This window comes from Dipodomys merriami, unplaced genomic scaffold, assembly GCF_024711535.1.
Source record: "Dipodomys merriami isolate MVZ:Mamm:240054 unplaced genomic scaffold, mDipMer1.0.p SCAF_11, whole genome shotgun sequence".
Taxonomy (NCBI): Eukaryota; Metazoa; Chordata; class Mammalia; order Rodentia; family Heteromyidae; genus Dipodomys; species Dipodomys merriami.
The window spans coordinates 43,673,455-43,802,432 of record NW_027202382.1 but is presented as its reverse complement, the minus strand read 5'-3'; the positions used below and the strand labels follow the sequence as shown (position 1 = coordinate 43,802,432).

The window sequence follows — 128,978 nt, the reverse complement described above, 5'->3', positions numbered from 1 at the left end:
CTGATGAGATTTGACAATCACAGTTTGAGGCAAGGAGGGAGGGGAGGCAGGAAAGTCTGTGAGACTCTTTATCTTCAATTAACCACCAAAAAGCCAGAAGTGAACCTGTGGCTCAAATGGCAGAGCATCAGCTTTGAGGGAAAAAGTAAGAGATAGTACGAAGGCCATTTAATTTTTTTCAGTCCTGGAGTTTGAAGTCAGGTTTTAGACACTGTCCCTGAGCTCTTTTGCTCAAGGCTAGCACTCTACTACTTTGAGCCACAGCATCATTTCTGGTGATAGTTAACTGGAGATAGTTAACTGGAGATAGTTAACATGGACTTTCTTTTCCGGATTGGTTTGAACTGCGATCCTCAGATCTCAGCTCCTATTATAGTTGTGAGCTTCTGGCACCTGGCTGGTGTTTTTCCCTATTTTAGCTTAACTAATTGGACTGAATCAAAACTGGGCTGAACTAATGCCATCTCTGACCAAGCAGACCTGCCCAGGTGAAACAATGTGAGGGAACTCTCATGCGAAACTCATGGAGGTGGGTGTCTGGACCAGACCCCAGCAGTCCTAGATCGTGGAGGCAGGTGCAGACAGAACTGCCTGATGGGCACCCAGCCTGGTGTAGCCAGCAAGGATGGCAGGAAGGGTCTCAGGCAATGGCCCGGGACCAGGTGATGGGGTGGAAGGGGGGGGGTTGGCCCACCGTCTCCTTGAAGCTGTCCGACAGCCAGCGGTTCCTCAGGACGGCGAGCACGGAGGACGGGGGGTTCTCCAGGTCCTCGAAGGCGTCCATGAGGATGAAGTCGAGCACAATGTCGAAGAAGCTCATGCACACCACCTATGGGGGGCAGTGCCTGAACCCGCGTGCACACGAAGGCCTCATCCACCACGTGTGACTGAGCTCACACGCATGTGAGGGCTTTATCTCCCTGAGCACTTGAGCCCATGTGCAGGTGAAGGCCTCGTTTCCCTGTTTTGTACTGGGGTGCAGCAGGGGCTGCCCTCATATGTAGGCCTGGGATGAAACAGGAACCCATGCTCTGAACAGTGCCAGCACCATCTCGGCTGCCTGGAAGCAGTGGAGCTCCGCAGCCCCGACCTCCAGCCATGACCTTGGTAGAGGGGATCAGGTACTCACCCCACGGCCTTCCAGCTCTAGCCGGGTGGTGGTCCAGGTCTCAGGCCGCAGTGCGTAGCTCAGCATCTCCTCATAGCTCTCCAGAAAGCCTTTGGGGCTCTGTGGAGACAAGCACAGCCTGTTCTGTGTTGTGGGGAGAGGCGCTGAGACCCGGCTGGACACTCGCAGGGACGAGCTGGGCTAGAGCATGGGGATGTGGCAAGGGAGGCCTGCAGCTTCGCCCTGGAATCATCTCTCCATGGCAGTGTATTGTCTGGAGAACTTAGGTACCGAGCACCTACGGCTGGCCAGGGCGGTGTGAAGCCCGCCAGCACGCTCCCACTCTACAAACAGCTAGGAGCAAAGATCCAAATCTTTGCAACCTTGTGCCTCAGGAGCAAGGAGGAGGAAAGCGCAGCCCCATGTTTACCTGGTCTGGGCAGCACCAGCCCAGTGCCCAGGTGCACATCAGCAGTGCAAGAGTGGCACGGAGTTAGGGTAGAGCCTCAGTGGTAAAGGCCTGCCTAGCATGCAGGCGTGGCTAACACGCCACAGAGGCATGCCTTCCCCCGTTCAGGGCCACGCCCACAGGGCTCAGATGGGCTTTAGAGTGGCTCACAGACAGTAAGGAAATGGCCCAATTCTACAACTCCGGAGACTGGGCACTACATCTAACCAGGCGGGGCCAGTCCGGGCTCCACCTGCCTAGGGACCCCTAATGGGACTTAGCACAGGCTTTGGTGTTTGGGGGCTACCCAGTGGCCCCTTCCATTGTGTGTCCGTGTGCGTGTGTGTGTGTGTGTGTGTGTGTGTGTGTGTGTGCTGGTACTAAGGCTTGACCTCAGGGTCTAGGTGCATTTTCTTTTTTTTTTTTTTTTGTCGGTCGTGGGGCTTGAACTCTGGGCCTGGGCGCTGTCCCTCAGCTCTTACAGCTCAAGGCGAGTGCTCTACCACTTGAGCTACAGCGCCACTTCCAGTTTTCTGGTGGTTTATTGGAGATAGGAGTCTCATGGTCTTTCCTGCCCGGGCTGGCTTTGAACCTCGATCCTCAGATCTCAGCCTCCTGAGTAGCTAGGATTACAGGCGTGAGCCACCAGCGCCCGGCTAGGTGCATTTTCATTCAAGGCTAAACTCTATCACTAGAGCCACACCTCCACTTTTAGTTTTTATGTATCTGCCAGGCAGAAGAGCAACTGGAGGTAAACTGAGGTCACTGCAGGTCAGAAGGCAGACGCTGGATGGGTTAATCCCTGACCAGCTGCACCACAGGCTCTGGTCCTAGAGCCATCCTACAGCTCCCTTCTTGCTCTCTTCCATGTGTATTTCACAGTAAAGTTGTTGCAGCTAAAAAGAGAATTGAAGGGCTGGGAAGGTGGCTCAGTGGTAGAGTGCTTGCCTTGCATATACGAAGCCCTGGGTTCGATTCCTCAGAACCCCATAAGCAGAAAAAGCTGGAAGTGGCACAGTGGCTCAAGTGGTAGAGCGCTAGCCTTGAGCGGAAGAGCTGAGGGACAGCGCCCCAGCGGAGTTCAAGACCCACAACTGACAAAAGAGAGAGAGAGAGAGAGGGAGAGAGAGAGAGAGAGAGAGAAGTGAGCCAGGATCTGGTGGCTCACACCTGTAATCCTAACTACCCAGGAGGCTGAGAGCTGACAATCCAGGTTTGAAGCCAGTCAGGGCAGGAAAGTGTTAGGACTCTTATCTCCAACTAACAAGCTAGAAGTGATGCTGTGACTCAAGTGGCAGAGTGCTAGTCTTGAGCATAACAGCTCAGGGACAGTGTCCAGGACCCGAGTTCAAGCCTCAGGATCTATTACCAAAAAAAAAAATGGAAATAATGTACCAAGAGCAGAGGCACCACATGCCAAAGCCCAGGGCAGCGCAGCATGAAGCAGCAGCAGAGCATCTAGCCTGCAGCCTGGACAATGCGAGGCGCCCACACTCACGTACCAGCTCCAGCTCCCATCATGGGTAGCAGCCGTGACGGACATCTTACAAAGGTGGAAGATGTGAGAAGATGAAGGGTTCTTGTTCGTTTGTTGTTTTGTGCCAGTACTAGGGCTTGAACTCAGTATTCTGCATTCTTGCTTAGCTTTTCTAAAAGCTCACGGCTGGTGCCCCACCACTTGAGTCACAACTCCACTTCTGCCTTTTTGTGATTAATTGGAGATAAACCTCCCAGCCTTTCCTGCCTGGGCTGGTTTTGAACTGGATTCTGGGATCTTCCAATCTCAACATTCTGAGTAGAATTACAAACCCTACCTCTTACTAAACAGGCACTCTACCACTTCAGCCATACTACCAGCCTGGCCTTTTGCTGGTTATTATGGGTCAATTATACTTTTCTGTTCAGGAATGTGCAATCCTTCAACTCTCAGCCTTTCTAGGATTACAGGTGTGAGCCTGTAAGTGCGGGGCTGTTCAGATGTGATTTGTAGGATTACCAAGCATGTGAGAAGAAAAGACTCAGACATGAGAAAACTGTACCAAACCCATATAAACAAGCACAAGTGGGCAATAAACTGAAAAAATGACAGCACCTCGCCCATAATCAAAGCTCCATAAAGTACCGGGTAAAACAACAAGGACTTCAGGTTACTGATACAGGCATGACACAATGTTCTTGTGCCAAGGCTTCTCAGAGGCCAAACTGGCAAGCTCCACTGGTCAACAGAATGACCTGCTGCAGCCTGAACTCCCAGGGCCTCCCAGGGATCTGTGTGAGGATGCCCACGGTGAAGAGCAGATGCCACCCAAACAGGTTCGTGTATTAGAAATAGGCCACAGCCAGCCCACACAATGGAGGGCTGTGCACTCAGCAGCAATCACTCCATGTCCTCGAGTGTAGAGATGAATGAGGTACACTGTGATTCCACAAAGTCAAGTTTGTGGGCCGACGGGAGGGCACATGGGCTGAGGACTATGTCCAAGGGGCACAGTGTCCATGAAGCTGGTGGGCGGGCACAGACTGCAGCAGGGTCAGAGGGCACAGGGGACCTTTTACTGTTGTACTGTACAGTTGGTAAATTTTATACAATTGAGCCAGAAGTAAAAAAATCAGACAGGAAATGTACTTTACTGATGTAAATGTAACCTCTCTGTACAGCATCTTTACAAGAAAATAAAACAAAAAAAAAAATCAGGGGCTGGGAAGGTGGCTCAGTGGTAGAGCGCTTGCCTTGCATGCCTGAGGTCCTGGGTGCGATTCCTCAGCACCACATAAGCAAAAAGAAAAAAGCCAGAAGTGGCGCTGTGGCTCAAGTGGTAGAGCGCTAGCCTTGAGCTGAAGAGCTGAGGGACAGCGCCCAGGCCCAGAGTTCAGGCCCCAGGACCAGACCCCCAAAAAAAAAATCAGTACAGACCTCTTATTTTTCAAAGTTGGTTTGGGGAAAGTCTCAGCCCTTTCCCAGATCTCTGATGGTTACAGGATGCCCTCAGAGCTCATTCTCGGTTTTATTTTTTGTCGGTTGTGGGGCTTGAACTCTGGGCTTGGGCGCTGTCCCTGCGCTCTTCAGCTCAAGGCAAGCGGTCTACCACTTAAGCCACAGCGCCACTTTTGGTTTTCTAGTGGTTTATTGGAGATAAGAGTCTCACAGACTTTCCTGCCCAGGCAGGCTCTGAACCACGATCCTCAGATCTCAGCCTCCTAAGTAGGATTATAGGTGTGAGTCACTGGCTCCCAGCTTTATTTTACTTTTCAAAATAGATTTCAGGCCTATACATTCAATCTATACATTCTTTCACATATATTTTCTTTTACTTTGTGTGTGTGCGCGTGCACGCGTGCACATGTGCATCAGTGTATATGCCAATACTGGGGCTTGAACTCAGGGCCTAGATGCTGTCCCTGAGCTTTTTTGCTCAAGGCAGGTGCTCTACTCCTTAAGCCATAGTTCCACTTCTGGCTTTTTAGTGGGTAACTGGCGGTAAGAATCTCATAGACTTTCTTGCCTGGCCTGGCTTCAAAGCATGATTGTTGGATCTCAGCTTCCTGAGTAGCTAGAATTACAGATATGAGCCACTGGTGTCTGGCTTTTGTACAACCTTTTGAAGTTTGGGGGGGAGAGAAAAGGGAAAGGAAACAGACCAGCAGGGTAGGATGGGAGTGCGTATGGGGGCTGGGGATCCCGGCCGCGGCTACCTTTTCAGCTCTGGTCATCAAGCCAGCCACCATCTGCCGGCCCACCTCCCCAAAGAACAGCTGGTTGCTCTTGTCCTCCAGAAGCCCCTGAGGAATGAAGGAGGACAGCGGGTGAACGGCCAGCCTCCCCAAGCTCACGGACAGGGGAGCCACAGGCCTGCCCCCCTGTGGGGTGCTCACCTCAAAGGCCTGCCGAACACAGTGCAGCTTGGCCAGGAAGTCCTGGTCGCTGTAGCAGCCCAGCAGCTCTGTCCTGAGGGGAGTGGCGGCGTTACTACACAGGCCCTGCCCAGCAGAGCCCGCCCTCCGGCCTCCCCACTCCCCCCTGCCCAGCCTGGCCCTGTCTTGCTCTGGCAGGGGACCTCTGGCTGGTGCCAAGGTCCTGGGCCCTGGGTGCAGGTGGCAAGTCTGGTCATGAGAGCTGGGCTCATGCTGAAGTCTGCCTCCGTTAGCCACAACGCGTTGATAATCCTCACCCACAAAGGGCGAAAATGGCCAAACTCCTCGGCAGAGATGGGCAGGGCCTCTGCCACTGTTGCTGCCTTCTTCCCACCCACCATCCAGGTGCCTTTTTTCCTTTCTTTTGTGCTGGCACTGGGGCTGAGCCCTCAGCTGTCACTGAGGTCACCCCAGCCTCCCGCCCCTCTGCCCACCCCTCCACTCCCCTCACCTGAGGGTCCGGCAGGCCACCTGCCCCTCCTTCACCAGCTGCAGGGCCTCTTCATAGGCGGCGGCGGGCCTGGAGAGGGGGATGGGGAAATCCCCAACCTGCAGGGACTCAAAGAGCTGGAGGGAGAGGGAGGGAAGGGCAAGGAGACCTGTAAGCAGCACCCTGGGGCGGGGGAGACAGGGCACCTGCCCTCCCCGGCAGCACACCCTAACCCATGGGCCTACCAGGATACATCAAAGGGAGCCTCGCCATGCCATGAATGGGAGGCCTGGGCTCAAGTTCCACCCTGGACCTCCACATTGCCCCCTCCAGTGCCTGTCCCCGAATGACTGCCTCCTGGACACATGCACGCTCTGTCCTCTCGTCCTCGGGGAGACATTATGTTTCCCCCGACATGGCAAAGGCAGGAAGTAATGCTGTGCCATGAGTTCCAGCAGTGGGCTGGAGGAACGAGAGGTCAGTATGGACGGAGTGCTCACCCACTAGGCCCCCAAACTCTGCCTGGTCGGTCCCCCCAGCTCCCCCTCCTACTACGCCCCTCCCCCCGCAAGTCACCTCGGTGGCGGAGAAGAAGGAGTCCTCGGAGGCCAGACTGTCCTCGTCGTCAGCCCGCAGGCGCAGCGAGCCCTCCGTCAGGGGCAGCATGAGGGTCCTCTCTAGAACAGAGCCGAGCTGAGCCCCACGAGAGCTGGCGGGAACCCCGGCACCCAGTGCTGCCGCCAGCCCGCAGAGGCTCCGCCTGGGTGGGCGGGCTGGGGGCTGCAAGGCTGCCCGTGGCATGCTGGGAGGTGGCACCGAGCAGGTGCGCATGCTCACTACAGCCCCACCGTCAGACTGAGGTCTGGCAGCACGAGTGGACGGTGTGTTGTGGTTGGCAGGTGGCTGCCCTCCCTGGGAGGCTGAGCGACCTCCAGGAGAGGAAGTGCCAGAGGAAGGGGGACTCCAGCGGGCAGAGCCACACTGAAGGCCAGAGGGGAGAAACCTCGTTAGCTGGGGAGCCTGGCCAAGCTCTCTGGACCCTAGTGTCCTACTGGTAGCTGGGTGTAAGTGATGTGGAAGGGGCTCTGTGTGCCACGGGAAGCTCGAGGAGGGTGCCATGCACTACAAGGGCACAGCACACCACAGGCACCAGGAGGGAACTGGCCTTGCACTGAGCAACCAGTGCACTTCAGCGATGCCACCTCCTCCCACCTCCACGAGGCAGTGAAGCCTCAGCCTTCAGGCCTGCTTTGGCCTAACCACTGTGTGAGCCAACCCATCCTCCATCCACCAGCAGGGTACCAGCAGGACAAGGGGTCGCCCAAAGCCCCCGAAGAGCTATTGGGCGGGGGGGGGGGGGGGAGAGGGTGCAGACACCTAAGCCCTGGGACTGGCACCCAAGGGGCAGGGGCCAGTAATGCCCAGGCCTCATCTCAGCTCTACTCCTGCCTCAGTTTCCCCATCTGGCAAAGGATCCAGAGATTGTGATGCATCTGCAGCCCTGGGGCCCAGCCCCCAGCTCTCCCCTCCCCAGCTCCCCACAGAGGCCCTCACCAAGGTCCAGCAGCATGCTGTCAGAGGGGAAGGTGGAGCCGAACTCTTCCTGCAGATGGTAGGCCCGGTGTAGCAGGGACTCCAGCTTTTCTGCAAACTCCCTGCGCTGAGATTCTGGCTGTGGTGAGAGCAAAGGCATCAGCTCAACCCAGTGAGCTCCCAAGCCAGGAGTAAACATGAGTGGGAAAAAGCTGCCACTAAGCCTATAATCCTAGCTATTGAGGAAGACTCCAGGTCTCCTGGTATCCCAAACCTCAATTCCATGGTCCTGTCTCCATTACTGCCTTGTCTCTGGTCGCGGCAGTTCTTTTTTTTTTTTTGTCAGTCATGGGTCTTGAACTCTGGGTCTGGGCACTGTCCCTCAGCTCTCAGCTCAAGGCTAGCACTCTACCACTTGAGCCACAGAGCCGCTTGTTTTTCTGGTGGTTTATTGGAGATAAAAGCCTCATGGACTTTCTTGCCTGGGCTGACTTTGAACTGCGATCCTCTGATCTCAGGCTCCTGAGTAGCTAGGATTATAGGCATGAGCCACCGGCCCCTCACTCCAAGTTCTTTATAGTTTCACAAGAGGGTCTAACTTTCTAGCCCAGGCTAGCCGTAAACTTGAGATCCTCCTGCTTCAGCCTCCTAAGTGCTAGGACTACAGGCATGCACCACCATACCTAACTTCTAGAAAACCTTAAATGCAACATGAGACTTTCTACCAAACAAACAGAGCTGCTCAACAGCTGAGAACAGCCAGGTTCAGATCTCAGCAGCACCAGTTCCTTTGAGAATTCTGATAAGCAGTCACCCTCTTCCTCAACAGAAATAAGAGTGCCACCTCCAAGCATCTCAGGAAAGGCTTAAAGCAGAAAAAGGACACAACTTCCAGTGCCACAGTGATTGCTTTTGCATACAAAGAGAGGACCTTGTAGCTCTAAACAAGCTGTGGGCCTGAAATGCATGAACCCTGTGTGCCTGAGAAAGCCTTGAAGGAAGTGGAGATCTTCCTTGCAGAACAGGGCTACCGCATGCAGGCAGCAGGGCAGACAGGGAAGAGCTAGTACCGCGGTATGGGGGTGCTTCGTGAGGTCCAGCACCAGGACACTCTGAGGTCATGGCCAGGTGCTGGCAGGGCTAGGCAGCAAGGGGCTGTCAGTCTGGAAAGGACGAAGTGGCAGAGAAGAGGTGGTCCAGGCAGGGCCTTGGCTACAAGCAGAGTGGTGTGTGCAGATCCCTCTGCGCACTGTCTTCAAGGAGTGCCCTGCCCCCTGGCTCAGGCCCAGGAAGAGGGGTGCTGTTCCCCAGCCCAGGAGCAGGCCCCAGGTGCAGCGAGAGCCGGCCAGACTAGTTTCCACAGAGGCTGTTAGTGCTGCACCTGCAGTAACTGGACCCTGGGGAGGAGACGGGGGCGGGGGGGCAGTTGGCCCGAGGCTGGGAGGAGACAGGCAGCCATCGCGGAGGCCGAGATCAGGACCTTGCTGCTCAGCCTGGAGGTGCACCCACCCCCACCCCAACTCTCCCCTCCCCAGGAAAAGAAAGGACACCGCGATCCTCTTTCAAAGAGGAAACTTGAGGAGGTAAAGTGGCCCAGGCACCTGGCTAGAGCTTGGGAGAACAGAAACCGGGGCCCTGGGGCACAAGACTCTAGGCCCACAGGCCACGCTGCTGCAGCGGGGCGGCCATGCTTCACGTGGTGGATGCCTGCCATCTCTTTCTCTGTGAAATAACCTTGGTGTAGGCCAATGTTTCTTAGGTGTGACAGCAGAAGCACAATGAGCTGGGCAGGGTGGTGCACACCTGTAATCCTAGCTACTCCAGAGACTGAGGCCCCATCTCAATCAGTAGAAAGCTAGATGGGGTTGTGCATGCCCACTATCTCCTTTCAGCTACTGAGTAAAAAGGATTATAGCCAAGTACCCATGATGGATCACAGCTGTAATCCTAACTACTCAGGAGGCTGAGATCTGATGATCATGGTTCGAAGCCAGCCCACTCGGTAAAGTTCAAGAGACTTTACCTCCCAACATGACACGTCCGGAGCCAGTCAATCCCCCTCCTTGGTGGCCACAGAGAGCCTGACCCACTAACAGCGATCAGATTGCTAGCTGCTCTTGACCTATTACAGACCACTTCAGCGAGCATCACCCCAGGACAGAGGCCTAGTGTGATCTTTACAGAAATGTTTACTTTTAGCCTAAATTTTCCCTTCAGGACAGAGAAACAAATACTATAGAAAACTTGACCGGTGCCCAAGCAACGTGTAAGGAAAAAAGCAACAAAGGCCTGAGATGCAATCACCTGTGAACAGAGCGGCACTGCTGTCCTCTCTTCCTGGATGCTCCCTCCCTTCGCCTCCCCCTCCCTCCTGCCCTCCTTCAGCCTCTACTTTTTCTTTCTTATTCTTCCTCCCATCCTATTATTCCCTTGCTCCCTCCTCCTCTCCCTCGCTATGTAGCCCACACTGCCTTGGCTTCCAGAGTTCCAGGATCTCAAGCATGTGCCTCCAACCTGGCACCACAGCAGAGTTGATAAGACCGGCCTATTATCAGGTCTGTTTACCCAGCAATGACCACATCCAGACCCTGTGCTCAGCCTGTTATATAAACTATTTTATTTACTTCGAGTACCTTCATGAACTAGGCTGCCCCTCTCCCACCCCGCCTACCTCCGACAGTGCCTCAGACTCGATCTCCAGGTTCCGGAGGTTGTCCCCTGGGGTGGGGGTGCTGCCGCCATCCCCCCTCTGGCCCACACTCAGTGCCTGCTCCCACTTCTGCAGGGCCTCCTCGAACAGCTCCATGCCTGCACACCAGCAACAGAAGGGAGAGTCAGCCCGATTCCCGTGAACTGTGCGGCCCGGCCCCGGGGCAGTGATGGACCGTGTGCTTGGGTCCGGAGGGCCCCTCTGAGGTGGACGCTGCTGATCGGGGAATCTGGGACAGTGGAGGGTGCCGAATGCTGGAAGGCCATCCTCCCACCACCCCAGGCCCACCTTGCACATAGAGGCTCTCGGCACTGCCATCCGTGGCGGGCACAGACTCTTCCATCGCTCGGGCTTCCCACGGTCCTGAGCACGCAGCTGTAGGGCTGGAGGAGTTCACCACCACCATCTGGGGGCCAGGCACAAAGACAAGGACAGGGCATGAGTCCTTCCCGACCCTTTGTGGCCCCTCCTCGGCCTGACTGTAGACACATGGCCTCCCTGCTTGAGTGGGCCAAGTGCTCCCAGAAAGTAGCAAGGCAGAGGACACGGGGAGCCACGGCTGGCCTGGGGAGCCCAGACCTGCCCAGCCCCTGCTCCATCAGACAGACAGGAGAGCACGCACCACCCTGCATGCCCCTCACCCGCTCCTGCAGGAGCTCCGGGCTCCGTCAGGCAAGAACCCTGTCTTGCTCACCCCCGTGTTCCCAGGCCCCAGAGCTGGGGCTCGCTTCTGGCTCAACAGATTTTTTTCCCCTTTCTTTTCTTTTAAAATTTTGTGCTGGTTCTAAGACATAAATGCAACATCCAGGTGCCATTCTGTGGTGCTGTTCCACTTGAGCTACATTTCCACTTCTGGCTTTATGCTGGCTAACTGGACATAAAGAGTCTCATGGCCTTTTCTGCCCTTTCTGGTGTTGAACTGTGATCCTCAGATCTCAGTCTCTTGAGGAGCCTAAGCCTCCAGCTGCTGAATGGATTTCTAAACACATGAACAAACCAAAGCCACACGGTGGGCCAACAATCGCCTCTGTCTTATCTCCAGATGGCAGCATCTGCTAGCTCCATGCATCGGCAGGAAACGGCAGCTGGTAGCGGCACAGATAAGCACCTTCTCGGGGACCTCAGCTCCTCTCCCTGCACCTGTCCCCACCTCCATCCCTGACGAACTCCCAGTGCCTGTGTGGGACCCCTGGAACAGGGTGTGCTGCCCCCTCTCACCGAGGCCAAGCTGTGGGAGGAGCCTGAGTGCTTGCTGGGCTCGATGGAGGAAATGCCGCTCAGTGTATCGTTGCTCTTGCTGCTGGGGCTCTGGACCCTCCGGCTGGAGTAGCCTGTGAAGGACAGGGTGCAGGTCAGGTGGGTGTGCCCCACCGGGCCCTCCTGCCCATCCTCCTCGACCTAAGCTAGTGCCAGCACAGCCCCTGGAGGAAGGACGTGCCCAGGGACGCAGACCCTCCGCATGCCCTGCTCACCCGGCACAGCCACCTGAGCTGAGCAATGACTAATAATCCTCTTTCCAAATCACAGTTGAGACAGATTTAAATAGATATAGATATCAATATGTCTATATATATGACTTGGTTGTGTGCATGCCAGTCCTAAGCTTGAATTTAGGGTGTGGGCATTGTGCCTGAGCATTTTTGTTCAAGGCTAATGCTCTACTATTTTTCTGGTAGTAGACTGGAAATAAGAATCCCATAGGGCTGGGAAGGTGGCTCAGTGGTAGAGCGCTTGCCTTGCATGCCTGAGGCACTGGGTTCGATTCCTCAGCACCACATAAACAAAAAGAAAAAAGCCGGAAGTGGCGCTGTGGTTCAAGTGGTAGAGTGCTAGCCTTGAGCTGAAGAGCTGAGGGACAGCGCCCAGGCCCAGAGTTCAGGCCCCATGACCGGACCCAAAAAAAAAAAAAAAAAAAGAATCCCATAGACTTTCCTGCCTGGATTGGCTTTGAGCTGTAATTCTCAGACCTCAGCCTCCTGAGTAGCTAGGATTACAGGCGTGAGCCACCTGCCCACAGTGTACCAAAGAATTTCAAGTGAGGGAAGAAAACAGGTTTCTCCTGACAAGATAGGCGTGACAAGAAGCTGTCAGAAGATAACCAGGAGCTACAGGCATTTTCTAAAACCAGGCTGTCCGGCCACAAACCTTGGTGGCTGCCAGGGCTGGGAGAGGGGAGGCGGGGACTAACAAGGGGACAAGGGCATCAGGGAGTGACTGAATAGGCCCTTCATGTGTGTCAAAGCTTGGAAGTATGCTCTAAAAAGGTCAAATCTACAAGCAAATTAATCTTTTTTCTTCTTCTTCTTTTTTGGTGCCATTACAGGGGTTAAACTCAGGGTCTCATGTTCTCACTTGGCTTTTTCCACTCAAGGCTGGTGCTCTACTGCTTAAACCCTGCCTCTAGTCTGGCGCTTTGCTGGCTGATTGGAGACAGAATCTTAGACCTTTTGCTCAGGCTGGCTTCACATCTCGATCCACAGATCTCAAGGGTCTGCCTCCGGAGCAGCTAGGATCACAGATATGAGGCACCCGTGCCCAGCGCCTATGTTTTTTTTTTTCTTTTTCTTAAGTGTGGAAATGGGAGAGATGGTTTGGTGGAAACACTATAGTGCCTTCTCTGTTCCTGGGGAGAGCGTTCCCCTCCACACAGGCGCCATGCCTACTACTGAATCACGCCCGCCACCCCATCTTTGCTCTCAAAACCCCCTCAAGTAATGAGAACACCCACAACCAGTACCTAGGCCAGACGTGCATTTGGCTCTTACCCCACCAGGCCCTAACAATGACTTCAGGAAGGGGGCTCTAGCGTCACCCCAATTTATGGATGAGGGAAACTCGGCTTGAGACAGGCAGGCAGCTCAGCTGACATCCTCGGGGTGTGGTCGTCCTGCACTTCCCACCTACCTTTCTTCACTGACGGGACCTTGCGGGCCATGAGGACGGGCAGGGGCACCGTGCCCAGCTGCTCGCCCCCCACCTCAGGGCCCACCTGCTTCTTCTTCCGCCGGCGCCTCTTCAGCTGGTGGGCAGCCAGAGCCAAGGCCACGGTCCCCAGAGCCGTGGCAAAGAGGACCTTCCGCAGGCCCGGCGTCAAGCGCAGCTGGGAGAATGCAGACTGGGGAAGAGAGAGGAGGCGTGTCACACCAGCCCAGGGAAACTCCCAGGGGCAGGACACTCGGTGGAGACAGAAGTCGCCAGCACCGGAAAGGGGACCGGACCTGCCTCTCTGAGACATGACCACAGAGGTGTAACACAGCACAAAGCCAGTGCACACACAGGCACGCACAGGCACACACAGGCACGCACAGGCACGCACAGGCACGCACAGGCACGCACAGGCACACACAGGCACACACAGGCACCTGCTACAAAAGGCAATGCTTTGGAATCCCCACCATTTGCCAACAGAGGAAACTAAGGCTTGTACCTATTAATACAAATGACCATAGCCACGTGCTGGTAGCTCCCACCTGTAATCCTAGCTACTCAGAAGGCTGAGGTCTGAGGCTCAAGGACTGAAGCCAGCCCAAGCAGTAAGAGACTTTATTTTTTTTGGGGGGTCCAGTCATGGGGCCTGAACTCTGGGTCTGGGCACCGTCCCTGAGCTCTTCAGCTCAAGGCTAGTGCTCTACCACTTGAGCCACAGTGACACTTCTGGTTTTTTTTCTTTTTGCTTATGTGGTGCTGAGGAATTGAGCCCAGGGCCTCATGCATGCAAGGCAAGCGCTCTACCACTGAGCCACCTTCCCAGCCCCAGTAAGAGACTTTAATCTCCAATTACCCAGCAAAAAGTTAGAGTGGAACTGTGGCTCAAATGGTAGAGCACATTAGACTTGAGTGAAAAGAAGCTCAAAGACAGCACCCAGGCCTTAAGTTCAAGCTCCAGGATTGGCACAGGAGAGAGAGAGACAGAGAGAGAGAGACAGAGAGAGAGAGAGAGAGAGAGAGAGAGAGAGAGAGAGAGAGAGAGAGAGAGAGAGAGAGAAAGTGACCACAGACAGAGAAACCTCAAGCCCAGGTCTGCTGGTCCCCATTTGTCAATGATCAAAGCTGATGGAAGTGAATGTATTGTTCACCTGACCACTGCATGTGAATCCACCCCAGGGCTTCCCGCTCACCCTCTGCTGCTGGGCTGGGGGCACTGGGTGGGGCTGTGTCCCATGGGGTAGAGCTTTTGGGGAGTGTCAAGGGGCCCCAACACACTCAAACAGCTCAGGCTGTCAGAGAAGGCCAGACTGACCCTTCCCATGGACTGGAGAAACTAGAAGTTGCACAGCCTTGAGGCGAAGACCAGGCGCAGGGCCCCAGACTCAGATGCTCAGGACAGTGGTGGCAACACTCAGTGTTTCTTTTTTTTTTTTTTTTGTCGGTCGTGGGGCTTGAACTCTGGGCCTGGGCGCTGTCCCTCAGCTCTTCAGCTCAAAGCGAGCGCTCTACCACTTGAGCTACAGCGCCACTTCCGGTTTTCTGGTGGTTTTATTGGAGATAGGAGTCTCACGGTCTCTCCTGCCCGGGCTGCCTTTGAACCGCGATCCTCAGATCTCAGCCTCCTGAGTAGCTAGGATTACAGGCGTGAGCCACCAGCGCCCGGCTCAGTGTTTCTTTTTTTTTTTTTTTTTTTTTTTTTTTTTTTTGGGTCCGGTCGTGGGACCTGAACTCTGGGCCTGGGCACTGTCCCTCAGCTCTTCAGCTCAAGGCTAGTGCTCTTCCACTTGAGCCACAGCGCCACTTCCGGCTTTTTTCTTTTTGCTTATGTGGTGCTGAGGAATCGAACCCAGGGCCTCAGGCATGCAAGGCAAGCGCTCTACCACTGAGCCACCTTCCCAGCCCTCAGTGTTTCTTGAATAAGGGAGGTAAGCGAGGACAGGACCCCAATACACCCCAATCCTTACCTGCCCAAATGTTGTGTACAGGAACACAGGAATCTCGGCCACTGTCATGGCCAGGGCTTGGATCATGGACATGCCCTCGGTCCTCCGGAACGCCATGGCAAGACCGACAGACACCCCAGGCAAGAGCCCTCAGGGCCCAGAGTGTCCACACACAGTGTCTTCAACTGGCTGCTGGCTGGGTTCCGGGCACTGTCTGCACCCCGGCAGGGCAGGGCCACACATACCAGAAAGTTCCTCCACCGCACTGAGAGAGAGATGACCAGGTTAGATACAAGAATGTGCCAAGATGCACACCAGAGCACCCTCAGGTGAGCACAAAGCCTGCATCTGGAACGCAAGGCCTAGAATCGGCCCTCAGTCTACCATACCTACCCCCCAGCCAAGCAGCTAGAGCCCCCTAGCCACACACCCACTTTGAGCCCAGGTCTGGAATGCTGGACCCAAAGAGACCCAGGGCCTGGGAGACAAACAGGTCCCCCTCCAGCTCAGAGCTAGCTGCTAGACTTTTTCTCAGCCTTTGTTGTTATTGTTTTTATTTTTATTTTTGTCATTCATGGGCCTAAAACCAGGGCCTGGGTGCTGTCCCTGAGTGTTTTTACTCCAGTAGTACCCTACCACTTTGAGCCACAGCTCCACTTCTAGCTTTTTGATGGTTAAATGGAGTAAGAGTCCCATGGACTTGGCCTGGAATCACGATCCTCAGCTCTCAGCCTCCTGAGTGGCTAGGATTGCAGGCGTGAGCCACTGTGCTGGGCTCTTTCTCTGCCTTTATTTTATTTTATTTTTTGGCCGGTTGTGGGGCGTGAACCCTGGGTCTGGGCGCTGTCCCTCAACTCTTCAGCTCAAGGCTAGCGCTCTACCACTTGAGCCACAGCGCCACTTCTGGTTTTCTGGTGGTTAACTGGAGATAGGAGGCTCATGGACTTTCCTGCCTGGCTGGCTTTGAACTGTGATTCTCAGATCTCAGCCTCCTGAGTAGCTAGGATGACAGGTGTGAGCCACCAGTGCCCAGCCTTTCTCCACCTTTTTATCCCATAGGCCACGTACTAATCTGAGTTTTCAGGCGCCAGATGGAATCATCACACCTCCCTCCTCTTCTAGGAAGCCAAGACGAACTCACTTCCTGTAGACTGGACTAGGAAAATCTTTCTCCAGTCACCACTACTACCACCCTGACCCGTGAACTTCCATGCTGCCCTCATTTCACTAAATCCCAGTGACTCCGTGAAGCAGATGTTCTGTGTTCTCCCTCCCCCAGGCTGCCCCCGCCTTCCTATGAAAACTTCCAGTCTCTGGAAGGCTAAATCCGGAATCCAAAGTCATGTGGCTGATATGTGGTAGAATCCGGGTCTGGATCAAGGTCTATCGGACGCTAGACTCTTCAATGCAATCCTTGTGCTAAGTTGGACATGGAGGAGGAAGTGCAGCCCCGGGAGGACCCAGAGGGCAAGTTCACTTTTCCCAGTGACCCCAGGCCTGCCCTGGGTTCCCTACAGCCCACCCCAAGACCGGGAAGTGTCTTGATCACCTCAACAGGAGAACTACACTCAAGGGTGCCTTCAAGGTCTCCTAGGGCCTCCAATGGAAGGTACACACAGGCCAAGGCAGACCCTGTTTCCCTGGGATGACAGCCAAAGTCACTGAGCCAGCACAAGAAACAGCGTCTGCCTGATGAGTGGGAAGAGCGGAAGGTCCTATCAGTTCAGCTCTAGGCGGAGAAGGTGTAGGTGGGGGCTGGGAGGGGTAGCAGGATAATGTTCTAGGACTAAGGAAACCGCCAGTGTTGTCCAGGGTACTCAGACATCCTGCCAGGGGCCCCCATCTCAGCTGTAACTGTGACCTCCAGTGGTCAGGGCCTGCAGTTCAGCTCTGTAAGCCTCTCCTCTTGACCCCAGCCTGGCTTGGCTTACGGGAAAGAAAAGAACATTAGAGGCTCAGTGCCTACATTTTTCCCCTCAGGCTCTTACTACAAGCCAACTGGCTATGTGCTAGGGTTTTGAGTCCAGTCACATACACACCATAACCACAGTTCATCTTGAGGATGGAGAAACTGAGGCTGAAGATGAGCAACCTCACCCAAGGTCACTTGTGTGACCCTCTCCACTCCCCCAAGACTGTAGCGGGCACTCTTAGCTACTGTCTGCCACTATTGTCACTGTTCCTCATGCCACCCCGATGGACTTTGGGACTCTGCACTTCAGAGAAGTCCACGTAGTATTAGAGAATGGCTGATACAGGCTCCAAGGGCCAGACGTGCAGGTACAGACTGAGGCCGGGCCTTTGCCTGAGAGTCCCCAGCAAGAGAAAGGTGAGACACTAGACCCCCCCCCCCATCTTTTCACTGAAAGGAAGGGTTCAAACCCAGCCTATGCACGGCACCTCCCATGCTCCGAGGAGAGAAGCCTCCACTTCTTCCCCACGTTGACAACATGCCACCGCATGATGACACTTTGAGTGCTGGACAGGGTCTGTCCCCACCTGGGCAGCCACCATTTCCACAGTCCTGGGCATGGCACCTCCGCCGCAGGGCACTGACAACACCACGGCTTCTCGCGCGAACGTTCCACCGGCACCTCTGCCCCAGATAGCCGCCTCCGGCGAGCACCACCCCCATCCCACCTGATCCTGCAGCGTCCCCTCCTCCTCACCCTCGGCCCAGCCGTCCTGTGCACCCCCCGCGCAGCCCTGGGCCCGGGGCGCCCCCACGCCGCACCTCAGCGATACCTGCGTCTGCGGCCCGAGCCGGGCCCCCCAAGCGCTGCCCATGCTGGGAACGGCCCTCGGCGCCGCCCACGAGCCCGCAAGGCGGCCCGGACCCCTCGCCCCGGCTGCGGCCAGCCGCGTGCCGGGCCCAGGCCGCCCCTCCGGGCCCGGGGCCGCTCTCGTTCGACCCCCCATGCAAGGCCACCCGCTCGCGCCGCCCATTCCAAGCTGGGCACCGTCCCGACCCACAGACGCCGGCACACCTGCGGCCCCCCCGAGTCCTCTGCGCGGGCGGGCCCGCCGCGAGCCTCGGCCCCGGGCCCGGCCGCGATGCCCTCCGGCGGGCGGCCGCACTCACCCGGGAGCCCATGGCTGCGGAAGGGCAGCGTCTCCTTCCCCGGCGGGACCGCAACCAAACATCCTGACGCGGGGGGGCGTGGCCTCCGGGTGGGCCATCCCCGCTCTGGCCAATGAGCATCACCAAACCATTCCGCGCCGGCAGGTGCCTTGGCCAATGGGAGTGGTCACGTGGGCGTATTGATACTGCAGCTCCCGCCCCCCATGTTCCGCCCCCTAAGTGCGGTTGAGGTGCGGAAGTGCTCTTTCCTTTCCTTCGATTGGTCCGCAGGATTAGATTGACAGGAAGCTGAGTGGAGCGGGCTGGTGTTAAAGGGGGTTAGGAAGAGCTGTCAGTCCTTTGCTGGTCTTTCTGGAAGCCAGCTAGCTCCAAAGAACCCTTACCTTTGATCTTTTTATCCACATAGACCAATTTTTTGCACATTTCAAAAGGGCTTAAAAGAATAAAAAGAGGGGCTGGGTAGTTGGCTCTGTGGTAGAGTGCTTGCCTTGCATGCATGAGGCCCTGGGTTCAATTCCTCAGCACCACATAAGCAAAAAGAAAAAAGCCGGAAGTGGTGCTGTGGCTCAAGTGGTAGAGCGCCTAGCCTTGAGCTGAAGAGCTGAAGGACAGTGCCCAGGCCCAGAGTTCAAGCCCCATGACCCACAAAAAAGCAAAACAAAACAACAAAAAAAATGACTTTTTATCATGATTTAAACACCTTTAAAAGATAAATGAGGGACTGGGAAGATGGCTCAGTGGTAGAGTGCTTGCCTTGCATGCCTGAGGCCCTGGGTTCGATTCCTCAGCACCACATAAGCAAAAAGAAAAAAGCCGGAAGAGGTGCTGTGGCTCAAGTGGTAGAGTGCTAGCCTTGAGCTGAAGAGCTGAGGGACAGCGCCCAGGCCCAGAGTTCATGCTCCACGACCAACAAACAAACAAACAAAAAAAAGACTTCTTATGTTGAAGCATTGATGGCTCACACCTGTAATCCTAGCTACTCAGGAGGCTGAAATTTGAGGGTGATGGTTGAAGCCAACCCTGGTAGAAAAGTCCATGAGAGTCTTATTTCCAGTTCATCTCTGAAAGACAGGAAGTAGCGCTGTGGGCCAAGTGTAGAGTGCTAGCTTTGAGCCCAAAAGCTCAGGAACAGCAGCCAGGCCCTCAATTCAAGGTCTCCTACCCTCAATGTGGCACCAAAATTATATATAGAGAGACTATTATCATGCCTTACTTGGTGGTTTCTGTAAGGTCCACTCCTGGATGGCGAGCAGACTCCACCCTCCTCGCAGCAAAGTCTCCTCCCAGTACCTGTGTTACCTCGGTGGCAACTGGCACACCTAGAAGAGGTCAGATCTACATCTGCTGAGGTCACATCTGAATTTGATGTGGCCACACCTTTCTCCGCTCATACCCTAGATAAGGCCTAGCCCAGGCCCGGATGCTCTCTTCCTGGCTCTCTGTCTTTTCCTAGCTTTCTCTCTTTCCCACCTCTCTTTCCCAGCTCTTTCCTAGCTCTCTTCTTTTTCCCAGCTCTCTTTCCCAGCTCTCCTTTTGTCCCAGCTCTCTCTCTTTCCCAGGCCTTTCCCAGTCGCATGGAGGGCCAACATGGCCTGGTGCCAGCCAGAACAATGAATAAACCTACCCTTTCCTGAATACCATGTGCTTGGTGTGGTTCTTACTCTGCAACCTCTTTTTAAAAACCTAACAGGGGCTGGGAAGGTGGCTCAGTGGTACAGCGCTTGCTTTGCATGCCAGAAGCCCTGGGTTCAATTCCTCAGCACCACATAAGAAAAAAAGCTGGAAGTGGCACTGTGGCTCAAGTGGTAGAGTGCTAGTCTTGAGCTGAAGAGCTGAGGGACAGCACCCAGGCCCAGAGTTCAGGCCCCCCACGACTAACCAGACCAAAAAAAAAAAACCTAACAGTTTCATTGTGACATTTCCATACATACATACAATGTATCCTAATTAAATGCACCCCACCTTTTTTTTTATTTTATTATTTTACTTGTACTGCAGCTTGGACTAGGGCCTCCTCAGTAATTATTGCCTTGCTTGCTTGACTGGTGCTCTTCTTTTTTTTTTTTTTTTGTCAGTTGTGGGGCTTGAACTCTGGGCTTGGGCGCTGTCCCTGCACTCTTCAGCTGAAGGCGAGTGTTCTACCACTTGAGCCACAGCACCACTTCCAGTTTTCTAGTGGTTAATTGGAGATAAGAGTCTCATGGACTTTCCTGCCCAGAATGGCTTTGAACTGTGATTCTCAGATCCCAGCCTCCTGAATAGCTAGAATTACAGGCATGAGCCACTGGCACCCGGCTCTGGTGCTCTTCTTCTTGAGCCATATCTCCAGTTGGTGTTTTTGCTGGGGTTATTTGGAGATTAGCGTCTGGAGAACTTTTCTTCTGGGGCTGGTTTCAAAAGAAACATAACCTTCATAGTAGGTAGGATTTCAGGTGTGAGCCTCCCATGCCTAGCTTTTGTTTTGTTTTGTTTTTCAGTGTGAGTTATTGAATAAAGAATGGACATATAATGATATTGGTATATGGCTGTTAGCTAATACACTGGCTGTTGGCTAAACAAATGGTCGACTATAAGTAAATACTCAATATAGGCATATAAAGCATTGTAAACACAGATATCAAATAGGCAATTTTTTTTTGGTTGGTCCTGGGGCTTGAACCCAGGGACTGGGCACTATCCCTGAGTAATTTTGCTCAAGGCTAGTGTTCTACCACTTTGAGCCACAGCGCCACTTTTGGTTTTCTCGTGGTTAATTGGAGATAAGAGTCTCCGAGGACTTGACTTTTCTGCCCGAGTTGGCTTGGAACCGTGATCTTCAGATCTCAGCCTCCTGAGCAGCTAGGATTACAAGCGTAAACCCATTGAGCAGTTGCAACTCTTATTTTTCAACAAAAAAATAAGATTTTTCAAAAGGCATTAGCAAGATAGCAAGGAGGATATATATAACATGAATAATATATATGTGTGTGTGTAAGGTGTGCATGTCCTGTCATCGGATTCAGTAATTCTAGGAAAGGGCAGGGAGAATCCGGCGGTGGCCTGCAGGGGGCAGCAGCGAGCGCCTCGCCCTCTCTCGCCCCGCCCCGCCCATCGACCAGGCCCCGCCCACCAGGCCCCGCCCCGCGGCCGCCGCGCCCCGCCCTGCGCTCGGCTCCCGGGCGGCTGCGGGCTGGCGGCGGCCGTGGTCGGCAGCAGGTGGGCGGGGTGCGGGCGGCGGCGCGGCCGGGGGCTGCCGGCTGCGCTCCGACCGGCGTGCGGGCGGCCGTCATGGACTTCAACATGAAGAAGCTGGCGTCGGATGCGGGCATCTTCTTCACCCGGGCGGTGCAGGTGAGGCCTGGCGCCGCGCCGACGCGGGGGCCCGGATGTGGGGCGGCCGGGCGGCGCGCGGCCGGTGTGCGGCGCTGGGGCCGGCCGTGCGGTGGCTGCGGCGGCGGCACCGGGGCCCCGCGGAGCCCCGAGCCTCGGCACCCTGGAGGGACTTGGCGGGGGGGAGGCGGCCCGGGCTGCACTCCGGCCAGGCCCGGGCGTTCGAGGGGCCCGGCGGAGCCCGCCCCGGCCCGGCGCCCGCGCCCCGGCCCCGGCGCCCGCGCCTCCCGCACCGGCCGGGCTCCCCTCCCCCACCGGGGCCCGCGCACTTGTCACCGCCCCTTCGAGCCTCAGTCTCCGCACCTGTGCAATGGGCAGGCGCCGTGCGGGCCCTTTCCCGTCGCCCCTTCGCCGGCTCGGCCGGGCAGGCCGGAAGCCGGGAGTCATTTCCTTTCTGCTCCCTGGGAGGCCTGTGTCCAATCATTTCCCCGGCCAGGGGCTGCGAAGGGGGGATGCGGGGGGAGAGTCTGGCTGGGTGCCCACTTTGGGAAACTGTAATGTTGGGGGCTGTAATGTTGAGATTGGAAACCGGTCCCGTCTACTTGGTCTCATGGAGAGAAACTGAGGCATCACTGTGAAGTACTAGGGTCAGATCTGAGTGTGAATGTCCCTCCAGTGACCTTGGGGGAAGGGCTCCACGGTCCCCCCACTCCCTGGGCCTTGTTTTCTGCACCTGAGAAGGGAGATGAATGTCCCCTTTCTTGGGGTGGCTGGGAGGAGGACCTGAGGCTTTGTAATGGCCTCAGTGGATCAGCGTCTACTGGGGTTCCCTTGGTTAAATTACCTGTGACCTTGGGGGCCACTCACTTCTCCCTGAGCCTCAGTTTGCCCTTCTGTAAATCAGGTGTAAGGCTGTGTCTGCCTGCGGCTGGGTGTGGGCTTCAGCCCCTAGCGGGGCTGGGCCCCACGGCCCGCTGGGAACCAGCCCTGTTCTGCTGGCCTTGTCTCTGTGGGTGACTCTGCTCCTGTCTCCCTGGAGGAGCTCAGCGGGTCTCTCAGAGGCCCATGTGGCCATGTGTACTAGAAAGCGCAGTGTCCCTTTGAGGATTTGTGTCTCAGCCAGGATTGGAGGATTGCTACTCCAAGGGCCCAAAGCACTGGGGGTGCTGGGACCCCAGAGTCCCAGTCCATCTGGGAGGTGGGCAACTCTTCCTCAGTTGGTATGGCAGCCTTGCTATCTGCCACATCTGGGCAGAACCTGATCTGCCAGTTTCCTGCCACTGGAGAGGGGGGAGGGGACTGCCACCTGACCTGGCCAGCTCACAGAGACAGCCCAGGCCTGGCCTGGCCATTGTGGCCTTGCTCTGCCTGGAGGGGGCCCCCTTCCCCCCCACCCCCCAGGTCACTCACTGGAGGGAGAGCCAGGCCCAGGCTGGGCTGGAGGAGGGAGCTGGGAACGTTATAAATAGAGGCTTTCTCTGCTCTGCCCGCCTACCCCCTGCAGCTGCCATCTTGCTGGGAGCAGCTTGGACTCCAGCACAGAACCCCTTCCCCTTGGCAGGCAAAGGTGGCAGGCCAAGGGGGGGGTCTGAGGTGTCACCTGGCAGGAGGGGCCCCCAGGGGCCTGCCCGGGGCCAGGCTGCCTTGTGAGTGTGCGGGTGAGTGGGGTGCAGCCAGCAGGGCCTGAGGGCTTCTTCATTACCAGCATGTGGGCGGCTCCCGCCTTGCCAGGGTGTGCTAGGGAAGTGCCCAGCCCCTGTGTGTACCAGACACAACATGAAGAGACTGACTGCCAGGGCTCCCATGCCACAAGGAGCAGGCCTTGGCCCCGCGGCCGGACCCTGGAGGCCTGGATCCCTGTTTGGGGTTTTCAGGGGGGTTCCGGGGCTGTGCCAGAAAGTCAGCAGGGCCTTTGAAGCTGGCCTGGGCAGTCCAGAGGGTGGAGTGGTTCCGATTGTGCCCGGGCGCAGCAGAGGCAGAAGCAGCAGGCGGGAGAGAGTGGAGTAGCGCGGGGGGGGGGGGGGGGGGAAGGGGGGGCGGGCGTGGTGGCCATGCTGCTCAGACGTGGTTGTAACCGCAGCCGTGGGCCGGGGCGTGGGGGTGGCTGAGGGCCAGTCACTGCCATCATCCCAGTCAGACAGTGGGCAAGGGATGGCTGCCCGCTGCTCGGGCAGGCTTGGGAGAGCCTCACCTGGCTGACGGGGCAGTGAGGGCCAGTGGCTGGCCGGGCGGCCCTGCCCTCACCTCGGCAAGGTGAGGCTGTGCTGAAGTACACATTAGGGCCACACCACAAGTGCATTAAGGTCTCGGCTGGTAGCCAGCGGGGCCCTAGGAAGGCCTGTATGGAGGTGATGGCCTCAGCTGATACGGCTCCAGCCTGGGTTAGGTGTGGCTCAGTGATGGAGCCACTCTCGAGTAGATGAGCCTCCTATCCCCAACAAACAAGAAAAAAGCACTTTTATCCAGCCCCTACCGTGCGCTGGCTGTGGGCATTCTCCAGGGAAACAGGCTCAGAGAGGTGGCTTTGCCTCACTGAACCTTGATTTCTTTATCTGCAAAATGGGGCTCCCTGCACTCTCCTCAAATGCTGGGTGAGGGGGGAGGGACCTGGCCCAGTGCAAGAGTGGGCCCTGTGGAGGCAGCCTGGAGCAGGGTGATGGAGGCGGCCTGGAGCAGGGTGATGGAGGCGGCCTGGGGCAGGGTGATGGAGGCGGCCTGGGGCAGGGTGATGGAGGCGGCCTGGGGCAGGGTGATGGAGGCGGCCTGGGGCAGGGTGATGGAGGCGGCCTGGGGCAGGGTGATGGAGGCGGCCTGGGGCAGGGTGATGGAGGCCGCCTGGGGCAGGGTGATGGAGGCGGCCTGGGGCAGGGTGATGGAGGCGGCCTGGGGCAGGGTGATGGGGAAGGCAGGGCCAAGCCAGCCCCCAGCTGGCGGGGAGGGGCAGGGAGGGTGAGGAGGCCAAGGCCAATAGCCTGGCAGGGCTTAGCAGGAGAAACCCAAGTCCTGCTGCATAATTGATGGCTGCCTAGCAGAAGCAAGCTTTGTGAGCAGCCCGAGGGGCTGGAGTAGCTGGGCGGTGCCGGCTGCGCATGCACCTGCTCTAGAGCCCTGCATGGCCTCTGGATGAGTCGTCAGGGCCTCCAGCCTGCCAGCCAGGGCTGACCCTGCAGCCACAGGCCTCCCTCCCTCACCTCTGGTGGCCACTGCCAGGCAGGAGCCTGGCCCCGCCTCCGACATCACCCCGGCCCCGGCCCCGCCCCAGCCCCGCCCCAGGCCCCGCCCCAGCCCCGCCCCGGCCTGCACAGGGTCTGTGGCAGTCCCTGAGGGTCCTCGCTATTCCTCTCTCCTCTGACACTGGGCAGGCCCCGGGCCCCATAGTTGGACAAGGCCTGGGCAGCCTTGTTAGTTTGGGACATTTGTGCCTGTACCTTTCTAGATCAGAGAGCTGCGACATGGGCCACTTTGTGGTTGTTCCTAGGTCTCCTGCATGGCTCCCGCCAGCTTGGGTGGGGACCTGTGTGACCCCTTGCGCTCCAGGTACACCTGGGGGATGGCTCTGACGGGGTGGCCATGTTCCCCCTCCACCACTCCCAGTGGCCAGTGGCCAAGCAGATGCGTGCCCTCCCCCCTCCCCGCACACTCCCCGTCCCCAGCACACCAGCTCTGTGCCCACCCGAGAGGCAGGCGCCAGCTGTGCCTCTAGCTCATGATCCTTCTTCCTCAGCCTTATGGGAGCTGGGATTACAGGTGTGTGCCACCATGCCCAGTGAGGGAAGTCCTCTGTTACCAGCTCAGAATACTGATGCCGATGGCCACACAGCTGCCAGGATCGAGGCTTGACGCAGGTCCGGCTCCCTTCCCCTTCATTTCTTCCTTGGACACTCTCTACCAAGTTCCACCCCACCTCCTCGTTCCACCAAAGAGCAGCCTGGGCCCAGTGTGGGTGCAACTTGGTGGCCTGTGAAGGCCTTGGCTTGGAGCCCCCCCTCACCCCAGCCTCCTTCTGAGCTCTCCCCTTCGCCCCCAGTTCACAGAGGAGAAATTTGGCCAGGCCGAGAAGACGGAGCTCGATGCCCACTTTGAAAACCTCCTGGCCCGGGCGGACAGCACCAAGAACTGGACAGAGCGGATCCTGAGGCAGACGGAGGTGCTGCTGCAGCCCAACCCCAGTGAGTGCGCATGCGCGCACCCGTGCATGGGGCGAGCCGAGCCAGTGCCCGCTGTGCTCACCGTGGAAGTGTCCAGGGAGGGCTTGGGGTGGAGACCCGGCCACTGTTCCACATGCATCCGGTGCTGTTAGCCTTGCTGGCTACAGGGAAGGGAGGGACCCGCTCACGAGCGCCTGGCTGGGTGGCGTGTGCCAGGCCCTCTTGGCTTTGGGCCTTCGCTTCCAGGCCAGTGACGGTTCATGGAACCAGTCTTGATGTGTGTGGAGATGAGACCATTTCAGAGGCCACTGGTCTGGGTAGGGCTCGGCTTGGGTCTGCCGCTGGGACTTTGTGCTTGAGCCAGGACGCCCATCGCTTCGGCTGCTGTCTTCCCACAGGTGCCCGGGTGGAGGAGTTCCTGTACGAGAAGCTGGACAGGAAGGTGCCCTCGCGCGTCACCAACGGGGAGCTGCTGGCCCAGTACATGGCGGAGGCGGCCGGCGAGCTGGGCCCCACCACGCCCTACGGTGAGCCCTGCGGCCCTCTGGGTACGGGGCCGGGTCTCCCTCCTTCCCCCCAGCCTCCCTCCTGCCCTCCTATTTCTTCTGAATTGTACCTGGGTTGTACTCTAATTCAACACCTGCAGTCCTTCTGAATGTGAACCCTGCCATCAGGACAAGAGATGATAGAACCTTCCCCTTCCCCTAGCCCGTGGTGGGGTCTGGGGCGAAGGGTTGTCAGAAGTAAGACCTGGAGCCTCAGGCTTCTGGGCAAGCACTCTACCACTGCCAGTGAGCACTGTACCACTGCAAGGGAGCACTCTACTGCTCTGAGCACTCTACTGCTATGAGCAAGCACTCTACTACTGGGAACAAGCACTCTACTGCTACGAGCACTCCACCACTGTGAGTGAGCACTCTACTGCTGTGAGCAAGGATTCTCTACCATTTGAGCGAGCCCTCTACCACTGCGAGCACTCTACCACCAAGAGCAAGTGCTGTAGTGCTGCGAGCACTCTACTGCCGTGAGCGAGCACTCTATCACTGCAAGCACTCTACTGCTGCGAGCGCTGCTGCTGCGAGCATTGCTGCCGTGAGCGAGCACTCTAGCGCTGCGCTTCATGGCCAGTCCTGGGTGCTTTTCAGTGGGATGAGGTTACACAAACATTCCACAACTGCAGAAATCTCTTCACAGTGGTGCTTCCTGACCACTCCAATTTTCCTTTTTCCTGTAATCTTCCTGAAGTACACGTGATGTACTATAATGTAAAATATCTGACCTAAATGTACAATTCAGTGATTTTCAGTAAATTTATGGAGTTATACAAGCATCTTCGTATGTGGAGACGTGAGTGCTGATGGCTCACAATCAGCTACTTAGGAATCTGAGATCCAGAAAATCACAGTTCAAGGCCAGTGGAGGAGAAGAGTTGACAAGGCTCCATCTCCAAAATAACCAGCAAAAAGCGGGGCTGGAGGCAAGGCCCAGCTGGTAGAGTTCCAGCCTATCGGGTAGCAGGCAGATGATGAATTCAGACCCCAGTACCACCAAAAGAAAAACAGCCGGGCGCTGGTGGCTCACGCCTGTAATCCTAGCTACTCAGGAGGCTGAGATCTGAGGATCGCGGTTCAAAGCCAGCCCAGGCAGGAGAGACTGTGAGACTCCTATCTCCAATAAACCACCAGAAAACCGGAAGTGGCGCTGTAGCTCAAGTGGTAGAGCGCTCGCCTTGAGCTGAAGAGCTGAAGGACAGAGCCCAGGCCCAGAGTTCAAGCCCCACGACCGACAAAAAAAAAAAAAAAAAAAAAGAAAAAAAAAACATTCTGATCACTGTAGACGTCTCTCTTGTCCATTTCTGATCAATTCCTGTTCCCATTCCCAACTGACCACTCATATTTTTTTGGTCTGGTTTGTCTTTTGTGAGCATTTCACATTAGGTATTGTTACTTACATTGTAGTGCATTTGTTTTCTTGGTATGGTATTTTTGACGTTTGTTCATTGCTGGTTTTAGGACTTCATTCCTTTAAATTGCTGGGTAATATTCTGCTGTACGGATATACTACACTTGGCTTTGGTTGGATGCATTTGTACTCTGTGAATGTCCACGGAGCAGCTTTGTGGGGCACAGAACTGCGCAGTTCTATGACACATTTGCATTAACTTTTTTTTTTTTTTTTTTTTTTTTTAGTTCTGGCACTTGAACTCAGGGCCTGGGCACTGTTCCTGAGCTTCTTTTTTGCTCAAGATTAGCATTCTACCACTTGAGCCATAGTGCCTTTCTGGCATTTTCTGTTTATGTGGTGCTGAGGAATTGAACCCAGTGCCCAGCACACTGTGCTAGGCAAGCACTCTACCACTAAGCCACATTCCCTGCTTTTTTTTGGGGGGGGGTGGGTCAATCGTGGGTCTTGAACTCTAGGCCTGAGCGCTGTCCCTGAACTCTTCAGCTCAAGGATAGCGCTCTACCACTTGAGCTAGTGCTCCACTTCTGGCTCTCTGAGTGGTTTATTGGAGATAAGAGTTATCCTAAGTAGCTAGGATAACAGGTGTGAGCCACTAGCGCCTGTGCCAGCTTCCCTGCTTTTTTTTTTTTTTTTAATACGTGGGGCTTGAACTCAGGGCCTGAGTGCACTGTCTCTGAGCTTTTTTTGGTCGGTTGTGGGCTTGAACTCTGGGTCTGGGCGCTGTCCCTGCGCTCTTCAGCTCAAGGCAAGCGCTCTACCTCTTGAGCCACAGCACCACTTTTGGTTTTCTAGTGTTTTATTGGAGATAAGAGTTTCACAGACTTAGCCGGGCGCCGGTGGCTCATGCCTATAATCCTACTCAGGAGGCTGAGATCTGAGGATCGCGGTTCAAAGCCAGCCCGGGCAGGAGAGAATGTGAGACTCCTATCTCCAATAAACCACCAGAAAACCGGAAGTGGTGCTGTAGCTCAAGTGGTAGAGTGCTCGCCTTGAGCTGAAGAGCTGAGGGACAGCGCCCAGGCCCAGAGTTCAAGCCCCACAACCGCCAAAAAAAAAGAGTTTCACAGACTTTCCTGCCCGGGCTGGCTTTGAACTATGATCTTCAGATCTCAGCCTCCTCAGTAGCTAGGATGACAGGCGTGAGCCACAGGTGTCCAGCTTCTCTGAGCTTTTTGTTCAAGGCTAGCGTTCTACCTTGAGCAACAGCTCCACTTCTGTTTTGGTATTTAGTTGGAGATAAGAGTCTCAAGGACTTCCCTGCCTGGGCTGGCTTCTGTGATCCTCAGATCTCAGCCTCCTGAGTAGCTAGGATTACAGGCGTGAACCCAGTGCACATTATCTTTTTTTTGTTTTGTTTTTTGTTTGTTTTGCCGGTCAAGGGGCCTGAACTCTGGGTCTGGGCGCTGTCCCTCAGCTCTTCAGCTCAAGGCTAGCACTCTACCACTGGAGCCACAGCACTACTTCCGGCTTTTTCTGTTTATGTGGTGCTGAGGAATCGAACCCAGGGCCTCATGCTTGCAAGGCATGCACTCTACCGCTGAGCTACCTTCCCAGCCCCTGCACATTATCTTTTAAGCAACTGCCACACCAGTCCCAGAGTAGCTGTGTGGTTCTATATGCTCTCAGTAGTGTGCTTTTTCACTTTCAGATATTTGGGGATTTTCCCTGATTTCCTTTGGTTGTTTCCTAATTTCATGAAGGGCAAGGGACATTTTATAGGTCTCAGTCTTTTAAACCTGTGGTGTGTTTTATGATCTTTCCTGGGGGCTGTGCAGGAATGTTCCCTAGCCCGCTAGAAGTACCCTGTACAAGACTGTATTATGTTGCTGGATGGAGAAGCGCTAGATGGCTGGCAAGCTAGGATGATTGCGTTCTGAGCTTTCTATATCCTTGCTGACTTGATTGGTCGTATTTATCGAGAGTGAAGTATGGAAAATTTCAACTATTTCTGTTGAATCATCTTTTATGCTTTAAAAATTTTTTAATCCGGGCTGGGAAGGTGGCTCAGTGGTAGAACGCTTGCCTTGCATGCTCAAGGCCCTGGGTTCGATTCCTCAGCACCACATAAGCAAAAAGAAAAAAGCCAGAAGTGGCGCTGTGGATCAAGTGGTAGAGCGCTAGCCTTGAGCTGAAGAGCTGAGGGACAATGCCCAGGCCCAGAGTTCAGGCCCCACGACTGGACCCCCAAAAAAAAAATTTTTTTTTAATCCTGGATTTTTAACTCAGGGCCTGAGCCTCCTGTTTCTACTTCAGGGTAATCTATAGTGACAGGCATAGAACAGATTTTTATTGGTTGAGACAAAGCTTTGACAATCCCCCCCCACCCATACGGGTCTTGAACTGTGATCCTTGGGCTCTCAGCCTCCTGACCAGCTGGGATTACAGATGTGAGCAACTGCATGTGGCATTTTTATTTTCAAGTGTAGCTCCTAAGCAAGGTTAGTGTCTGTGCAGGTTAGTATCCAGCCAGTCTTGGTCAGAGGTTGTGCTTAACCATCTTGTACCCCAAAGGGGGCTTTGCCATGGACGTGGGCATTAGGGAACACATTCAAGGTTCAGGCAGCTCCCGGGGGTGCCAGCTGTGACTCTGAGTTTGCAAGGCCTCCGATCTGGCCACAGGTAAGTAGCTAGCTGGGGTCTCGGCCGCCTGTCCTGAGTGCACCCAGCCTTCCAGACCCCAGGGGCAGCTGGGAGCTTATTCACATGTGCCTTGTCCGTTCTGAGTCTCTGAACAAGGGCTGCTGGACCCAGTTCCTCTGCCAGCCCCCCTGCCTGCCCTGGCTTTTCCTCCTCTTCTGCCCAAACCAAGTCAGTCAGCGCAGCTGGCGCACTGCCTGAGCCTGACTGCCGCTAGAGGAGTGGCCCACCCCGTCCCCCCTCACCTTTGAAACCGACGGGTTTTGATTTGTGTTTTGCCTTTGGTCAGTTTCCAGAGCCTTGAGTTAGATCTTTGTAATGGTTGTATCTTGAAGAGGATTTCTCAAGCTCCTTTCTCTGTCATTCTGGAAGCCTCTTCCAGTTGTGTGTGCGTGTGCGCATGTGCGTGTGCTGTTGGGGTGGCACACTGTGTCTCGTGCGTTAGGCAAATGTCATCCCGTGAAGCCACATCCACAACACCCCCACAATCTTCCCTTGTTTTTTTCTACATACTAAGGTGGTATCTCTTTAGCCCAGGCTGCTCTCCAGTTGTTGTTCGGTGCGGATCCTGGGACTTGAACTTGGGACCTGGCCGCTGTCCCTGAGCTTTTTGCTCAAGCACTCTACCAGTGGAGCCACAGCGCCACTTGTGGCTTTTTCTGAGTAGTTTATTGGAGATAAGAGTCTCATGGACTTTCCTGCCCGAGCTGGTTTTGAACCACAATCCTCAGATCGTAGACTCCTGAGTAGCTAGCTAGGGATTCTTGATCTTCCTGTCTCAGCCTCCCCAGTGCTAGGATTACAGGCAGGTGCCACCATGCACAGCCCCTAAATCTAATGAATGGACACAGTGTGTCGTTACTTTGTGCACTATTGTCAGTCCTCCACTGGAGGCTGACGGAGGGGTAGGCGGCCACCGTTGGCCGCAAAGCCATTCTGTCCTTGTGGGGCCTCGTCTCTCCCTCACCCCTGACTCCCCTCCGCCTTCCATGTTTCCTCAGGGAAGACCCTGATCAAAGTGTCCGAAGCTGAGAAGCGCCTGGGAGCCGCCGAGCGGGACTTCATCCACACAGCCTCCGTCAGCTTCCTCACGCCGCTGCGCAACTTCCTGGAAGGGGACTGGAAGACCATTGCGGTGAGGCCTGTGTGAGAGGCGGCCTGGGGGCGCCGTGCTCCGGGGCTCCCGGGGCCAGGCCGGGCCTCACGGTCGCCGTCCATCCGCAGAAGGAGAGGCGGCTCCTTCAGAACCGGCGCCTGGACCTGGACGCCTGCAAGGCGCGGCTGAAGAAGGCCAAGGCTGCGGAGGCCAAAGCCACCGTAGGTGTCCCCGCTGCTGCCTCCGGCCGGGGCTTGGGTTGGGGCACACGGGGCCTCTCTGCCTCTCTGCCTCGCATTTCTCTCTCTGCTCCAAGGGAGCCATGGTGGCCGCAGGGAGGGCTTCTATGGGGGGCGTGGACTGCAGTGCTTCCCAGCTACAGGTGTTCGCATGTCGTGCCCGCCTCCCCCCAACGCTCTGCCCGCCCTGCGCTGCCCCGCCCTCGCTCCTACTACTAACTGCCCCGTTGCTTGAACCCCCGGAGGGGCCATGCGCAGGCGCACATCCTGGTGTCGGACACCAGAGCTGACAGCCCTGCGGCCCAGCCAGGGCCTGGGGGGCGGGGCCCGGCCCACCCGCTCCGCCTTTATTCCCAGCCCTGCCAGGCCCGGGAGCTTGGCGTGACCAGGGTGGGCCAGGCGTGGGAGAGCTGGGTCTGGGGAGCAGCCCTCTGGGCTTGCCGGGCTGCTCTGTGACCCAGGGGTCAAACGGCTACCTCTGCCTGCTGGGCCCCTCGGTGCCCAAGCAAAGACCAGGCCAGCCCCTCTTGTAGGGGATCTTGGCTGCACACAGCCCCTGGAGCCTCCCGGAGCCACAGTGGGGTCTCTGCCACCGCTGGTGTCACCCCACGCAGGTGTGTGGGCTCCAGATGCAGGGCGGGACCTGTGGCTGCTGGGACACACACATGGACGGGACCTGGGTGGCAGCCTCTCCCTGTCACCCCAGACCGCCCCCCCCCACTCCGACCAGCCAGGCAGAAAGAGTCCCCGCCCCGCCGGGCACCACCTCTTGTCCCCTAGGGCATCAAGAACCCCGTCCAGGCACGGGCACCGTGGATTCGGCTCCTCAGGACTGTACTGGGGGTGGCCAGTAGACACCCTTACGCCGCACCCCAGGACCCCCCCCCTCCCCAGGCCAGGGTCTCTGCGCTTGCGCTGTGTGCTCACTAACTCTCTGTTTTTGTTCCTTTCTGTTCTGCTTGGGTAACTTGGCCAGTGTGAGGGAGATGTGAGTATCCCCGCCCCGCGCTGTGCCGCTTCTGGTCCACCCGCCGCACCGCCCACGGGCCCCGGGGCCATGGCCGGCTCCGGGTGCACCCTCGGGCGTTTTGCAATCAGCTGGGCTCCACCCCCAGCACCTCTGCCTGCCCTGTGGGGTCCCTCGGGCTTGAGGGGTGCAGCCCTCGGGGCCTGTGAGACAGCTTCTTGCAAATGTCAAAGCCTGTCCCTTTGTCCATCCATGCGTCCATTTGTCCACCCCGCTGGGGAGGGGCGTGGCCTCCTCGCAGAGCCAGGCGCAGTGTGCGGATTCTGGGACGTTGAGAGCTGGGGGAGGGAGGGGTTGCTGAGAGGGACTGGGGTGTGCCGGGGTGCAGGGAGGAGGGCGGCCAGCCTGTGGCCCGGCTGCCTGCCACACAGACCCGCAGGGCTGCCGTCCCAGCCCCAGCTGGCTATGGGGTGCCAGAGGGTCCGCGTTGTATCGGGGCATCCTCCCTCCCGTCCCTGGGGCCAGGGCCCTGGCATCTCCTGGGAGGAGGCTCTGGGACGCCTCCTGGCCTCCACCCAGCCGTGGCCCAGGGTGACCGCCTCCCCCATGAACTCTGTTCCCCGCCAGACGGTGCCTGACTTTCAGGAGACTAGACCTCGTAATTACATTCTTTCGGCCAGCGCCTCTGCGGTAAGCGCCCCCCTTCCCGTCCGCCTCCCCCACCGCCCTGGCCCTGGCCCGGGCTCAGGGCCGGGAGGCCGCAGGTGAGGTGGAGCCCCGCCCCCCAGGCCTCCGAGAGGCCCCGCACTCACAGGCTGCTGCCACAGCCTGTCCCGGCGCCCCACGGCTGTGGCTGGGCTGGGCTGTCCCTGCGGACGTCAGGGGCTGCCCCCACCCTGCGCCGGGGCCCGACGCCTAGCAAGGACCGAGTGTGGCCCAGCAGAATCCTCAGTAGGCTTTAGCCAGCCCCCTTTGGGGAGCACCTACTAGCGAGCCGGGCTTGTGCCAGGCCCGGAGGGGTCCCGCACAGGCAGGGCTGCCCTGACCAGACAGGCTGCGGGGGGACGGAGGCCTTGTGCTTGGTCATGAGCTCCTTTGTCGGTGCGAGAAGCCTGGCACGCACGCATGCGCGCAACACACACACGTGCAGGCTCACACTGGCCGTCCTCTCCCTCCATCTCCCAGGGTGAGAGGGGTTCCATGGTGGCCCCGTGGCTCTCGTGTCCGAGCCTGCCGCTGGGGGCGTCGTGCCGTCCTGCTGTGCGTGGGTGTCAGCCGCAGTTGACTCTGGGCCGCTTTCCAGGCTTCTGGTGCGGTGCCCACAGGCGCAGCTGGCCTGGCTCAACTTCTCCAGCTGCGGTGTTGTCCCAGTTCAGACTTCCATGCGCGGCGGGGGCAGTGGGTCTCCTAAGTCACGATGCGGGGAGGGGGGTCTTTCTTCTCTAGACTCTGGATGGCACGCCCTGCCCCCCTCCCCGGGCCGAGCGGAAGGAGAAACACCCTGGAGGGTGGAGGCCGCCCTGTTTTTTTCTTTTACCACTGACCCCCAGTGTGGCTCAGGCCCGAGGCTGCCTTTCTCTGCCGGAGGACGGAAAGGTTCAGTGCCCGGCCCCGTGGCAGGAGGCAGTGCGGGGCGGGCACTGGGGGGGGGTGGACATGCAGGAGCACAAGCAGGACGTCCCGCTGGCTGTCCCCTCCCTGCATGTGGCACGTTCGTCACACTGTCACCTCCGGCCCGCACACCAGGCCTCTCATCTCAGCCTCAGCTCCGGGCTGGGGGAAGGCAGGGGGCACGGTGGGCAGCAGTGGGGTCCCCGGGAGCTGGGGCAGAGCATGGGCTCTGGGGTGCGCTGTCCCTCCTTCCTGGCTGATCAGTGTCCACCATCCCTCCCCTGCTGCCCGGTGCTGTTGTGGTCTCCCCAGCTTTGGAATGACGAAGTAGACAAGGTGAGTCGGGTTCCGGGGGGCAAAGGGCTGGCAGTGGGGCTGGAGGGGGCCGTACCTGCTGTCCCACGTGCTTCTGGCTCTACACTCGGTGCTGTCTCCCTCCACGGGCCTCAGCTTCCCCTCGGTGGGAAAGGCCACTCCACAGCCTCATAGCACACGAAGACCTTGGGGGAGTCTTCCCATCTGCAGGTGCCCCAGGGCCCCCACCAGCTAGCTCGGGGTATGAAGCCAGGGTGCCCCCAGGTGTCTGCTCATGGAGGGTGGGCCATGGGGCCCCGGGTTCAGCCACGCTGCTGTGCACCCACATCGCGCCCCCTCCCACCAGGCTGAGCAGGAACTCCGGGTGGCCCAGACCGAGTTTGACCGGCAGGCAGAAGTGACACGTCTCCTGCTGGAGGGGATCAGCAGCACTCACGTGAGTGGCGCCCCATGCCCAGGGAGGCCAGCATGGGCTCACCAAAAGCCAGGGCCTCAGGGACACGCCCACCCGGCGACAGGAAGTGAGGGCCACAGCTCTGGCCTCGTCCCCAGGTGAACCACCTTCGTTGCCTCCACGAGTTTGTCAAGTCCCAGACGACCTACTACGCGCAGTGCTACCGCCACATGCTGGACCTGCAGAAGCAGCTGGGCAGGTGCGGCCAGGCAGGGAGCCCCGGGGCACCGCTGGAATGGAGGGGTGGCTCTGGAGCTCCACCTGGGCCCTCGGGTGGACCTTGGGGGATGCGGCCACTCATCTCCCTCGCTTTGCTTTTCCCTTTGTGCTTGCCAGCTCGGAGGGAGCCATGTGAGTAGATGCGGTGCAGCCTCTGGCTGGGGAGGGGTCTTGACCCAGGGGGCCGAGGTACCCCATGGGCTGGCTCTCGCTGCTGAGTCATGCTCTCCCCCTCCAGATTTCCAGGCACCTTTGTGGGTACGACAGAGCCTGCCTCGCCACCCCTGAGCAGCGCCTCGCCCACCACTGCCGCCGCCACTATGCCCACAGTGCCCCAGGTGGCCAGCCTGGCTCCTGCGGGAGAAGCCCCACTGTGCCTGGAAGAGGTGGCGCCCCCTGCCAGCGGGACCCGCAAGGCCAGGGTGCTCTACGACTACGAGGCCGCCGACAGCAGTGAGCTGGCCCTGCTGGCCGATGAGGTGGGCCTGCCTGATGCCACAAGGGCCCTGGGGGGGGGGGGAGGGTGGGATCTCAAGGGCCCCGGGGGAGGGGGAGGGGGCCCCCTGTGCGGCTGCAGATGGCAGCTGTGGGACCTGGCAGGCTGAGTTCCCCTCCGCTCCTCCCTAGCTCATCACTGTCTACAGCCTGCCTGGCATGGACCCCGACTGGCTCATTGGTGAAAGAGGCAACAAGAAGGGCAAAGTTCCTGTCACCTACTTGGAACTGCTCAGCTAAGCAGGCCTGCCACCTAGCTGGTTTGTTGGTGACAGCTGCTCAGGGTGGGGATGACCCCTATTCTGCCCATGCACCATCATCTGGCTGTGAGGGACCCACGGCTGAATGCCCGCCCCTCCGCCAGCCCTGCTTCTGATGTGGCTCTGAAGCCCCGGCCATGGCTGTACCCCCTGCGCACCCCAGTCCTCCCCACCTCCCCCAAAGGTGGGAGGAGCACTGCTCGGCACCGCAGTGGGCCCAAGACCTGCTGGAGGCACCCTTGGCACGGAGAGAGCACCTGCCTTTTAGTTGCCAAAGGCCGAGGGGCAGCAAGCAGGCAGGGCGCGTCCCCGAGGGGCCGGGCAGGGCCGGGCAGGGCCGCACTGCGGCCAGGCTGAAGCAGCGCTGCCTGGTGCTGCCCGTCCCCGCCATGGAGCCCAGCCGAGGCGTGGCCGCTGCCTTCCACGCTCACTTTTTAACTGGTATTTTTACTTCCGCCTGTCTGCTTGCTCTCTAGCCAGTGGCGAATAAAGCATCCTTTGTGTGCGAGTCGTCCGTGCTTCTGTCGGGCTCAGCGCCGGAGCCGCCGCAGCACGGCCTCTCTCGGCAGCACGATTCCCAGCTGCATAATAAAACATTTTGTGCCTGTTTTCCCTAAGTTTGGACCTTGGGGTGGACTGTAGTATTCATTTGCCCATGGGGGCGAGCCCTGGAAGCCAGAGCCTGTGTTCCCAGTATGCCCAGAATTAAGCAGCCAGGCTTCACAGTAGGGGAAGATAAGCAGATGGCAGGCAGAGTCACGCCTGACTAGAGGTGTCAGCGTGTGCCCCAGGGCGTCCAGCCCCCTGCACAGAGGGCGTTCTGGACAGGGTAGGCAGGTTCAGCACTATAAAGCAGAAAGGCTGCACCTGGGGATGAAGAGCCCGGAGCAAGCAGAGGCCCCTGCATGGCCAAGGGAGAAGGCGGCGCCTGGCACCTCCCACCAAGGATGGAAGAGGGGGGAGGGGAAGGAGCAAGCCATCCACCAGCCAGTCCCTTGTAGGATGGCTCTCCCAGCCAGCACTGCTGTCCAAGACTCAAATGTGTCCTTGGCTGGGCTCTGAAGACCCAGGACGCTTGTCTATAAACAGTACTTTAATATTTGTATAAATAGACCACAGTATTACCAAAAACTGCAAGAACAGACCATGGAAAACCCTCACACCCACACACAGCCAATCCTGGAGGGCAGGTACCCCGGTGCACCCCGGTGCGCCCCTGGCTGCCCACAGGCTGTAGGAATGCTTGACCTTGAGCCCCCAGCAGGCAGACCCCAGCCCCTGCCCCTGCTGTTCCCCTCTTGATCCATTACAAAAATAACCTCGGGGCAGGCGGTGGGAGTGCGGCGGCCGCTTGGGAGAGGGCGCGGGGAGCTGCGCGGCGCCGGCTCGGCAGCGCCCTCTGCCCCGGCTGCTGGGTGGCTGGTGGGACAGCAGGCACAGCACGCGGGCGCCCTATCTCTGCACGTGTCGGACGAAGGCCTGCACCAGCTGGATCAGAGGCTCCTGACTCTCGGGGCTGGCTCTGGAGACCCAAGTGGACTTGCCCTGGGGGGAGGGCAGGACACCGGCAGCAGGGGAGCTGGGGGCTCCCCTGCGGAAGTAGCGTGAGAGGCTGGAAAGCAGTGTGCTCTAGGAGAAAAACAGCGGCTTGGTGAGGCCCGGCACCCAGCCCAGGGCCGGCCGGCAGTACCCCCCTCCCCGTTCCCCCAGCCTCTCCCCAGCAGCGCACCAGCTCTGAGCTGAGCTCCTGCTTCATGCGCTGCTTGTCCCGCGGGGGCACCGCGGGGTCCCTAAGGTACCGCATGGCCTGGGAGATGAGCAGGTAGAAGCAGTTCTCCATGGTGAACAGCAGCAGGGACCTGGGGGAAGGCAGGGTTGGCACTGCTGCCGGGGGCCGTGCTACTGTCTGTGGCGCAGCCATGAGCCCTCCACCCCAGGTCTTACTTGAATGTTCTGGTCCCTTCTGTCTGTGTGCTGAGCCCCACGGCCTGAGTGAAGGGCTCCTTTTTCTTGTCCAGCTAGAGGAAGAGAAGCAAGCAGTTAAAAAAAAAAACACACCTGAGTGCGGGTGGCTCACGCCTGTAATCCTAGCTACTCAGGAGGCTGAGATCTGAGGTTAGCAATTCAAAGCCAGCCCGGGCAGGAGAGTCCGTGAGACGCAGAAAGTTCCAGTCACCAGGGCAGGTGGTCCTCACCAGGTGGTCTCACTAAGTCCCCTGGGAAGGGCCTGCAGCCTCACTTTAACAAGAAGAGGCCGGGGCTTGGGGAGGCTCAGGCCCATCACTAGAAGCGGCAGGCCAGCGTACCTCACCAAGCATGTTGAGGGCCACGTTCACGGTTGCCAGCAGGGTCCCGAAGGAGGGCGCTACCTCCGAGTCGAAAGTGGGCGTGGTAAAATTCAGGGCAAACAGAAAGTTGTACTCCGCAAGATCCAGGGACTGCAAGGCAAGGGCACAGTGCTGGGGGGCCTGGAGGGACGCCACTTGCTCTCCAGAGCTGCACAGCGCAGCACCAAGGCCCCATTCCAGGCTGGCCACGGGCTTGGTGAGCAGCCAGTACCTGATCCAGCAGGATCTGGCAGACGTCCGGGGTGAAGTGGCGCAGAGCTGCGAGGGTCCTGCTGAGGATCTTGAGAAGGCCGCACTGGACCGCGTACACGGCGCGCTGCTCGGCGGCCTCCGTGTCGGCGGCGGGCTGCTTGGTGGAGCTCGAGGGAGCAGCAGGAGCGGCAGTGGCAGTGGCAGGTGGCCTCTGAGCCCGGGGGGTGACAGCTGAGGGGAAGCCATCCCCATTCTTGTTCTGGGGAGAGGAAGACATGAAGGGGAGCCCGAGGGGTACCAATGGCACTCTTGCGTCTGACGGGCAGGGGGTGGTTACCTGCAGGTAGTGCTGGAGCATCTTGCGGCTGTGCAGGAGGGAGGTGCAGGCCTGGCACAGGTAGCCCAGGTTTACCTGGGACACGGGAGCGACACAAGCTCTTAGTGGTGGCCCCCACCATCCACCTAGCCAACCAAAGGTGCAGTGTGCTGTGACTGCTTCCCTTGGACCGGCCACGTGCTGGGAAGATTCTAAGGGCCGAAGTAAATGAAGAAGGTGGCCATGATTGTTCCCATGTTTCCCAACAGGCCCTGTGTGCAATGACTTCGCAGGGTCACTCACAGCACGTGGCAGCAGCTTCTGCTCACCCCTGAACTCAGGCCCAACTCCCAAGCCCACGCTCTCCACTCCTCGGCCGTCCGCACCCCACCCCCAGCCCCGGGCGCTGCCCGCCCCACCTGCACGTCGCACATGAGCTGAGGCAGGTGGAAGTGCCACTCCTTCCGGAAGTGTGACAGCTGCAGAATGAAGCCCACGGTGTGGTCTGCCTCCTCCAGGCAGGCCAGGCTCTGCACAGTCCTCACCGCGTTGAGGCACTGGGGAGACAAGGGGGGAGCAGGGAAGGGCCCACCGTGCCTCTACTGCCTCTCATGGGCAGAAGGCAGCCGGAGGGCTGGCTCTACTCCACGCAGTGCTCGTGGCTGGCACTGGCAGGGCAGCCCGCGTGGCTCACCTGCAAGGTCCGCTCCTGGTGGACGCCCATGAAGTCCAGGGCCTCCGTCAGGAAGTTGTAGCGCAGAGTCTTGAGCAGCCGCTCCATCAGGGACATGGACAGGCGGTAGACCCCCGGCCAGGAGGGGGCATCCAGGGCCTTCCGAGAGGCGCTGGGTGTCTGAAACAAATGGCAGCTGCGCATAGGACCAGGGCTCCTAGCAGCCTGGTGGCTGGAAGGAAGGTCCTTGTGGGGTGGGAGCAGCCATCACCGGTGGCCGCAGGGCCAGCGGAGAGCACTGGTGCACGTACAGGATCCTGGGTTCTAGACTTGGGTCTGCCACTCACCAGTGATGCCCCTGCCCTGCCCCTCATAGGCCCCTTTGATACTCCCCATATACACCCTGCAAAGGCTGCTGGGCTGAGCAGCGTATATGCATGATTCTGTCCAAAGACAGTGAGGGAGAGGGTGAGGACTGGAGCCTAGAAGACCCGTCATAAACAGAGATAAAGGAGGATAGGGGGGCTGGGGCTGAGGAGCTGCAGTGGGCACTACCCTTGGGAGGGAGAGTGGGGACAGCAGCTGAGACTGAAGCTAGCCCTAGGGACCTCTTTTCAACTTGGTTTGGTGAAGTCCATCGTCTGTCAAGCTGAATTTATTATTTGTTGCTGCCAGCAATTGAGCTGAGTGCTAGTGGCCTGCCAAGGGCGGGAAGACTCCAGGCCACTACTATACTGCACACAGGAGGGGAGGGAAGATGGAGGAGAGGGGAAGGGAGGGGAGGGGAAGGCAGGAGCGGGAATGGGGAGGGGCTGCCAGGTTCGTAGAGCAGTGAGGTGGAGGAGGACACCTTTCTCTGGGAATTGGAGGCCGTGCCTGGCTCCAGGCAGGTACTGGCATTTACCTGTCCTGTGCCATTGCTGCTCAGCTGGTACACGCTCAAGAGGGGCAGACAAATGCTCTGGGTGATGCCAGCTCCAGCCACTGCTGTGGCTCCCTGAACAGAAAGATTGGGAATGAGCCGAGCCTGCCCTGCCCTGCCCTGCCCCATCACCACCCGAGCAGAGCCTGCAGCCACAAGCCCTGTGGCCAAGCCCCAGCTTCTGGGACCCGGAACCGGGGCGCACAAGCTGCCCTGGCTAGCGCCCTACCTGCTGGGTGCGAGCCAGGGTGAGGAGCAGGTGCAGCGCGGCCTCGGTGAAATGCAGGTTGTGCTTCAGGCGGAGGCTCACCTCCAGGGTGGTGAGCAGTGTGGGCAGGATGGGGAGCCGGCGCGTCACCTGCAGCCACGAGTCCCCATCCTCATCCACCTCACACAGCTCCTTGGCCAGGTGCAAGCCCAGGACACACACCTGTAGAGGCCCCAGGGCAAAAAGAAGAGGAGCTGGGCGCTGGTGGCTCACGCCTGTAATCCTAGCTACTCAGGAGGCTGAGATCTGAGGATCGCGGTTCAAAGCCAGCCCGGGCAGGAGAGACCGTGAGACTCCTATCTCCAATAAACCACCAGAAAACCGCAAGTGGCGCTGTAGCTCAAGTGGTAGAGCGCTCGCCTTGAGCTGAAGAGCTGAGGGACAGCGCCCAGGCCCAGAGTTCAAGCCCCACGACCGACCAAAAAAAAAAAAAAAAAAAGAAGAGGAAGTAGGAAGGAGGAGTGGAGGTAAGGAAGAGGGAAGAGGAAAAGGTCTGGCCCCAGGCCTGTCTCTCCAAAAGCTGCCACACACAGCCTCCAGGAACCATGACCGACCCTTGTGCTCGCTCCCCGCCCACCCCTCTCTCTCTTGCCACCTGTCAAAATGGGAAGCTCACGCCCCTCCCCAGACAGTCCTGGGGTGTGCTCAGCGCTGCCTTCCATCTGCACGGCCTACTCTCCCACCACTGAGAGGCCGAGTGGACGGGGCACCCTTCTCCTCCACCTGACTTCTATCCTATCTGTGGTTTTGCTTTGCGCTTACTTTTGACTGCAACCTAGTGGCCAGAGTCTAGAGTATGCCCAGCATAGGCATGTCTACAGCTTTCCACCCAGAGAACCCACCCACTCTCACACGTTTATGGTTTTACATTTGATTCAACTTCATCTGACAAAAGATGGTAGCCAAGTATGGTGTCACATACCTATAATCCCAGCCCAGAGAAAGCGCAGGCCAGAGGACGACAAGTATGAAGCCAATGTGGATGAAGTAGCTCACATCGGGGCTCAACGCTGAGGTCATGGCCACCCAGTGACCTTGCTAGAGGCCCGAGCCGTCCCTGCTCTGCCTGGCTTAGAACTGAGGCCATGTCCTGTCACGAGTCCTCTGCCCTCACTGCCCTGTGCTCGAGGCAGATAGTCCTCAGCTCTCTGAGACGCCAAGGCTCATGCCACACTGGCTTGTCCCCACATTTCTCCAAGAGCCTCATCCTAGTCTGCACCCCCACCCACAGACTGGGCCGAGCGGGGCACTCCCTCACCCCATCACGCTGGTCCTTGTGCCTGAGCCGCGGGCAGTCCGTCTCCATGCTGTCCTTGTCCTCGGTGGCGCTGCCCGAGGCCAGGCTGTGGCGGGTGTGGTCGAGGAGGGTGATCACCTCTTGCTGGAGCGTCTCGCACACACTCAGCACCAGCTGGGAGTACTGGGGAATGTCGCTCACTGCAGGCACAGGGAGGGGACAGCGGCGCGCTCAGCAGGCTGCTCACTGCACCCCGCCCCTCCTACAGGGGGCTGGGGAGGCAGGAGGTGCAGACAGGGAGAATCACGCCATGGGAGGGGAAAAAAGGCAAGCAAAAGAGAAGATGCTTTTTTTTTTTTTGTCAGTTGTGGGGCCTGAACTCTGGGCCTGGGCACTGTCCCTCAGCTCTTCAGCTCAAAGCTAGCGCTCTACCACTTGAGCCACAGTGCCACTTACGGCTTTTTTCTTTTTCTTATGTGGTGCTGAGGAATCGAACCCAGGGCCTCATGCATGCAAGGCAAGCGCTCTACCACTGAGCCACCTTCCCAGCCAAGAAAATGCTTTCTTAAGGCAAGAGTTCCAAGACTGAAAAGTCCACCCTTGACAGTGTGGAGCCAGGAGCAGCAGGTGGGCGTGCGGGCGGGCTGCCCTCACCTCGCAGCTCCTTCATCTGCAACGCTGTGATGAACACCGAGAACACCTTGGCCTTGGTCTTCTCCACGAGCTGCGGGTCTGCCTGCAGGACGCCCTCCAGAACCTCCGTGAGCGGCCTGAGGATCTCATCCACGGCACCCAGCTCTCTGCAACACGGGGGTTGGGGGGGGGGGGGGAGGGTGGGAAGGCACGTCACCCGAAGGCCACACACGTTGAGGCCTCAAGCCGCTTGCCTACTTTGCCACTGCACCCTGCCACGCCCTCATCCTGCCACACCCTCATCCTGCCACACCGCCGGGCCTCAACCCCATTCCTCACACAGGGTTCACCTCTTCCACTGGCGCAGCAGGATGAGCAGCAGGGTGCACATCATGGAGCCCAGGCGAAGGCAGTTCACAGAGGAGGGAATGAGGAGCTGAGCGCAGGGAGACAGAGCAGTTAGGGGAACGGCTTCCTGAGCAGTGGAGATTTGGGGTCTGCCCACAGGGTCCTCCTGCACTGAGCTCTTGGGGGCAAAAAGGGGCTACAGCCCAGGGCAGGGGTTGATAAGCAGGGCTGTGCTCAGCATGCAGGCCACCTGCGGCCTCTACCCAGACTGCTCAGTGCCTGCCGCGCCGGGGGCGCTGGCAGACACACTTACTAAAGCTTTGGTCCCATCAAGCACGTCAAGAAAGAGCTGGCGCCGCACGGTGGGGTCAGTCAAGTGCATGATATCAGCCTGCAAAGGGACAGAAAACAAGACACGCCGGGACACCCATCAGGCGATTAGGCATTGGTAACTAACGCTCAGCCTACTGCTTTGTGTCCACTCTTGGATCTGCTCAAATCCAGCCTAATCCATCTTCTTGGGATGCAGCTTTCCTCTGCTCAGCTTCCAGGGCTCAGGAAATGTAACCCACACTTGTGCCCCACACACTCTCGTCGAGCCCTCCGAGCCGCCTTCCTTTTCAGATAGCGTCTCACTGTGCAGCCAAGGTTGGCCTCAAATTTGTGATCTTCCTGCTTTAGCCTCCTGAGTGCTAGAATTACAGGTGTGATTACATGCGGACCACTGCGCCTGTCTCCATTCTTGAATCTCTCAAGTGCTTTTCCACGTCTGGACTTGGCATAGGGGTTCCTCCTAAATCCACAGGCTCTTCACATGTGAGGGTCCCGGAGCGGGCAGTGCCTCCCCAGAGGCCTCCCTGACTACTCTAACCATACATAATTGGTAATACAGACATCCATTGCTACCTTCACAGCAACGCATCACAATGTAAAGCTCTAGCTTTCATTTGCAAGTCTGTTTATAAAATTTACTGCCTCATGGGCCCTTCTGCAAGAGGTTACGACCTTATCAGCCATGCTCACGGCCTGGTTCTGCTGCTGGCACATGGCCAGCAGTCTACTAATCCATTAGTGAGTAAGTCAGCAACCGAGACCCTAGACTTACAGGTAAGTTTCCTAGGGGACAGAGAATGGCAAGATGGAAGAGCTACAACTCAAGAACTGCTGCCTAAAAGACGAGGTGCAGATGTTCTACTGTGGGTGGCCCAGCCTTGTTGCATGTTGAGTCTCAGGCTCCACAGCCATCATGGCATGGCAAAAGGATGCTCTTTCTAGGTTCCAAAGCCCAAGCTCTTAGGCAGTCTGTTATTGTAAACGAATCACAGAGATGTACCAGGGCACTGGGAACAAGCTGGCATCTACCAAGCTCAATTTATTGCTGAAATAAAAACATGAAACTAGAATCCCACAGGGAAGAACAGCTCAGAAGCATGGCCTGTTGTTAAAACCTGACAGTGTTCAACAGGTAGCTATTCCTCACATCAGCTCCAACTGCACACAGTGAGAAAGTGGCCTCAGCCCTTTTCCTAACAACAGAAACACAGTCAGGCGCTGAAGGCTCATACTTGTAATCTTAGCTACTCAGAAGGCTGAGATCTGAAGATCACAGTTTGAAACCAGCCTATGTAGGAAAATCCATGATACTCTTATTATTGCCAATAAACTACTCAGAAAAAACCTTCTGGGGCTGGGAAGGTGGCTCAGTGGTAGAGTGCTTGCCTTGCATGCATGAGGCCCTGGGTTCGATTCCTCAGCACCACATAAGCAGAAAAGGCTGAAAGTGGCGCTGTGGCTCAAGTGGTAGAGCACTAGCCTTGAGCTGAAGAGCTGAGGGACAGCGCCCAGGCCCAGAGTTCAGCCCCCACAACCGGAAAAAAACAAAAACAAAAACAAAAACAACCTTCTGTGGCTTAGGTGGTAGAGCACTAGCCTTGAGAAAAAGCAGCTCAGGGGCCCAGGCCTTGACTTCAAGCCCAAGGACCGGCAAACAACAACAACAAAATAGAATCACAGGGCTGGGAATGTGGCTTAGGGACTGAGCGCTTGCCAAGTATGCATGAAGCCCTGGTTCCATTCCTCAGTACCACATACACAGAAAAAGCCGGAAGTGGTGCTGTGGCTCAAGTGGTTGGTACACTAGCCCTGAGCAAAAGAAGCCCAGGGACAGTGCCCAGGCCCTGAGTTCAAGCCCCGGGACTGGCAAAAGAAAAAATAAAAAACAGAGATTCTAGTATCAGTGAAACAAATGGCTGAGAGGAGACTGGAGCTGTCACAGCCGCCTGCAGGTGAGTCACCAGGCAGGGATGCCCGTGCACAGGCACGGGGCACAGAGGCACCTGCACATGTGCACAGAGCCCGGCGAGGAAGGAGCAGCGGCAGGGGCTCTCAGGAACATGCAAATGAGTGAGAATGACTTCTCTACAGTTCTTCTCCAGGGCTTCCTATTCTACTCAACACCATTAACCACCTTCTGTGGCCCTCATCTCCTGGCACAGAATCTGTTACATTTTAGCTCATACTGAGCCCAACAGGCTGCACCTGCCAGACACTTCCACACTTCATTGCTAAGTGACCAAAGGCGAGTGGCCCAAGGTGGTGCTTACGTGACTGGTGGCAATGATGAGAAGCATCCTCCAGGCAGAGACCAGCAGCTGATACTCTAGCAAGGTTGTGCAGCTACTGCCTTCGGTTTCAGCCATGTGAACTGCCAAGGACTTGACATACCCTGACCAGTAGGCGAAGCGTTTCTCGCTGGAAAATTTCTTGAGTGTATCTTTCAATGATTGGTCTAATGAACCCCTGTGGTATAAGGAAAGCACAAAGCCCACAGTGAGGATCTGAGCGCTGCTGGGAATGAGATGGGCAGAGACCCTGGCGGAGGCAGAGGAAACCACCTCACATGGGTGTAAGGCGGCCGGATCCAGGATCGCCTCCGGTGTGGGCTCAGACTTCTTGCTCAACATAATGGATTAGGCTGAGGCCCTTCCAGGATTCTCCTCCATAAAATCCCGGTCACATGAAGTTGGCTTCACAATAACACTCTCTGACAATCATAAATGCCATCGATGGACTGACCAGGGACACAGCTCTCTGGCCCTCCATCCATGCTTCCAAACCAGCTCTCCTCTGCCTCGATTCATAAGCCATGCACCCAGTGCTGGCCCTCCACCATCTCTCCCCACCACCTCGAATCCGAATCTCATGGGGAAAGGACTCACTTAACTACATAGTATATCTCCAGGCAGATTATCTTCATGATTAGGGCACAGGTTTCCAGGATGCTGGGCTGTGGAGGGGAGCAAACACAGCAATCACAGGAGGAACCTCTGCCTGTCCCTGGGCCCTTCCTCACTGGGAGACTACTGGGACCCAATGCATGGAAAACAAGCACGTGTATGTGTACCCCTTGGACACATGAATGGCAGACATTTGACACACAAGTCACTTTCCTTCCTGAAGCAAAACACTGAGGGAGGAAGTAGGCACTGGTGGGAAAAAGGACCACAGGTCAGGGGGGAAAAAAAGCGCTCCATGATCAAGTGGAAGAGGTGACCTCTGACTTGGCATCTCATGTCCAGGCTCCTGTCCCCTGCCCCTCACCCAGGAGCTGGGCCCAGCCCGCCCTCCACCAGAGCTTACCTCACATGTCTCTGAGGGAGGAGAAAGGGTTCCAAACAGCGGACTGGTTAGATTCTCCCAGAACTTGGGTCTAGAGAAAAGCATAAGTTGGAAATCACACTGCTCTCCCCCAGTCTTCTCTCCAGCTCCGCTCAGTGGTCCCTTCTTATTCTACCACACCAACCTAACGTGTGTCATAAATCAATTGCTCCTATGAAGAGTTGCACAGATAAAGTATTTCCCTTCAAAGAAACACTACTACACATTAGAATCAGTGAATACATAACTGTTAATGACTCACTCTACTATAGATTTCTGAAAGCCTCACAAAAGCACATCTGTAAATGCCAGCACGTGGGAGGCCAAGGCAGGAGGATTGCACATTCAAGGCCAGCCTGGGTTAACATTGAGATCCTGTCTAAAGACAAACAAATGCTCCACAAAGAGGGAAATGGGGAGCAAGTGAAGACAGGAGCCTCCTAAACTAAGACTTTTTTTTTTTTTTTGGGGGGGGGGGTCAGTCATGGGCCTGAACTCTGGGCCTGGGCGCTGTCCCTGAGCTCTTCAGCTCAAGGCTAGTGCTCTACCACTTGAGGCACAGCGCCACTTCTGGCTTTTTCTGCGTATGTGGTGCTGAGGAATCGAACCCAGAGCCTCATGCATGCAAGGCAAGCACTCTACCACTGAGCCACCTACCCAGCTTCAAGAGCTAAGCCTTTTTTTTTTAAACAGTTCTTCCTTTTGTGCCAGCAGGTGTGAGAGGAAAGGATGTTTGACTATCCAACGGATGTCATTCCACTCCCATCTTACAGACCAGCAACAAGGAGACTGCACAGGTTAACTGGCATACACAGACATACTTGGTTCTGAGGACCAGCATGGCACTGTCCCGTCGGTCCTGCCACAGGGCATGCAGGAAGGCAATGGCTGCACGATGCAGCAGAGGTGGGCACCAATAGCGATCTTGCTGATGGGAATCAATCAGCTCCAGGACCGCGTGGAGACAGCTCCACACTCCGAGGCTGAACTCCTGCAGCAGAACAGGTGGGAGTTCAAATCTCACAGCCACCTCCCAGGAAGCCATGACCCAGGGGCATACAAAACACAGCACACCTTAGAGCCATCACTGCCATCCTTCACCTCCAGATTCAGAAAGAGCTCGATGAGCCCTGGCTGCGTCTCCACGGCAACTGTGAGGAACTCCAGAATCATCACCTTGATGCGCATGTCCTCAATCTTGCTCTGAAGGCGGGTCAGGAAGGCATCTCGGATGGCAGCCGCATCATTGCCCAGACAGGCATATACTGACATCGGGGCCACCTGACAGAGGCCAGGACACACAGGTTCAGAGCTCTGCTGCCAGAAAAAAACGCGGGGCCTGTCTATAGAAGCCCACAGGAGATACTCCAGAAAACAGCAGAAAGAAGTGCCCAGACATAGAATTCTGGGGTGGTGGGGCCCCCAAGGAACAGAGGAAAGAAAGGAAAATGTAACTTGAAACCTGATAAGCAGTACCTTAACCAAGTCAACTCACCATCATCACTGATGTCAGGGGCATAATATACATGCACTTTTTTTTTTTTTTTTTTTGGTGGTTTGTGAGGTTTGAACTCTGGGCCTAGGCACTATCCCTCAGCAATTCAGCTCAAGGCTAGCTCTACCACTTGAGCCACAGCTCCACTTCTGGCTTTCTGGTGCTTTATTGGAGATAAGAGTTTCACAGCCTTGGGGCTGGGAAGGTGGCTCAGTGGTAGAGCGCTTGCCTTGCATGCATGAGGCCCTGGGTTCCATTCCTCAGCACCACATAAGCAAAAAGAAAAAAAAAAAGCCGGAAGTGGCACTGTGGCTCAAGTGGTAGAGCGCTATCCTTGAGCTGAAGAGATGAGGGACAGCGCCCAGGCCCAGAGTTCAGGCCCCACGACCGGACCCAAAAAAAAAAAAAAAAAAAGTTTCACAGCCTTTCCCGCCTGGACTGGCTTGGAACCACGATTCTCAGATCTGTTTCCTAAGGAGCTAGGATTTCAGTCATGAGCCACCGATGCCTAGCTTCATACACATTTGGTAATCAAGTAATAAGATATCTCAGGGCCTAGGAAGGTGGCTCAGTGGTAGAGAGCTTGACTTGCATGCATGAGGCCCTGGGTTTGATTCCTCAGCACCACATAAGCAGAAAAAGCCGGATGTGGCACTATGGCTCAAGTAGTAGAGCACTAGCCCTGAACTGAAGAGCTGGGGAACAGCACTCAAGTCTAGCGTTCAGGCCCTAGGACTAACAAAAAAAAAAAAAAAAAGAAAGAAAAGAAAAAGGCGGAAGTGGCGCTGTAGCTCAGGTGGTAGAGTGCTAGCTTTGGGACAGTGTCCACACCCCAGAACTGACAAAACAAAACAAACACTATGGATGGTGAAATTCTATTCTGATAAAGAGTAAAAAGTATATCCAAACACGTTTATTCATATTAATACTATATATACACTGAACCAACTTGTCCACAGGGATTCTTGGAATAAGAGGCTTACAAGGTACTTTTTAACTTCCAACATTACATTTACTTAGAATGTATTTTTTTTTGTTGGTCACGGGGCTTGAACTCTGGGTTTGGGCACTGTCCCTGGGCTCTTCAGCTCAAGGCAAGCACTCTACAGCTTGAGCCACGGTGCCACTTCTGGTTTTCTAGTGGTTTATTGGAGATCAGAGTCTCACGGACTTTCCTGCCTAGGCTGTCTTTGAACCACGATCCTCAGCTCTCAGCCTCCTGAGTAGTTAGGATTACAGGCGTGAGCCACCGGTGCCCGGCTTTACTTAGAATATTTAAATAAACATTTTGCAATAAGATTGTATGTCCCTTGCAATCAGAAACACAATCCTATAAGCACACCTCCAGCGTGGATGTGTTTATGCTACTTTAAGTCCAAGTTAGCCAAGTGCTTCTACTGGGAGAGGGCCACAGTGGTGTCGAGCAGGCAGAGGATGCAACTCAGTAGGGGAAGGGCACTTGCCAAGCATACACAAGCCTGGGGTTCCATCCCTAGCTCCACAAAGAAAGACAGTGTTCCTGGGCACAGAGAGTCCAGGTCCTGGGGCTCTAGCTGGCTACATAAATCCTACCGTGGCCAGGCGTTTCAGCAGCTGGATGGCAAGACGTGGCAGGGCTGGGTCGTGTCTGTGGTAGATGTACTTGGCTAGGACAGCAATGAGGTTGTTCCCATGGGCACCTGCCAGAGCACAGGAAATAGACATCAATGGTGGTAGACATCAATGGTGTCTTAAGAAGTGACTCTTGGAAAGGCTGCTCTTCTAAAATGTTTGTACACTGGTGAAACTTAGCCTTGAGTACTTGGAGAGCCAGAGCAAACCCACGTGGCCTGTTCGTTCTCTTTTCTCAGAAGCAGAGAGACTGCACACCAGACACGCGCAGTCTTCACTGTACTCATGTACAAGGTAACCAGTACTATTATCCCCATTTCATAGATGAAAAATCCAAGGAAGGGTTATGCCTGAGGTCACAAAGCTGTTTGAGCCTAAATTAAAACTGGCCTCAAGATTATCGCCTTAAGTACTCTTCGGTCAACAGGAGACAAAAATAAAGTTATGCCCATTCCCTTGTTTCCAAGTCATTTCTAAATGCCCTCAAGGACTTAATGATCCATAGACATGGCTGGAACATGTGTTCATGTGCCACGCCGACTCCAGTGGAGTCTGCTTAGCATGGGAAACCATCTATCAGACCATGATAGGGGCTTCAAAGACCTATCTCTGAGTTTTGGGACTTCACCGAAGTCTACCTCAGAGAATGGGGCTTTACAGAAACCTATCTCCAAGTTTTGGGACTTCACCGAAGTGTACCTCGGAGAATAGGGCTTCTAAGAGGCCTACTCCTGGGAAAAGGCTGGAAAAACCCCTGGGAAAAGATGTGTTTCTGCCTTTCTTCACTGTATAAGTGTGCCTATTAATCTTTTACTGCTTCTACTGCTTTTTGTACTTGCTCATTGTCAATGTCCCCTTATTCAAAGCTCTTTCTTAAGAGTGTTGAAGACTCCAATATCTGATGAGTGACTTAAAAAAATATGACTAACTCACCAGAGTTAAGTGCTAACCTGAAACCCCTCTTATGGAGGCTAGTAGACAAGGTTATAAGTAAATATAAAAGTATTGGGGGTTTCACAAAGTCACTTCAGCAGAAGGAATTGTTTGTAAGGGACTTACAAGAAGCAGTAGGCTCAGCTAAAATAGAAAGAATGTATGGCAATTGCTGAGATAATTATTTAGGAGAGAGAATTTCCTGCTATTTACTAAGAGAATTGCTAGGTCTCCTTAAAGTTTACTATTAAAAAAGAGACAGGAAAGATCTTATGGGAAAGTTAAGGCCTCTATAAAAATAGGTAATGGTTAATTGGTGACAAACATCGAAACCCAAACACATTGTATTCCTTAGAGATAAGCCGGAGACAAATGCCTATCAGGCGACCAGCTGGTGACCACCCAAGAAAGAAGCCATGCAGCAAGATTGTGTAACCTTTTGCCCTTTCTCATGGAGACTTCTGTTATAAAAGTTTGCTATCCTCTGCATTAAATCGCACTCAGCACTCAGCATCCACTCCTAATGTGTGTGAGTTGTCTGTTTGCCATCTCCCCATCCTATTCCAGGTTCCTCCCTTAGGTGTCCTCCGTCGTCCCGACAGAACCCAGTCCACGGCATTCATGGGCAAACACCGCTGACTAGGAGAGAAACACATACCGTGTTGTGTGAGCGCCTGTTCCAGGGGCGACACCACATTAGATGGAGGTTTCAGGCGAATGACATTGTTGGTGACAGAGAATGCCAGTTTCACTGTCTTGATCAGCAGCTGGCCCTGCCCCTGGCCCTCTGCCCCATCACTAAGTTGCCAAACAGAAACCAAAGTTAATTTAGACAACATGACTTCACTCACAACATATGTACTCTCTTGAATTAAAATTCCAACAATAATCCTAGAGCTCATAAGCTTCTGTCAGAGGCCCCAGTGCAAAGACAAGGGGCCAACTTGCTGTGCTAGGTACCAGTCTATTCAATGTCACTACCTTATATAAAGACTATGACCTAGGAAGAATCAAGTTGCCTTTAGAAAGCAGCTGCAAGCTGGGTATGACACTGGTGGACTTCTGTCTGTAGTCCTTGCTAATCAAGAAGCTGAGATCTGAGGATCTAGGTTTGAAGCCAGCATAGGCAAGACAATCTGTGAGACTTTTTTTGGGGGGAAGAGAGTGGAGGAGGGGGAGAGCCAGTCCAAGGGCTTGAGCTCAGGGCTTGGGCACTGTCCCTGATCTTCCTTTGCTCAAGGCTAGCACTCTACCACTGGAGCCACCGTACCACTTCTGGCTTTTTCTGTTGCTGTGGTCCTGAGGAATCGAATCCAGGGCTTCATGCATGTTAGGCAAACACTCTACCACTAAGCCACATTTCTAGCCCTAGTGAGACTTTTATCTCCAATTAAGCACCAAAAAAAGGTGGAAGTATAGCTGTAATGACAATGTGCTAGCCTTGAGCAAAAAAGGTCAGGGACAGCACCCAGGCAGTGAGTTCAAGTCCCAGAACCAGCGCGCGCACACACACACACACACACACACACACACACACACACACACACACACACACACACACACACACACACACACACACACACACACACACACACACACACACACACACACACACACACACACACACACACACACACACACACACACACACACACACGCTGCAATTAATAGCACTGAAGCCCTTAGAACACATAAGCAAAGAAGAGCAGGTGCAGAGAGACTCCTACCTACGAGGCTGAGCAGCCATCACCATGTCGATGGTATCCACACCAATGCCCATGATATTGATGACTGTCTGTCCAGCTTCTGTGTAAGCCAGACTGCAGATGCAGAGAGACTGCAGGCTGGGGGTTTGACTGGAAGACAAGGGTGCTATTACAAGAAAGTTGCCAAGTTTATCACTGAGACTCACACCTAACCAACTGGACACTGTGATACAGACCAGCTCTGCCAAAGGCACTTTCCTAAAATAGACTTCATCTTCAGGCCCACTCTAAGAAGCAATTTAAACATCCATTCATGAACAGACATATTTACTGAAACAAGTCATGACTAACCCCTACACGGAATGCATGGAACCACTAAAATAAGACTGCAGTGTCAGGGAGTGAAAGGCACACAGCAGCGAGTACAAGCAGAGAATTGACATACTGAAAAACACGCACTGACTTGTTAACAACCATCACCTCCGGCAGACTGATGCATGGCTATTTGCACTAACTGCCTATTTTCCAATGCATGTGCATAATTTTTGTACAGATCATAAAAATTTTCTATCTACATGTACACAATCACACCTTGTCACTCCCACTTCATTTGCTCCCTATAGGGAGAAATTATCATTTCTCAATGGAGCCAGTGGAAAGCAAATCACAGTCAAGATTAATGAATGCACTTTGGGTTCAAGCAAGGTGAGTGTGCTAAAAGAAATGAGACTGCTTTACGTGCAACAGCCCATGTCTTCCCCTGGTAAGCACTGGGTCTATTAACCGGGTCCTCATTACCTGTTGTGCAGGTCTGTCTCATGGCACAGGTTCAGTATAGCGTGAATCAGCTCCAAGATCAGGCAACCTGAACTCCAGAAAAAAACACAGAGCAATGACATGGCCTGTGTGAGGAGCTTTAAGAAAGGAAAACAAAGCTTTCCAGAGAGCATTAGTTCCTGGGAAGGGAGAGGGTGGGGGAAGGAGGGGATGTCGCTGCCTGCGTTGTCCTTACCGATGTGCTCCCTCGCACCATGAGAGTTGTAGCGCCACTTGTGGTAGCTGGGAAGCATTTCCTTCAGCACGAACATGACACAGGGCACTAGGCCTTGGTTCTGGGTACTTCCAAGCTGCCCCTGTGGGAAACCATTCTGTAAGGGCCTCTGCCATGTAAGGAAGAAAAGTTGTTTATCTGCTTGGGATTTCACTTCAAAAGCACAGATAGGTTCATAGGAAACTTAAGACACACATTGGCCACCAGAAAAAAATAGAAACCACAAATTTCTCTAAAATACAAAGAGCAACTAAAAAGCAATGTGACAATGTCCTCAAAGGTGCCTGCCTAGTGATAAACATTAAATCTGATAGAAAGCAGGGACCTTAAATACTGAATTACCAAGGACCAAGAATGCCAGATTCACTGTTATGACCAGCAGCCACCTCTGATCTCAACCCCATTACTGGAATACCGGAAAGGACAAAGGCTGATACTCAAAAGTTCTTTGTCATAGTATTTCTTTTTTTTTTTTTTGTCGGTCGTGGGGCTTGAACTCTGGGTCCTTCAGCTCTTCAGCTCAAGGCGAGCACTCTACCACTTGAGCTACAGCGCCACTTCCGGTTTTCTGGTGGTTTATTGGAGATAGGAGTCTCACGGTCTCTCCTGCCCGGGCTGGCTTTGAACCGCGATCCTCAGATCTCAGCCTCCTGAGTAGCTAGGATTACAGGCGTGAGCCACCAGCGCCCGGCTGTCATAGTATTTCTTAATTTCAGCAGCTTTCTCAAACTGGAGACCCTCAATTTATATATGGGCATCTCAATCTATCTTTATCCATATAAAACAGTCATTTCTTTTATGTATGTATGTATGTATGTATGTATGTATGTATGTATGTATGTATGTATGTATGTATGTATGTATGTATGTATGTCGGTTGTGGGGCTTGAACTCTAGGCGTGGGCACTGTCCCTCAGCTCTTCAGCTCAAGTCTAGCACTCTACCACTTGAGCTTCAGCAACATTTCTGGTTTTCTAGTGGTTTATTAGAGATAAGAGTTGCCTGCCCGGCCTGGCTTTGAACTGCGATCCTTAGATCTCAGTCTCCTGAGTAGCTAGGATTACAGGCGTGAGCTACCGGCGCCCAGCTATTTTTTTTTGTATTGTTAAGTAAACTTTTATTTCAAAATTAAATCCTCGAGCCGGGCGCTGGTGGCTCACGCCTGTAATCCTAGCTACTCAGGAGGCTGAGATCTGAGGATCGCGGTTCAAAGCCAGCCCGGGCAGGAGAGACCGTGAGACTCCTATCTCCAATAAACCACCAGAAAACCGGAAGTGGCGCTGTAGCTCAAGTGGTAGAGCGCTCGCCTTGAGCTGAAGAGCTGAGGGACAGCGCCCAGGCCCAGAGTTCAAGCCCCACGGCCGACAAAAAAAAAAAAAAATTAAATCCTCAAGTGATTTAATATTTTTTCTTTTTCAAAATATAATTTTATGGAGCTGGGAAGGTGGCTCAGTGGTAGAGCGCTTGCCTTGCATGCATGAGGCCCTGGGTTCAATTCCCCAGCACCACATAAGCAAAAAGAAAAAAAAAAAAGCCGGAAGTGGCGCTGTGGCTCAAGTGGTAGAACACTAGCCTTGAGCTGAAGAGCTGAGGGACAGCGCCCAGGCCCAGAGTTCAGGCCCCACAACCGGACCCCAAAATATAATTTTATTGTTATTATTAAGATGTTGTACAGAGGGGTTGCCATTTCATAAGTCAGGTTACATAACTACATCTCTTCCTTCCTTTGCTTTCCCTCAGTTTCAGGCAGGAAGTACAGGGTGCTGCTCACCTATGGCTCTCTCAACTCATGGAATAGAGACCTTTTCTATTTTCTAGACATCAGGACAAATTCTGCACTTGTTCAGCATCATGTAGCAAGTACGTTATCAACCTGAAATGTAAACCTAATTCTATCCACTTCCAAAAGCTTTGTTCTTTTGTGTGTGTGTGTGTGTGTGCCGGTCGTGGGGCCTGAACTCTGGGCCTAGGCACTGTCCCTGAGCTGAATTCAGCTCAAGGATAGCCACTTGAGCCACAGCGCCATTTCTGGCTTTTTCTGCTTATGTGGTGCTGAAGAATTGAACCTGGGCCTAATGCATGCAAGGCAAGCACTCTACCACTGAGCCACCTTCCCAGCCCCCAAAAGCCTTGTTCTTAACCCTTTATATCTGACTCACTTAGGCAAGGGCAGCAAGCACTGAGTGGGGAATACAGACAGCAAGTTCTGTGAGAAGGGCTCACAGTACCCTCACTGCTGTCGACTTCTGTCCCATAAGCCTTTTAAATGTTAAACAAACTCATATATCTAAGGACTTACTACTGAACATACTGGCATAAAACAGATGCCACCCCAACGCAGGGACAACTGTTGTAACCACAGTCAAGACGGTCTTGAAGAAAAAGGCAGGGAAACTATCATGGTCTCAATCAGCTGACCAGCTGACCAACCGTACCTTGACAAGGGTGGTGATCAAGCGCAGAAAGGCAACGGTGACTTTGTACTCGCCCTGGGGCTGCTCACTATTCATCAAAAGGTTCCCATATCCTCCAGCATTCATCCCCTCAGCACTGGCAAAACACAGAAAGGAAGAGGGATGAAATGATAAGGATGGCTCAAGGGTTCCAGAAACCTAATCACAGCATTTCTTTTGGTAGTGCTAGAGTTTGAACTCAGGGGCTCACACTTGCTAGGAAGGCTTTCTACCACTAAGCTATACTTCCAATCACCACAGAGCATTTTTACTATTGTCTGCAAGGGAAATGATCAAATGTAGCCAATTTTATGTTGCTTTATTGATGTGTAATCTCAAGATAGACTGATGAAAAAAATCAAATGAGCCATCTGGAAATACCTCTTCTATAAGCAAGAGAGAGGTGCTGTTCCACTTGAGTTACAGCCCAACTACCAGCCTGTATATTGGTAGCTGGTCTACTGGGGAGCTTTTGTACCCACGAAACAAGGAAAAGCATACTGACTGTGTCTGAAAATAGATATAGCTTTTTGCATCCAGACACCACTAGAGCCTCAGCTGGATCTTTAAAACTTTAAAACCCAGGAACCAGCACTCTGCCCTGAGAGGTGAGCAGCCCTATGCCCATGCTCCCTATCCCTTTATCACATCCTCACTCACCCTTGGTTCCCAGAGCTGCAGAGGCCAAGAAGTGCATACAGTACAGAGAGAGAAAGCTTAAAGTGAATGTAGCCAGAGCTGTATACTAATGGTTCACACCTGTAATCCTAGCTACTCATAAGGCTCAGATCTGAGGATTGCAGTTCAAAGCCAGCCTAGGCAGGGAAGCCAGTGAGACTCTTATCTCTAATCAGCCACCAAAAAGCTGGTAGTTGGGCTGTGACTCAAGTGGAACAGCACCAGCCTTTAATAAAAATAAGCACACGCACGTGTGCACACACACGCGCGCGCGCGCACGCACGCACACACACACACACACACACACACACACGCACGCACGCACAAAAAGCAGGCCAGGCTAGACTTGAAATGAGGATGGTTCATGCTAGGGAATAAAGCTGACCCACCAGGCCTGGCTCACCTAATCATCTGTGTCATGTTAGAGACAGGATGGGCCACAAATGGTAAAAAACCTGTGTGACGAAGATCAGTCCAGACCTGCAAAGGAAAAAGCTAAATGTTCACCCATTTTCTGTCCCACACCAATGCAATACTCATGGGCTATAAGAAGACTTGGTGTCTTACCTTTGCTGGATTTCGGGCAGCTAAGACAGTCAAACAGTTAACACAAGAAGCAATGACATCCACAGGGGGAGAAATCACTGTCGTCAACCTGGTTGGAGAATAGCAGCACTCAATAAAATGACTAACACATTTGGTTCCATCACAAATATTTTCCAGTTCTCTCCCTACATTCCTCTTTTAGGGCTTCAGGCCTTCCCAAGGGAGAAGCGTGTGTGGTCTGGAAACCAAGAGAGATTGCCACAAGCTCTGGCAGGTAATGGAGGGCTAGCTGTGCGTGACTCACCGCTGCAGCAGCATGTAGATGCGGGATGTGATGGGCAGGAGACAGTCCGCAATGGAGAGGTCAGTGCTGATGACCTTGTGGACCAGATCAATGATGGGTTTGACTCGCTGGCAGTGCTGAATCACATCTAAGGAGAAACAATGTCTTTGCCTTCACAGCAAACAACTCCACAAGATCACTGAAGGGTTTCAGAGACACAAATAAACAAATCAGATGTTCCCTCCCTACGGTGGTCTCTCTGAACGCTGCCTACCTGCAGTGGAAACAACATGAAGCAGCATTTCGATCTCACAAGTGAAGAGGGTCCAGCTGCTGTAGGAGTACTCCCAGCGCACCAGGTAAGCCCGGTCATCCAGCATCACTTGACCCACTGTACCTTGAGGTATGCGAAGGTTCGTCTGGCCCCCTAAGGAAGGGAGGAAGAGAGATAGCCGTTTAATATATTAGAGGATGAACAGAAAGAGGAGCCTCCACTACAGCACCAGTGTGTCAACACAGACACATGGACTCTTCTTAGTAACTAAAAAGCACATAGCTTTTTCAATAAAGATATAAAAACCCAGATATTTGATTCTTTCCATGGGTTTAAAACCAGTTGTGTCCAGAGTGGCTTCTACTCCTCCAATGACTATTTTTCTTTAAACTATCTGAATTATATGTGCAACAAGAAGAAGTGGGTTTTTGTTGTTTCCATTTCCTAGTATCTTGTCTATTAAGAACTATCCAAAAAAAAAAAAGCTGGAAGTGGTGCTGTGGTTCAAGTGGTAGAGCGCTAACCTTGAGCTGAAGAGCTGAGGGACAGTGCCCAGGCCCAGAGTTCAGGCCCCACGACCGGACCAAAAAAACAACAAACAACTATCCAAGACTTGATAAGAATTTATTGCTATGCTACTATCTCTATAATGTCTGATTTGCATACTAAGTACGCAGAGAATGAGCTTGTGTATAGTTCATACGTTTTTTTTGCCAGTTGTGAGGCTTGAACTCTGGGCCTTGAGCATTTCAGCTCAAGGCTAGCACTCTAACACACTGAGCCACAGCGCCACTTCCAGTTTTCTGGCAGTTTTCTGGAGGTAAGAGTGTCACATACTTTCCAGCCTGGACTGGCTTTGAACTGTCATACTCAGATCTCAGCTTCTTTAGTAGCTAGGATTACAGGCGTAAGCCATAGGCATATGGTTACTTTTTACATTTTTGAGGGGACAAAAAATACAAACTGAAGCTGGGCACCAGTGGCTCACGCCTGTAATCCTAGCATGGTTCAAAGTCAGACCAGGCAGGAAAATCTGTGAGATTCTTATCTCCAATTAACCACTAGAAAACTGGAAGTGGCACTGTGTCTCAAGTGGTAGAGTGCTCATCTTGAGCTGAAGAGCTGAGGGACTGCACCCAGGCCCAGAGTTCAAGTCCTACAACCAACAGAAAACAAAACAAAACAAAAACTGTATTTCAGGGGGAAAATATTGACCAGGTAAAGGATAAATCAAATCCAGAAAGAGGAAAGGCTAAATCCAGAAATAGGGCTAGAGGTGTGGCTTAGCAATATGTATTAGCCTAACAAGTGCGAGACCTTGAGTTTAAACCCAGTGCCGCCAAAAAAGAAAAAATAACCATCACAAAAATGAGCTAGAGGCATGAGTGAGTGGTAGAGCACCTGCCTAGCAAGTGCAAGACTCTGAGATCAAACCTCTGCTAAAAATAGAGATAAACTTGCTGTAATTGCAGCTTAGTGGCAGAGCACAATATCCTAGTTCAATCCCCAAAACTACAAAAATTTTGAGAAAGGTATCAGCTGAGACTAATTGTCACCAAACCAAAAAACAGAAGAGAAGGAAGTATTTTACAGGCACCTCAAACAAAAGGGTTAAGCTTGACTAGATCCATGTAAGTGGGGTTAACATACCAAAGCTATCTGCCTTACCCAAAGGGTAGACGAGTTTGGGTGTTTGTCTCCGCCAAAGAGTTCCATCTTCGTGGGAGATGACATCATGGGGCTTGTGCTTATAAAGTTCATTGTAGAAAGACATCTTATCCAGGAAGCTATACACCTGCCAACAGGCCAAAGAAACCCATCACATATTCATCCACAGGATATCTAAGGGTCCTGTGTCAGCTGCTTCAGTCCTCAAACTTCCACCAGCCCATCACTGAGGCTCTTCCTGGAATTAAACTGCCTCAGACAATCCTTTTTTTTTTTTTTTGGGGGGGGGGGGGGGTGGGGTGGGAGCAATTGGTCAGCTTGAACTTAGGGCCTGGGTGCTGTGCCTGGGTCTTTTTACTCAAGGCTAGTGCTCTACCACTCTGAGCCACAGCTCCACTTCCAGTTTTTTGGCAATTAATTGGACATGAGAGTCTCATGGACTTTCTTCCCCAGGCTGGCTTTGAACAGTGATCCTCAGATCTCAGCCACCTGAATAACCAGAAATACAAATGTGAGCCACCATCACTCAGCTTTCAGCATTCTTTAACCCAATTCACTCCCTTCTCTCCATTGAAAAAGTATCTCTCCTCAATAATGCTCTCTTGGACTGGGAATGTGGCTTGCCTAGCATGAATGAAGCCCTGGGTTCCATTCCTCAGTACACATAAACAGAAAAGGCCAGAAGTGGTGCTGTAGCTCAAGTGATAAAGTGCTAGCTTTGAGCAAGAGAAGCTTACGGACAGTGCCCAGACCCTGAGTTCAAGCCCTACGACTGGCAAGAAATAAAATAAAATGAAAAAAAAAATGCTCTATCACTGGAAATACTACAAAACCATTTTTATATATCACCTGACTCCATTTCATTTTTTTTGGCCAGTGTTTTAGGGCTGGAAGTAGGACTTCATGCTTGCTTACCTTACTTTCTAGACAGGCATCCTGCCACTTGAGTCATACCTCTAGACTGCCTGGCTTTTTGCTGATTAGCTAGAGATGTGTCTCTTGGACTTTTCTGCCTGGGCTGTCTTGTGAACCATACTATTGTAGATCTCAGACACCTGAGTAGCTAGGATTATGAGAACCAGCACCTGGCTTGTTTTCCCTTTCTTTCTTGGGCTTTCCTTTCCCCTTTCCTTTCCTTTCTTCCCTTCCTTCTCCCTTGCTCCCTCTTTCCCTCTCTCCCTTCCTATCTTCCTCTTTCCTCCTTTCCTTATTCCTTCCTATTTTGCAGTGCCAGTGATCAAATCCAGGTACTTGCACATATAACTAAGGTACTATACCACTGAACTACATCTCCAGCCCTATTACCTTGTACCTACAGTTACTCTCTTCCAGGTTGATATTTAGGAATTTTATGGTTAGACTTAGTCCTATAGTATCTACTATGGATTCTTCACAAAGTATTAGCATACTTCATGCAACTGCAGATGAACATTTGTCCTGGCAGTGGTGTATCAATGCCAAAAGGAAAAGGAATCTCAGTGAGAGCCCAACAAAATCCCTCTCCTGCGGGATCTGACTCAACAACTTACCTTTTTGGCAGTGGACTTCCCTGACACGAGGGCTCGGAGCAACTGCAGGAGTGGAGAAAGTAGATGGGGAAACATGCCACATACACTGTCCAGAATGATGCCAAGACCAGAGGTTGGTTCCTAGGATGGAAGGAAATAGTTATGCCTCTTCAGAAGTGACTAGCAGTTATAAGAAAATCTAGAATTATTCCTTCCATTAGACACTATCATTCTCCCCTCATCACCTAAGACTTTCACGTTCTACTGACAAAAGCTATCAAACTGGGTATTCACGACATAGAGGAGACTGCTTGTCTAGGCAGTGAGCTCTGCATGGCCACTTTTCTTAAAGATAACCTTGTTCCTTGGTATTACATTTCCACTAAAGTAAAAAGAAACTAAAAACATGTAGCACGTAGCCACCACACACAAACAATAAAGCTCAATTTAAATATGAGACAATACCAGCTTCTCCCAGACACTTGGGGTTTTATAAGAGTACCAGTATATCAGAAAAATCAGGAGGAGCTGGGAATATGGCTTAGTAGTGGAGTGCTTGCCTAGCATGCACAGAGCCCTGGGTTTGATTCCTTAGTACCACATACACAGAAAAAGCCAGAAGTGGTGCTGTGGCTCAAGTGGTAGAGTAGAGTGCTCATCTTGAGCAAAGGACACTCAGGTACAGTGCCTAGGCCCTGAGTTCAAGGCCCAGGACTGGCAAAAAAAAAAAAAAAAAGGAAAATCAGGAGATGAATCACAGATCCTTTATCAATTGGACTGTGAGGTTTGAGTCTCAGATGAGAGTCAAGAATTGATGAGACTATGGGCTGGGAGGGTGTCTCAGTGGTAGAGTGCTTGCCTCTCATGCATGAGACCCTGGGTTTGATTCTTCATCATCACATAAACAGAAAAAGCCAGAAGTGGCGCTGTGGCTCAAATGGTAAAGTTTTAGCCTTGAGCTGAAGAGCTGAGGGACAGCGCCCAGGCCCTGAGTTCAAGCTCCATGACAAAAAAAAAAAAAAAAAAAAAAAATAATGACAAGACTAATCCTCCCCAAATCAAATTCTTACTCTAGCTGTGAGTCAGCAGCTCATGCCTGTAATCCTAGCTATTCAGAAAGCTGAGATCTGAGAATCTGGTTCAAAGCTAGCCCAGGCAAGGCAAGTCCATGAGACTCTTATCTCGAATTAACCAGCAGAAAACTGGAAGTGGCACTGTGGATCAAGTGGTAAAGGGCTTGCCTAGAGCTGAAGAGTTGAGGGACAGCGCCCAGGCCTAGAGTTAAAGACCTACAACTGACCAAAAAAAAAACACTCACTCTAACCTAACACTCTGATAACTGGCAACATATAAATTATTGGATTTTTTTCTTTTTTCTTGGTTGTGGGGCTTGAACTCAGGGCCTGGATACTGTCTCTGAGCTTTTTTGCTCAAGGCTAGCATTCTACCACTTTGAGCCACAGTAATACTTCCAATTTTCTAGTAGTTAATTGGAGGTAAGTGTCTTACAGACTTTCCAACCTGGAATGGCTTTGAACAGTGATCCTCAGGTCTCAGCCTCCTGAGTAGCTAGAATTAGAGGTATGTCACTGGCCCTAGGCTTTAAACTCAAAGTTTGAGCATGTACCTGAGGTTTTCACTCAAGACTAGTACTCTATCACTAGAGCCATAGCTTCACTATTGGCTTTTTGGTGCTTAGAGTTGCATGGACTTTCCTGGTCAGGATGGCTTCAAATGTCAACCTCAGATCTCTGTCTTCTGAGTAGATAGGATTATAAGTGTTAGCCAGTAGTGCCCAGCTAAGATAGTTTTTTTGTTGTTGTTTTGTTGTTGGTCATGGAGCTTGAACTCTGGGCTTGGGCAGTTTCCCTGCGATCTTCAGCTCAAGGCTCAAGGCGGGCACTCTATCTCTTGAGCCACAGCACCACTTCCGGTTTTTTAGGGCAAAACTGGAGATAAGAGTCTCACTGATCTTTCTGCCCAGGCTGGCCCTGAACCGTGATCCTCAGATCTCAACCTCCTCAGTAGCTAGGATTACAGGCGTGAGTCACTGGTGCCCGGCCCAGCCAAGATAGTTTTAATGCCCTAGAAGGACTTTGAAGAACTACAAGAACCCTAGTACCTAAAAGGCAGTATATTGGTGAAATATATTGGTTGGCAGGATGGTTGAGGTTAAGACTCCATAACAAATTATTGGAGTAGGTTTATTCAGCATAATCCTATCATGCTAAATATTTTAGCTATAGACTCAAGTCAGGCAGAACTTCCTGGCTACTGCGGTGTCCAACTGTGTGATCTTGGGCAGGTCATCATATGCAAAAGGAGGATAATGATAGCATCTACTTCATAGACCTTCCTGAAGAGCCAATGAAGACATGTACATAAATGCTAACTATAAGAGCTATCATAGGGCTGGGAATGTGGCTCAGTGGTAGTTATTGCTTAGCACAGATGAAGCTCAGGGTGAGATTCCTCAATACCACATAAACAGAAAAGGCCAGAAGTAACTCAAGTGGTAAAGTGCTAGCCTTGAGCAAAAGAAGCTCAGGGACAGTGGCCAGGCCCTGAGTTCAAGCTCAAGACTGGCTAAAAAGAAAAAGACCTACCACAACTATTTAACAAAATATACCAGGAAGTGGCAACATGTTTGTTTTTTGTTGGTCGTGGGGCTTGAACTCTGGGCCTGGGCGCAGACCCTCAGCTCTTCAGCTCAAGGCAAGCGTTCTATCACTTGTGCTACAGCGCCAATTCAGGTTTTCTGGTGGTTTACTGGAGATAGGAGTCTCATGGCTTTCCTGCCCGGACTGGCTTTGAACTACGATCCTCAGATCCTCAGATCCTCAGCCTCCTGAGTAGTTAGGATTACAGGCGTGAGCCACCAGTGCCCGGCTGCAACATGTTTGAGGGGGAAGGACAGTGAGGGAGGGGCACAGGAGTGAAAGGAGGAAGGGTGAGCAAATACAGGTAGGTGTGGGAATGGGGGAAAATGGGGGAGAATGATGGAAGGGGTGACACTGATCAAGATACAATGCACTCATAACCTGACTTAGGGAATTGTAATCAATTCCTTATTATACCTAGGTAATGGTGGTTCATGCTTATGCTCCTAGCTACTCAGGAGGCTTGAGATCTGAAGATCATAGTTCATAGGCAGGAAAAGTCCCTAAGACTCTGATCTCTAATTAATCACTAAAAAGCCATCAGTGGAGCTTTGGGTTCAAGTGATAGAGCACTAGCTTTGAGCGAAAAAGCTCATGGACATTGCTCAGGCCCAGAATTCAAGCTCTAGAAATGGCACAAACAAAAAAAAATAATAAACTATCAGAACGTGTCCAAAAAATCCTTTCTCACATGATTCCCTCTACCATACTTACTGTGCCCCAAAACAGTTCTGGAAGAGAAGGGTCTGCCAGGACTTCACAAGCTGTATCAATGACATCCTGTTAGGAGGAGAGGAGAAACTGAGAGAAAGTGACTGGATAAACTATTTTATGCTTTTACTGTATTGTTAACATTAAAACACCAATAAACACCTTCCTGTAATATATCAGAACAACTCTGAGTTTAGAGTAACATTTGGGTGTTGGTGACTCATGCCTATAATCCTAACTAATTAAAAGACTGAAATCTGGGGCTGGGAAGGTGGCTCAGTGGTATAGCACTTGCCTTGCATGTATGAGGCCCTGGGTTCGATTCCTCAGCACTACATAAGAAAAAAGAAAAAATCTGGAAGTGGTGCTGTGACTCAAGTGGTAGAGCGCTAGCCTTGAGCTGAAGAGCTGAGGGACAGTGCCCAAGCCCAGAGTTCAGGCCCCACGACCGGACCCCCCCCCCAAAAAAAAAAAAAAGAGACTGAAATCTGAGGACTGTGATTCAAAGCCAGCCCGGGCAACAAAGTCTATGAGACCCTATCTCCGATTAATGACCAGAAAACCGGAAGTGGCACTGTGGCTCAAAGTGGTAGAACTCTAGCCTTCAACAGAAGAACTCAGGGAGAGCCCAGGCCCAGAGTTCAAGCCCCATGATCAACTAAATAAGTAAGTAAAAGAATAACATTATAGCTGGGCATGTTGCCTCTAATCCCTACACTATTTGGCAGACCAAGTTAGGAGGATCTGGAGTTTGAGACTGGAACAAGTTTTTCCATGAGTTCAAAGCAAGCAAGGACTACATACATAGTGAGACCCTACCTTTCCCATCCCTCCAAAAAGACTATACCTGGCCAAGGGTACACATTATGAGATTAGACAAACTGAACCTAAATTGTTAAATGCTTATGTGTAAAATGAGATGAGAAAAGCGGGTAATACTGCTTTGGTTTACTAAAGATTAAATAATGGCCGGGCGCTGGTGGCTCACGCCTGTAATCCTAGCTACTCAGGAGGCTGAGATCTGAGGATCGTGGTTCAAAGCCAGCCCGGGCAGGAGAGACCGTGAGACTCCTATCTCCAATAAACCACCAGAAAACCGGAAGTGGCGCTGTAGCTCAAGTGGTAGAGCGCTTGCCTTGAGCTGAAGAGCTGAGGGACAGCGCCCAGGCCCAGAGTTCAAGCCCCACGACCGACAAAAAAAAAAAAAAGATTAAATAAGATGTGTGGGGAATTAAAGTATAAACTGGAAAATGCTATATAAATGTAAGATATTACCAGGCTCAGCGAGACTAGACTACTAAAAGGGCAAGGACAATGGCTAGCACAGAGCTCAGCCCACACTGGGCATTTCTTAAGAAAAGTTTCTTTAAAAATTCAATTCTAGGGCTGGGAAGGTGGCTCAGTGGTAGAGTGCTTGCCTTGCATGCCTGAAGCCCTGGATTCGATTCCTCAGCACCATATAAGCAAAAAGAAAAAAGCCGGAAGTGGCGCTGTGGTTCAAGTGGTAGAGTGCTGCTAGCCTTGAGCTGAAGAGCTGAGGGACAGCGCCCAGGCCCCCAGAGTTCAGGCCCATGACTGACAAAAATAAATAAATTAATTAATTAATTAATAATTCAAGTTCTAGGACAACCCCGACATGTTTATACAAATCCTCTAGGTGTAAGGCAGGTGCTAATGAATTCAAAAATTGCCCAAAGTATTCAAAGCTTGTTCAATGCTGTACTGCTTTCAATTAACTGCAATCCTCTTAATCCTTTAATCCAAGCATTCAAGAGGTTGAGACAGGCAGATCATGAGTTCAAAACTAGCCTAAGCTACATAGTGAGTTCCAGGCCAGCCTAGGCTAAGCAATAACAATTTTTCTCAAAAGAAAAAAAAAAAAAAGAGGGCTGGGAAGGTGGCTCAATGGTAGAGCGCTTGCCTCGCATGCCTGAGGCCCTGGGTTTGATTCCTCAGCACCATTTATGCAGAAAAAGCCAGAAGTGGCACGATTGCCCAAGTGGTAGAGTGCTCCTCTTGAGCTGAAGAGCTGAAGGACAGCGCCCAGGCCCAGAGTTCAAGACCCATGACTGACCCCCCCCCCAAAAAAAAAAAACCAAGATAGAAAAAAAAAATGTTGTTTGTACTGAACATGTACAATGTTTTCCCATCATTCTCCAATCAAGATCCAAACTAACTATTCACTATTCACATAGCATTTACATTGTATTAGTTACTGTGAGAGATGATCTGAAGTAAACTTTCCAGGGTGCATGCAGCTCCTGCCTATAATCCCAGATACCTCTATGAGGCACAGATTGGAGGATCAACTAATGGTCAAGTGAGGTTAGGCAGAGTAGCACACCCTTGTCACCCTGGCAATGCAGGGAGGCAAATATAGGAAGGTATCCCAGGCCTCTCCCCAAGCATAACAACCTTATCTGAAAAAATAACTAGCACAAAAAGGGCTGGTAGAGTGGCTTGAATATTGAGAGGCCCTAAGTTCAACTCCAATACCTCCCCCCAACCTGCAAAAAGAAAAAAAAAAGACTGGTATTCTAGAAGCTTCCTGGAACCAACCCACCATGGATACCAGAAAAGAACCATACACAGGACGGGAATGTGGCTGAGTGGTAGAGTACTTGCCTAGCATGCATGAAGTCCTGGGTTCGAATCCTCAGTGACACATACACAGAAACAGCCAGAAGTGGTGCTGTGGCTCAAGTGGTAGAGTGCTAGCCTTGAGCAAAAGAAGCTCAGGGACAGTGCCCAGACCTTGAGTTCCAAGCCCCAGGACTGACAACAAAAAATAAAAATAAAAATAAAAAAACCATAAGAACTATGTACACTATGATTCCCTTTCTAGAAAAGAATTATTTTAGGCCGGCGCCAGTGGCTCACGCCTGTCATCCTAGCTACTCAGGAGGCTGAGATCTGAGGATCGCGGTTCAAAGCCAGCCCGGGCAGGAAAGTCCATGAGACTCTTAGCTCCAATAAACCACTAGAAAATTGGAAGTGGCGCTGTGGCTCAAATGGTAGAATGCTTGCCTTGAGCGGAAGAGTGCAGGGACAGTGCCCAAGCCCAGAGTTCAAGCCCCACGATCGACCAAAAAAAAAAAAAAAGAATTATTCTGTGTGTGTGGAAAATGAAAGGGAATACTGGGACCCCAATGTTAACTGAATTAACCAGTGTAATTGGATTAGATTTTTTTCTTTTTAACAGCATTTTCTGTTTTTTCAACAATAATATATCATTCACATAATAAATGAAAACAAACAGCAATAAGTAAGTTATCATGTGACTAAAGGGGACATTGTGGGTACTGGACTGCAAGGCTGGCAGCTATTACATCCTCTGCCATGCCAGATACTGACCTGCTGATTGCCCAGTGTGTACAGCTCCAGGGAGGTCAGAACGAAAGAGAGGAGTCCATAGACACACATGCACGCGGTGCTCGTGGTACACTGCAATGGCAGGGAGGCAGTCACTACTGGGTAACACAACTCTTAACCCAGTCAGCACAATCATGTCAAGCTGGCATATTCCTTGCAAACAAATAGGAAACAAATCTAACACTTCTGTACTTTTACTAATGTAGTTATCAGATGAGGAAGACAAAGGGGAGAAAGAGAAAGTAGAAACCACAACATTCCAACATAGTCAAGAATAAAAGCAAGGCAAGCCAGGCACACTAATACACGTCTCTAACTCTAGTTACTCAGGAAGGATGAGATCTGAGGGTTGAACTTGGAGTAGGCCCAAACAGGAAAGTCCAAGAGACTCTTATCTCCAATTAGTCACCAGAAAAAAGCAGCAAGGAGCTATAGCTCAAGTGGTAGCGCTATCCTTGAGCACAAAGCTCAGGGACAGCAACAGGTCTTGAGTTCAAGCCCTAGGACCAGCACAAAAATAAAAAAACAAAAACAAAGCAAACTATTTTCTAATTTTTCAATTGTGTGGATAAAGAAGGTATTGTTTATATAAATTGATACTAATGAGACAGTCATCAATATGAACCATGACCAGCAAATAAGGTCTGTTGGATAAAATTTGTTCTTTTTAAATATAACAAACTTAGTTTTTAGAGCAGCTGTAGGTCCAAATCATACAGCTATTTTAGTGTCTTTGAAATTCTTTGTACTTGGCCTATTATTCCTTCTTTCCTCTCAGTTTAACCCAGATTTTTTTTTTTTTTTTTTTTTTTGCATTCCTGGGGTTTGAATTCAGGGCCTGGGCACTATCCCTAAGCTTCTTTTGCTTGATCAAGGCTAGCACTCTACCACTGGAACCACAGTACCAGTTGCGGCTTTTTCTATTTATGTGGTACTGAGGAATCGAACCCGGTGCTTCGCACATACCAGGCAAGAACTCTACCACTAAACCACATTCCCATCTCTTAACCCAGATTTTTATTGTGTGCACAACTTTGACTCCTCTAGTGACATGTGGTTGTAATTACATTCTATGGACCCTTTTCAAATTGGCTTCTTTCACTTACTCAATCTTTTCATTATTTAATAGCTTATTCCTATTTTTTAGTCAGTCGTGGGCCTTAAACTCGGCCTGGGCGCTGTCCCTCAGCTCTTAAGCTCAAGGCTAGCGCTCTACTACTTGAGCCACAGCACCACTTCTGATTTTCTGCTGGTATACTGGAGATAAGAGTCTCAGGAACTTTTCTTCCTGGGCTGGCTTTGAACCGTGAACCTCAGATCTCAGCCTTCTGAGTAGCTAGGATTACAGGTGTGAGCTACCACTGCCCAGTTCTTTTTTATTTTTAACACTGAGTAATATTCAGATGTATCAGTTTCCTTATACATACTGAAGGATATTTTATCTGTCTCTAGGTACTAGCAATTATGGATGATTTTTGTTTGGTCGTGGGCGCTGTCCCTCAGCTCTTCAGCTCAAGGCAAGCACTCTACCACTTGAGCTACAGCACCACTTACGGTTTTCTGGTGGTTTATTAGAGATAAGAGTTTCACGGACTTTCCTGCTGAATTTGTTTTTCGTATGGACATAGTTTCTGAAATTTCATTTAATTCATTTTATTTTTGCAGGACCAGGATCAAACCCAGGACTTCATATATGACAGGCAAATGCTTAACCACTGAGGTAAACTTTCAGCCCAAGAAGTTTCGTTTTTGTACATCAAAATGAGTTGACTATATCATGCCACCCAAATTAAATCCCAAAATTCAAGGGAATTGCTAAGTCATCCTGCTACATGTGAAAAAGCTACCTTAAAAGACTTCTCCAAGCCAGGCGCCGGTGGCTCATGCCTATAATCCTAGCTACTCAGGAGGCTGAGATCTGAGGATCCCAGTTCAAAGCCAGCACGGGCAGGAAAAGTCCATGAGACTTATCTCCAATTCATCAATAGAAAACTGGAAGTGGTGTTGTGGCTCAAGTGGTAGAGCCTTGAATTGAAGAGCTCAGGGACAGTGCCCAGGCCAAGAGTTCAAGACCCACGACCAACCAAAAAAAAAAAAAAAAAAAAGACTTCTCCACTCATATGTCCTAGGACAAATGTTTTCTGGCAAATAGCCAGACTCATAATCTGTAAATTCAAATTCTATCCACCATTACTGAATATTATTGCTGATTGGGCAAATTATACTTCACTTAGTCTCAATTTCCTAATGTAGAAAGCAGGCCTATAATCCTAACTATTCAGGAGGCTGAGATTCCAAAATAGCCTGGGAAGGAAAGTCCACGAGACTTTTTTTTGTTTGTTTGTTTGTCATGGGGCTTGAACTCCAGGCCTGCGTGCTGTCCCTCAGTTCAAGGCAAGCACTCTACCATCTGAGCCACAGCACCATTTCCAATGTTTTGCTGGTTTATTGGAGATAAAAGTCTCACAGACTTTCCTTCCAGGGCTGGCTTTGAACCTTGACCTTCAGATCTCAGCCTCCTCAGTAGCTAGGATTACAAGTGTGAGCCACCAGTGCCAGGCTCCAGGAGACTCTTATCTCCAATTAACCACCAGAAAGAGTGTCTCTGTGGCTGAGTGAAAGAGATCAGCAGCCAGGTCCTAAGTTCTGCCCTGCGCTTTGCCCATTTCATTGGAAACCATCAAAAGCTTTAGACTCACGTTATTCCCCCCGCTGGCAAGTGACCGCAGTAGTCGGGTCAGGTACTGAAATACATTTAGCTGGATAGCTGTGCCCCCTATCTTCCGGACCACACTGCTGGTCTCTTCAGGGTTCAGGGTATGGCGGAGAAGAGCCCATGCCAAAAGTACTGGAGCATGATGTGGAATGTCCCCAAAGGTCAACATCAAACGGTCCATGTCCTAACAAGAGAGGGAAACAGGAAGAAGATTAGCCAGGCCCTGGTGGCTCATGCCTGTAACCCTAGCTACTCAAGAGGCTGAGATCTAAAGAAAGTCTGAGACTCTTATCTCTAATTAACCACCAGAAAACCGAAAGTGGTGCTGTGGCTCAAGTGGTAGAGTGCTAGCCTTGAGCTGAAGAGCTGAGGGACAGCACCTAGGTCCAGAGTTCAAGCCCCACAACCGACAAAAAAAAAGTGGGGGGGATTCCTCACCAGGATGTCACTGTGATCAAGAGAACCATCATCCACCCAGAGAGGCTTTACTATCCATGCAGGACCACGTTCCTCCATGCTCCCACACCACCCAGCCACTTCATTCATGTCCCCTCAACTCTCACCTTTACTTACATATTTTTCTTTTATTTTTTGTCAGTTGTGGGGCCTGAACTCTGGGCCTGGGCGCTGTCCCTCAGCTCTTCAGCTCAAGGCTAGCGCTCTACCTCTTGAGCCACAGTGCCACTTCTGGCTATTTCTGCTTATGTGGTGCTGAGGAATCAAACCCAGGGCGTCATGCATGCAAGGCAAGCATTCTACCACTGAGCCACCTTCCCAAGCCTTATTGACATTTCTACCGATTTTATGTAGTCTTAATATAAAACTATAAACACATTTTCCAATAAGGACTTCAGAAACTGTATTAGCCTGACCTTGAGCTTTCCATGGCCTTTCATTTTCTATTCTTCCCATCTCAAAGTTCACCCCTTTTCCCACTTTCATCTCAGCCCAGTAAGCCTTGGACCTGTTTTGTGTTTGTGCCATCTAAGTGACTACATTTGCTTCACAGAATCAGTATTACCTCTGTACAGATGATCAACCAACCTGTTTCTTCTAGATCTAATGACCCATTTAACAATACAGAAATCTAAACTCCAGAACACTAAAAGCTTACACAGCAGGACAGTTCTGTGGTTAAAAACACTACTAACTATAAACCATCTGAAAGAAAGAAAAAAGGGCTTTCCCAAGTTCACCTGACAAATGAGGCCATCCTGAGCAAACTGGTGCAGTTCTCTCCTGTCATCCAAAGCAAACTTATGCAGGGACTCAATATCCATGCCTTCCACCAGGATAAGGGCACTGAAGTAGCTAGGGAAACAAAATGATATAAAGGAATTGTATATGTTCTTCAGAACCTGAGACTAAGGTCAGACATAAGACATGTCACTATCAGAATAACCAATGACTTCTGTGGTATCTTAATACTGAGGTTCTAATTTCATGTGAGAGTGTGTATGTGAGAGAGATCTTGAAGATGAAATCCAGGGCCTTGTACATTGTTAACACTCTCAGCTACCCCTCTATTTTAGACTCTCAAGACACCTGTATTTGACCAGCCACTTGATGCCCAATCAGGGCACTATACATCTAGCACTAAAGGTTTCTACCACTTATACCTGACCCAGGTAAACTGTGTCAATTTCTCATCTGTGTTTCTTTCATCAAAAAGGTGTCAATATATGGATATATCAACGGCCATCAGAAGAGGGAAAAAATAAGAAGTTTTAAGCCCACAGACAATGACTTCAAAAACAGAGAACAAATGTGTTTTCTTAGCATTTATTTAATGTATGGCCTGAAATAGTTGTTCAACAACTTTTGTTGAGTGAATGGATGAACACTTTAGATACAGTCAGAAAGTAAGAGTATACTATTTACTTGAGACCATGTCTCCCTAAGCCTTAGGCTACTGCCCATATGAAGTGGAAGGTATCAGAACACTCATTTCTTTCTCCTCTCATTAAATGAAAAGCTTTCCCTCTCACCTATTTACCGAAGAAATGGAGTATCAAAGCTCTAAGTTCTGTGACCCTTGATTCATTCAGACTTACCCAATCCGGTCGACAAAAGGATCCATGGTCTCATCCACCAGGTGCCTATTGGTCTGTCTACTACCAAATCCTTGTTCTTTAAACATCTTGGTTAATACCAGCAGATCACTAGGTGCCATTTCAAAGTATGCATAGTAAAGGAAGATAATTTCTAGCAGCATGGACTGCTCCCGAAGGCACTGAGCAAACCATCGAGACACCTGGCGCTCAGTCTACACAACCAATGTAGGAAAAAAGAGGGAAAAGGAATGAAAAACATATTTTAAAATATTGACATTTTAAATTTTATTTTATTTACTTTTTATTTATTTTTGTGTGAACTCTGGGCTTGGGCGCTGTCCCTCAGCTCTTCAGCTCAAGGCTCTACCACTTGAGCCACAGTGCCACTTCCGGTTTTCTAGTGGTTAATGGGAGGTAAGAATCTCATGAACTTTCCTGCCTGGGCTGGCTTTGAACTGTGACCCTCAGATCTCAGCCTCCTGAGAGGAAGATTACAGGCGTGAGCCACTGGCACCCTGCTTTTATTTTTGTTGGACATGGGGCCTTGAACTTGCAGCCTGGGCAATGTTGCTGACCACTTGTGCTCAGGGCTAGCACTTTACCACTTGTAATTCCACAATGTAATTCCAGTTTTCTAGTGGTTAATTGGAGATGAGTCTCACAGAGGGCTGGGAATGTGGCTTAATGGCAGAGTGTTTGTCTAGCATGCAAAAAGCCCTGTGTTCAATTCCTCAGTACCACATAAACAGAAAAGCCAGAAGTGGCACTGTGGCTCAAGTGGTAGAGTGCTAGCCTTGAGCAAAATAATCTGAGGGACAGTGCCTAAGCCTTGATTTGAGGAGGAAGGAGAAGGAGGAAGAGGAGGAGGAGGAGGAGGAGGGGGAGGAGAAAGAAGAGGAGGAGGAGAACAACAACGATGATGAGCAACGATGACGATGACGAGCGAGGAGGAGGAGGAGGATGATGAGCGAGGAGGAGGAAAAGGAGGAAGAAGAAGAGGAGGAGGAGGAGGAAGAAGAAAGAAGGAAGGAAAGAAAGAAAAAAAAAAGAAGGGATTTCACAAGAAGAAAGAAGGGATTTCACATAGCTGGTACCAGTCAGTGGCTCATGCCTGTAATCCTAGCTGCTAAGGAGGCTGAGATCTGAGAACCACAGTTGGAAGCCAGCCCTGGGAAGAAAGTCCAAGTGACTCTTATCTCCAATAAACTATTCACAACAAGTCAGAAGTGGCCCTGTGGCTCAAGTCGTAAAAGCACTAGCCTTGAGCGAAAGAAGCTTAGGGACAGTGACAAGGCCCAGAATTCAAGCCCCAGGATTGGCAAAAACAAAATGTTTTTTGTTTTTCCTGCTAGGATTGGCTTTGAACCGTCATCCTCAGATCTCAACCTTCTGATAGCTAGGATTACAGGCATGGCCACTGGTGCCTGGCTTTTTTTCTTTTTGTTCCGTCGTAGGGCTTAAACTCTGGACCTAGGTGCTATCCCTCAGCTCCTCAACCCAAGGCTCTACCACTTGAACCACATTGCCACTTCCGGTTTTATGGTGGCTAATTGGAGATAAGAGTCTCATGGACTTTCTTCCCCGGGCTGGCTTTGAACCACGATCCTCAGATCTCAGCCTCCTGAGTAGCTGGGATTACAGGTGTGAGCCACCAGTGTCTGGCTTTTTTTTTCTTTCTTTTTTTGTGCCAGTCCTGGGGCTTGAACTCAGGGCTTGAGCACTGTTTTTTTTTTTTTTTTTTTGTCGGTCGTGGGGCTTGAACTCTGGGCCTGGGCGCTGTCCCTCAGCTCTTCAGCTCAAGGCGAGCGCTCTACCACTTGAGCCACAGCGCCACGTCCGGTTTTCTGGTGGTTTATTGGAGATAGGAGTCTCACGGTCTCTCCTGCCCGGGCTGGCTTTGAACCGCGATCCTCAGATCTCAGCCTCCTGAGTAGCTAGGATTACAGGCGTGAGCCACCAGCGCCCGGCTTTGAGCACTGTTTTTGAGGTGGTGTTTTTTGAAACTCAAGGATAGCACTCTATTACTTGAGCCATTTGGGGCTTTTTTGGAGTAGTTTAAGTCTCACAGATTTCCTGCCCATGATCTGTTTGAATCACGATCAGCGTCTGGAGTAACTAGGATTACAGGTATGAGCCACCAGTACCCAGCACCAATCTCTTCTTAATACGATCATGTATAGCTGACAGAACAATTTGACCCAAAATAGCAGCTCGATCTGAATAACCTTAGCCTGATGATATGCATAAAACACTATACTCAACTTACTGCCAAATTCACATTCTTCTGAAATATACCAAAAATAATCAATATGGGACAGTAATTTTTTTTTTTTAATCGGTTGTGGGGCTTGAACTCTGGGCCTGGGTGCTGTCCCTCAGCTCTTCAGCTCAAGGCAAGCCCTCTACCACTTGAGCCACAGCGCCACTTCCAGTTTTCTAGTGGTTTATTGGAGATAGGAGTCTCATGGACTTTCCTGCCAGGGCTGGCTTTGAACCACGATCCTCAGATCTCAGCCTTCTGAGTAGCTAGGATTACAGGTGTGAGCCACCGGCACCTGGCAGTAATTTTTTTTTTTTTTGAAACAGTGTGTCACAATGTTGTCAGGCTAGCCTCAAACTCCTAGGCTCAAGCCATCAACTGGTCTCTATCTCCTAAATGAGTAGATTGACAGGTTCATCTCAACTTATCTGATGGTAAAATACTACAGGAGAACTTGAAGCTGGTGGCTTATACTTATAATACCAGCTACTCAGGAGGCTGAGAGCTACAAAGGATTATGGTTTGGTGCAAGAGCACCAGCCTTGAGCTGAAAAAGCCAAGGGAAAGAGGCCCTGAGTTCAAGTCCCAGTACTGACACCAAAACAGAAGGCATTCACATTAAATTATCTAAGAAAAACATCCAATGTTGGGAAATTAATGCATAGTTTAGTGCTTTTTCACTGAAATCACTGATCCAGGGCCAGAAGGTGCCTGAAGTAGCAGAGTACCTAGAGAACAAGTAGAAGACCCCAAACTTCAAGCCCCAGTACCACCATTAAAAAAGAGAATCCTGAACCATTTAGATTTCCTTTTGTACAAGTATGAGACAGAAAGTTAGCATATTTTTTGTCCAAGTGACCATATAGCAATTCTAGCACCATTTGTTGAATAATCTAATGCATCCGCATAGATGTGAAATGCTATTTCATTTATCACACACTGACTAACATCCTACCAGCTTCACTTTCTATTGTGTTCTACTCAACATTTCTTTTTTTTTTTTTTGGTTGTTCATGGGGCCTGAACTCTGGGCCTGGGCACTGTCCCTCAGCTCTTCAGCTCAAGGCTAGAGCTCTACCACTTGCCCCACAGTGCCACTTCTGGCTTTTTCTGCTTATGGGATGCTGAGAAATCAAACCCAGGGCATCCTGCATGCAAGGCCAGCACTCTACCACTGAGCCACCTTCCCAGCCCTCTAGCCACCTTCCCAGCCCTCTATTCACCATTTCTTTACTTATGTGTCAACTTCAAGGTTTCAATCATTCAGTTTTATCTACTGGGGCCTAGCTCATACCAATACTTGCCTACATGCACAAGGCTCTAAGTTCAATCTCAGCACTGCGAAACATTTTAATTGTCACTTCATTATATGGTAATAGACTAATTTTCCTTCATTATCTTCCTTTTTCAAAATTTTGTTACCTTAGGCAGGTGTTGGTGGATCATGCCTGTATTCTTTGATTCTCAGATCAGAGCCCTGAGTAGCTAGAATTATAGGCTTGAGCCACCAGCCCCTGGAAAACCTCTTATCTCCAATTAACCAGCAAAAATGGTGGACTGGAGTATGGCTCAAGAAGCAAGAGTTCCATCTGTGAGTAAAAACGTAAATTGAGAGCACAAGGCCTTGAGTTCAAGCCTAGTTACCAACACACACACACACACACACACACACACACACACACACACACACACACACACACGTAACCTCTTATCTCCAATTAACCAGCAAAAATGGTGGACTGGAGTATAGCTCAAGAAGCAAGAGTTCCATCTGTAGCTGGGCGCTGGTGGCTCACGCCTGTAATCCTAGCTACTCAGGAGGCTGAGATCTGAGGATCGTGGTTCAAAGTCAGCCCAGGCAGGAAAAACCGTGAGATTCCTATCTCCAATAAAACACTAGAAAACCAGAAGTGGAGCTGTAGCTCAAGTGGTAGAGCGCTTGCCTTGAGCTGAAGAGCTGAGGGACAGCGCCCAGGCCCAGAGTTCAAGCCCCACGACTGACAAAAAAAAAAAAAAAAAAGAGTTCCATCTGTGAGTAAAAACGTAAATTGAGAACACAAGGCCTTGAGTTCAAGCCTAGTTACCAACACACACACACACACACACACACACACACACACACACACACACACACACACACACACACACACACACACACACACACACACACACACACACACACACACACACACACACACACAAAGTAACACAGGCTAAAGACATGGCTCAGTGGTAAAGTACCTGCCTAACAAGCACAAAGTCCTAAGTTTAAACCTCAGTACCTCAAAAAGCAAAAACAAAATGACAACATCAACAAAAAAAAACATTAGGGGCTGGGAAGGTGGCTCAGTGGTAGAGCACTTGCCTTGTATGCTTGAGGCCCTGGGTTAGATTCCTCAGCACCACATAAGCAAAAAGAAAAAAGCTGGAAGTGGTACTGTGGCTCAAGTGGTAAGCGCTAGCCTTGAGCTGAAGAGCTGAGGGACAGCGCCCAGGCCCAGAGTTCAGGCCCCACGACCGGACCCAAAAAATAAAATAAAAAAAAAAACATTAATCATTCAATGTTTTGAGTTGATATATTTATGCCTTCCCCTGCCTTCCAGAACTAGGGACTGAACCCAAGGCCTCACCCAAAGCTGCTAGGCAAACTCTACCACCTTAACCCAGGCACCCCACCCATAGTTACACCACAGGGAGAGCAACAGTCCATAACTGTGCATGGTTAACAAGTGGTAAGTTCTTCAACGAAGGCGCCACAAACAAAGGCAGAGACAGGGCACAAAGGCCACGTACCATGAGGTTGCCATGTGTCTCCCAGGTTGGTGCTTCAGTTTTATACAGCTCCTCAAACTGTTGTCTATATTTTGAAACGAGTTCTTTCTCTAGTTTATCCACACAGTCTGCATATTCAACCTTGAAAAATGTAGTAGAGAAAAACAGAGTAAACATGGAGTAACTCATAGAATGAAAAGTAAACACGCAAATGAACATAAAATTAAATTATTACAAAGGTTTGAATGACTTGGGCTAGAGAAAACTAAACAAGCTTACCCTATAAGGGTGTCTTTCATCTTGGAAATAAGTCAGAAGGTGTAGGACACAACGAAGAATACAAGTTCTTTCTTCGTAGTAATAATCTGCAATCTGGGAAGAACCCAAATGTTCAAATCACTCACGTTTGCACGAATACTTACTATTATATTTACTGATAACACACACTTAAAGATCTGAGTGGGAAAGTTTGATTTAAACACTACAGAAGGCTAAAATCTGAGGACTGCAGTTCGAAGCCAGCCCAAGCAGGAAGTACATGAGACTCTTATTTCAACCACTAAAAAATCTGAAAACTGTGGCTCAAGTGGTAGAGTGCTAGCCTTAAGCACAAATGCTCAAGGACAGCTCCTAAGCCCAAAGTTCAAGGGTTAAAAAAAAAACAAAAACACTAAAGCAGACAGGGCTGGGACTATTGGCATAGCTCAAACGAAAGAGCAAATTTCCCTAGCACAGAGTTCAAATCCCAGTACTCTACCCCCGCACACATCAAAATGACTTAATAAACCAGAAAATGCAGTAAGCCATACTAAATATGTATTTCTAAACATTTTCTAACATGAATTCCCAGGCATTCAAATAACACACACTGACTCACCATATACTTGAAAACATATGTTCAAAATACTTAAGAGGGCAACACTGGCTCACATCTACAATCTTAGCTAGCTACTCAAGAGGCTGAAATAAGAGCATCATAGTTCAAAGCCAGCCTGGGCAGGAAAGCCTGTGAGACTCCTATTTCTAACTACCAAAAAAAGCCAGAAGTGAAGCTGTGACTCAAGTGGTAAGAGTGCTTGTGCAAAAAAGCTCAGGGATAGTGTTCAAGCCCTGGGACAGGCACAAAAAAAAATTAACAATAAATAGATATATAAATAACAATAAAAAATGTCACAGCTATATGCTATAAGTGCTTATAACTAATGTAGTTGTCTCATTAAATATCAAATAGGAAACTACTTCAGAAATCACAATCAAATGATTGTGTGTGTGTATGTGTGTGTGTATTACAGTACCAGCGATTAAACTCAGAGGCTCATACTTGCTAAACGCTCTGCCATTTGAGCAATGCCAGTGGTTCAATCCCTACCATGAGAAGAAAATCGTTAAATGATAAAAGAAATTTGTATTTAGAGAGAAGATATCAATACACTTGTTACCACCAATAGTCAAAAAATATCCTTGAAAAAACTCTTCAGCTAGGTACGCTAGATAAACAACTGTTTTGTGTGTATGTGTGTGCTAGTCCAAAAAGGCTTGAACTCAGAGCCTAGATGCTATACTTGAGTTCAATTCTTGGTTTAAAAAATGAGCTAATAGGGACTGGAAGTGCTTGCCTCACATGCTTAAGGCCCAGGGTTCAATTCCTCAGCACCGCATAAACAGAAAAAAAAGGCCGGAAGTGGCACTGTGGCTCAAGTGGTAAAACACTAGCCTTGAGCTGAAGAGCTCAGGGACAGTACCCATGCCTAGAGTTCAAGCCCCACAACCAACCAAAACAACAACAACAAAAAAAATAAACAAACAAACAAAAAAGAGCTAATAAGCTTACTCAATATGACATGAAAGTCAGTCGTTATGTCGAAAAATGAACTTTACAACTTTGGTGGGGGGGTGGGGGGGAGGATACCAAGGGATGGGAAGGGGAAACAAAGCAGGAGGCTACAATGCTTGATAAGAAATGTGCTCATTATCTTACCCATGTAATTATAACCCCTCTGTACAGTATTTTCACAATAAAAATATATTAAAAAAAAAAAGACATGAAAGTCAAGAAATTGTCACTCAAAGCCGGGTGCCGGTGGCTACTCAGGAGGCTGAGATCTGAGGATCACGGTTCAAAGCCAGCCCAGGCAGGAAAGTCCGTGACACTGGAAGTGGTGCTGTGGCTCAAGCAGTAAAGCACTCGCCTTGAGCTGAAGAGCTGAGGGTCAGTGCCCAGGCCCAGAGTTCAAGCCCCACGACCGACAAAAAAAAAAAAAAAAAGAAGGAAATTGTCACTCAATTACACACCAAAGAACAGTAATGTAGTTAGTACTAACCTTCAAGATTAAGGCCTGGCTCTGTCTCTCATCCTGCAGAACCGTCTGAGGAAAAAAATAGATGGCAAAACGTCATCTTACAGATAGATAAAGCATGCAAATATGTACCTCACCTGCAACATTATGATTGCCCATTTTCTCTGTAAACAATTTCTTATTTTTAACCTAAGTCAGTCCCTCTCTCCTTTGTTCTAGTCTCTTCACACATAAAATGAGGATAGGTTTGGATATTCTTTTTTTTTTTTTTTTTTGTCGGCCATGGGGCTTGAACTCTGGGCCTGGGCGCTGTCCCTCAGCTCTTCAGCTCAAGGCGAGCGCTCTACCACTTGAGCTACAGCGCCACGTCCTGTTTTCTGGTGGTTTATTGGAGATAGGAGTCTCACGGTCTCTCCTGCCCGGGCTGGCTTTGAACCGCGATCCTCAGATCTCAGCCTCCTGAGTAGCTAGGATTACAGGCGTGAGCCACCAGCGCCCGGCTTGGATATTCTTTTAAATCACTGATTAATATGTCATTCTTTGTCCCTTCCAGCCCTCTAAGTATGAGACATATATCACCTTACGTACATGGTCTTTAAGCCTTTAGGATACTCTGATTTCTCTTCAGATCATATAAATCTTTCAATTTTAGGCCTTTAGGAAAAAAGCTGTTAAGTGATAACCTACCTCTGTTGATTACAAGGAAAAAGGAGAAAGGGAGCAGGAGCTAGACACACAACAAACCTTCAGTGAGTCCCGAGTACCCCTGTAATCCTCCTGAAGGTAGCACTGCAATAACTGCACACTCTGCTCTTCATCAAGACCCTGAAACACAGAGTTGTGCAGTGAGCATAGTCATCTAGCCTCACAGGCGACACAAAGGATAGAGAGCATTCTAGAAACTGTCCTCTGGCATGAACACGGCATTTGAATATACAAACTGCATACAACGTAACTACTTTAACCTGTAGGAGATTAAAGGGACCAATCACCGGCCTGTAATTAGCATGACAAATTAAGAACTGTGCTAATTATTCACTTTTTTAAAACATACTAACAGAGCAGCAGGCACAGTTTGGGCTCCCAAAATAAAAAACCAACAACTTGGGCTGGGAAGGTGGCTCAGTGGTAGAGTATTTGCTTTGCATGCATGCATGAGGCCCTGGGTTTGATTCCTCAGTACCACATAAACACAAAAAGCCAGAAGTGGCGCTGTGGCTCAAGTGGTAGAGCGCTAGCCTTGAGCTGAAGAGCTGAGGGACAGTGCCCAGGCCCAGAGTTCAGGCCCCATGACTGACCAAAACAAAACAAAAAGCCCAACAACTACGTACTTAAATATAAACATAGTCACCTTAGAACTACACATATATGCTGAAGAAAATTCTACCATATGTAGTAAAGTAAATGGATCAGGCAACTTTATTTGTGACATATGGTGAAAAAAGCTGAAACTTGGATATGTCTGAAATGTTAACATGCCCAGTTAAAATCTCCAAAATTGAAATAAACTGAATTTCCCCCAGCAATCATCAGCACTGAAGCCAAGTAATAAACTAAGACAGTGCTCATTTTTACTCACCAAAAACTTGCTGATTCTTAAGCCCAGTTCCTTCAGTGGTGAAGCCACATCTTTATTAGCTTTCACTTTCTCTGCTGAACTTGGACTAAGAAAAAAATAATGTGTTATTCCATTTTCAATGATCTCCCAGGGGTGCAAGATAAGAATACTTGAAAATATTTTTACTACAGGCATACTTTCTACACTGTATCACAAAATGTACACAACTACCTCTATAGACTTTTATAAAACACAGAACTGGTTATGCCCAACTAACAAAACAGTATGATGTCTGCTAATAAACTCTGGTTATAACAATATCATTTGTAGATTTATTCAGTTTCATTATTTTTGAGCCCTGCAAATACCGTGAAATACATTGCTATAACCACCTTATCAGTGGTATTATCAACATTTAAAAAGAAAAAATAAGGGCTAGGAAGGTGGCTCAGTGGTAGAGCGCTTGCCTTGCATGCATGAGGCCCTGGGTTCGATTCCTCAGCACCACATATGCAAAATGAAAAAAAGCCGGAAGTGGTGCTATGGCTCAAATGGTAGAGCACTAGCCTTGAGCTGAAGAGCTGAGGGATAGTGTTCAGGCTCCACGACCAAACCCAAAAAAAAAAAAAAAAGAAAAAAGAATACCAAAAATCCCACACTTGTGCCAGGTGCTGGTGGGTCACATCTGTAATCCTAATCAGGAGACTAAGATCTGAGGAATGCAGTTCGAAGCCAGCCTGGGCAGGAAAGTCCCTGAAACTCTTATTAAACCACCAGAAAACCAATAGTGGCACTGTGGCTCAAGTGGTAGAGCACTTGCCTTGAGCTGAAGAGATCAGGGACAGCGCCCAGGCTCATAGTTCAAGCCCCACAATGAACCAAAACAAACAAATGAAAATTCCACACTTGGCTATGAAAGTGGCCTAATGGTAAAGTGCTTGCCTAGCAGGCTTGAAGTCCTGGGTTCAATTCCTCAGTACCACATAAACAGAAATGGCCAGAAGTGGCCCTGTGGCTCAAGTGGTAGAATACTCACCTTGACCTGAAGAGATAAGGGACAACAACCCAGGCCCGGAGTTCAGGCCCCAGGACTGGGGGGGGAAAATCTTAGAGTTAATTAAAAAAATAAGATAGGCTGGGAAGTTGGCTCAGGGGTAGAGCACTTGCCTTGCATGCCTGAGGCCCTGGGTTAGATTCCTCAGTACCACATAAGCAAAAAGAAAAAAAGCCGGAAGTGGTGCTGTGGCTCAAGTGGTAGGGCGCTAGTCTTTAGCTGAAGAGCTGAGGGACAGCACCCAGGCCCAGAGTTCAGGCCCCACGACCGGACCCCCCCCCCCCCAAAAAAAAAAAAATAAGACCAGGTCTGTTAGTACACAAGCCAAACCTACTGATAAGACTTAGAATTTATGATGCCCAGTAGTAACAGGCATACTCAGCAGCTAGATACCATTTTCCAATAAAAGAAACCAAAATGTATTAAAGAACTGGGTGCTTATTTTGTTTGTTTTTGTGGGTTTCTTTTGTTTTTGTTGGTCATGGGGCTTGAAATATGGACCTGGGTGCTGTCCCTGTGCTCTTCAGCTCAAGGTGAGTATTCTACCACTTGAGCCACAGGGCCACTTCCAGTTTTCTGGTGGTTAACGAGTTAAGAGTCCCTCAGACTTGCCTGCCTGGGCTGGCTTTGAACTGCAATCCTCAGATCTCAGCCTCCTGATTAGCTAACCCACGGGTCACCTGGCAGAACTGGGTGCTTCTACAGCTGAGTAAGAAAGATAAAGGGTGAATCTAAAGCACTTTGGAATGCCAGAAAGTAAAGAAGTATTCCCAAATCTGAAGGATGTGGACAAGTCAAAAGGACAAAGACACCCAGAAACAACTCCCTATGGCCAAACATGGAAGAATGTAGGACTCTATGTTCAATCCCCAGTACTCTAAAAAACATAAAGCCAGTATAAATATACTTGAATGCATACTGATATATACAAATGAACACAGGGCTGAATGTAGGAGAGCAGTCTTCCTTACAAAGAATTTTGAATTTCATGTGTAGATGATACCTCCTAAGGAGGTCGAGTTTAAGTCACCACTGTCCCACATTACAATGGGCTACACTGGGTTGAGGGTACAGCATAAGACCCTAGTACTTAGTTCCTAATACTGAGGGGACGGGAACAAGGACGGGGACGGGAATGGGGACGGGAATGGGGACGGGGACGGGGACGGGGGGAATGGGATTCACTTAGTGACCCATTTCCAAGGAACAGAGAAAAGAAAGGAAAATGTAACTTGAAACCTGACAAGCAGTACCTTAACCAAGTCAACTCACCATCATCACTGATGTCAGAGGCATAACATATATATACACTCTGGGTTTGGGGTTTTTTGTTTTGTTTTACTTTGTTTTTTTGAGGTTCGTGAACTCTGGGCCTGGGCACTATCCCTCAGCAATTCAGCTCAAGGCTAGCTATACTACTTGAGCCACAGCACCACTTCCAGTTTTCTGGTGGTTTATTGGAGATAAGAGTATCACAACTTTCCTGCCTGGGCTGGCTTTGAACCGCAATCCTCAGATCTCAGTCTTGTGAGTAGCGAGAATCACAGGTGTGAGCCACCAGCGCCTGGCTTAATACACATTTGGTAGTCAAGTAGTAAGAACAGTATTTCAAGCTGGGTGGTGGTGGCTCACACCTGTAATTCTTACTACTCAGGAGGCTGAGATTTGAGGATCGTGGTTCAAAGCCAACCCAGGCAGGAAAGTCCATGACACTCTTATCTCCAATAAACCACCAGAAAACCAGAAGTGGCACTGTGGCTCAAGTGGTAAAGTGCTGGCCTTCAGCTGAAGAGCTGAGGGACAGTGCACAGGCCCAGAGTCCCACAACTACCACCACCACCAACAAAAAGAGGTTCTGCTTTATTTTATCACATTCCAACAAATATCATAATATTATTTTCCACTTTCCAATTACAAAAAAAAAGCCAGGCACTACTGGCTCACACCTATAATCCTAGCTACTCAGGAGGCTGAGATCTGAGGATTGCAGGTCAAAGCTAGCCAGCAATACAAAGTCTAGGAGACTCTTTATCTCCAATTAACCTCCAGAAAACCAGAAGTGGAGCTGTGGCTCAAAGTGGTAAAGTGTTGGCTGGGAAGGCAGCTCAGTGGTAGAGCGTTTGCCTTGCATGCATGAGGCCCTGGGTTCGATTCCTCAGCACCACAAAAGCAGAAAAAGCTGGAAGTGGCACTGTGGCTCAACTGGTAGAGCGCTAGCCTTGAGCTGAAGAGCTGAGGGACAGTGCCCAGGCCCAGAGTTCAGGCCCCATGACCAGCAAAAAAAAATTAAAAAAAAAAAGTGGTAGAGTGTTAACCATAAGCAAAAGAGCTTAGGGACAATGCCGGGACACTGAGTTCAAGCCTGACAATAGACAAAACAAAAACAGACATGTATTTCTGCAAAGCTAACAATAATACCTCAAAAGGTGGTGTAGTATTAAATAATTTACAATGAATATTCTGATTAAAACTTTTGCCTTAAGTAACTTTTATGTGAAGGGCTTAGAAATATAAACAGCACATAAGTAGCACTATACAAGGGTTAGCAGCTGGTAGCACTATTCAGTGCTGTATCTCAGTATTTAGTGCAGACACAAACATAATGAACTGCAATATTACAGGTGTTAACTGAATAGTTAATAAATCTTCATCCACACACAATTAGACATTTAAATTCTACATTATACATTTACAGTCCATTTCCTTTTCTTTGAATAGACAGAAAAAAATTACACCATAAATAAAACCAACTTGTATTTTCCCTGATCTAGCCAGCCCATAATATCACAAAACCACATGTAAGAAAAAAAAAAAAAAAAAAAAAAACACATGTAAGGATAAGTATCACCAGGGAATTACATGCTGACACTTGGGACAGCCATACCTGGGAGGTTTATAGTATGAAAGTCCCTCCAACAACCGATGCCAATGTTTATTCAGTTCCGCCTCAATCTGATTCTGCAAAAGAATAATTGGAAGACTTCAGAATCACACTAAGCATGACATAGTCCTTTTTTCCTTTTGTGAGTCTTGGGAATTGAACTCAGGGCCTGGGCACTGTCCTTGAACTTCTTTTTGTCAAGGCTAGTATTCTACCACTTTAGCCACAGCTTTTTCTGTGTATGTGATACTGAGGAATCAAACCCAGAGAGCTTCATGCATGCTAGGCAAGCACTCTACCACTAGGCCACATACCCAGCTCCTTCCTTCAGTCTTTAAAATGTACTTCCCCCAATAGTTTAGATCATTTTCAATACAGAAAATTGTAACCTCCTTTGCTTAACATGGTGGCACAACAATTTAACCTTATTATGGAAATTCTGACAAATATACTTTTTTTTTTTTTTTTTTTTTTTTTGTCAGTCGTGGGGCTTGAACTCTGGGCCTGGGCGCTGTCCCTCAGCTCTTCAGCTCAAGACGAGCGCTCTACCACTTGAGCTACAGCGCCACTTCCGCTTTTCTGGTGGTTCATTGGAGATAGGAGTCTCATGGTCTTTCCTGCCCGGGCTGGCTTTGAACCGGGATCCTCAGATCTCAGCCTCCTGAGTAGCTAGGATTACAGGCGTGAGCCACCAGCGCCCGGCAAATATACTTTTTAATAATTACCAAGGCAAGTAGCTAGATCATAATCTACCATTCTCTTAATAGTTGATAATTTAAAGTGACCATAACACTTTATTAACATAAATAATGATGTGACGGAAGTGGCGCTGTAGCTCAAGTGGTAGAACACTTGCCTTGAGCTGAAGAGCTGAGGGATAGCACCCAAGCCCAGAGCTCAAGCCCCATGACCGCCCAAGCCCAGAGCTCAAGCCCCATGACCAACAACAACAAAAAAAAGCTGTAAAATAAATAATGATGTGAAGTGTCTTATATGCAAGTTTTTGTGGGTTTTTTTTTTTTTTGGTGCCAATTCAGGGGTTTGAACACAGAGCCTGCACATTATCCCTGAGCTTTTGTGCTCAAGGCCAGCAGTCTACTACTTGAGACACAGCTACTACTTGAGACACAGCTCCACTTCCGACTTTTTGGTAGTACATTAGAGATAAGAGTTTTACAAACTTTCCTGCCCAGGTTGGCTTTGAATGTGATCCTTAGATCTTTCAGCTGAACAGCTAGGACTATAAGACACCAACATCTGGCCAATTATTATTTTTTTTAATATTGGAGTTTGAACTCATGGTTTCATACTTGCTAGGCAAGTGTTCTACCACCTGAGCCATGCACTTACTCCATTATGCACAAGACATTTTCAGGATTCCATACTCTGAGAATTCATTCCAGAAGTGCAATTATAAAATGAAGGCATATCAAAAGATATAGAGGTCTAGGGGGCACCAGTGACTCACCCTAGCTACTCAGGAGGCTGATCCAGAGGACTGTAGTTCTCTTCAAGACTCCATCTCCAAAATAACTGCAGGGCACTGGTGGCTCACGCCTGTAATCCTAGCTACTCAGGAAGCTGAGATTTGAGGATTGCAGTTGAAAGCCAACGTGGGCAGGAAAGTCTGTGAAACTCATCCCTAATAAACTACTTAGAAAAAGCCATAAGTGGCACTGGCTCAAGTGGCAGAGTGCTGGCCTGGAGCACAAGCTGAGCTAGTGAAGGCGTGTGGCTCAACTGACAAAGTTTTAGCTAAGCAATCAAGCACAAGGCCGAGTTCAAACCCTGATGGGGGGGTGAGGGAGGGGGAGGGCTATTAAGTGATAGGGCCACCCAGGAGAAATGGCCCCTTCCCTTGCTTCTTTCCTCCTGCACCCTAGAAATCTCCAGCACCTGTAACCAGGCAACTAGCATGTGTGGGGGCAATATGAGGTCCCTCAGGCTCTGAATCCCCATCCTGTGAGGTTACCTCCACATCTCATGTGGCCACACTCTTCCCTTATCCTCCCCTTTATAACCTTTCTCTTCCTGCCATAAGCTCTCTTGCCCTGTACTCCTCCATCTGTGCAGGCAGCAGTTTGGTCTCTCCTCTCTCTCTCAATAAATCCTCCTCCCTTTCCTTTTGGCAACTGTTATAGTAAGACCCTAAAATAGGTGTAAAACTATGTTAATAATAATGACTGAATGGCATCCTACTACTTTATCCTTACAGAGTCAGAACACCCAATGATCAATATAAACAATTCTCCTTTATTGATATATACTTGACAATGTCTTAGAAATCGCAGCCTCAAGCCGGGCTGCACCGGTGGCTCACAGCTATAATCCTAGCTACTCAGGAGGCTGAGATCTGAGGATCACGGTTCAAAGCCAGCCCCAGCAGGAAAGTCCATGAGACTCTATCTCCAGTAAACCACAGAAAACCGGAAGTGGTGCTATGGCTCAAGTGGTAGAGTGCTCACCTTGAGCTGAAGAGCTGAGGCACAGCGCCCAGGCCCGTAGTTCAAGCCCCATGACCAACAAAAAGTTAATTAATTAATTAATTAATTAATTAGACTGCCAGGTATCGGTGGCTCATGCCTACAATACTATCTATTTAGGAAGCTGAGATTTGAGGATCACAGTTGAAAGCCAACCTGGGCAGGAAAGTCTGTGAGACTCTTATCTCTAATAAACTACTTAGAAAAAGCCAGAAGTGGCATGTGTCTCAAGTGGCAGAGTGCTAGCCTGGAACACAAAGATTCAAGAACAGTTCCCAAGCCCCGGAATGGCAAAAAAAAAAAAAAAAAAAGCACAGGAGACTCCATCTCCAAAACAGCAAAAAGCATGGCTGAAGGCCTGGCTCAAGTGCTAGCGTTCTAGGCTATGTAGTAAGATGCCCTGAGTTCAAATCCTAGTACCAAAGAGAAAAGAATCCTACCCTACCACTTACCAGTTCTCTCAGAGCTGATCTTCCAAGTAGAATTGTCCACAGTTCCCTACTGCTCCTGAAAAATGAGAAAGCAGAGGTCATTTTGCTATTCTAGCAAAAAAGAAATTTGATGACCAAAATAAAAACAAAGAATTTAAGATTTTCACCTAAACCAAACAAGTCACATATTAAAAATTGAAGAGAGCATGCTGGGTGGCTCATGCTTGTAATCCTAGCTACTCAGGAGGCTAGTTCAAAGCCAAGAAAGTCAGTGAGACTCTTATCTCCAATAACCTACTCAGAAAATGCCAGAAGTGGAGCCATACCTGAAGTAGTGGAGCATTGCCTTGAGCAAAGGCAGCTCCCAGGCCCAGAGCTCAAGTTCTAGGACTGGCCAAAAAAAAAAAAATGAAGATAGCTACTGTATTTGAAAACTCTCAAGATGACACTGGGGACGGGGGGGGGGGGGGGGGGGGGGGCACCCTGGGAATGTGGCTCAGTGGTAATGTGCTTGCCTAGCATGCATAAGGCCCTGGTTTCCATTCCTCGATATCACATAAGCAGAAAAAGCTGGAAGAGGTGCTATGGCTCAAGTGGTAGAATGCTAGCCTTGAGCAAAAGAAGCTCAGAGACAGTGCCCAAGCTCTGAGTTCAAGCCCAGGATTGGCCAAAAAAAAAAAAAAAAATGACATTGGGGTTGGAGGTAGTTCAAGCACTGAGAAGTTGCTTAACAGGCTCAAGGTCCTGGACTCCATTCCCAGAACTTCAAAAGTTTAAAATAACTAAAAGACATTATTAACTGAATCATATCATCACTTATGATCTCCTAAGAAAGTAATGCTTGCAACAAGCAATCAAGTTTATACTTATCAACAATAAGACATATCAATTGGAGCAATTAAAAAGTATGAAAAATTGGGCTGAGAAGGTGGCTCAGTGGTAGAGTTCTTGCCTTACATGCATGAGGCCCTGGGTTCGATTCCTCAGTTCCACATAAGCAGAAAAAGCCAGAAGTGGCGCTGTGGCTCAAGTGGTAGAGCACTAGCCTCGAGCTGAAGAGCTGAGGGACAGTGCCCAGGGCCAGAGTTCAGGCCCCATGACCGACAAAAAAAAAAAAAAAAAAGTATGAAAAATTACTCAGGAGGCTGAGTAGGGCAAGAGAGTCCATGAGACACATCTCTAATAAACTACTAGAAAAAGCCAGAATTGGGCTAGGAAGGTGGCTCAGTGGTAGAGCACTTGCCTTGCATGCCTGAGGCCCTAGGTTCAATTCCTCAGCACATTAGCAAAAAAGAAAAAAGCCGGAAGTGGCGCTGTGGCTTAAGTGGTAGAGCGCTAGCCTTGAGCTGAAGAGCTGAGGAACAGCGCCCAGGCCCAGAGTTCAGGCCCCATGACCGGGCCCCAAAAAAAAGAAAAGAAAAAGCCAGAATTGACACTATGCCTCAAGTGGTAGAGCACTAGCTTTGAGAAAAAGAATCTCAAACTGGGCATCAGTGTTTCACGCCTGTAATCCTAGCTACTCAGAAGGCTGAGATCTGAGGATCTCAGGTTCAAAGCCAGCAAGGGCAGAAGAGTATATGAGACTATTATCTCCAACAAACTACTCTAACAAACTACACAGTGCCAGAAGAGGCACTGTGGCTCAAGTGGTAGAGCAGTAGCCTTTGGCAGAAAAAGACTCAGGGACAGCGCCCAGGCCCTGAGCTCAAGCCCCAGGACCAGGGGAAAAAAAGTATGAAAAATGTGCATCTTACAATTAAGATGAAATATAGTACTAATAAATTATAGTAACATCACAAGGCCCTTGATTCAAAATTAATTAACTAGCTTTTTCCTTTGTAGTCATTACTTTGTAATGAGAAGAGGTAGATTGACTAATTAGCCTTAATTAATCAATAGAAGCAAAGCACTACTTCCATTTCAGGACCCTCACCAGCTCCAGAAAATTTTCTAACTACATGATACAACTGACATCCTCAATGAAATCTAACAATCACCATGAATAGTTACTATATTCATATGTTAAAAATGTCATAAGCAGACCTATACAAGATTAAATAAAATACATATTAGATCCTGTCTTCAATGTGCCTTCTATTATTTCAATCAATATGCTGGACATGAGGGAATACACTGTAGCCTCAGCTATGAGGAGACAGATAGTATGATTACCATTTGCAATCTACTTTTACAAAAATGTAAGACCCACCAGAATAACTAAAGCAAAAGAGGTATGGCTCAAGGTGGGCGTTGGTGGCTCACACCTGTAATCCTAGCTACTCAGGAGGCTGAGATATGAGGATCCCAGTTCAAAGCCAGGGAAGGAAAAGTCCCGTGAGACTCTTATCTCTAATAAACCACTCAGAAAACCAGAAGTGGTGCTGTGGCTCAAGTGGTAGAGCATTCATCTTGAGCTAAAGAGCTAAGGGACAACACCCAGGCCCAGAGTTCAAGCCCCACAACCGACAAAAAAAACAGATGTACAGCTGTAGTGTCTGCCTGGCAAGTATGAGGGTATGAGGCTCTGAATTCAAACCCCATTACTATGAAAAAAGGAGGGGGGGAAAAAAACCTTCTCAAGAAAGTTATAAGGGATGAAGTATGGCTCAGTAGTAGTAGTAGAAGACTACTTGTCTAGCATTTACAAGGCCCTGAGTTCAATCCCAAGCGCCACACACAGACACACACACAGACACACACAGACACACAAACACACACACACACACGTAAAGTATGCACCAATGGCTCATGCCTGTAATCCTAGCGACTCAGGAAACTGAGATTGACTACTCAAAGCCAGCCCAGGCAGGAAGGTCCATAAGATTCTTGAATCTCCAATTAACCATCAAAAAAAATAGGAGTGGAGCTGTAACTCAAGAAATAGAGCACTAAGCCGGGCGCTGGTGGCTCACGCCTGTAATCCTAGCTACTCAGGAGGCTGAGATCTGAGGATCGCGGTTCAAAGCCAACCCGGGCAGGAGAGACCGTGAGACTCCCATCTCCAATAAACCACCAGAAAACCGGAAGTGGCGCTGTAGCTCAAGTGGTAGAGCGCTCGCCTTGAGCTGAAGAGCTGAGGGACAGCGCCCAGGCCCAGAGTTCGAGCCCCACGGCCAACCAAAAAAAAAAAAAAAGAAATAGAGCACTATACTAGCCTTGAGTAAAACTGCCAAGCAAGTGAATGAGGCCCTGAGTTCAAGTACAGTACTGTCACAAAAAATTAAATAAAGGGCTATGAATGTGGCTTAGTGGTAGAGTGTTTGCTTTGTATACATGAAGCCCTAGGTTCATACACAGAAAAAGCCAGAAGTGGCACTGTGGCTTAAGTGGTAGCATGCTAGCCTTGAGCAAAAGAAGCTCAGAGACAGTGTGCAGGCCCTGAGTTTAAGCCCCAGAACTGGCAAAAATAAAAATAAAATAAAAAATAAAAACCAAAATGTTTCATTCTTACTTTTTCTTTTTTATGATGCAGATATTATTATAATCCTCATTTACCTTATCAAAAAATATAAAAGTTTTAGAGTGGTTAAGTTACTTGCCTAAAGTCATAAAAATAATACAAAGTGGAATCAGAGGTTGAACCTAAGGCTGCATAATTCCAGAGTTAACCATTGTAACTGTTTCCAGTTGCATCTGGACAGGGACACTGGCAGCTCATGCAAACCTAGCCAGTCAAGAGGTTGAAAGGTGCTGGGAAGGTGGCTCGGTGGTAGAGTGCTTGCCTTGCATGCATGAGGCCTGGGTTTGATTCCTCAGCACCACATAAGTAGAAAAAGCCAGAAGTGGTCCTGTGGGCTCAAGTGGTAGCGCTTCCCTTGAGCTGAAGAGCTGAGGGACAGCGCCCAGGCCCAGAGTTCAGGCCTAATGACCGACCAAAAAAAAAAAAAGAGGCTGAGATCTGAAGATCAAGTTTTGAAACCAACCTGGGAAGAAAAGTCCCTGAGACTCTTAACTCCAATTAACCACTAGAAGTGGAAATGTGAATTAAGTGATAAAGCTTCATGGATAAATCTAAGCAAGTTGGACTCTGGTGGCTCACTCCTATAAGCCTAGCTACTCAGGAGGCTGAGATCTGAGAATAGCAGGTTGAAGCCAGCTCAGACAGGAAAGTCTGTAAGACTCATCTCCAATTAACCACCTAAAAACAAAACAAAAACCTGGAACTAGCCAGGCGCTGGTGGTTCACACCTGTAATACTAGCTACTCAGGAGGCTGAGATCTGACTGGGGTTCAAAGCCAACCTGGGCAGGAAAGTCCATGAGACTCAGAAAATCAGAAGCGGCACTGTGGCTCAAGTAGTTGAGCACTTGCCTTGAGCTGAAGAGCTCAGGGACAGTGCCCAGGCCCAGAGTTCAAGCCCCATGACTGACAAAAAAAAAAAACAAAAAAAACCCTGGAACTGTCAGGCTCAAAGCGACAGGTGAACAACACAAGAGTCGCTCACCCCAGCCGGGCGCTGGTGGCTCACGCCTGTAATCCTAGCTACTCAGGAGGCTGAGATCTGAGGATCGCGGTTCAAAGCCAGCCCAGACAGGAGAGACCGTGAGACTCCTATCTCCAATAAACCACCAGAAAACCGGAAGTGGCGCTGTAGCTCAAGTGGTAGAGCGCTCGCCTTGAGCTGAAGAGCTGAGGGACAGCACCCAGGCCCAGAGTTCAAGTCCCACAACCGACAAAAAAAAAAAAAAAAAAAAAAAAAAAAAAAAAAGAGTCGCTCACCCCTATAATCCTAGCTAGTCAGAAGGCTGAGATGTGAGGAGCCTGGTTCCAAGCCAGATCAAGCATAAAGTCCCTGTGTTGGGCAAAAGAGCTCAAGGACAGTGCCCAGGCCCTGAGTTCAAGCCCCATGACCAAAAAAACAACAACAACAAACACACAAATCAGCAAGCACCAAGAATATTAGTGAAGTGTTATTACTGTGGTTGTAGGTCCTAGGGCTTGAACTCTGGGCCTAGATGCTGTTGCTAAGCTCTTTAGCTCAAGGTGAACACTCTACCATTGAGCCACAGCGCCACTTCCAGTTTTCTGGTGGTTTATTGGAGATAAGAATCTCACCAACTTTCCTGCCCAGGGTGGTTTTGAACTGCGATCCTCAGATCTCAGCCTCCTGAGTAGCTAGGATTACAGGTGTGAGCCACTGGCACCCGGTTTTCTTAGTCCAGCCCTGAAACAGAAGTCTGCTCAGTACAATTCCAACTGCTAGGATTCATCAGCAAAGCAGCACCTAGAGCTGAAATCGGGGTATAGTGCTGGAATGCTAACCTAGCATTTGAGATTTTGAGTTCCATCCTCCATACCATAATAAAATTAGTAAATATGTCCAGTGCCAGTTATAGTCCATCTTCAAAGATAAATTTGGTAGGTTCCCCAGTATACTGGCAGCTGGGCACAGGTGGCTCAGGCCTGTGAGATCTGATGATCAAGGTTTGAAGCCAGCCCAGGCAGAAATGTTGCTGAAACTCTATCTCCAATTAACTAGCAGAAAAGCTGGTCTGGAGGCATGGCTCAAGTGAGAACAGCCAAGCAAAATTTGTACAAGCCAGGCACCGGCATCTCACGCCTGTAATCCTAGCCACTCAGGAGGCTGAGATCTGAGGATCACGGTTCAAAGCCAGCCCAGGCAAGGAAAATCTGTGAGACTTTTATCTCCAATAAACCACTAGAAAACCAGAAGTGGTGCTGTGGCTCAAGTGGTAGAGTACTGGCCTGGAGCTGAAGGGCACCCAGGCCCAGAGTTCAAGCCCTACGACCGACCAAAAAAAAATTCTGTACAAGAGCTGCCGAGCGCTGGTGACTCACACCTGTAATCCTGGCTACTCAGGAGGCTGAGATCTGAAGATCAAAGTTCAGAGCCAGCCCGGGTAGGAAAGTCCATAAGACTCTTATCTCCAATAAACCACTCAGAAAACTGGAAGTGGTGCTATGGCTCAAGTGGTAGAGCACTCACCTTAAGCTGAAGAGCAGAGGGACAGCGCCCAGGCCCAGAGTTCAAGCCCCAGGATGGACCAATAAAAAAGTGCAAGGCCCAAGGATAGGAATGTAGCTTAATTGTACAGTGCTGACCTAGCATGCATGAAGCTCTGGATTCGATTCCTCAGTTCCACATAAACAGAAAAGGCCAGGAGTGACACTGTGGCTCAAGTACTAGCCTTGAGCAAAAAAAGCTCAGGGACAGTGCCCAGGGCTTTGAGTTCAAGCCCAGGACTGGCAAAAAAGAAAAAGAAAAAGTGCAAGGGCCTGAGTTCAAGCCCTGCACCAACACTACATACTGGCAAATGTGGGTGGCGTGGTTAAGTGAAGCTGCTTTCCTTCCCTTACTCTACAGTAGCAAAAGCTCACCCAGGCTTCACAATGACTAGGCCTGGGAAAAGGAAGAGATCCAGAGGCCACCAGCTGTACAAGGGCTGGCATGAAAAAGCAGGGGAGGAATAGGCAAAATGGTCCTCACAGCTGCGAGTGATGAAGTGATACAAGAGAAGATGGACCTTGGATATAATACATATGTACATGCTGTTCTGGATTGATAGGGATGAACAAGATTGAAAGAAAAAAGCAGGGTTATGGCAGGACCAGGCAAGAAGTTAAGGAGGAGGTGTCATTTTAGGAGATGGTGAGAAAGACACTTCAAGCTGCAAAGTCGATAATGGAGGTGAGGTTGGCCTGGTTACAGCTTTGGAGCGAGACACCTTTCAACCTGAACCATCCCTTTATCCCAGAGTGGTGGGTAGACTCGAGTGGGCGCCCCTCGGGGTTGGGGAGAAGGGGCTGAGATGAAAGCCTGGAAAGCGCTTCGCTTCCCCGGGACCCGGCTCCGCAAGCGCTCCGAGACTGGAGAACGGTGCCTTTGGTTTTTTAATCATTCATCGTCTGGTTTCCGAAGCCTGGTGCGGCGCCGGGAAGGTCGCGGAAGGAGGTGGACGCGTCACGGCCGATGGAATCGATGTGTGATGAGCAGATGAGAGGAGGAGGAGGAGGAGGAGGAGGAGGAGGGGGAGGAGGAGGGGGAGGAGGGCGGGAAGCGCGGGGACGCGAACCAGAGCCCCGAGGAGGGCCCGGGGAAGGCAGGGGCAGACCGCGGCGGGGCCGGGCACGGCGGGCGGGGAGAGGTCCCCGCAGGCGACCGCCCAGGGCCCCGGCGCGCCGCGGCCGAGCGGCATGGGGGGGGCGCCGAGAGGAACGAGAGGGGAGCGGGGCGCGGAGCCCCGAGGCGGGCGCGGAGCCCCGAGGCGGGCGCGGAGGGGGGACGGCGGCCGGCCCACTCCCGGAGGAGTGCTCTCGGACCCGCGCGTGCCGGGACCGTTTAGACGTAACCGCCTGCCGTCCCGCAGCCTGTGCGCCCCGCCAGAGTCGTCCCCGTCACAGCCATCGCCTCCTGCTCCCAACTTTCTCCCGGTTCCCTTTTCGCTTCCACCCGGCGCCTCACAGCCACCGCCGCACACCCGGCCCGATCCTCACCTCACGTACGGCCCGCCGGCGGCAGCCGCCATCTTCGCGCGCGCGCGCGCCCCGGGCCCGCCCCCAGACGACGGGCCCACGTGACCGCTCGCCGCCAGAGTGCCTGGGCGGGGCTTCCGCGTCACGTGACGCCCCGGGGGCGGGGCCAAGATGGCGATGCCCGGCCCGGCGCGGCTTCCGCGGCGGAGGTCCTGAGAGTGGAGGAGTGGCCGCGACTCCACTGGATAGACTGTGGTCAAGCGGTGCAAGGTGACCCGACGGCGCCAGCTTCCCGGCCGCAGAGTGACCTACGGTGGGACTTCCTCCTTGAAGCTGAACAAGGTTGCTGGCTGGGTGAAGCTGCTGCCCTTTGCTTGGCGGGGTGACGGGGCCCGGAGGCCAAGGCGTCCCTAGTTACCCCGGCTTCTACAGATCCCCTGGTCTGGAGACATGACCCGGAAGTGCCCTCCCTCAGCCCCGGAGCCCAAGGCTCCGCTGAGCGGGTCGGTGCTGGCCGAGGCTTTAGTGGTGTTCGCGGTGGTTCTGAGCATCCACGCGGCCGTGTGGGACCGATACTCGTGGTGTGCGGTGGCCCTCGCAGTGCAGGCCTTCTACGTCCAGTACAAGTGGGACCGATTGCTGCAGCAGGGAAACGCCGTGTTCCAGTTCCGAATGTCGGCCAACAGTGGCCTACTGCCCGCCTCCATGGTCATGCCTTTGCTAGGGCTAGTCATGAAGGAGCGGTGCCAGGCTGCGGAGAACCCGCATTTCGAGCGCTTTGGCATTGTGGTAGCCGCCACGGGCATGGCCGTGGCCCTCTTCTCCTCGGTATTGGCACTGGGCATCACTCGTCCCTTACCCACCAATACTTGTGCAATCTCTGGTTTGGCGGGAGGTATTATCATTTATATCATGAAACATTCACTCAGCGTGGGTGAGGTCATTGAGGTCCTGGAAGTCCTGCTGATCTTTGTTTATCTCAATATGATCCTGCTGTACCTGCTGCCTCGCTGCTTCACTCCTGGGGAAGCGCTGCTGGTACTGGGTGGCATTAGCTTTGTCCTCAACCAACTCATCAAGCGCTCTCTGATTGTGGTAGACAGCCAAGGAGACCCAGTGGACTTCTTCCTGCTGGTGGTAGTGGTAGGGATGGTACTCATGGGTGTCTTCTTCAGCACCCTCTTTGTTTTCATGGACTCAGGCACCTGGGCCTCCTCCATCTTCTTCCACCTCATGACATGTGTGCTGGGCCTTGGTGTGGTCCTGCCCTGGCTGCATTGGCTCATTCACAAGAACCCCTTACTCTGGCTTCTGCAGTTCCTCTTCCAGACGGAAACCCGTATCTATCTCCTCGCTTATTGGTCTCTGCTGGCCACTGTGGCCTGCCTGGTGGTGCTGTACCAGAACACTAAGCGATCATCTTCTGAGTCCAAGAAGCACCAGGCTCCCACCATCACCAGGAAGTACTTCCACTTTATTGTGGTAGCCACTTACATCCCAGGTATCATCTTTGATCGCCCCCTGCTTTATGTGGCCGCCACTGTATGTTTGGCAGTTTTCATCTTCCTGGAGTATGTGCGCTACTTCCGCATCAAGCCTTTGGGTCACGTGCTGCGGAGCCTCCTGTCCCTCTTCCTGGATGAACGAGACAGTGGGCCACTTATCCTGACACACATCTACTTACTCCTAGGCATGTCTCTTCCCATCTGGCTGATCCCCAGACCCTGCACACAGAAGGGCAGCCTGGGAGGAGCAAGGGCTCTAGTCCCCTATGCTGGTGTCTTAGCTGTGGGTGTAGGTGACACTGTGGCCTCCATCTTTGGCAGCACCATGGGGGAGATCCGCTGGCCTGGAACCAAGAAGACTTTTGAAGGGACCATGACATCTATATTTGCCCAGATTATTTCTGTAGCTCTCATCTTAATCTTTGATAGTGGTGTGGACCTAAACTACAGTTATGCTTGGATTTTGGGGTCCATCAGCACTGTGTCCCTCCTGGAAGCATACACTACACAGATAGACAATCTCCTTTTGCCCCTGTACCTCCTAATATTGCTGATGGCCTAGCTCTTGTGCAGCAGCAATGATGCAGTAAATAGTGATCTGGAGAGAATGAATGATCCACACTGCATGTGGACAGGAAGACCCAAGGGGTGAAACACAGGTTGGGATTTTCATTTGATTCAGACATAAAATAAAATTTTAAAAAAGCTCTCTTGCTTTTAGCTTTGCTGATATTGAAAAATTAAAAGGAGCCAGGCACCGGTGGCTCATGCCTATTGCTAGCTACTCAAGAGGCTAAGATCTGAGGATAGCTGTTTGAAGCCAGCCTAGACAGGAAAGTCTATGAGAGTCTCATCTCCAATTAACCACTGAGGGCCAGAAGTAAAGCTGTTGCTCAAGTGGTAGAGCACTTGTAAAAAAAAAGCTTAGGGATAGCACCCAAGCCCTGCATTCAAGCCCCAGGACCTGCATAAAAAGAAAAAGGAAAACACAACTCAGGGAATTTGAATGTACTGTTGAACCCTCTCTTTTCCTTTTTTTTTTTTTTGTCAGTCATAAGGCTTGAACTCTGGGCCTGGGCACTATCACTCAGGTTTTCAGCTCAAGGCTAGCACTCTACCTCTTGAGCCATAGCACCACTTCTAGTTTTCTGGTGGTTAACTGGAGATAAGAGTTTCATAGACTTTCCTGCCTGGACTGGCTTTGAACTGTGATCCTCAGATCTCAGCCTCCTGAGTAGGATTACAGGTGTGAGCACCAGCACACTGCCCAGCTCTTTTTTGTTTAATAATATTTTTATTGAGATTAAATGGTTATATAAATTTCAAAAATTTCACAGGATTGTAGGATAGTGATACTTAAAGTTACAAACACTTTTAATCTTCACAAGGCATACTGTCATCATCTTGTTCTATAAAGTTGGTGAATTCTACAAGCTTTGACAGTACATATCACCACATTGGGTGATATATATATATATATATATATATATATATATATATATAAAATGTCAAGAACATGGAGGGGCTAGGAAGGTGGCTCAGTGGTAGAGCGCTTGCCTTGCATGCATGAGGCCCTGGGTGCGATTCCTCAGCACCACATAAGAAAAAAAGCCGGGAGTGGCGCTGTGGCTCAAGTGGTAGAGTGCTAGCCTTGAGATAAAGAGCTGAGGGACAGCACCCAGGCCCAGAGTTCAGGCCCCACAACTGGACCCCCCCCCAAAAAAAAAAAAAAGAACATGGAGTCATTTTAGAAATTATATGACAAGTAGATGTCCTTCCCTTTTTTTTTTGGTCAGTCATGGGGCTTGAACTCTGGTCCTAGGTGCTGTCCCTCAGCTCTTCCACTCAAGGCTAATGCTCTATCACTTGAGCCACAGCACCACTTCAGGCTTTTTTCTTTTTGCTTATGTGGTGCTGAGGAATCGAACCCAGGGCCTCATGCATGCAAGGAAAGCACTCTACTACTGAGCCACCTTCCCAGCCCCAGATGTCCTTCATTTCTTGAGTCCTGTTTACTTTGTCATACCTCCTTGCATTTTGGACTTAACATCCATATATCAGGGAGACCATGTGCCGTTTGTCTCTCTGATCTTGGCTTACTTCGCTCAAAATGATTTGCTCTAGGTCCATCCATTTCCCTGCAAATGCCATTATTTTGTCCTTTCTAATGGCTGCACAGGAACCCTCTCTTTTCTTGTAGTCAGGGGAGAATCAGAAGGAAGCAAACCAGAGGGGCCCTGGAGGGGCAGAACTTTGTTAATGCTTCACAGTGCTAATCTGATCAGAATTCATAACCTTGTGACCTTAGATAAAGCAATCAGCCTGACCCTTGATTCTTTTCTTTTTCTTTTCTTCTTTATTGGCAACTATGTCTTGAATTCAGTGCCTCATGCCCTCACTTGGATTTTTTTTTGCTGAAAGACTGGCTCCTTACCACAACTTGAGCAACACTTTCTAGCTTTTTACTGGTTAACCGGAGGTGAAAATCTCTCAGACTTTTCTACATGGGAAGGCTTCAAACCAAAATTCTCAGAGCTCAGCCTCCTGAGAAGCTAGGATTATAGACACAACCCATTTCCGGGCTGACCCTCAATTCTTGTCCCTGTAAGGTAGGAAGGGCAGCCTTCTCGCACCTCTCTGAATGTTGAGAGGATCTGGTAAGAGTGAAGGTGCCACCTCTGACCACCTATGACAAGCAGTCACTAAGGGAAAGTCCTCATTACCCCAGATCAGCCCTGTCTCAACAAAAAGCCAAGAGACAGGGGCTGAACTTGAAAAACACAATGACCTTTACTTCTGGCTGCACTTGGAGAACCCAAGAAGAGAAGTGGGAAGTGCAGGTGGTTTCTCTCCCTTAAGATAAGTGAGCCTTGGGTCAGCCTGTGAGTATAGATGGCCTGGGAAGAAAGGATCAGCTCCTGGGTTTGCCGACTGCTGAGAGATGTGACAAAGAATGAACCCTACAGCCCTGGCTTCCTGTCAGGGGATCCCTTCAGAGAGGCTTTTATATGCTAGGGGCTAAACAGATACAACAGGAGCAGGGGGAATTGCATGAGAATTCAAAACAGCTCCATTAGTGGATACACACACACACACACACACACACTCTCTCTCTCTCTCTCTACCACCACCACATCTCCCGGGGTTGGTATCACTTTATTCCCAGGCTGACTTGAACTGTGACCTTCCCATTTGTTCTTCACTTTGTCACCAGGATGATAGGCTTGTTCTACTATCCCAACTCTTGTGCTTTTCCCGTAGCTTGGGATAACATATATGATACCACAACCAGGTATTGGTTAAGATGTGAACATTTTAGGCCCGGTCTGGCCTTGGAAACACAATCCCCAGATCTCTGCCTCCCAAGACGCTAGTATTACAGGTATGAGCCACTGCATCCATCAGTGAAGATTTGACAATGATAGAACAATCACACAACACAATTCCCCAGACTAGAAGAAAGTGTCCCCCTGTGTAGTAGAAGGAGGTGAGAACTTGGAGCCACTAAAGCCAGAAGCCAAGACTGGAGCTCTAGGGAGCTGGAGCCTCTCCCTGAGAATCCCTGCCAAGCCCTTTCCCTCAGAGGAGAGTGCTGATGTGTTCCCCTGGGGCTCCATGGAGATGAACAAACCCTCTCCTCTACCAGGCTCCCTTCTGTGTGCCAAGGGAAGCAGCCAAGTGTTGCAGAAAGAGCACTAGCTTTGCCCACTAACTTGTCTGCGTGGTACTGTGGCTAGAAAACTGAACCAGGGCCCCAACAGCTCCCTGGATCAGGCAGGAGATGTGATGACTGAGGGCAAGGAACTGCCCTGACCTTCCCTTACCAGTGCCAAGCCAGGTCATGGCTAGCGCTCTACCACTTTGAGCCACAGCACCACTTCTGGTTTTTGAGTGGTTGACTGGAGATAAGATACTGGCAGGGATTTTTCTGAATAGGACAGGGGTGGGCACTTCTCAGCATGGGAAAGACCCTGGTTTCATCTCACTATTGCAAAAGAAATGTAAGGAGGGAGGGAAGGGGGAAAAGGAAGAGAGAAAAACGGCAACTCTATAGTCAGTAGTCGCCGTGTTAGCATGTGAACCCAATGTTGCCAATTGTCCACTTGTTCAAGAAAGCTTAGAAAGGGCTGGGAAGGTGGCTCAGTGGTAGAGCACTTGCCTTGCATGCATGAGGCCCTGGGTTCGATTCCTCAGCACCACGTAAAAAAAAAGCCGGAAGTGGCGCTGTGGCTCAAGTGGTAGAGCGCTAGCCTTGAGCTGAAGAGCTGAGGGACAGCGCCCAGGCCCAGAGTTCAGACCCCCCCCAAAAAAAAAAAGAAAAATAGAAACCTGGATTAGCATGTGAAATGTCTCCACTTTGAAGTTTCTGTGGTTGTTTCATTGTGTTAATGGAGACTAAACCCAGGGCAAGGACTCTGTCACTGAGCCCACCTCTGGCCCAAAAGTGGATTGATAGCCTAGTCCCTGCACTTACCTAGAGTCACCTCCCTGTACTGAACTAAATAAATAAGCTTGTTACAGGAACTTGGGGTATGGAAGCCGATGAGCACTACACCCCTGGTGCTCCCTTTCCTCTCCTTTCTCAGTTCTTCGGCCAGGTATCCTATCATTGTGCTGTCCCTAGTTGCAGTTAGTGACAAAGATTTATTCATTTGTTTGTTTGTTTGTTGTCAATCATCAGGCTTGAACTCGGGGCCTAGATGCTGTCCCTGAGATGTTTTTCGCTCAAGGCCAGTGCTCTATCACTTGAACCAAAGAGCCACTTCCAGCTTTTTCTGAGTAGTTTATTAGAGATAAGAGTCTTGTTGGGCACCAGTGGCTCACGCCTGTAATCCTAGCTACTCAGGAGGCTGAGATCTGAGGATCACAGTTCAAAACCAGCCTGGGCAGGAAAAGTCCATGAGACTCTTATCTCCAATAAACTACCAGAAAACTGGAAGTGGTGCTTTGGCTCAAGTGGTAGAGCACTAGCCTTGAGCAAAAGAACACAGGGACAGTGCCCAGGCCCTGAGTCCAAACCCCTACCAATGAAAAAAAAAAAAAAAAGTCTTAGAGACTTTTCTGCTTCAGCTGGCTTCAAAACCTCCCCCCCCCCCCCCATCTCAGCCTCAGGTGTAGCTAGGGTTACAGGTGTGAGCCACAGGCTCCCTGCTACTTTCCTTTGTTCAGAATCTTTATCTGTAAACACCCTGTGAGGATTCAGTGAGATGAAGCTGCTAAAGCTCATGAAGAGTGCCCACGATTAGTGCCCACTTACTTTAGTTAGTGCTGATACAAGGTTGGCACTCTACCGCTTGAGCCACAGCGCCACTTCCGGCTTTTTTCTGTGATTAACTGGAGATAAGAGTCTCACAGACTTTCCTACCCTGGCTGGGTTCAAACCTTGTTCCTCAGATCTCAGCCTCCTAGAAGCTAACAGTTGTGAACAACCAGCACCTGGCTTGGGATGGGTCTTAGTGGGTCCTATCCGTAGAACAGGTTTCTTGGGAAAGGAGAATGGATGAAGAAGCTGCTACAGTGGAAACTTGTTTTTATTCAGCATTCTATCTATCATGGCCATAGTTCTACCCAAGAGGAGAATGGACCAGAACCATTTTACATCTGAAAATCCACGTCAAGGAGGAGGCTATGTTGGGCAGAAGAGTGGCAGGGAGACCAGTATCTTGGGGAAGCTCCAGCCACCCAACAGGGGCTGCTGTCCAGTCCCTTGGGCCTCTCACTTGCTGGCTACATTGCTGTGGGGCATGGCTGGGGGGCGGGGAATGGTGCAGCCTTTGGGAGCGTGGCTTCACAGAAGAGGGGCTGGTCCAGCCCTTGAAGGCCATCAGGTATAAAGTGGAGGAAAGGCCAGGTCAGCTGTGGGCTGGAGCCTGCAGAGAATGGAGAAGCCCACATCACTGCTCCAGTTCCCAAGCCTCCTTTGGAGAAATCTTGCCCTGCCACCTACCAGTTCTCTGGGCTCCAGACCGTGCCTGCGGCCTCCATGAGATGGAATGTGTAGGCCTGACGAGAGCAGGCAGAGAGGTTCTGCTCACTCTTGTGAACCACTTCCCCGTGAATCAGGACCAGAGCCCCTGGTAGAGATTGGAGGCAATCAGGAAGACACCAGCCCTAAGGCCCAGCCACCCTCCTTCCAGAGTAGGTAGGGAGTTTGCCCTCCTACCGGTGTTCAATCCCACCTCTGGAGGTTCTGGAGCCTGAGGCCTGCTCCAGGGTCTGAGGCTGTGCTGTTTTGGTCAGGGTTTCCCTGGGATCGAATCCCCTCTACTACTTACCAGGCACTAGTGACTCATGCCTTGCCTGTCATCCTAGCTACTCAGGAGGCTGAGATATCAGGATCATGGTTCAGAGCCCGCCAGGGCAGGAAAATCCATGAGACTCTTATCTCCAATGAACCACCAGAAAACCAGATGTGGCACTGTGGCTCAAAGTGGTAGAGAGCCCTAGCCTTGAGAAAAAAGCTCAGGGACAGCACCCAGGCCCTAGTTCAAGCCCCATGACCAATAACAACAACAAAAAAAGTCAGAAGTAGAGATATGGCTAAAATAGGAGAGTGTTAGCCTTGAGTGTGGCAATACAAGGAAAAGCCTAATGAGAGCCTGAGGCCTTGAGTTTAAGACCTAATCACCACCACCACCAACAACAAAAGGCCTCTCTGTACTGTAGCCCTGCTTGATCTGGGAGGACTTGCTGGTAACCTCACTGGCTCCTGAGCTCTGAGTGCTCCATCAGCCCCACATTTATTTTTATTTATCTATTTTTCTCTTTTTTGTCAGTCGTGGGGACTCAACTCTGGGCCTGGGCACTGTCCCTTAGCTCTTCAGCTCAAGGCTAGCACTCTACCAGTTAAGCCACAGCGCCACTTCAGGTTTTCTGGTGGTTAATTGGAGATATGAGTCTCACACTTTCCTGCCTGGGTTGGCTTTGAACCTCGATCCTCACATCTCAACCTCCTGAACAGGTGTGAGCCACCAGCACCTGGCCCCACCTTATTTTGTGTGTGTGTGTGTGTGTGTGTGTGTGTGTGTGTGTGTGTGTGTGTGTGTGTGTGTGTGTGTGTGTGTGTGTGTGTGTGTATGTGTGTGCCTGCACACGTGCCAATCTTGGGGCTTAAACTCAGGACCTGGGTGCTGAACCTGAGCTTTCTCTAGCACACTACTAGACGAGCCACGGTTAGACTTCGGTCTTTTTGGAGATTAGAGATAATTAATTCGCATAGCTAGGATGACGATGGGGGGTGGTGAGCGGCCAGCACCTGACCTTTCTCCCTGAGGCGTCGAGGGAGCCTCTTACGTAACCATGTGGTGGAGTAAGCACAGATTTGGGGCATAGCCATTTGCCTCCCAAATGCTCTATGTCCCAGCCTACCTCTCTGCACTGGTGTGGGCACAAAGAGGCTGTCATCCTGGGCAGGCTCCGACCCCAGGAAGCGGGTGCCAGGTGCTGAGCCAGCAGGGGCCCGGATCATCCTTCTCGACACTCCTTCTGTAAGCCAAGATGGCCCATTAGCTCCTCTGTCTCTCTTCACCAAGACCCTCTTCCTGGGGACTACGGGTGGGAGGGAGGGACAAGAGTCCTCACTGGTGTGGGAGCCAGGGATGAACCAGAGGCAGCCATTGGTCAGTGTGGCGTCCTCCACTGCGATCCACATGCCCAGCACCCGGCCCAGGGGCTCCGTGTACAGGAAGGTGGCATCCTGGTGAGGGGAGACTGAGGCAGACCCGCCTGGTGGTGAGGAACCTGGCCCTTTGCCCTATGCCATCTCACCTCAAAAGACTTCTCTCTCAGAGCCTCAGGGAATGCCTTCCCCACACCAGTTAGAACTTCACTACATTTTCTGCCACTGGAGTTCTGAGCCAAAAGTAAGAGACTTCACCTCTTTAAAAAAAAAATCTCCACTTCTAGGGGCTGGGAAGGTGGCTCAGTGGTAGAGTGCTTACCTTGCATGCATGAGGCACTGGGTTCGATTCCTCAGCACCACATAAACAGAAAAAAAGTCAGGAGTGACACTGTGGCTCAAGCAGTAGAGTGCTAGCCTTGAGCTGAAGGGCTGAGGGACAGCGCCCAGACACAGAGTTCAAGTCCCACTTCTAGCCAGGGGCTGGTGGCTCACGCCTGTACTCAGGAGGCTGAGATCTGAGAATTGAGGTTTGAAGCCAACCTAGGGAGTAAAGTCCTCTTGAGACACTTATCTCTAATTAGCCACCAGAAAACTGGAAGTGTAGCTATGGCCCAAAGGGCTAGAGCCCTAGCCTTAAGTGAAAAAGCTCAGGGACAGCACCTAGGCCCTGAGTTCAAGCCCCAATACTGACTAAAAAAAAAAGAGAGAGAGAGACAAAAAAAAAAAAGGACTAGAATTACAGCTCAAGAAGTAGAGTGCTGCTCTAGCAAGTCCCTGGGTTCAAGCCCCAGTAGTCAGGGGAGAGAATCTAAAAGATTGAGAAGATAGTTCAAAGAAGGGGTGTAATTATGACTAAGCACCCCCTTTTTAAAAACTTCCCCATGAGCTGGTGGCTCATCCCTGTAATCCTAGCTACTGAGGAGGCGGAGATGTGAGGATGATGGTTTAAAGCCAGCCCAGGCAAAAAAAAGTGTCTGTGAGACTTTTCATCAAAAAACTACTCAAAAAAAGCAGAAAGTGGCCAGGCGCCAGTGGCTTACACCTGTAATCCTAGCTACTCAGGAGGCTGAGATCTGAGGATTGTGGTTCAAAGCCAGCCCCAGCAAGAAAAGTCCATGAGACTCCTATCTTCAATTAACCACCAGAAAATGGCCTTGTGGCTCAAGTGGTAGAGCACTCACCTTGAGCAAAAAAAGCTCAGGAAAGTACCCAGGCCCAGAGTTCAAGTCTCAGTATCCACAAAAACAAAAAACAAACAACAACAACAACCTTCCACATGTAAATAATAACTGATTTTTTTTTTTTTTTTTTTGTTGGTCGTGGGGCTTGAACTCTGGGCCTGGGCAATGTCCCTCAGCTCTTCAGCTCAAGGCAAGTGCTCTACCACTTGAGCTACAGCGCCACTTCCGGTTTTCTGGTGGTTTATTGGAGATAGGAGTCTCGCGGTCTTTCTTGCCCGGGCTGGCTTTGAACCGCGATCCTCAGATCTCAGCCTCCTGAGTAGCTAGGATTACAGGTGTGAGCCACCAGCGCCCGGCTTTTTTTTGTTGTTGTTGTTGGTCATGGGGCTTGAACTCTGGGCCTGGGCACTGTCCCTCAGCTCTTCAGCTCAGCGCCACTTCCAGCTTTTTCTGTTTCTGTGGAGCTGAAGAGTCAAACCTAGGGCTTCATGCACGCAAGGCAAGCACTCTACAACTAAGCCACATTCCCAGCCCTACATATAAAATAACAAAAGCAGAAAGAGCCGGTATGCTCAAGTGGAAGCACCTGCTTAGCAAGTGCAGGGCTCTGAGTCCAAATTCCAGTACTGCCAAAAATACAAATTCCCAGTCCTGTCCAGACCAGATCCATGGGCTTAAGATCTTAGGAATGGAAATGCCTCTGCCTCTCTGTCTCTCTTTGAACTCAGGTCTCACACAACGCTACTTCCGGCTTTTTTCTGCTTATGTGCTGTTGAGGAATGGAATCCAGAGCCTTATGCATGAGAGGCCAGCACTGTACCACAGAGCCACCTTCCTGGCCCTGTTACTGGTTATTTTTGAGGTAGGGTCTTACTTCCCTCCCAGTGTGTGGCTGTACAATGATCCTCCTAATTGTATGCTTCCTATAGCAGCTGGAATAACAAATTAACAAATACATGCCACCATTCCTACTTTCTTTGCTCATCATTAAGGGTTATGCTCACCTTTGGTCCTCAGCTCCGCCCAGACCTGGGACCCCCTCCCATTCCTGGAGTTCCCTCCATGCAGCTGGCCCCTCCTCTCCACCCAAAACCCACCTGAACTCCCCATCCACCTCACCTCCTATCCCCCAGACCCTCCTGCTACCTGGATGGTGACAGAGGCCATGTGCTCCCTCTTGGGGGAAATACAGCTCCTCTAATAAACCTTACAATCATCTTTCTCCTGTGCCTGCCTGCCTCTGCGTGGTCCCCTGGGATGGATTGTGTCCGATCCTCTTTCAACCAGTCCTACTTTCCTTCCACTGAGGTAAAACACTTCTGCCCAGGCAGGCCTGGATGTGGATCCTCCCAATCACATACTCCCAAGTCCCTAGGACTATGGGCGTGCATCAGCAGCTCTAAGGAATCTACTTTTAACCAGCTTAGTGCTGCAGTCAGAGTTCGGGCCCAAGGGCCAAAGGGCTCCAGGACTCCCTCCCATTCTCCCACTGACCCTGGTGGGGATGGAGGACGGCACCCCCCTGCATCCTGACCACTCCAATCTCACCACCTTTTCTGGGGGCTCAAGGCCTGCTCCCAGCTCACCTTCGCCGCCAAAGTGAGGTTGCTGCAAGAGAGAAGGGCTTGTTGAGGATGGAGAAGGGGAGGGGTACGGGAAGAGGGCTGGAGCAGGGAGGAAAGGAGAGGAGTCTGGGAAGAGCAGGGCTGGATCTGAGTGCTGCAGGATGCTGCCACTCTTGTTCCATGCCAATACCCAGCTCCTGAGCACTTCCTGTGTGCCAGCCCAGGAGGAATGCAGAGAAAACCTCCCTGTCTGCAGGAAGGGGCAGACTACACAGAAGGCAGCAGGCACTGCCCAACAAATCTCCAAGCAAAAGCTAATGAGGGCTAGAAGTCACAATCAGAGACACCTTTCCCCAGGATCTGGCTTTCTTTCTCTTTCTTTTCTTTCTTTCTTCCTTTCTCTCTCCCTTTCTTTTCTTTCTTTCTCTCTCTTCTTTCATCGGTCATGGGGCTTGAACTCTGGACCTTGGCACTGTTCCTCAACTCTTCAGCTCAAGTCGAGTGCTCTACCACTTGAGCCACAGCACCACTTCTGTTTTTTCTGAGTGGTTTATTGAAGATAAGACTCTCAAGGACTTTCCTGCCTGGGCTGGCTTTGAACTGCGATCCTCAGATCTCAGCCTCCTGAATAGGTAGGATTACAGGCGTGAGCCACCAGTGCCCAGCAATCTACCATCAAATTTTAACCAGCACCAGGCCCCTGAGCCTGTATGAGCAGTCTGTCCATCTTCCAGAGGGGAAACTGAGGCCTGGGGTGGATGTGGGGCTTACCTTAAAGATGTACATGCTCTGCACGACCACGGGCATCTGGAGGCCCAAGCTTCTGGCCAAGGCCTGGAAGGTGACAGGGTTACACTGCCGCCGGCCCACCCCATCAGCCCACCCTTCTGTTCCTGTCCCCACCTCTGCTCACCTGAACCTTGGGGGAGTGGGTGACACTCCTGAAGACAGGGTCGTGGGCGTGGAGAGCTGCAGGACCGAGGTGGGCTGATGAACGGTCGGACAACCTTGGCCCACAGGTACCCGCCCACCCCCAGAGACCACTCAGGCCTCCCCACCATGTGGTCCTTATGCAGGGTGCATTAAGCTTTCTGCTTGTTCATTTATTTTATGCTTGTTTATTTTTGCCAGTCCTGGGGCCTGAGCTCAGGGCCTGGGTGTGCTCCTGAGCTTCATTTTGCTTAAGGCTACCATTCTACCACTTCAGCCACAGCTCTACTTCAGGCTTTTTCTGAGTAATTAATTGGTGATAAGAATCTTGTGGAGGGGGCTGGGAAGGTGGCTCAGTGGTAGAGCGCTTGCCTTGCATGCCTGAGGCCCTGGGTTCGATTCTTCAGCACCACATAAGCAGAAAAAGCCGGAAGTGGTGCTGTGGCTCAAGTGGTACAGCACTAGCCTTGAACTAAAGAGCTGAGGGACAGCGCCCAGGCCCAGAGTTCAGGCCCCATGACTGACAAAAAAAAAAAAAAAAAAAAAAGATATGTTTATGGGCTGGGAAGGTGGCTCAGTGGTAGAGCGCTTGCCTTGCATGCATGAGGCCCTGGGTTCAATTCCTCAGCACCACATAAGCAAAATGAAAAAAGCCAGAAGTGGCGCTGTGGCTCAAGTGGTAGAGCGCTAGCCTTGAGCTGAAGAGCTGAGGGACAGCGCCCAGGCCCAGAGTTCAGGCCCAGGACCACCCCCCCCAAAAAAAAAAAAGACTCTCTCAGCTGGGTGCCAATGGCTCATGCCGGTAATCCTAGCGATTCAGGAGACTGAGATCTGAGGATCAAGGTTCAAAGCCAGCCCGGGCAGGAGAGACCGTGAGACTCCTACCTCCAATAAACCACCAGAAAACCGGAAATGGCGTTGTAGCTCAAGTGGTAGAGCGCTCGCCTTGAGCTGAAGAGCTGAGGGACATTGCCCAGGCCCAGAGTTCAAGTCCCACGACTGACCAAAAAAAAAAAACAAGGTTCAAAGCCAGCCCAGGAAGAGACTCTTTTTTTTTTTTGGGGGGGGGGGGTCCAGTCATTGGGCCTGAACTCTGGGCCTGGGCGCTGTCCCTCAGCTCTTCAGCTCAAGGCTAGCACTCTACCACTTGAGCCACAGCGCCACTTCCGGGGCTTTTTTCTTTTTGCTTATGTGGTGCTGGGGAATGGAACCCAGGGCCTCAGGCATGCAAGGCAAGCGCTCTACCACTGAGCCATCTTTCCAGCCCAGGAGAGACTCTTATCTTTAATAAGCCATCAGAAAACTGGAAGTGGTGCTGTGGCTCAAGTGGTCGAGTGCTATCCTTGAGCTAAAGAGCTGAGGGACAGTGCCCAGGCCCAGAGTTCAAGACCAATGACTGACAAAAAAAAAAAAAGAATCTCAGATTTGTCTGCCCCAGCAGGCTTTGAACTGTGATCCTCAGATCTCAGCCTCCTGAGTAGTTGGGTTATAGGTGTGAGCCACGGGCTAGCACCCAGCCATGCTTGTGTATGATCAAGTCATGGGTCCATGATGCCTTCACCCCACCCCAGCCCCATCCCACCCATGACCCTATTTTTGATTTTCTGGACATCTGGAACCTCAGTCCTCCAGTCCTGAATCCCTGTCCATCGCAGAGGACTGAGGACTCCCTCCCTCACAGAGGGAGAGACCCCTCCAGAAGAACCTCAGAGTACCCCTTTCCTCTGTGTGCACCGAGAGGGACCATTTCTCTCCTGCAAGCCTCAGTCTCCTCTGTAAAATGGGGAGAAGAAAAGCCCTGCAGCCAGGCACTGGTGGCTCACGCCTGTAATCCTCGCTACCTTCTTAAGAGGCTCAGATCCAAGGATTGCGGTTCAAAGCCAGCACATGCAGGAAATTCCATGAGACTCTTGTTGTTATAGTAGTAGTTGTTGTTATTGTTGGTTGTGGGGCTTGAACTCAGCCTGGGCACTGTCCCTGAGCTATTCAGCTCGAAGTGAGCTCTCTACCACTTGAGCCACAGCGCCACTTTTGGTTGTTTCTTGGAGATAAGAGTTTCAGGGACTTTCCTACCCAGCCTGGATTTGAACCATGATCCTCAGATCTCAGCCTCTGAATAGCTAGGATTCCAGGCATGAGCCACTGACACCCGGCTCCAGGAGACTCTTTTTTTTTTTTTTTTTTTTTTTTTGAGAACATACTGTACAGAGGGGTTACAATTACATGGGCAGGATAATGCATACATTTCTTACCAAGCATTGCAGCCTCCTCCTTTGTTTACCCTTCACCTCCCTTCCCAGCCTCCCCCCTCCCCCCCACCCAATCATACCCCCTTCCCCCCCCCCCCCCCCCCCCCCCCCGCCTCCAGGAGACTCTTATCTCCAATTAACCACCAGAAAACCAGAAGTGGTGCTCTGGCTCAAGTGGTAGAGAACTAGCTTTAATTAAAAAGCTAAAAGACAAGCTGGGCGCTGGTGGCTCATGCCTGGAATCCTAGCTACTCAGGAGGCTGAGATCTAAGGATCGTGGTTCAAAGCCAGCCCAGGCCATGATAGAATAGGCCATGAAACTCTTATCTCCAATAATAAACCACCAGAAAAATGGAAGTGGTGCTGTAGCTCAAGTGGTAGAGCACTAGCCTTGAACTGAAGAGCTGAGGGACGGCGCTCAGAGTTCAAGCCCCATGACTGACAAAAAAAAAAAAAAAGCTAAAGGATAGCACCCAGGCCCTGAGTTCAAACCTCAGGGAGCAACATGGCAGTATGCTCCATGAAGCAGCTGGATCCAGGAGCCCCTCTTGCTCATCCAAGCCAGGCAATAGAGTGGTGCAGTTGGCTTTGGCCTATCTGTGGGGAGCACTCCAAGGGAGCACACCTCCCAGCACTGGGTTAGTAACTACTGGATTAGCATCAGAAGATGAAAACTATGGTGAAAATGAGAGAAAGAAAGAAAAGAAAGAAAGAAAGAAAGAAAGAAAGAAAGAAAGAAAGAAAGAAAGAAAGAAAGAAAGAAAGGAAGGAAGAAAGAAAGAAAGAAAGAAAGAAAGAAAGAAAGGAAGAAAGGAAGGAAGGAAGGAAGGAAGGTAGGAAGGAAGGAAGGAAGGAAGGAAGAAAAGAAGGAAGGAAGGAAGGAAGGAAGAAAGAAAGAAAGAAAGAAAGAAAGAAAGAAAGAAAGAAAGAAAGAAAGAAAGAAAGAAAGAAAAAGAAAACTACGGGGAGACGGCAGCTGCAGCCAGAAATGCCACATTCCAACCCCTCCACTTTGATCCTCAGTCTCCTCAGGCCACTTTCTTTACCGCACCCCAGGACCCTGCTCACCATGGCCAATTTTGTTGACAGCTTTCTCTGGAGGGACCACGAAGTTGCCTGTGACACAAGAAGAGATGAAGGCTGAAGAATTGGAGTCTGGTGTCCACTAGGCAGCTGGGCTCAGCGCTCTCCCAGCCCTGGAGGCGGAACACCAAATTCTGCCGCATTACAGCCACTCACTCCTGTGTCTAGGATCCCAGCAACAAACCTTTCTTGTCAAAAACGCCTTTCTCAAAGAAGAAACGAATCTTGTCACCGCTGCTCAAGAAATAGTCCGTGCTGCCCTGCGGAAGGAGACCCAAAAGGGACTACAGAGAGGATCTGGCGGTCAGAGCTGAGTCTGGCAGAGGGGAACAGACTCAGGTGCTGCCTCCCCCAGGGCTCCAAACCCCAGAAGCTTCCTAAACATGTGCGGTGAGGCACTGGTGGTGGACAGAAACCCCAAGTTCTGGAAGCACTGCTTGCAGCTAGGAAATTTCTTGGAAAAATCTAATTACAGATGCATCCCAGTTTAGGATGGTGCTGCATGTAGACCAAATCACCACAAGTTGAAAATAAAAGTCAGGCACTCAAGAGGCTGAGACCTGAGGATTACAGTTTGAAGACAGCCTAGGCTGAAAAGTCCCCACGAGTCTCTTACCTCCAATGAACCACCAGAAAACCAGAAGTGGTGCTGTGTAGTGCAAGAGGATTGTGGTTCAAAGCCAGCCCAGGCAGGAAAGTCTATGAGACTCTTATCTCGAATAAAAAACACTAGAAAACTGGAAGTGTCGCTGTGGCTCAAGCGATAGAGCGCTCGCCTTGAGCAAAAATAGCTCAGGGACAGAGCCTAGGCCCTGAGTTCAAGCCCTACAACATACCAGGAAAAAAGAAAAGAAAGACTCCATCATCTCCATCTTCCTATTTCCTATAAGTGAGGCTTTTAAAGTTGTAATTCTCCCTTTTGGCCACCAGAGGACAGCAGAGTTTCAGTGTCAGTGTGAGTGACCCCAGGGCTTGGACACAGTTTATTCTGAAATCCAGACTATGACTAGGAGAATTGGATAAGTGAGAGAATCACCTCTCCACTTACTTATTTATTTATTTTTGTCTGTTTTGGGGCTTGAACTCTGGGCCTGGGAGCCGCACCAGAGCTCTTCAGCTCAAGGCAAGCTCTCTACCATCTGAACCACAGTGCCACTTTCACCTCTCCATTTTTAACTGTGCTGAGTTTCAGGAAACACCTGGAGTTCCTACATGTAGCCTGAAAAGAACCACCAGGTTCACTCGGCCCTCTGTGCCAGAAGGCACAGCATTACTTGGTTTGTTTGGGGTTTTTAAGTTGGTCATGGGGATTGAACTCTGGGCCTGGGCGCTGTCCCTCACCTCTTAAGCTCAAGGTAAGTGCTATACCACTTGAGCCACAGCACCACTTCCAGTTTTCTGACTGGTGCCCAGCATCACTTGGTTTTTGACAGAGTTAAATTTATTTTATTTTATTTTTAAAATTTTATTTATTTTTTTGGTTGGTTGTGGGGCTTGAACTCTGGGCTTGTGTGCTGTCCCTGCGCTCTTCAGCTCAAGGCTAGCGCTCTATCACTTGAGCCACAGCGACACTTCCAGTTTTCTAGTGTTTTTATTGGAGATAAGAGTCTCACAGACTTTCCTGCATGGGCTGGCTTTGAACCACAATCCTCAGATCTCAGCCTCCTGAGTAGCTAGGATTACAGGCGTGAGCCACCAGCACCCAGCTCAGACTTAAATTTAAATCCTGAATAATACAAATTATTATGTCATTAAGGAAAGTGGCCCAAGTCTCACTTTCTCTGCCTGTCAAATGGGAACAATAATGGCTCCCTTGGGGCTGGGAAGGTGGCTCAGTGGTAGAGTGCTTGCCTTGCACACATGAGGCTCTGGGTTTGATTCCTCAGTACCACATAAGCAGAAAAAGCCAGAAGTGGCACTGTGGCTCAAGTGGTAGAGTGCTAGCCTTGAGTTGAAGAGCTGAGGGACAGCACCCAGGCCCAGAGTTCAGGCCCCACAACAGACAAAAAATTATTAACAATAATAATGGTTCCCTTGTAAGTTAAGAGTGGGGAGCTAAGGAGGAATGCATACAAGTTCCTGGTAGGGTGCAAGGCTGGGGCTCGAGATCCCATCCTAGATCCAAAGAAAGCCAGGCAGTGATGGTTCATGCCTATAATCCCAGCTACTCAGGAGACTACACACACACACACACACACACACACACACACACACCTTACCTGCCCAGAGACCACACACACACACACACACACACACACACACACACACACACACACACACACACACACACACACACACACACACACACACACACCTCTTACTTTACCTGCCCAAGGCACCTACCTGGGCCCGAAGCTGCTCCTCCTCCTGCGTAGAAAACTCAGTGCGGCAGTGGGGAGGGACATCCATCTCTGCCACGATCTCGCTGATCCTCTGTTGCATGGCCATGCACTCTTCTGCAGACACGAACCCTTCCAGCACCAGGAACCCATTCTCCTGGAACTGAGGGCAGGGGCGAGGCTCAGGCTTCCCGCCACCTTAGGACCAGCATTTGACCCCCCAACTGGGAAGCAGCTTGAAGGTGAATCCCCCGTATCCCAGTCATTGTGTAAGATGCGCAATCAGAGATAGAACAAAGTGATTGATTATTAAAAGTAGGGCAAAACATTTAAGGCAGAACCTCTTTTCGGTGGTGGTGGTAGTTGTGGAGCTTGAACTCAGGGCCTGGGTACTGTCCCTCAGCTCTTCAGTTCAAGGCTAGCACTCTACCTCTTGAGCCACAGGGTCCCTTCTGGTTTTCTGGTGGTTTATTGGAGATAAGAGGCTCACCGACTTTCCTGCCCAGGATGGCTTTGAATCGTGATCTTCAGATCTCAGCCTCCTGAGTAGCTAGGATTACAGGCTTGAGCAACCAAGGCCTGACTGGCTGTCTTTGTGGAAAGAAACTCCAGGTTAGTTATTAAAGGAAAATTCCAGAGATAAAGACCCAAATTAAAGAATGAAATAATAAACAAGTTAAATATCGGGTCACTAAAATCTGGTAAATAACAGCAGAATTCAGGAAAAGCCCAGAAACCTGGAAGATAGTTTGGCCTTACACTTAGTAAATAAGAAGCTTGGGGAGCTGGGAAGGTGGCTCAGTGGTAGAGTGCTTGTCTCGCATGCATGAGGCTCTGAGTTTGATTCCTCAGCACCACATAAGCAGAAAAAGCTGGAAATGATGCTGTGGCTCAAGTGGTAGAGCACTAGCCTTGAGCTGAAGAGCTGAGGGACAGCACCCAGGCTCACAGTTCAGGCCCCATGACCGACAAAAAAAAAAAAAAAAGAAGGCTAGGAAGGTGGCTTAGTGGTAGAGTGTTTATCTAGCGTGTGTGAAGACCTGGGTTCAATTCCTCAGTACCACCTAGAAAGAGCCAGAAGTGATTCTGTGAAGTGGTAGAGTGCTAGCCTTGAGCAAAAAAAGCTCAGTGACGGTAATCAGGCTGAGTTCAAGCCTCAGGACTGGTGATAGATAAATAAATAAATAAACAACAGGAGGAATGCTAGTCTCCTCTCTTGACTCTTAGACTATCAAGAAGGGCTAACCACAGGTGCCTCTAGAAAACAGGGCCAATGGCTGAAGGGCCAGGTGTAGTAGTGCATGCCTCTAATCCCAAGTATTTGGGAAGCAGAGGCAGGAAGATAAATGAGTATAAGGCCAGTGCAGGCAACGGAAATGAGATCCTGACTCCAAAACAAAAAAACAGAGCAAGGGAAGAGGTGACACTGTTCAAAAAGAAATGTAAACCTGGCACCGGTGGCTCATGCCTGTAATCCTAGCTACTCAGGAGGCTGAGATCTGAGGATCACAGTTCAAAGCCAGCCTGGGCAGAAAAGTCTGAGAAACTCTTATCTCCAATAAACCACTAGAAAACCGGAAGTGGTGCTGTAGCTCAAGAGGTAGAGCGCTCGCCTTGAGCTGAAGAGCTGAGGGACAGTGCCCAGGCCTAGAGTTCAAGCCCCATGACCAACAACAACAAAAAAAAAAAAAAAAAGAAAGAAAGAAAGAAATATACTCTTTAACTGATTTAGGTTAACTACAAACCTGTTTGCACATCATCTTTAGAAGTAGGCACTGGGGCTGGGAAGGTGGCTCTGGGTTCCATTCCTCAGCACCACATAAGCAAAAAGAAAAAAGCCGGAAGTGGCCCTGTGGCTCAAGTAGTAGAGCACTAGCCTTGAGCTGAAGAGCTGAGGGACAGCGCCCAGGCCCAGAGTTCAGGCCCCACGACCCGGACCCCCCAAAAAAAAAACAAAAAAAACAGAAGTAGGCCCTGAGAGGAGACTTGAGCTGGTACAGCTTCTTTCCAGGCTTTGCCTTTGTTTTAGGGATTTTAGAAAAAACCTTTAAACAAGGTTAACTAGACCTTGGCTCCAACCAGCCCAGTTCCTGGAATGGAAAGAATGCCTCTAGGTCCCCCTCCCCTTAACAACCTAACCCACCTTGATTGTTCACTTAAGGACTGACACATAAAACAGGTTGTAATCTGGCTCCAAATGGTGACACCTTGTGCTTACGTTAAATCCTGCCTTTTGTACATGCTTATAGTAAACTTCGCCTATTGGCTACCTGTGTGTGGTCTGGTATGACCCCTTTTGGTCACCTACATGTGACCAGGCTCAACCTCATGGATTTCGCCTTTAAAAACCAAAGATTGGGGGCACTCAGGTTCGCAGTGTCAGCTCCCGAGCCTGTGCTGCGGCCCTGGCCGGTCAGTGTAGGAACCTTCTCAATAAAGTTGCTTCTTTATTAACAACTTTGTTGCGGTGGACTCTTGTCACTCTGGACGACTAGGTGGGCTTGCCTGCCTGAGTAGCGGGTCTTCCTAATACACTTTATAATAATAAAAATTAAATACAAACTGTCAGAAAAAATGAAATACAAACTGTTAGGTCTGCACAGGGACACCTCCCTCCCTCTTGGCTAAGTTTCTGCCCAGTATCTGTTACCTAGGTAACTGGCTGACCTGGAAGCAGTCACCTTCCCCTCCTGCTAGGTTACATCCTAGGCCACCTCTGGTTACACGCCTCCCATCTGACCTTAAGAGGGTCCCAGACCCTCAGGTCAGGTCCGGATCCAGTGTGGCTACACCTTTCCCCCACCTGGCCACACCCCTTCCTGTCCCTGGCCTAGATAAGTCCTGGCCTGGGGTGAGTCACCCCTTTTCCTTTTCAGCCTTGCTTCTCCACCACGCATGGCAGGGACAGCAGTTTGGTAAATAAACTTCTTTTCCAGCCAGGCGTCAGTGGCTCACACCTGTAATCCTAGCTTTCAGGAGGCTGAGATCTGAGGATCACGGTTCAAAGTCAGCCCAGGCAGGAAAGTCCGTGAGACTTGCCGCGGACCGGGTTCTGTCGGGACGACGAAGGATACCTAGGGGAGGAACCTGGAATAGGACGGGGAGATGGCAAACAGACAACTCACACACATTAGGAGTGGATGCTGAGTGCTGAGTGCTGAGTGCGATTTAATGCAGAGGATAACAAACTTTTATAGCAAAAAGTCTCCATAAGAAAGGGCAAAAGGTTACATAATCTTGCTGCAGGGCTTCATTCTTGGGCGGTCACCAGCTGGTCGCCTGAAAGGGCAAAAGGTTACACAACCTTGCTGCAGGGCTTCGTCCTTGGGTGGTCACCAACTGGTCGCCTGATAGGCACTTGTTTCCAGCTTTACCTCTATTTTTAAGAAATACAATTGGTTTCGATGATTGTCACCAATTAACCACTACTTTTTTCTATAGAGGCCTTAACTGTCCCATTAAGATCTTTCCTGTTCCTTCTTTAATAGTAAGCACCAAGGAGACTTAGATTTAGCAAGTCTCTTAGTAAATGAGGAAGTTCTTTCTCCTAAGTAGTTATCTCAGCAATTGCCATACATTCTTTCTGTTCTAGCCGCACCTACAACTTTTTGTAAATTTCTTACAATTCCTTCTGCTGGAGTGACTTTGTGAAACCCCCAATACTTTTATATTTACTTATAACTTGTCTACTAGCCTCCATAAGAGGGGTTTCAGGGTAGCACTTAACTCTGGTGAGTTAGTCATATTTTTAAGACACTCATCAGATATTGGAGTCGTCAACACTCTTAAAGAGCTTTGAATATGGGAACATTGACAATGAGTAAGTACAATGAGCTGTAGAAACAGTAAAAGATTAATAGGCACTCTTATGAGGAAAAGATAGGCAGAAACACATCTTTTCCAGGGGTTTTTGCCAGCCTTTTCCCAGGAGTAGGCCTCTTAGAAGCCCTATTCTCCGAGGTAGACTTCGGTGAAGTCCCAAAACTTGGAGATAGGTTTCTGTAAAGCCCCATTCTCTGAGGTAGACTTCGGTGAAGTCCCAAAACTCAGAGATAGGTCTCGAGGCCCCTATCATGGTCTGATAGATGGTTTCCCATGCTAAGCAGACTCTACTGCGGTCGGCGTGGCATTTGCCCCTTTTTTTTTTTTTTTTTTTTTTTTCACCAGTCCTGACTCCGTGTATCAATTTTATACCAGCTGTACTTGTAAGCTCCAATTTTAAGACATACTCATACCATTTGCGACATACTTAAACTTTCTGACATACTTAAACTTTCTGAGGTTTGTCTTAAAGACAATCCTTACTTTTCAAATTTCCCCAATTCTCTTTCCAAGGCTTTTTTTTTACTTTCTTCTTTCTTTACAATCTCTTGACCATCTTTGTGGCTGTAGTTTAAAACTGCCCAATTTTCCTTTGGCTTGCGGAACCTTTATCTTAGAACAGCCTTAAGGCACCACCATGATGCAGAAGCTTGCTAGATTTTAAGGCTAAGAGTATTACCTCTATTGATAACACACTCAGGTTATTACCATATCAGAGTCAAACTAGGCTGTGACCCTAGAGTGGATTTTCAGTCACTATGCACTGAAGTGCCTAAAACAAGCAAGCCAGTGATATCCTTGTCCCCAATATCCACTGTGGGAAGAGAGGGTTTCTGGATATCACCCAAAAGAATGTCCCACAAGATCTTAGATTTAGCAGCTTTCAACCAGGAAGCAGATTCAGGTGATGGAATCAAGCAGGAGTATCTCCGGTTGACTGTCAGGCCGTCGTTGAACTTTACCCATTAAGGTATGCAGCAACAGCAGCAGCAACCGCAACAGCTGGGTCTCTCAGTGGCTCCAAATTCCTACACAGACTGGTTAAGGATGCAAGTAATACATAGGCTTGGCAGGCCGTGACTCCGTTGGTTTCTAAGAACATTTAGACAATAGCCCAGGACAATTTACCAAAATAACTTTTTTTTTTTTTTTTTTACTAACCAGATTTTTTTTTTTAATAAATAGACACAGAAGGCTTAGTCTTGTAACCATCTCTGACAAATGCAGTCTCCACACCTTGCACACCTACAACAGTTAACACTATTTTTTATGCCTTTAAAAAATTATTTTACCTATTTTGCCTCATTTTTCCAAAACTGACTCTGGACCCTTGATCTTAAAATGGGGGTAGAAGGGCGAAGGTCAATCTTCTGTAACTTCTTCAAGCTGACTTTAGGGGCGTTGATCTTACCTAGCCAAGAACCTATAACCTTAGCCTATTTTACAAAGAGGCTATCAGGGTTAGATGTCATTAAGAACAATATTTAACTTTTGACAACTGCACAGACATTTTCTCCAGCTATAGCAGTGTAGCTTGTTTAGCACTCTGGTTTGCAAAAAGCATCTTTTTAGATGACTTAGGAATGTGATCTCTAGTGACCCTAACACAATGCCTGAGTTACCTTTGCAGGCCTTTAGACAGATATCAATAGAAACACACTCTCAGGTTTACAAACTTTTTCCTGAGAAGATGAATTTCATGTTACTGGTGTCAGCTCAATATTACTGCCAATTAGAGCTTTTGGCACATAAAGGGGTTAAGATTTAAGCTATCTCCCACATTTTATAACATTAGCTTTTTACTATCACAGAGGACTGGCAAGTTCCTGTCCCTTACAAGGTAGTCATGAACATTAGGCATGCTTCCAAACTATCTTCCTATGACCTCCCGGCTCTGATCAGTTTTGAAGGGCCACGCACAAATGACTCTAGGATCTGACATTTCTGCCATCCAAGCAGTGGCTTACTGCCTCTGGATGCTCCACCATTGTTTTTGTCCCAGGAGTGTCTTCTCTACATTGGGATAAATGCCTCATTGGCATTTTCCTTAGCTGGTTGTTGGACTTGAACTCGGGGCCTGAGCACTGTCCCTCAGCTCTACAGCTCAAGGCTAGCACTCTGCCACTTTGAGTCCCAGACTCGGGGCTTGAATGCTGTCCCCTAACTTTTCAGTCCAGGGCTAGTACTCTGCCACTGTGAGTCTCCAGCTTGGGGCTTGAGTACTGTCCCCTGACTCTTCAGTCCAGGGCTAGTACTCTGCTGGCTGAATAGAGGTGACAGCCTCTCAGGGACGTTTTTCTGCCCGGGCTGGCTTTGAACCAGTTTGCAGATCACTGAGTCTTATAAAAGGCCATTTTACTCCAATTAAAAGCAACAAGGTGGTCAACATAGAAGTAGCTTTTAAGCATGCACTTACCTGACACTTATTAAGAGTCAAAGTTACATCTGACAAACTGTAAGAATCCTCTGTGCTTTGCTTTGGGCTTGCTGGAAACTTAAAAAACCTATAAGAGCAAACTAGAATAGCAATCATTTTGATAATCCTATTTTTTTTTTTTTTTTGCACATTGAGGCCAATGTCAAGAATGATTTTACATTTAAACTATATATCCAAAAATCCATTCCCTATTTTTTTAAACCTCTTATTAATCACCTTTAATATTTTGTACTTTAGTTTTCATTTGCATTTTGAAAAGATCCCTTGAAATCTTGAGGCCAAGTGTCACTCATTGTCTCTTGGCTGCTTGTTTTAAAACAGATACACATTAAAAATTTTAAACTCAAATGACAATTTTCCTTAATGCAAGAATTACAGTCACCTTTACTATACCACAAAGCTAGATTTAACATCTTTATAACTTTTAAAAACATCCTAATTGTAGAACATAATTGAAAGTAAGCCACATTATACAAATAATTTTTACCCTCTTTTTAAGGCCTTCCTAATTTTAATGTTAACACATCCAAGGGAAAGTTTTAGCAATACTAATCAGATCATCACATCATTCATTTTAGCCATCATGATTTCAGTGTCTATCTGCAGGGAAAAGAGAGAACAAAGATGGGCCACTGAGCCCCTTCTGTGGAATGGGCACACACTCAATCCGACTCTTTAGGGTTAGATGAACTGCATTTGTGCCAGCTTGCCTCACCATGCGTGGACTCCTCCCAGGGCCTGTCCCACCATGCATGACCGGCTGAACTGCACTTCTGCTTGTTCACCCCTTACCCCTAAAGATAGGTCTTCTGTTGGCTTCTAAGTTTTTCCCCCTGTCTCTTCTCTTGGTTCTCGAATGAAATAATACAGTTTTAGACAGACAGAACTGGTAACATCTTTGACAGTGTTAAACTAACCTTTACATTTAAATTTCTAATATTTATCCCCAAGCGAAGGGAATTAGATCCCAAACAGCCAATGCATTTTTGTTAAGCCAGATAACTTGATTACAGTATAAACAGTCTTATGCATTTTAAAATATTAGTTTTTAAAATACCAGATTTTCTAATTTGCAAGTTAAAGAACCTTTTAAAAAGCCATTTAAAACAATGTGAAGATTTTTAAAATTTTTTGGTAATGTCCAAACCTCATAACCTTTTGAATTTTAAATTTAAACTCACCCAATTGTTACAGCATGCTGACAATTTTTTATCTTTGAACACGTTCACAAACACACACAAAACATACAGATCTTAAAGCGCGCAAAAATCAAAATCAGTTGTACGTACATTATTTAAAGTTTTTAAACAAAAATTTAAGACAGTGTTTCTTTTAAACTAGGTACCTTTGCTGGGCTTCATTTTCCCAGAGCTTGCTTATCTAGCAAGGCAATTCACTAATTAATCTTTTGAATCTCTGTGCTGTTCTCATTCAGCAAACTGAATCCAGAGTCTGCAGAGTGAGCCTATCACACTCACCCAAATCTTCCCTACCTCAGAAAACATAAAACGAACACACACTAAACAAGACAAACAAGTGGCCACAAAGACAAAATTAGGTCTCAGTGAATGGGGTGACATCTCACCACTTACCAGGGGACTAGAACCCCCTCTACTTATTCTAGAGAATTTTTCTTTTTAGATTCTTCTGAGATTTTCAATTATACTGAAATTATACCCCCTCTCTTTTACCTCTTTGAAATGATTGAGCAGGAGGTTGAGAGGAGTAAGCTTGCTTTGTCCTTGCCCCATCTCTGGGACAAGGAGTGTCCAAATTAATAAAACTGAGATAAGAAAGAAAAAGAAGTTAAAATTACACACACATACACACACACCACATACGGGGGTTGGTAATGTATGTGCACTTGGTCACGCTTTCTCTGGGGAGGTGGGCGATCTGGTCCGGGCACTCCTGGAATTCTAAAAGGGTGGAAGGGGCAATTAAGTGGGAAATGCGCACTCTTCCTCTGGTCTACGGGATCAGTAAGCCCCTCATCCACCAGCCCCAGGGCTGTGTGCCTAAGATTCAAATTAGAGTTAACAGAAGACATATACGCACACTCAAGACAGACAGCAAGCGCGTCAGACTGCTGGTCAGACAGTCTGTCCAGAAGGGCTTCCAACCAGAGAGAATCGGCCAATCGGGGGGACTCGAACCCCCTCTACCCGATCTCGAGGACAGCCCCACCCAGGGGTCCAGGGGACGTCTCCCACTGGCCCCACTGGCAGTCTTATAGCGCGTCCGCCAAGACTCTCCGCCAGCCCCAAGACCACACCTGCAGGCTTTCACCATTCCTGAAATATGAAAATTGTATCAAATGATCTAACTGTTTCTTATTCTCTTGGGGAGGGGCTGGTTGCCCCTCTGTCCGTTTTTTGTTTCCTCTCAAAGGAGGAGTTCCCTCTTTATGGAACTTAGATTTACATTCACTTTTTCAATGGTTCCCTTTTTCCGTTTTTTGTTTCCTCTCGAAGGAGGAGTTCCGTCTTTATGGAACTTAGAGTTACATTCACTTTTTCAATGGTTTCCTTTTTCCTGCGGGAACCAAGGATTAGTTTGTTCTCCCACTGCTGCTGTGGAGTATATGTTTTAAAATAGAGACAAACTATCCTTATTCTTAGAAGATGAACTCCCCATTACTTACTCGTTATCTTTCTCAGTCACAACTGAGGGGCCTGCAGCACCCCAACGAGCTTCTGACTACTATTCCAGGTGAAAAGAAAAGAGAGAGAGAGAGAGATAGATGCTTACCTCCCAAGGTTCCTTGACTGAAGAAACTGCTTCTTGCCCCGCTCTGAGCCCCACGTTGGGCGCCACCTGCCGCGGACCGGGTTCTGTCGGGACGACGAAGGATACCTAGGGGAGGAACCTGGAATAGGACGGGGAGATGGCAAACAGACAACTCACACACATTAGGAGTGGATGCTGAGTGCTGAGTGCTGAGTGCTGAGTGCGATTTAATGCAGAGGATAACAAACTTTTATAGCAAAAAGTCTCCATAAGAAAGGGCAAAAGGTTACATAATCTTGCTGCAGGGCTTCATTCTTGGGCGGTCACCAGCTGGTCGCCTGAAAGGGCAAAAGGTTACACAACCTTGCTGCAGGGCTTCGTCCTTGGGTGGTCACCAACTGGTCGCCTGATAGGCACTTGTTTCCAGCTTTACCTCTATTTTTAAGAAATACAATTGGTTTCGATGATTGTCACCAATTAACCACTACTTTTTTCTATAGAGGCCTTAACTGTCCCATTAAGATCTTTCCTGTTCCTTCTTTAATAGTAAGCACCAAGGAGACTTAGATTTAGCAAGTCTCTTAGTAAATGAGGAAGTTCTTTCTCCTAAGTAGTTATCTCAGCAATTGCCATACATTCTTTCTGTTCTAGCCGCACCTACAACTTTTTGTAAATTTCTTACAATTCCTTCTGCTGGAGTGACTTTGTGAAACCCCCAATACTTTTATATTTACTTATAACTTGTCTACTAGCCTCCATAAGAGGGGTTTCAGGGTAGCACTTAACTCTGGTGAGTTAGTCATATTTTTAAGACACTCATCAGATATTGGAGTCGTCAACACTCTTAAAGAGCTTTGAATATGGGAACATTGACAATGAGTAAGTACAATGAGCTGTAGAAACAGTAAAAGATTAATAGGCACTCTTATGAGGAAAAGATAGGCAGAAACACATCTTTTCCAGGGGTTTTTGCCAGCCTTTTCCCAGGAGTAGGCCTCTTAGAAGCCCTATTCTCCGAGGTAGACTTCGGTGAAGTCCCAAAACTTGGAGATAGGTTTCTGTAAAGCCCCATTCTCTGAGGTAGACTTCGGTGAAGTCCCAAAACTCAGAGATAGGTCTCGAGGCCCCTATCATGGTCTGATAGATGGTTTCCCATGCTAAGCAGACTCTACTGCGGTCGGCGTGGCAGAGACTCTTATCTCCAATAAACCACCAGAAAGCTGGGAGTGGTGCTGTGGCTCGAGTGGAGTGGTAGAGCGCTAGCCTTGAGCTGAAGAGCTGAGGGACAGCGCCCAAGCCCAGAGTGCAAGCCCCACGGCTGACAAAATAAAAAAATAAACTTTCCCTGCCTGAATAGCGTGTAGTGTTCTCTTCATAGGCCACCAAATGAAACCTACCTATTTAATATACCTTACAGAAACAAAAACAAAAACCCACCCAGGCACTGTTGGCTCATACCTATAATCTTCCTCGCTACTCAGGAGGCTGAGATTTAAGGATTATGGTTCAAAGCCAGCCTGGGCAGGAAAGGCCGTGAGACTCGTATTTCCAACAGAAAACTGGAAGTGGTGCTGTGGCTCAAGTGGTAGAGCACCCAGCCTTGAGCTGAAGAGCTGAGGGACAGCGCCCAGGCCCAGAGTTCAAGCCCCATAACTGACCAAAACAACAACAACAACAAAACAAGTCCAGAGTAAAGCTCAAGCCTATAATCCTAGCATCTAATTAGGAAGCAGAGATAAAGGAAATCACAGTTTGAGGCCAGGCAGGGCACAAAAGCTCCTGGGACTCCTCTCAGCCAGTGACTGAGCGCAGGCTGCACGTGTTACACCAGCGACACAGGGAAGCACACAGAGGAGCATGGCGTCCAGGCTGGCTGGGGTAGAGGCCGACCTCACCTGGAAAATAACCAATGTAAAACAAAACAAAAAAAGGGACTGGAGGTGTGGCTCAGGTGGCACAGGGTTTGCCTGGCCTGTATGAGACCCAGGGTTCAACCCACAACACTACAAAACAAAAGGGAACGGAGGTGCTGTGGTGGGCAGGGCTGTCTTTGTGGGGTATTTTGTTTTCCTGTGTATTTGTGGATTACATCCGGGGCCTTGAGCTTGTGTTCTAGCACTGAGCTCCCTTTCCACCCACACGGGCTGGTGGGAAGCAAGGCTACAGCTTGTAGTCCTGGCTCAGGGTAGGAATCTGGAGGTGATTTTAAAGCCGTTTGTATTTGGGCTAATGGTCAGCCTGGAAGGATGGACACCCTCCCCACCCGACCCTCACCACCTCCCCCAGGAGGCCAGCTGGACTGGCCCATCCAGATGCTTTATTCTGGTTTTGATCATTCACACACACACACAGACACACACAGACACACACAGACACAGACACAGACACACAGACACACACAGACACACAGACACACACAGACACACAGACACAGACACACAGACACAGACACACAGACACACAGACACACAGACACACAGACACACAGACACACACACACACACACACACACACACACACACACACACCACCTCTGCCCTGTGCTGGTCCTGTGAGCTGTGTAGAAGTTAGGCCTTGTGCCTGGGAGCCCACCCCTATTGGGTGTGGGCCTCCGTAAACCAGCAGGAGGATGAGTTTCAGAGGCCACTAGAAGTGCGCGCCCCTCTCCCCCGCCCATTACCAGACCCTCCGGCCTCCACCCTGTGTGTCCTACCTTCTGGAGCTGTGAGGGGCTCAGGCAGGCCATGGCAACTGGGCTGGTGCGTGTGGTATCCAGGACTGGAGAGGAGAAAGTTCAGGAAGGGGGAAGAGTGGTAGGCTGAAGGTCCAAGAGGGTTTAACCCTTTCCTACCCAGATAATATTCAGTCCCACCCCTACCCCACTCACAGACACCCACAGCTCTGCCCTGGGCACCAGTCCTCATCTAATCGGGGAGCAGCCCTTGCCCCAGCTCTTCAGGATATTTAATGACTCTTTTTAGATTTTCTAGAAACAAACTACTTTTGGTTGGTGGTTCAACGAGGTTCTAGGAAAGTTAGAGGAAGACGGTTTGGGCTGCTGGAATACCATGGGACCTCCAAGGGAGGAAAGCAAGCATTAGAGGGGCTGGGAAGGTGGCTCAGTGGGAGAGTGCTTGCCTAGCATGCATGAAGCCCTTGGTTCGATTCCTCCATACCACCTACACAGAAAAAGCCAGAAATGGTGCTGTGGCTCAAGTGGTAGGGTGCTAGCCTTGAGCAAAAAGAGCTCAGAGACAGTGCCCAGGCCCTGAGTTCAAGCCCCAAGAAGGGGGTGGGTAGGAACCTGTGTTGTTTCAAGGTGGGTATGGGTGAGTCTGGGCGGCTCGGCCTGGCAAAGGGACAAGGGCCTGGGAGGAGAAAGGTGTGGCCTCTTCAGTTCAGTCTGAAAGCCTCTGATTCTGGAAGGTGGTGAGGTGGGCAGTTTTAGGAAGAAGAGGGAACTGGGATTCAAAATGCCCCTGGGAAACAGTTCCAGAACATGGACATCTCAAGACAGCTGGCAGGGTGGGAGGGGGTTAGAGTCGCCCGAGCACTGGGACTCTGTGAATCCGGTCCGTGGCTTTCCCAGAAATGACACTCTGAGTGGCCAAGGAACAGAGCGTCTCTGGGATGAGGAGGGGACACTGCTGAGCTCTCAAGAGCCTTGGCCCCAAGTCAAGTCATGTGTTTTCTAGGCCACTGAGCTGGGAGCTGCAGCTTTGTCCTGCAGTCCTGGCTTCCAGAGGGCCTGGCTGGATGGGGTGTGTGTGTGTGGGTGTGTGGGGGAGGTGGAGGCTGAGCCCAATGGGCTCCTGAGGCTGGTTGGACGAGGCTGGGGGAGGAGTCATGGGACCTGGTATGTCTCCAGTCCTAGCCCCTTCTGATGCTGCACATGCCCTTTAAACAGTAAACAAGAGCTGTCCACTGCTGATAAAGACCTGGGCCTGGGCGTACACCTCTGGAAAGGCCCTCCCCATTGATTGACCCATGGCTGGGGGGGGCGGGGGGCTGAGGGGGAAAGGTTTTGTTGTCTTTGTGCCAGTACTGGGGATGGAACTCAGGGCCTAGGTGCTGTCCTTTGGCTTTTTCTGCTTAAGGCTGGTGTTCTTCCACTTGAGCCACACAGATCCACTTCTGACCTTTTGGTAGTTATGTGAAGATAAAAGTCTCACAGACTTTTCTGCCTGGACTGGCATTCAACCTCAGTCCTTAGATCTCAGCCTTTTTTTTTAATCAGTTGTGGGGCTTGAACTCTAGGCCTGGGCACTGTCCCTCAGCATTTCAGCTCAAGATGAACGCTCTACCACTTGAGCCACAGCACCACCTCTGGTTTACTGGAGATAAGAGTCTCACGGACTTTCCTGCTCAGGCTGCTTTGAACTGTGATCTTCAGATCTTAGCCTCCTGAGTAGCTAGGATGACAGGTGTGAACCACTGGCACCCAGCTCAGCCTTTTTTTTTTTTTTTTTGCTGTCGGTCATGGGGCTTGAACTCTGGGCCTGGATGCTGTTCCTCAGCTCTTCAGCTCAAGGCTAGCACTCTACCACTTGAGCCACAGCACCACTTCCAGCTTTTTCTGCTTATGTGGTGCTGAGGAATCTAACTCAGGGCCTTATGCATGCAGGGCAAGCACTCTACCACTGAGCCACCTTCCCAGCCCCTTAGCCTCTTGAGTAGCTAGGATGACCAGGCTTGAGCCACTAGCATCGGGCTTGATTTGGCTTTTAAATTCTTTGAACTTCCCAAGTGGAACTTGAATTTGGGAAGTTCAAAGAATTAAAAAGAAATTCCTTTAGTTTTCCAATTTGTGGTTGTCTCTAGAGAGAAGCCCACTACAGTGGGAAAGGCCGGAGGGGTTGGGGAGGGATGGGGTTTGGAGTGGCTTAGCTTTTGCTCTTTGTTCCTCCCACGGGCGTTTGGGAAGAGGGTGGGTGGTTTCCTCACCCTTGTTTTTTCCAGCAGCTAACCAGTTCCAGACACAGGCTGCAAAGGCCCTAAGGCCAGGGGAGGGGGAGGGGGAGGTGGCAGAAGGGCAGGGGAAGGGGATCAGACCCAACAAGCCAGAAGACCCCCATAATGGAGGTACAAAAAGGGGGGTCTTCTAAAGTGCCACAGTCCAGCTGTTTAGCCTCCAGTCAGCAGCCCCTTGACTGGGGGCGGAAGATAGAAGGAATCTAGGCTCAGGCCTGAGAGGCGGGTCTTGAGGCCTGGGCTGGAGGCCATGTCTGAGCAGCCAGGTCTCCTAAGGCCACAGGCCGGGTTTTTCTCTTCACCCAGGCTCTTGCTGGTGCTGACCCCGCACAAAGCTCCTGGGAGCAGGAGGAGAGACATGAGGCTGTTCCTGGGGTACCGGGCCCTCTGTTAAAAATTCCTATGTACAGGATACTGCATGAGTGCAGTACCTGAGGTCCAAGCATGGGAAGCTGGATTACCACGCATGGCTGTGGAGGTAGGGCCTTAGTGGGAGGTACTTGGGCCCATCTTCATGAATAATTAATCTTCAGGGAATTACTAGGTGGGGTGGGGTGGGGTGGGGAGGTGGGGGGGAAGCATCTCATCCATCTTGGATTTCCCATCTTGGACTTACCGGTGCCTGGAACTTGAGCCAGTGTAGACCTTCCTCCAGCACTTACCCCAGGGCCAGGGGTACTGAGTGGTACAGGGCTTTCAGGAGTGTTCAAGGCACCAGGGCGCCCCCAGCATAGGTGCTATGATCCAGGAACAGCAAGCAGAATAAGCAGCTCCACAAGCGCTGCTCCTTGGAATGGGCCTGCCGGTTGCTATTTCCATCTGATATTTAGGCTCCTCTGAAAAATTAGGCAGACCTAGGATCTGAAGGCCCTCTGGGTTTCAACTAGACTCTGGGGAAGAAAGGCCAGACTTCCCCATAATGACTCCCAACCACCTCTGCAGAAGCTGGGGACTTGCTATTAAGAGTGGAAGTGAACCACAGAGCACTGGTGGCTCATGCCTGTAATCCTAGCTACTCAGGAGGTTGAGATCTGAGGATCGTGGTTGAAAGCTAGCCTGGGCAAGAAAGTCCATGAGATTCTTATCTCCAATTAACCACCAGAAAACTGGAAGTGGTGCTGTGGCTCAAGTGGTAGAGTGCTTACCCTGAGCTGAAGAACTCGGAGACAATGCCCAGGTCCAGAGTTCAAGCCCCACGACTGACCAAAAAAAAAAAAATATATATATATATAAGAGTGGAAGTGGGAAATGCC

General features: G+C 50.5%; 5 protein-coding genes across 17 annotated transcripts in view; 2 read left to right on the top strand and 3 right to left on the bottom strand.

Annotated features, from left to right (window-relative positions):
- The window catches only part of Miga2 (mitoguardin 2), a 21,051-nt gene extending 2,875 nt beyond the window's left edge, over positions 1-18,176 (bottom strand). Inside the window, exons 1-13 of one of the 3 annotated variants that reach the window (XM_070014811.1) lie at positions 18,095-18,176; positions 15,034-15,277; positions 13,046-13,256; positions 11,360-11,472; positions 10,430-10,547; positions 10,103-10,239; positions 7,453-7,570; positions 6,475-6,575; positions 5,920-6,035; positions 5,430-5,502; positions 5,250-5,336; positions 1,130-1,228; positions 695-829 (exon numbers count right to left, since the gene is read on the bottom strand). In XM_070014811.1, the coding sequence (XP_069870912.1) occupies positions 695-829; positions 1,130-1,228; positions 5,250-5,336; positions 5,430-5,502; positions 5,920-6,035; positions 6,475-6,575; positions 7,453-7,570; positions 10,103-10,239; positions 10,430-10,547; positions 11,360-11,472; positions 13,046-13,256; positions 15,034-15,129 (1,404 nt within the window). In that variant the 5' untranslated portion in view covers positions 15,130-15,277; positions 18,095-18,176. The other 2 variants (XM_070014809.1, XM_070014810.1) reach the window with 2 other exon arrangements.
- Positions 18,177-21,246: 3,070 nt separating this feature from the next.
- On the top strand, positions 21,247-35,878 carry Sh3glb2 (SH3 domain containing GRB2 like, endophilin B2). Of its 6 annotated transcripts, XM_070014802.1 has the most exons (13): positions 21,247-21,424; positions 25,431-25,572; positions 25,950-26,078; positions 31,155-31,288; positions 31,378-31,470; positions 33,083-33,145; positions 33,902-34,051; positions 34,379-34,402; positions 34,728-34,817; positions 34,934-35,034; positions 35,172-35,186; positions 35,293-35,533; positions 35,682-35,878. In XM_070014802.1, exons 1-13 carry the CDS (start codon positions 21,362-21,364, stop codon positions 35,787-35,789), a joined length of 1,353 nt encoding a protein of 450 aa, XP_069870903.1. In that variant the 5' UTR covers positions 21,247-21,361; the 3' UTR covers positions 35,790-35,878. The 6 variants fall into 6 exon arrangements, with proteins under 6 accessions (XP_069870903.1, XP_069870905.1, XP_069870904.1 ...); XM_070014804.1 differs by lacking the exon at positions 33,902-34,051; XM_070014803.1 differs by lacking the exon at positions 35,172-35,186.
- A 1,010-nt stretch (positions 35,879-36,888) lies between these two features.
- Nup188 (nucleoporin 188) lies at positions 36,889-95,379 on the bottom strand. Of its 2 annotated transcripts, none has more exons than XM_070014799.1 (44): positions 95,314-95,379; positions 87,880-87,934; positions 84,948-85,021; positions 81,031-81,115; positions 80,196-80,276; positions 79,476-79,520; positions 77,434-77,526; positions 77,176-77,295; positions 72,123-72,334; positions 71,265-71,379; positions 70,052-70,252; positions 67,335-67,424; positions 63,984-64,049; positions 60,631-60,750; positions 59,102-59,228; positions 57,434-57,586; positions 57,181-57,307; positions 56,898-56,985; positions 56,734-56,810; positions 55,635-55,749; positions 53,161-53,281; positions 52,947-53,013; positions 52,170-52,298; positions 51,101-51,240; positions 49,471-49,577; positions 47,478-47,720; positions 47,225-47,394; positions 46,386-46,455; positions 45,965-46,032; positions 45,350-45,545; positions 43,060-43,137; positions 42,749-42,834; positions 42,420-42,565; positions 41,787-41,965; positions 40,490-40,690; positions 40,243-40,335; positions 39,360-39,518; positions 39,085-39,222; positions 38,687-38,761; positions 38,369-38,608; positions 38,116-38,247; positions 37,754-37,827; positions 37,539-37,668; positions 36,889-37,438 (listed from the first exon to the last, which is right to left on the bottom strand). In XM_070014799.1, exons 1-44 carry the CDS (start codon positions 95,343-95,345, stop codon positions 37,262-37,264), a joined length of 5,295 nt encoding a protein of 1,764 aa, XP_069870900.1. In that variant the 5' UTR covers positions 95,346-95,379; the 3' UTR covers positions 36,889-37,261. The 2 variants fall into 2 exon arrangements, with proteins under 2 accessions (XP_069870900.1, XP_069870901.1); XM_070014800.1 differs by having other exon boundaries at positions 47,478-47,684; positions 95,314-95,378.
- An 83-nt stretch (positions 95,380-95,462) lies between these two features.
- Positions 95,463-97,505, top strand: Dolk (dolichol kinase). Its single transcript, XM_070014801.1, has one exon. It carries the CDS (start codon positions 95,743-95,745, stop codon positions 97,357-97,359), a length of 1,617 nt encoding a protein of 538 aa, XP_069870902.1. The 5' UTR covers positions 95,463-95,742; the 3' UTR covers positions 97,360-97,505.
- A 4,738-nt stretch (positions 97,506-102,243) lies between these two features.
- Positions 102,244-128,427, bottom strand: Phyhd1 (phytanoyl-CoA dioxygenase domain containing 1). 5 transcript variants are annotated; one of them, XM_070014798.1, is made up of 12 exons: positions 128,342-128,427; positions 125,468-125,532; positions 113,770-113,928; positions 111,611-111,686; positions 111,412-111,459; positions 108,078-108,133; positions 107,936-107,998; positions 107,186-107,207; positions 104,379-104,507; positions 104,166-104,282; positions 102,745-102,871; positions 102,246-102,667 (listed from the first exon to the last, which is right to left on the bottom strand). In XM_070014798.1, exons 2-12 carry the CDS (start codon positions 125,498-125,500, stop codon positions 102,622-102,624), a joined length of 876 nt encoding a protein of 291 aa, XP_069870899.1. In that variant the 5' UTR covers positions 125,501-125,532; positions 128,342-128,427; the 3' UTR covers positions 102,246-102,621. The 5 variants fall into 5 exon arrangements, with proteins under 5 accessions (XP_069870898.1, XP_069870899.1, XP_069870895.1 ...); XM_070014794.1 differs by lacking the exon at positions 128,342-128,427 and adding an exon at positions 124,504-124,649 and having other exon boundaries at positions 102,249-102,667; positions 125,468-125,613; XM_070014795.1 differs by lacking the exons at positions 125,468-125,532; positions 128,342-128,427 and adding an exon at positions 116,723-116,853 and having other exon boundaries at positions 102,249-102,667.
- Positions 128,428-128,978: the final 551 nt, after the last annotated feature.

What these genes read in the sequence shown, in the direction of transcription:
- Sh3glb2 (XM_070014802.1), top strand. Translation starts at nt 21,362, where the DNA reads ATGGACTTCAACATGAAGAAGCTGGCGTCGGATGCGGGCATCTTCTTC. An exon ending in CTGCGGAGGCCAAAGCCACC is followed by an intron (nt 31,471 to 33,082) that starts GTAGGTGTCCCC and finishes GTTCCCCGCCAG; the next exon opens with ACGGTGCCTGACTTTCAGGA. An exon ending in CTCTGCCGGAGGACGGAAAG is followed by an intron (nt 34,052 to 34,378) that starts GTTCAGTGCCCG and finishes TGGTCTCCCCAG; the next exon opens with CTTTGGAATGACGAAGTAGA.
- Nup188 (XM_070014799.1), bottom strand. Translation starts at nt 95,345, where the DNA reads ATGGCGGCTGCCGCCGGCGGGCCGTACGTGAG. An exon ending in TAAGAATCAGCAAGTTTTTG is followed by an intron (nt 80,277 to 81,030) that starts GTGAGTAAAAAT and finishes TCTGTGTTTCAG; the next exon opens with GGTCTTGATGAAGAGCAGAG. An exon ending in CAAACTCGTCTACCCTTTGG is followed by an intron (nt 57,587 to 59,101) that starts GTAAGGCAGATA and finishes TCCCTTCCTTAG; the next exon opens with GGGGCCAGACGAACCTTCGC.
- Phyhd1 (XM_070014798.1), bottom strand. Translation starts at nt 125,500, where the DNA reads ATGGCCTGCCTGAGCCCCTCACAGCTCCAGAAG. An exon ending in TGTCAACAAAATTGGCCATG is followed by an intron (nt 108,134 to 111,411) that starts GTGAGCAGGGTC and finishes TCGGTCCTGCAG; the next exon opens with CTCTCCACGCCCACGACCCT. An exon ending in GTCTGGAGCCCAGAGAACTG is followed by an intron (nt 102,668 to 102,744) that starts GTAGGTGGCAGG and finishes CATTCTCTGCAG; the next exon opens with GCTCCAGCCCACAGCTGACC.
- Dolk (XM_070014801.1), top strand. Translation starts at nt 95,743, where the DNA reads ATGACCCGGAAGTGCCCTCCCTCAGCCCCGGAGCCCAAGGCTCCGCTG.